Source organism: Anastrepha obliqua, chromosome 4 (assembly GCF_027943255.1).
Source record: "Anastrepha obliqua isolate idAnaObli1 chromosome 4, idAnaObli1_1.0, whole genome shotgun sequence".
Taxonomy (NCBI): Eukaryota; Metazoa; Arthropoda; class Insecta; order Diptera; family Tephritidae; genus Anastrepha; species Anastrepha obliqua.
Window position 1 is genome coordinate 108205716 of NC_072895.1, and position 144179 is coordinate 108349894.

Genomic DNA, 144179 nt, shown 5'->3' on the forward strand with positions numbered 1-144179 from the left:
CAAACTAGGGTTTGAGGGTCGGGTGGAGGCAATATTTCTATGTAGGAAGGATTGCAGCGATGGGAAAATCTGCACCCAGCTCGGCACGTCTGTCTTCACTTACGGCTCCAGGAATCAAGAGTAGGGACAGGGATTTTTGTTCAATCGGCCAATTTATCTATGTCCTTTAAATTGCCGATACTTTTAGTGTTTATCAGGTAGAAATCTTTGCGATCCTGCAGACATGCAAAATACTTATGGAACGAAGGAGCGAGGGAGACGCTAACATTTTTTCCTATAGTCAAGCCGCGATCAAGGCTCTGACGACGCCATGGTTCAGAACGGAAGTAGTAAACACCTGTAAAAAGGAGGTCAAATCTCTTGGGTGTGCAGGTAATATTTTTTTGATCTGTGTTACAGAACATAGGAACATAGAGGGAAATGAAATTGCTGATGAGCTTGCCAGGAAGGGAACTGAATTGGTCTCAGATATCTCTTACCTGGTCAGCGGCATACACCTGACTGTTGTTAAAGGGGGATGGCACAACTTATTTCTCAGGAAACTTATGGAGTTTCATTTCTTCATGTGCTATTTCGAAAATACTTTGGCTCCAATACAATAAATAGTGAACTCAAAAAGTTCTGTGAACTCCACGTTTTTCAATTTCCAAATTAGTAGGCGGGTATTCACCGGTCATTGGACGATCAGTACGCACGCAAAAAAGCTAGGATTACCATTTTATCCCCATTGCAGAAGCTGTGCGGACCTTTCAGGGAAGGATAATGTAAATGTAATGTCCGGCTTTGGTAGCTAGACGATTCAGGTCACTAGGTGCTCCTTTCTTCGACTGCCTGGGGAAGTGCGCCAACCTAAGCCCCATCAATCGTCTGTATTGCATCTGACAGGCTGTATATATGTTCCTTCTCATAATGGTTTCAAAACGGCGCTTAAGTACTACTTGGGGGTGCCAGAGTGGTACTTCAACCATTTCACCTACCTACCTGCCTATCAACATAGTTTCTTTACAAGCAACATTTTTTTAACAAACATAGTAATTTATTCAAAGGCATAAATTTTCAATGGCCAATGTTCGTAATTTTTAATTCATCAGCGCTCCTAGTGCCAGTAGTCATTAACCAGCAGGTAATTAGTCATTAGTAAATGCTCATGTCAAAAGAAGTACTGAAGTGGACAGCATCTAAGGATCATAGGTTGGTAGTCGCTAGCAAGTGTGAGTTCGTTATTAGTCAGTAGCCTTATCTGAAGAAATATTGGTCAGTAGTCATTTTCAACTAAGATGTCGATCAGTAATCACTAGTTGATTGTCGCCAATAACAAAAATCATTGGTCAGTAGTAATTTCTTAGGAAATATTGATCAGTAGTCATTTCATAAAGGTCCTTAGCCACAAGTTACTAATCACTGGTTTAATATAATTGCTCAGGCGCATATGAAACGTAATAATTTTCCGGTAGTTAATGGTTCATTTGTCAAAGGCCATTACGATCCTTGATAAGTAGTCACAATTATCATTAGAAAATTTGTCATTAGTCAGCAGAAATTTTCAAAGAAATATTGATCAGCACTTATTATCTAAGGGTCATTGGGTATTAGTTCAAATTTCAGCAGCATTGATCAGTTTAAGACTCATTGGTCCCTAGTCACTAGTCAATAGTCATTAGTCATTAGTCATTAGTCATTAGTCATTAGTCATTAGTCATTAGTCATTAGTCATTAGTCATTAGTCATTAGTCATTAGTCATTAGTCATTAGTCATTAGTCATTAGTCATTAGTCAATAGTCATTAGTCATTAGTCATAAGTCATTAGTCATTAGTCATTAGTCATTAGTCATTAGTCATTAGTCATAAGTCATTAGTCATAAGTCATTAGTCATTAGTCATTAGTCATTAGTCATTAGTCATTAGTCATTAGTCATTAGTCATTCGTCATTAGTCATTAGTCATTAGTCATTAGTCATTAGTCATTAGTCATTCGTCGTTAGTCATAAGTCATTAGTCATTAGTCATAAGTCATTAGTCATAAGTCATTAGTCATTAGTCATTAGTCATTAGTCATTCGTCGTTAGTCATAAGTCATTAGTCATAAGTCATTAGTCATTAGTCATTAGTCATTAGTCATTAGTCATTAGTCATTAGTCATTAGTCATTAGTCATTAGTCATTAGTCATTAGTCATTAGTCAATAGTCATTAGTCATTAGTCATTAGTCATTAGTCAAAAGTCATTAGTCATTAGTCATTAGTCATTAGTCATTAGTCATTAGTCATTAGTCATTAGTCATTAGTCATTAGTCATAAGTAATTAGTCATAAGTCATTAGTCATAAGTAATTAGTCATAAGTAATTAGTCATTAGTCATAAGTCATTAGTCATAAGTCATTAGTCATTAGTCATTAGTCATTAGTCATTAGTCATTAGTCATAAGTCATTAGTCATAAGTCATTAGTCATTAGTCATTAGTCATTAGTCATTAGTCATTAGTCATTAGTCATTAGTCATTAGTCATTAGTCATTAGTCATTAGTCATTAGTCATTAGTCATTCGTCGTTAGTCATAAGTCATTAGTCATTAGTCATTAGTCATTAGTCATAAGTGATTAGTCATAAGTCATTAGTCATTAGTCATAAGTCATTAGTCATAAGTCATTAGTCATTAGTCATTAGTCATAAGTCATTAGTCATTAGTCATAAGTCATTAGTCATAAGTCATTAGTCATTAGTCATAAGTCATAAGTCATTAGTCATTAGTCATTAGTCATTAGTCATTAGTCATTAGTCATTAGTCATAAGTCATTAGTCATTAGTCAATTAGTCATTAGTCATAAGTCATTAGTCATTAGTCATAAGTCATTAGTCATTAGTCATTAGTCATTAGTCATTAGTCATAAGTCATTAGTCATTAGTCATAAGTCATTAGTCATAAGTCATTAGTCATTAGTCATTAGTCATAAGTCATTAGTCATTAGTCATAAGTCATTAGTCATAAGTCATTAGTCATTAGTCATAAGTCATAAGTCATTAGTCATTAGTCATTAGTCATTAGTCATTAGTCATTAGTCATAAGTCATAAGTCATTAGTCATTAGTCATAAGTCATTAGTCATTAGTCATTAGTCATAAGTCATTAGTCATTAGTCATAAGTGATTAGTCATAAGTCATTAGTCATTAGTCATAAGTCATTAGTCATAAGTCATTAGTCATTAGTCATTAGTCATAAGTCATTAGTCATTAGTCATAAGTCATTAGTCATAAGTCATTAGTCATTAGTCATAAGTCATAAGTCATTAGTCATTAGTCATTAGTCATTAGTCATTAGTCATTAGTCATAAGTCATTAGTCATTAGTCAATTAGTCATTAGTCATAAGTCATTAGTCATTAGTCATTAGTCATTAGTCATTAGTCATTAGTCATAAGTCATTAGTCATAAGTCATTAGTCATTAGTCATTAGTCATTAGTCATTAGTCATTAGTCATTCGTCGTTAGTCATAAGTCATTAGTCATTAGTCATTAGTCATTAGTCATAAGTGAGTAGTCATAAGTCATTAGTCATTAGTCATAAGTCATTAGTCATAAGTCATTAGTCATTAGTCATTAGTCATAAGTCATTAGTCATTAGTCATAAGTCATTAGTCATAAGTCATTAGTCATTAGTCATTAGTCATTAGTCATTAGTCATTAGTCATTAGTCATTAGTCATTAGTCAATAGTCATTAGTCATTAGTCATAAGTCATTAGTCATTAGTCATTAGTCATTAGTCATTAGTCATTAGTCATAAGTCATTAGTCATAAGTCATTAGTCATTAGTCATTAGTCATTAGTCATTAGTCATTAGTCATTAGTCATTAGTCATTCGTCATTAGTCATTAGTCATTAGTCATTAGTCATTAGTCATTCGTCGTTAGTCATAAGTCATTAGTCATTAGTCATAAGTCATTAGTCATAAGTCATTAGTCATTAGTCATTAGTCATTAGTCATTCGTCGTTAGTCATAAGTCATTAGTCATAAGTCATTAGTCATTAGTCATTAGTCATTAGTCATTAGTCATTAGTCATTAGTCATTAGTCATTAGTCATTAGTCATTAGTCATTAGTCATTAGTCATTAGTCAATAGTCATTAGTCATTAGTCATTAGTCATTAGTCAAAAGTCATTAGTCATTAGTCATTAGTCATTAGTCATTAGTCATTAGTCATTAGTCATTAGTCATTAGTCATAAGTAATTAGTCATAAGTCATTAGTCATAAGTAATTAGTCATAAGTAATTAGTCATTAGTCATAAGTCATTAGTCATAAGTCATTAGTCATTAGTCATTAGTCATTAGTCATTAGTCATTAGTCATAAGTCATTAGTCATAAGTCATTAGTCATTAGTCATTAGTCATTAGTCATTAGTCATTAGTCATTAGTCATTAGTCATTAGTCATTAGTCATTAGTCATTAGTCATTAGTCATTAGTCATTCGTCGTTAGTCATAAGTCATTAGTCATTAGTCATTAGTCATTAGTCATAAGTGATTAGTCATAAGTCATTAGTCATTAGTCATAAGTCATTAGTCATAAGTCATTAGTCATTAGTCATTAGTCATAAGTCATTAGTCATTAGTCATAAGTCATTAGTCATAAGTCATTAGTCATTAGTCATAAGTCATAAGTCATTAGTCATTAGTCATTAGTCATTAGTCATTAGTCATTAGTCATAAGTCATTAGTCATTAGTCAATTAGTCATTAGTCATAAGTCATTAGTCATTAGTCATAAGTCATTAGTCATTAGTCAATTAGTCATTAGTCATAAGTCATTAGTCATTAGTCATAAGTCATTAGTCATTAGTCATTAGTCATTAGTCATTAGTCATTAGTCATTAGTCATTAGTCATAAGTCATTAGTCATTAGTCATTAGTCATTGGCTTATAATCATTGTGAAATGCCAGTTGACTTTAATTATTTCCTATGGCAACTGTTGGATTCGTCAACAGTTATTGGAATCCTTGATGCAAAGGCTCGCGTCAATTATCATTATGCAGAAATTATTATTATTATTATATTATTATTTTTGAGTTGTGTGAACGAGCTTAAAGAACTAGAAGCTCTGAGGAAGTAGATTGGCGACATCGTATCGAGCAACATAGTCAGCAAAAGTCTAAACGTGAGGGCAGCTGGAACACATTAAAGATATACATCGAAGACTACGTACAAGGCGAAACCTTACAGACAGATGCACAAGAAGACGAGCCTTTATCATGAAAGCTGGCTACATATACGGTGAACATGACGAATAGATAGAAAATTATTATTATTTTTATTTTTTTCCTTTAACTCCTATTGGAACTTAAACCGTCAACTACGTCTCTTCGCCAAAGCGCAAAGTTTTGAGCTATATATCCCAGCTCATTCTACGTTAAACCAAGAGAGCTAATTTCAACTAGTGTTGAGCATCCCCAGATGGTACATGGCCTACCCTCTGCTCAGATAGCTTGTTGGAAGAGCTTCTAACGTAGGGCTTGCCTAACAACATTGTCACCATTTTTCCCAAGCATATGCCCTATGTGGCCCTATAGTTCACTATGAAGCGGAGGAATAAATTTGTGTATATATGTACCATCCACTTCCCCCTTTTTTTCCTGTTACCTGTTTTTAGCGGGCCCGAATAGGCTATTGCATGGGTCCATAAAATTCGCAAAATATGTGACAGGAAGTGGTTGGAAAAAATTGACAGGCACCTCGTGATTGTCGCGGTTACTTTCGATGTGGTGCAGTAAAGATTGATAAGTAAGAAGTAGCCAGTATTGTCAGAGTTTTAAACGTCATTGGTTACAAGCCTTTTGTCGGTAATAATTAAACAATAGTGAAGTATTGGTAGACGAGTGGAATAGTACTAAGTTAAAATCAATGCCCAATACTCGCCACTAGAAGTCACTAATCTGTGGTAATTAATCCATCGTCGTTGCTCAATAGTTTTTGTTCATTGCTTATTTGTCATTCAAAGAAATCTTGGACATGGACTTCCATTGTCCGTATGCCATTATTCGTTTTCAAAGTATCGTCATTTATGGCAATGGAATTCTATTCATTTACTCTGGCTCTACTTCAGACCTTTGCTCCAGACAAAAAGGAGCATTTGTTCTGACATCTAACGAAATAAATTATCTATTGTAGTCTTCTAGCTTATCTTCTCCTTTAAACTAAAATCCATTAAAGAAACAGACAGCAGGTCATGACTACACGCAGGCTTTCTCATTATTGCGTCGTTTAACTATAATATTGATAGATAAAATAACCATCTTTTATTTTTATTTCCAATATTTTCTCATTTCTTAGAAACATCAAAGGCAAGAAATGATTGTAAATATACCATTTAGTAGATTATCATATTTAAGTTCAGGCACAAATCCTGCGTGCAACCGCGTTTATCAATCATAGGCAGCAGCATAACAGTGAACGATCGTACATACACTAGCACTTGCATATAGTAATTTGTTCTACCTTGCAGCCTGCGAAATCCGCAGCAACCAGCACTGAAAGCCTTGACATGATAAACGACTGAATGAGTGGCTGAATGAATGATTGTATTGCAAAGCAGCCGAAGCCTGAAGTAGATGTTGCACTAATAAAAGCAACAACTGCAGCCAGAGCAAAACGAAATGATGGGCAACAGCAGCCACTGCAACTGAAAATAGCCAGCAAAAGTGAATAAAAAATGTACTCGCTATCAGAGTCAGTAGGAAAAGTGCCAGCAACATTACAGTGACCTTAAAATGAATATTCATATGTACCTATACATATTTACATCTACAAATGTGTATATATTTGTATAATTGTGCGCTTGTTGCATAAAACACTGACCGCAAGTATTCCTGACTTGTTGAGTTTTTTCGTTGGTTTTCTTTTGCTCATGCAAATGGGTAGTGCTTCCAGCCAGCAGGTAGTGGTGACTGTTGCAATGCCTGCGTACCAACATGCAAATAGGGAGAACAGTATTTGCATTCCAGCAAACACACACACATACACACATGGTATGTATGTAAGTATACGTGCAAACAAACATTGTTACTAAATTACACGCCGCATACGAGTTGGTAAATACTCCGTTCAGAAAGCAAACAAGTGTGCCAAATCAGCTAAAGAACAAGAAGAAAAAGAACAAGAAGAGGGAGGTGATGAAGAAGAGCGAGAAGATGCATATAACCCTGTAGAACAGCAAATGAGGAAATAGCAGCTGCTACAGCAGCAGTATGATTGAGAAGAAGAAGGCCATTGACTTGGACGCAGTAGGCAAATGAGTGCTAGTGCACTAGGACTGTTAATATTTACATGCATACCAGCAAGCATGCATACATACATACATACATACATACACACATACATGGAAAACAAATCCATATATAAGTACTACACACTTCCCGAGGCTTGTATGTTTATTATTGGGCGTTAATAGGTTATTAGGGTGTCGCCTTTAGGGGGCTGTGGTGAGTTTATGAGAATAAGCGAACGTGAGCGCATAGTCGTGGGTACGTGTAGAGCGAGCGAGAGAGAAAGGGAGATAGTGAAATGGTAGACAATTGTTAATATATTTTGTTCCGGGGTTGTGGAGAATGCAACCCTTAGCGTTCGAGCGCGCAAAAAAGGTGAAAAGAGGAGTGAATTAGAATTGACGATAGGCGACGCTCTTTTTCGCAAAAATGCTGGGAATGCAAAAGAGAAAGACAAATTAAATACTTATGGAAATATTTTCTGAACAAATTTGAGTGGCGTACACTTATATATGATTTCACTCGATTGAAAAAATTTAATTAAAAAAAAATTGTACTCAACTATTTACAATTTAAGAAAATTATTATTGGAACTTCAATTTTTAAAGCTATATTAGTAGCCCGGATATATAGAAAATATATGCTATAATATTTTTTCTAATCTCAGAATATTTCTTTATATGACTAACTTTAAGACTGAAAATCGTTGAAAATCGCTAAACAGATCTGTAAGTGATCCAGGTATGTGTCTAAAATACATTTTTTTCTGAAATATGATTCATTTGTTGTCTTGGGTTTAATAAGAAATAAATTAAAAAAGTTAAAAAAAAAACAATAATATTATAAGTTGAATATTTTGGTATTTGGAGAAAACCAATTGAACTATTTTTTTTTATTTGATATTTCTTGGATTTTACCAACCAAACAAAATTTTAAATCTTAATTCATATTTTTTTTTTTGTGGTATTTCAAGTTTCTTGGATTTAAATTAAATTAAAAATACTTAGTTTTTCTTGCACTAATAATATTGGAACATTTTTGTAATTATGTTTTTCGTTAGTAATCAAATCTTTTTGGTCCCAACATTGACAATAAAAATTATGGTGCATTATGCTAATGAAAAAAATTATATTTTTTTAATAAAAGTTTGTCAACTAAAAAATATTTTTTTTTACTACATTTTACTACTGAAGAAAAAAGAAAATATGCGTAATAAAAATAAATATAAAAAAATTAAACTTTTCTTGTACTTAATATTGGAACAAGAAAATAGTAAAAATAGTGGGAATAAAAGTTATGAATATCAGATAATAAAACAGAAATTTTAAACCAATTTTTTTTAAAGAAAATTATTTTTATATATTTTTGCTTGGTTTTAATATTAGAAACAACTTTTTTTTTAATTAAAGTTTTTAATAAAATTTTTTTTTTTAATTTAAGTTTTCGTGGTCATAATATTGGAAATAAAAAATATGAACATTTTATTACTGAAGAAAAAGGAAAATGTAATTAAAATAAATTTAAAAGAGTTTACTTTTTCTTGGACTTAGTATTGGAAAGGAAATATATGAACATTTTAGTAGTGTAACAGAAAAGTGTATTTTTTTAAATAATTTTTTGATTCATTTTTTCCTGAACTTAATATTGGAACACTTTTAATTATTTTTTTTTTGTTTTGTAATTAAGTTTTTTGGCCTAATATTGGAAATATATATTTCTTCAAATTTCAATTTCAATTTTTTTAAATAATTTTTTGATTCATTTTTTCCTGAACTTAATATTGGAACACTTTTAATTATTTTTTTTTGTTTTGTAATTAAGTTTTTTGGCCTAATATTGGAAATATATATTTCTTCAAAATATATTTCTTTTTTTTATTAATTTTTTGCTCTACTATTGAAAAGAGAAGCTATGGGCATTTTTTTAATTAAATTTTTTAAATTTAATTTTTGTTGACCTTAATTGTGGAAATAAAAGATATGAACATTTTAGTAATGAACAATTTTTTTTTAACAATTCTAATTAATTTGTTTTGTGGTGTAAATATTGCAGGTAAAAAGTATGAAATTATAAAATATTTTTTTTTTTTTTAGTTTTATTAGTTTTTCTTGGACTTAATATTGGAGGTAAAATATATGATCATTTTACTACTATAATTTTTTTTATTGTTTTTTTTCAGTTATCTGGACTTAAATTTAATTTAGAAAGTAATTAAAAGCATTATTATTAATTTCTTTTTCAAAAGCATGATAGAAACCAAATTTGCTTAAAATCACATCGCTCAAGAATTAGCTAAGAGAAAAATGCCAGCAAAAGCTCATGCCCTACTGAATGCCACAAGTGTTGCAATGAGCGCGAGAAAATCAGTGAGAATGCCAACTCATGGATGTTGGCAAACCAAAACACTCTTGACACGAGCAACAGCGCCAGATGTGGCGGCAAGTGGCAAAAGTATACAGCGCAATGCCAATAATGTTTACTTTGTTTTTGTTTTGTTTTTATTCATGTACTTATTTTTCTTTTTTTTTTGCAACAAAATTCGTAAAGCAGCAAATATCCAAAAGCAGCCAACTGTGGCAAGAGTAGAGGAGCCACATAATCATTTTACACACTAGTTGCTTAGTTGAGAAATTCACCACATGCACTAACACAAACACGTGAATTGAATAACGTAGCTCACCACTGCTGGACTGCTCGAGTGGACCGAGCAAAATCGCTCGCATAGCTGCCAGCAGCTGGTGCTTGGCATTTTTCACAAAGTATCGGGTTGTTGAGCGTTGCGGACGTGTGTTGACCTGAACGCGGGCGTCAATCGGATATTAAAGTGAAAGAAAAATAAATTCAATAAAACTTAAAAACAGCTAAGTAGCAATTTAAGGAATTGGACAAATTGAAAAAAAAAAAAATTATAAAAAATAAGTAAAAGGAAATAAATAAATGATTAAAAGGAAATAAATAAATAAAATTATCTAAAAAATAGGTGTTTAGCTAAGAACACAAAAAACAAAAACAATAACAAATATACATTCAACAAAGCGATTAGCGGCTTGGCGCTTGTGTAAGTGAAAACTTTATTAGCAGATTTACTGAATTGAATTCATTCACGCTGTTCGCTTATTCTTTGCTCGCAGCCACTGGCTGGCTGTGTGTCGTTGACAGGCCGACTGTGAAGCGTGCCACACAATGCATTACATTTTTTTTTTGATTTTTTTGTTAAATATTTTTGCCAAAGACCAGTTCGTGTGTAGGGGTGTGGGAATTTGTGCGGGAAAATATAAAATTTGTTTTGCATGTGGCCAGTGTGACACTGATTGGTATACCGCCGGCACTGCATGTGAACTTTGTGCAATTTTTGGTGATTTGATGGAAGAGAAAATAGTATTTTATACCAAATTTTTTGTAGAAGAAAATGATTGTTTTGAATTTTGGTTAACAAATCATTTATAATCAAAAGGTAGAAAGATCATCGATATGTTAAAATTTTCAAATAAGTAAAGTGTTCCAGCAGCCAGAAAAGGCTGAGTGGACTATAACAGAAATAAACTAGATTTAAATAAAAAAGGTGGAACCGGAATAAAATAAATGTACGTTGAACGCTGCTGAATCCAGATCTGCTTACGCATGACTGTTACTCGATCAAAACTAATAGAATCTGAGTCTTTTCTGGTGGTGTCACGAAGCATGATGAAAGTAAATCTGAAAAAAGAGCCTAGAAAGAAGAAGGCTAAGTCTCTTAAACTGATATTAAACCGCGGTGCTGTGCCAGGAAAGTTCTTACTGGGAATGTAGAATCTTAAGATATTTAAAATTTATAAATCTCCCTGAGAACAAATAAAGAACGCTTTTGGGCATTCTCACAAGTCACTACAGACTGTGAAGGCAGGTACACAGGCTTGGAGTGCGCGTATTGTCTAATTCTGCGTCGCGTCCATAGAGATATTATCAGTCATGGTGCTGAACTGTGATGAGGCGAGAAGAAGCGTCGAAAATCTCCTAAATCTTGGTCTGATAGGAACAAAAAACACATAAATTCAGCACGTAGCCCACTACCAACTTAGGTTCTTTTAACTAATTGGGTCTCGTTGAGAAATTGTGAGTAGTAAAAGACATACCTCGAAGGGTATACCACAATTTCTGATATGTATCTCTGTGATTGTATGAATCTGTGGCTTAAATTCAATAAATAAGTTTGAGCATACAGATAGCTTTATTCATGTTTATGCCAGCTCCATCCAGTAAACAATCCTAATATTAATTTTTTCTATAAATCGAAATCAGGATTTACGACAGTGAATAAAAATTTAGATAATTTAAAAAAATTCAATAAAAAACAGTTCATTCTAATTTAAGTCGACTATCTACTACGGTATGTAAGATATGTAAATAATCAGGCCCGACGAGAGGGGGGAACGGGGACTTTTTACCCCGAGCCCGAAGTTCTCAGAGGGGCCCGGACTCGAGATTATACGTATTTATATGAATTAGACATAATTTGAAAGGGCCTGCATTTGCAATTTTCCCCCGGGGCCCGGATATGCTCTCTACGGCTCTGTAAATAATGCTCAGTTATATTTACTGGGTTGGAAACCAAACAAAACAAATTCCGGAAGCGATCATGCCTCAACAAAAAAGAGCAAACATCCGAGTTCCATCCTACCAAGATAAGGCTTCTCATAAAAATTGGTCAGCCATTCGGAGGCGGCTTAAAACTGTGGGTCCCTCCATTTGCAAAACAACATAAAGATGCACTCCACAAATAGGAAGTGGAGTTCAGCCAAACAGCTTACAAAGAAGGTACACGCCAATTATACACAAAAAGGCTACACACACACTAAGATAAAAATTGGAAATCAACTAAAATTAATTAAAATTAACTAAAATATTACGAATTAATTCTGAAATAGCTGAAGTGCCTTGTCTTGCCTTTAAATTCCATTAGTTCAATTTTATTTCACACATCTCTTTTAGTATTTGTAGCTTAAGAACCTTTTTTACGTACCTGTCCAACGAAATTCTTACTTAACCGGTTTTCACTTTGCACTCATACACTCACCCCATTAGAAATTGGCACGATAAAACAACAAATATAAATAAAACAAAAAACAAAATAAATGTAAACAAAGGCAAAACTCTTGAAAAAAGTCACAACTTGCCACTTTAAAGTCACATAAAAAAGCGCGTGCAGCAGCAAACGTGACCGTCGCCACAAAAACCAACATAGCAACACCTACGCAATTTTACGTTGTACCGCCACTCGCTTCGAAGCCCACATTGTGGTAAACAATAGCCGTTAGAGTGTTAGTACTCTTGTGGCATTACTGATATTATCATATTGATTATTTTATTTTTGTTGTGTGCTTTTCGCTTGAGATTTGTTATTGTTGTACATTTACTATTACTCCCAGTAGCGCGTGCATCCATGCTTGTCGCTCAACCGTCGTTCAGATGTGTATTTACTCGCATATCTACTTGTGTGTATTTAGATAGGGGAGCGTTGGCGTGCGGTGCGTATACGTAACTTGTTGATACTCGAAAATGAGAGAACAGACTTTAAGCCAGTAGCGTACGCTTTGTGGTTTTCAAAGCGCGATAAGCGTGTGTGAATATATATATGTATATATATGTGTGTGAAAGTAAAGAAAAATAAAGTATAACAAAAATAAAAATATTTATATTAAGGAATTTTAATTAATTAACAATTATTTTCGTCTTCAGAGTGAAAATATTCGGTACTGTTCATTATTTAGACAATTATATATATGCCAGATATTTAATTTTATATACTGAATTAGGTTTGTTTAGGCGGACCGCTCTTAAAACTCAATGCTTTCCCTACACAAAACTTTTTTACATCCCTTTGTTGGCCAAAAGAGTTAAGAGAAAAAAGTTTTTAGATTATTTAAAATATCTGTTATTTACTCACTTATTTATTTCAATTCTTTTTCAGAGCTTTAAAAATTCTATTCGGTGTGGAATCAAGTAAGTTTTGGCTAGTAGCGTGCTACGCGAGTCCAAGGAATGAAGAATGGCATCTTTCAACTATTTCTTTGTGGAGTACTGCTTATTTCTTCCATAAACCCCTCTTGATGGCCACTCAAGAAAAGCAATAACATTGTTCAACACACCAACTCAAGGTGGCATGAGATGAATGACAGGCCGCATTATTTTGCTGGAAAACAAGATTTTCGATAAAATACACATTGAGGAATGGTAGTAATTTATTCGAAAATAAGCTCATATTCTCTTCGGGTCTAATGCGTGTTGATGGAAAGGGGATATTGACTTTTCCAAGTATACTCCCAGCCCCTCACACTATCAGATATCCACCGCAAAATTGTTTTTGTTTTTTTTTGAAAATGATCTTGGCTCTAAACGCAAAGCTCGCCAATGCTTACTAAATCCATCTGGCCCATCTAAGTTAAATTTATTTTCATCAAATTGATCTACATATGTAAGACTTTAAGTATTTTTCAATGCATCTACAAAATGGAGGTTAAAAAAATTGGGTGCAACATTTAATTTTTGCTGCTGAGAGGCGAAGGTCAGGAATTTATGATTTATTATAAATGTATTAAATTATATGATTATGTATTTGCTTTTCTGAAAAGTGTCAACTTTTATCGAAGTACTAAAAGTTTTTTTTTTATTTTGTTGAAAATTAAAAACAAATCGACAACAAAAAACCCCATAACTTTTTCGAAAAATTATACATTTTTGCTAACAAAATTCGTCAACTTTTTTCGAAGTACTTACCTTGTTTTTTTGAAAATTAAAAAAAAATAGTTCTAAAGGTAAAATTCAAAACATTCAAAACTTTCTCGAAGATTTACATATTTTTTCTAATAAATTTTTGTCGACTTTTCTCGAAATACTGAAATTTTTTGGTTTTTTGTTGAAATTTAAAAGGAAAAATGAAAAGATTCTTAACTTTTTCGAAAAAGTACACATTTTTTCCAACAAATTTTATGGCAACTTTTCTTGAAGTAGTGACATTTTTTTTGTTGGAAATTTAATAAACAGAATCGAAAGATAAAAATCAGAATATCCATAACTTTTTCGAAAACTTATATATTCCTTCTAATAAATTTTTGTCAACATTTTCGAAGTACTCAAATTTTTTTTGATGAAAATAAAAAAAAAAATTCAAATATCCATAACTTTTTCGAAAAATTACAAATTTTTTGGAAAACGTTAAAATTTCTTATAAAAAATTCGAAGCTGATTACGTTCAAAAACCTATTTTTTTAGTTATTCCCATATTTCATACTGTTCACCCTGTATATTATAACGAACGAAGGTTTTCCGTCTCGTTTTGTAATCAACGGAAGAACCGCTTCTTCCTATTAGATGGCCCATTTCTCGAGATGGCTTTTTTTAGGAAGCAAAGGCTAAAATGTTACCTTTTTTCATTTCTGTAAGTTGTCTGCCACGCGGCATTTTAATAAAAAATAAATAGGTTCTAATATAAAATGGCAATACACCTCAAATGTCTAGATTCCGCACTATGTTTTTATAATTGCGTAACACTTACATTTGTGTACTCTCTTCTTGCCTCCATTTAGCAGAGAAGCTATTTAGATTCACACAGTAAGGTATTAATATATCAGTCCCTGGTATGGGTAGAGGCACTCAATGACACACAACGGCAGAAATTTAGATAAATGTTCTTTCCAATGCCTCAAGATTAAATGCAAAGATTATTTGTGCTTATTCATGTAATACTAAAATTTTGAGGCTCTGAAACCTTAAGCGGTGATTAAGTCTCTTTACATAAGGCACCGACAGGAACAACAGTACGAATATAAGCGTTTCGTCAAGCAGACATTGAGCAACAGTTTGAAGAAAAACCTCAATTTTTTTCTATTAACAGCTCTCAGCTTTAAGATTTGAGTGCACTTAAGAATCACCAGGGGTATCAGTTTTGTGATAGAATTAGTATCAAAGATTCATTGATTACCAAAACAGATTCATATATCTCTGCTTGCATTTTGCCTTCTTCTGCAGCCTCCTTCCTCTCGTTTTCTGAAATGAGGTGCGCCAATACACGGAATCGCTAGAAAGCCGTTTCCAGCCACCTGTTTTCTGACAAAGATCTCTTGCAAGCAATTAAGCTGCTTTCCATTCCGCCGTTCTGATTAAAGTAGAGAGATGTGGTTTCTAACCACTTCTGCAGCATGCATTTATTGCTCACACTAGCTGGAAGTGGCCGCCCCTTAAGCCAATAGGATATGTTAGCAGAAGCAGGCATTGCCGCACAAAGCGTAAGCTCAATGCTTACTCAAGCCTGTTTACGAGCTAGAGTGCTGGTTCATCATGTAAACCTTACCTTTCAAAATAAAAAAATAAAAAAATGAATGTGCCTTGATATTTACAGGTAGATTCTTCAAATATATCACTCACATATTTATATAAGTAATTATTTATGGGGTGGAAAAAGGAGGAAAATATGTTTAACAAATTTCTAAAAAATTAAGAAGATTGAAGATCAAAACCATCCATGTTTCATTACTCGGTATTTTTCTTATCAAACTTACATTCTGTCAAAAAAGTACCCTGGGGATTTTTCAATAAACGCAAAATAATTTTTTAATCATCAAAATTTATTTTGCCGCCTCCAAAATAGGCTCCATTCGAAGCAATACACATAGCCCAATGATTAGTGCAGTCATAAAAACACCTTTTACATGCGTTTGGAGAGATCTTCTTCAGCTCATTCAGCGAATTCTCCCTAATGGCTTCTATTGTCTCAAAGCAGCGTTCGCGGAGCTGCAATTTAAGTTTTGCGAAAAGGAAAATGTCACAGGGGGCTAAATCCGGTGAATACGGTTGTTGTTCGATGATATTTTTTGTTTTGTTTTTGGTCAAAAAAGTGTTCACAATATGAGCCTTGTCAGACGTTGCGCTAACATGGTGCAAAATCCATGAGTTTTCTTTTCACAAATTAGGTAGTTTCCTAAACACATTCTCTCTCACATGCCTCATAACTTCCAAACTATATTCTTTACCGTAGAACCATTTGGAATGAATTCCGAGTGCACAACTTCACGATAATCAAAGAAAACGAGTAGCATGACTTTCATTTTTCACCGATTTTTACGTGGTGTTTTGGGTTTCGGTGGATAGCGCAATTCAGCCGCCTGTTGTCTAGTTTGCATGTCAAACTCATTGACGCACGTCTCATCACTTAATATGATGCATTTGATAACCGTTGGGTCCGAATTCACTTGCTCAAGCATGTCTTCGGCCACCTTCTCCCGATGAATTTTTTGAAAGTATGCCCATCATGCCTAATTGATGATGTAAAATATTGCAAATTGATTCGTGAAACACGCTAAGGTCACGAGCTACCTCCCTCAAACTTTAATGATAGTTTTCCAGCATAATTTCCTTTGTCGAAGTTTTCATCCGTTGAAGACGTTGATGGGCGACCAAATCAGGTCAAATCTTCCACGACTTCTAGGCCCTTTGCAAAAGCCTTATACCACTCATAGACCCTTGTATATGATAAAGCGCACTCGCCGTAGGTTTTCTGCAACATTTTCAATGATTCGGCAAACGAAATCCCGTTCAAAACACAGGCAAATTCTTTGTTCGATATTTTTATCCATAGTGAAAATCGCAGAGCACACCTGCGGCTTACTGATATAATTAAATGAAAAAAACAAGTTAATTGACAGAACACGCTCAAACTCTGTGGCACTATAGAGGGCAGTTGTATCAACATACCAGCAAAAAAAATTGATCCTTTGACAACGACGATATGTGTTTTCAACAAAGCGGTGCCTATGCCTAAACAGCCCACGAGTAATTAATTTTTTGCGAACGAAATTCGCGGAAAGAAAACTTTCACGATATTATAATTTATTAGCCAACAAGATTTTCTGATTTAATGCCTTATCAGCCATCGGAATACGTTTTTTAAGAGAAAAAAATTCTTGAAGTATAATAAAGAAACATTTTTTTTAGTTTGACGTTGGTATATTTTCTTCTGCTGCACTGTAAAAAAGTAAGCATCTTTTATACTGTTTAAAATCTTCTTCTTTCTTTTGATGTGAAAGTAGGAGGGAAAGGTTGACAGAGTAATATTCTGACTGAAAACTCCCCTTATAACTTAAGTCTAGACTTCCGTATCATTCCTATACTTTCGAAGCGGCGCTTGCTACTAAAAAGAAGGTAGTCATTGAGTCATTCAACTATTCACTCCTTAAAAAGGTAAAAATATATTCTGTCAGGAGATAGCCAAAGTCATTGCCGTTGCATTTGAATATTTCGCTACCTCAAAAAGTTCCATTATTACCCAGTTGGCTAAGCAGACATCTCATGGGGTGACTTCTTTGTGCAAAGAGAGGGTATGGGTGCCCTTATGTAATAGTTTGTAACTTTAAAAAACTTCAGAACTTCATAAAAAATATGAAAAAAATAAGTAAGTAAATATAAAAATTCTGAAAAAAATGGAACAGTAAAGTTTTCTTAAATACCTACTATAATTGTTTTTTTTTTTTTGCTTGTTTGTTTATGGCCTAGATTTTCTAGTTGCTCATCAAAAGTGAAATCTTTTTATTTAAAAAACAAATATTATTTTATTTCATTAAATAAAAAAAACAAATACTTTCATAAGTTACTTGATTTTGTTATTTAATCAACTTTTTTTGAAACCATTTTACTTTCAGGTAAATTTATTTGATTTCAGCCAGCTGTTGAGTACTAAAAAAGTAAAGGGCAATTAAACGCCGACAAAAGCAAAAACAACCTACAAAATAGAAGGCCAAGTAAAAGCAAAATAACAATAAAAGAAAAAAAACCAAAAGCAAACATAAAATACTGTAAAATAAAAATAAAAAAATAAGAAAACATGCGTTAAAAATTCCAAAATTACAGCTGTGCAATATCCGCATATATTGAGGGAATACCATCACTCCAACACATACACTAAAACACACACAAGTATATGGCAGCTTAAACAGCTGTAGGCAGTCAACAATAACTCCTACGCAACGCAGAAACTACAAAGAAAAAATTGTGTGAAATTTCACAGAAAAATTTCGTTGAAATCAAAAAAAAAAATTTATAAAAATAAAAAAAGAATATTGCCAATATTCGCAATCAAATGAATTAAACAATAATAATAAAATATGCCAAAGTGATTTGTATACAATACTGTAACCAAGCGTTGAAGAGTGCGAGTAAAATGGCTAAGTAAACAAAGGTAAGGAAAATTGCGAAAAACGTTGTGAAAAACAAACAATAAAAATAAACATTGCGAGGGAAATAAAAGGAAATACATAAAAAAATCGATGGGCAATAAAATCGATTGAATAAATATAGCTGTCTGTGTGTGAGTGACGATATTTAGTGGAGGAAAGATTGCGAATAGCTGAAGGTGTGTCATAAAACCTAGTAAAAAAAACAATTAGGAGTAGCGAGCGAGAGTGTTGAAAGTGGCAAACTCCGTAATTAATAACTAAAAATAAATCAAAATGAAATGTTAACTGAAAAATAAATTTTTGAAAAAAGAACTGCTGTATATAGTAGTGAAGCAAGTTTTCAGCGTGGAGAAGTTAAAATATAGCACGTTATAAAAGTCATAAGAAATCTTATAAAACCTTTGAAGTGAAAAAAAAGTTTTTTTTTTATCTAAAAATCTGGGTGTTGCAAAAATAACGCTTAGAATTTAAGAAAATATACAAAAAGATTTGAAAAAAAATTAAAAAAATCAAGAAATTTATGCGTTGAAAACAAAATATTACAAAAAAAAAAAAAAAAAGAGAAGAAATGCCATAAAATTCAACTCACTATTTTGAGAAAGAAATCAGATTATCGCAGCAACAAATTTAATGGATTAATAACTGACATTACGCGTACTCACAAATTCAATAAAAAAACCCATACTCTAGTATAGCAACTTTTTAAATTTTAAGTGGAAAGCAAACTCTTCAAACTTAAACTTAAAACTACAATAGTAACAACCACCTTTAACACCATCTAAACACCAATTTGCCATCATGTCCGAGACGCAAGACAACAATGGCGATCAGCAGTTGCTGCAGGAGGAAGCCGGCGGTAGTGAGAATAAAATGAAGTCTCGCCTGCGTAAGGGCGCACTAAAGAAGAAAAATGTATTTGCGGTCAAGGATCATTGCTTTATACCGCGTTTCTTCAAGCAGCCTACATTTTGCTCGCATTGCAAGGACTTCATATGGTGAGTTGTTAGTAGAAATTGTTCAAATATAATTTAATAAGGAATAAGGTATTGCTTAGAGGAAACTTGAATTCAAAAAAATTAACTACTGCTTACTTAGCACAAAAAAATATAAATAAATAAGTAAAATCAAACCAGTGTAGCAATTCGGGAAATATTCGAACACTCATTTGGGTTGAAAAGTAGTTGTATGTTCATCATACGCCATGTACTACCTAGCACTTATCGACAGATAGCATACAATAACTGAACGCTTCCTAAAATAAGTATAGCAGAAACGCAAATAAAAGTTAATATATAATTATATAACCCGCGGCGCTTTAAGTTCAAGTAAGCCGCATTTCTTTACTCACTGGAAAAAATTTCATAAAAAGGTCAACTTTCGGTGACTTCAATACTAATTCTCTGGTTTCTCATCAGTTGTTGAATAAATCTGTCACTTTTCACTAAAAACCCTACGTTAAGCCTAATCGTGCCCTTTTCTACTCTTATTTCATATAGGGTGGAACCTCACCATTCCACCACCCAGCATTCACACATCATCTGGAAGTAGGTCCCAGTGAGACCGTGCACGTATGGTTCTAAGTTGAATGGAAAGTGTAGCCTGGTTAGCAATAAGCCACGCATAGACATTTTGGTTCCTAGTGATACCAAATTGAAAGGACATGGATACTGAAAGTAGACATCATGTGGGATGTATGCGCTTTTGGCGAATGTAAACAGAGCTGCGAAATCCGCTTTGAGACGTTCTCCAGACCCTCAAAGTTGGATGGATATTTTCGTGTAAGAATATTCCGTCTGGATCTTAAATCTAGGCTTCCATATCATTGCTATACTTTCAAAGAGGAGATAACCACTAACAAGGAGGCACTCATTTGGCTGCTCATTAATATTATATCCTTTAAAGAGGTAATAAGTGCATTCTTATAGGCAAATTGCAGTCAAAGCTCTTACAGTTGCATCTGAAAATCTCGTTACCTCAAGCTGCTACATGACTAACCAGTTGGCTGGGCAGACATATTAATACGTGCTTTCTTCGTGCAAGGAGAAAGTAAGGCTACCTGTGGTCTACTTTTAGCTAGGTGGGCCTGAAGCCAGATAAGTAACCAATGGGCAAGTACACTAACAAGCAGTAGGTCCATGTCAGAATGCCGTAACTCTCTATAAGGTGAGAGTCAGCTTAAAATGGAGCTCCATCTACGATGTGGAAGATAATGAGGTGGAATTATCCGGCATAACGTATTTCTACTGTTTCCTTTGAGCCACCCCTGGAAAACCATTAGTTCTCGATACTAATGGCCTGTGAAATTTTTCTATTATCTAAAATCCTCCATCGTTCAGATTTTTCTTTATTCGCATACTCTTGCCCTTTCACAACTCTTCTAGTTGCTTGTCGCACAATTCACAGCTTAAAGTAGTCGTTTAAGTGCACCCGTCTTCTGTAGAGGACAATCATTCACTTAATTTAACTTAGTAAAGAGCAGCACTTTAATAAATTTTTGGAGGGGTTAAAACTTTTTAGTTTTTTAACGAACTGAGCAAATAACATAAAAAAATACAACTTTTCACACATTTTTATTATTAATCATAAAAAATTGGCGTTTTGGCAACTAGTAAAACCCCCTTGGTATGTAAAGGCGGTGTGGTTTTTGACTGGCTTTGCCCATTTCAAGTGGCAATTTACTTCATATAAAGAATACGATGTGTACGAAATTTCCTTTAGATATGACAAATTTACTTTAACGGATGGAAATTCGAATATAAATTTAGTGCTGGTGGCTACCGTAGTTGTAGCTAAATTTGTTGGTGCTGACACTACCATTCGGAAGTGCACAGGTTCAAATCTCTTGACTTGAAACCCTATTTGAGAGACACATCTGTTTCTAATAGTCATTTTTCCTAATGGCCACTCCTCTGTAGGCAATGGCAAACCTCCTTCAATTGTATTTCTGCCATAAAAAAGCTTCTCTTAAAAAACTAACTGCCATTCGAAGTCGACTTAAAATTGTAGGCCCCTCAATTTGTGGGAAAACATTAAGGCGCACACCACAAATAGGAGAAAGAGCTTGACCAACCACGGAACAACGGTGTTAGCGTCAAATATAAATATAAAGATCAGGCTTCAGTGGTTTTAAAAAATTACGAGAATTAATTCCTAAAATAATACACATATTTTCCATTTTCTGAAGCTTCCGTTTTCATTCAAAAATAATCAGTAAGTCGTTTGAGAGACAATGTAAATTTAAAAACGCAATATTTTGAGAAGAAATCTGGTCTAGAGGAATGGAACACAGACGCGTAATCTTTACATATTTCACAGTCATGGGCTTGGGAGTAAAATAGCGCGGAATCTAAAGATTTCTAATATTGCTTAAAGGTGCTTTAACCGAGAGGTAAAAAAAAATAAGTAACTGAAAAAACCCATTTGAAATATTTTCAAAAATATCGCTACTTTAATGATATTTGCATCCAGACTTATTTTTTTATTATTACTTCATACCTAGGTTGATTCAAAGTCATAATTTAAGTCTCATTACAGTTGTCTACATTCTAACATAAACTCTACGAATACTAAAACAGTAGTCAAACGATCTGAGTCTTAGTCCTAGGTTAAAAGAAGTATTAAAGGTAATACTCAGCGTTATCGTGTGGATAGCCTTAGGCAAGCGCCCGATTACATCTCCAGGTTTATCGATTTACTATACGACTTGGATAGGTTTAAATTTCGCCCACGGCCAGAACTCTTGAAAGCATTGAGCGCCCACAAACAAACAAACAGAAGATTAGGTGAAAAAGCCGCGGTTTGCACTTAATATCCCTTCACCTTTAACGTCTTGCCCTTCAGTGTCTTCAACATTTCCTCTTTTATTCGTTATGTAGGCGCTGCTGCCGCAGCTCACTGCGCAGCCGTTGGCCTTTAATAATATTATGTTATTTCAGTATTATAAAAAATGCTGTAAGACTTTGCGGTAGCTAAAGCAGAAAACCAACGCTCGCTTGCTGATGGTTTGAAAGCCATAAAACCATAAAAATAAATAGAAAAAATATATATAAAAAAACTTAGATAGGCCTGCACTGCCTGCGCTATCCGTGTGCTTTTGCACGTGCTTATGTATTTGGTTTTGTTATTGAATGTCAACCACCAGCAATGTTGTAAACTAATATTGTAAATTGGTTTAAAACTACTGCGGTCGACAATACGTATCACCTCGTCAAACAAAAGATGATACGCTAGCTTGTGGTCTTGCCAGCTATGGTACATTGTTGTCTATCTTTCTGTTCCGCCAGCCCACACACACACCACCACCATATTTCATCGCTCCAAAAGTTTAGGGTAAATCGACACTGTAACCCGTCATTCAAATAAATATACACAATTCAATTTTCACGCCCAGCTGGTGGTAGTAGTCGTTGCATGATGAACAGGGCGGCTGCCTATCAGTCTGGCTAAGTATTGTGTAAAGTGAGTCAGTCACATATTTACTGTCGCCCACTTTTGCTTCGCTGGTGTTAATTGTTATTTCCTTTTGTTATTGTTACTTTTCGCATTTTGTGCCTTTATTGGCTCTATTTAAAAGGTAAAGTGGAAATACGAATAGCGCAGAAAGCAATCATGAAAAAAGTGTGCGTGTGCGCGTAAGGTGAGAAAATGGTGAATGACGGATGTCTCGCGGAATTGTGTCAAAGTGAATGATGTTTTTGACGAATAAAATACACAGATGCGCACACCTTCCCATCTACAGAATAGTAACGTGTGGGAGCCAGTGTGTGTGTGTACCTTTCACAGTGTGTAATCTAAGTGCTCCCACGCGTTCTCTTCACAGCGTGAAAATAATTCATTTGATCATTCACCTACACCCTACCTCAAAACTGCGAAACAGCGCACGTGCGAAATTTGTTTCGTCATGCATGTTGCCAGTTTTAACATTAACGCAAAAAATTTTAAGTATTTCCACTCAAAATTTGCAGCACATAAAAAGTTCAAAGTTTAATGCGCTGTAACAAATAGTTTTCTTACATAGTTGACAAAATGAGGAAAAATTAATAAAATAAATATTTTAAAAAAGTCTATATATGTGGAGAAGAAAACAATTTATACTTGTGGGGAAGTACCTGTAGTTATCGATGAGATATCGCTAACAGTGCTCAAAAATGTATCGATTATTTTTCACATATATATAAAACTACCTGCTGCTTTTAGAAATATACCCATAATTATAAAAAAATATCAATAAATATATAGTATATCGATAAATTTTCAAAGTAATGTGGACATTTTTAACACACATTTCCAAGCATATTAGAATTCCCAGAATGTGAAAATATGCAAATATGCAAGTGGGGGAAATAAGTAGCATCGTATACGCTTGACAAACAAAAAAACTTTTATAAAAAAATACATTTATAGAAAAAAATCGAAAATTATTTTAATTAACGAAAGTGTAGACATATTTGAATGGATATCTTCGGCGGCCGCTGCAGTCGAATGGGTTGGTGCGTGAGTACCATTCGGAATTCGCAGAGAGAACATAGGTTCGAATCTCGGTAAAACACCAAAATTAAAAAAAAGTTTTTTTTAATAACGGTCGCCCCTCGGTAGGTAATGGCAAACCTCCGAGTGTATTTCTGCCATGAAGAAGCTCCTCATAAAAATATTTGCCGTTCGGAGTCGACTACAAACTGCAGGTCCCTCCATTTGTGGAACAAGAGCAAGAGGCACAGCACAAATAGGGGCACGAGCTCGGCCAAACACCCAGAAAGGGTTTACGCGCCACATATAGATATAACTTTCAAAGCATTTCAGTACCTGGTAATTTCAAGAGCGCAAATAAGTAAAAAGTGGAGATAAGCCAGTGGAAAAATAGAAATAGATACTAAGCATTTTTGTTGTTGTTCCTTGTTCACTCCACTCGGGAGCATAGGGCCTCGACAAGACTCAGTCTTGCGTTGGTTTCGTTAATCTATTTTGCTTTCTGGCAGAGTAGGTGATAAGCCTGCCGCTACCAGTCCTAAATAGTTGGAATGCCCACCAGTCGTTGCATAGGAAAAATGCCTTCTAACTGTTTAGAGCGCCATCCGTGTTTCACATATTTCTGGCAGAAGGATCGCACAGATGGTTGAGGACTTCGCTAAATTTGGTGTATCTGCACTCTTACCGCTATTGCCCGCTTCCTCTTGCTGGCGCCACTGATGCAATGTGTAACTGTGTATGTTTCTTTGTTTTTTGATTGGATAATGTTTTTGGGGTTGAGGAATGAATTTTGTTTTTTTTTTTAGAAACTAAGAGAGTAGGCAAGATTGGAAAAGTGCGAGATCCGTGCTTTATGTGGGAATCGAACCCACAACCTCTGGGATGGCAGGCTAGTGCACTTATGCTAGACTAACTAGGCCGCCAATATTATACTATATTATATACATATTATATTGTACTAAGCATATAAACGATTTAAAAATAAAAATAAATGTTGGAATTGTATAAATCGATATGCCGACATTTCTCAGAGAAATTTGAGGACACAGGAACAGAACAAAAAAAAACGAAAACTTGATCCTGAAACCTGATCTTCTGAAGAAACAACATTTGGAACATTCGCGTATGACACTGCCATAGCACCCACCCCTATGTGGCCTCCCAACAGCTCTAGAAAGGATTTGAAAAAATAACACTGGTTTCATTGAAAGAGTGGCGTATTAAGCCAAACCAAGCAAAATCTTCCCAAGTCACTTTTACACTAAATCGAAAAACTTGCTCGCCCGTTAAGCTGGCCATAAACAGGGCACAACTCCTAGCTATTTATGCCAGTTCGGAGAAAGTCCCTTGTGTATGGCGGAATACGAGCACAAATCCAAAGTAATTAAAAATTTTCATTTTCCTAGGATTTGTTGCTAATGGCGCAGTTTGGGGATTTTCTCATTTTTTTACTGACAGTGGTTGAAATAAGAGCAAGCGGAATAAATATAAATATTAATAAAAAATTTTGGAAGAGTTTATAGTGTTTCAATAATGAGCCATCATTATGGCAAATAAAAAGTGAATCATTCAAAACACGTTTTTTCTTTTTTTCGTTTTTTTTCTTAATGCACATATAAATAACTGCAAGAGCACTCGCGTTATCTGGTTTTTTGTTTCGCATGTTAACAGTGCGATCAACGATCAACGAAATGATGGTTTATGGATTAATGTACAGTGTGTGCGCTACGGACTATGCAAAATTCGTTGGAAATTGTGCCCTGTTTAATGTCCCAAAATATCTCGGCATGCATCTCGATAGCAAACTTACATGGAAAACCCTTTTGTTCATCAAACACAAGGCTGATTTCTACATTGAAACTCTGCTGTTTCTCTAAAAAGTAAGGTCTCACTTTAAGAGGCAATCTCGACACCGATATGGACATATGGCATTCAACTTTCGGGCACTGCAGCTAACTCTAACATCGAAAGGCTTTAAAACTTCCAGTCAAAAATCTTATAAAGAACTCACACGTCTGTTATCAAATGTACAATTGCATTGTGATCTCATAGTGCCCACTTTAATTCAAGAAATAAGAATAAATGTCACATCACACAGCACTCCACTACAATTGCAAGCAAAGCCTCCTGTCACAGAAATAATTCCGATTTCCATAACCTTCACCAGACTCAAGAGAAGATCCCCAAAAGATTTCATAACATAATAGTTAAGTCTATTTTATTATTTATCATAAATTGCATAAATGGTTACACTACTAATTCTCTAGAACGCTGTAGGTGTTTATACATATTTACTTTTTTGATAGACATCGGGAGAAGTGCATTTTTAGATTCAAATTAGATTCACAGTCTGTGTCGGAAGAAAAGAACCAGGTAACTACAAGATATATTTCGTTCTGCTTTATTCTGCATAATAGTCCCACTCAAGGGCTACGACGACAGTGCTAACTAAGGTTAGTGCCCGTAAACGCAACCTAACAAAAATGAGTGAGAAGTACAGGAAGCGTTTCGAGGTGGTATTTTTATGCACCCATTCGAAAGGGCCGAAATTATCTTACGCCGCGGCTGCAAAAGTAATTACAAATCAAAAAAATTTGTTGTGATGTGGAATCAGCGGTATAAGGTGTACAAAAATGTTGGACGACTTTTTCGAGCGCGGCTTGAAGCGAGTGACGCCAAAAGCCAAAAAAGCAGGATAAAGTGATCGTGCAACATTTTAAGCCGGACCCTTCTTTGTGATTACGCCAAGCACTATCAGTTCTTGCTAAAAAGGGAACGTCAACCCCATTGAAAATGTGGGGAGAATTATGAACAAGCATCTTGCCGGCAGGCCAGTCCATTATTTAAAGCAATTCGTGCATAAAGTTCGCAAAATCTAGTCCTGTTTGTAGACGAGCTACGCAGAAAAACTGGTTGAAGGCACGAAGAGGCTTCCAGGCTATACTCAACAACGATGAAGACTACACGGCTTATTGAGTAATTGCGACTCATAGTTTTATACATACTTTCAAGTAAAAAATTTTTAAATATATATCTTTTTTACTTCATGAATAATCGCGGTTCCTTTCTTGTGACACAGATTGTAGACTCAAATGGACATCTTACAAGTAAAATATGATGCTCGATGCTGCCTGGTACATAAGAAATTATTTGCTTTTATTTCCCATTGATAGTTTAAAAAAAAATATCTATACATAAATTTACCGATATACTTTAGACAAAACTTAATATGCGCGCTAAGTATTTGACATTTTTGAGACAATAATACAATATAAATATCGATTATTTTATGCAAATTATCGATATTTTGCTATAGCGATATATTTTAGTGAATTGCTAATTTCTAGTAAGGGAATAGTGACATTCGTTATATTTCAGGTGTGTAAATATTTGAACACGAATATGGATAATTCATAAACATATATCGATATTTCTGTTTATCAGAATATTCTTATAAATTCAACGAAATTCTGGTGCCAGAGTAGATTCTGCTTTATTTCAAATAACTAAGACGAAAAATATCGATATGTCTTAATGAATTTTGCTATAGCCGTATACAAGATTCAATATATTGATTTCGATAATTCTTGAAAGAAATCGATATTTTGGTATATTGGTATACTTCTACTATGACTATAAACTTGTAATTTCGGCCTAATTCGCATTTAATGTTTAATAAAAATAATCGATTTCGATAATTCTTGAAAGAAATCGATATTTTGGTATATCGATATACTTTCATAATGATCACAAACTAATAATTTCGGCGTAATTTGCATTAAATATTTGATAAAAATAATCTATTTCGATAATTTGAAATAATAACGATATTCTTATATAATATATCGTAAGATTTTTACTACACCCATTACTTTGGGGTAAGAGCGTATTTTAAGTGATATTCGAGATGCTAGGGATGAGAAATAGAGATGTTGACAATTCTACAAAAATCGAAATTTTAATATAATATATTGACACATTTTAGTGAGGTCTAATAAATTTTGTATGAATTTTTTACCATATAATTGATAACCGTAAGATTTGGAAAATTATTTATGTACTAGAAAAAAAAATTCAATAAGCATTTATGTGTATACGAGTAATACGGTATTTCACATAATTTTCGATTAAACATATCGAAATCGATAACTCTACGAAAAATCAATATTTTAATATTGCGATATTGCTAAGCTAAACTTACAATTATTCCAATAACCCGGCTTGCACGATACTCAAAATATACAGTGCCTAAAATGCTGAGAAAATTTCAAAACCATAAAAGCTTACACTTTTAGGTATCGATATATTTCAACCATTCCACTGTGCTCTCCATTGCAAGCTCAGTTCGTAAAGGCGCTAATTCTTTTACATTCATTGCACACATACATACAAATAACTACACATGTGCCTCCTCCATATCTATTTCTGTGTTTTGTTTCGTAAATTCCTAATATCGATTACTACATATTTCCCGTATATTCGCTTTTTTGCCTTTTTTGTCGCCGCCCTTCGTCACCACCATTGTGGGTTTTTACCAATTTTCTGTTTTGCGTTTTTTTTTTTTTGTTCCTGTTTTGGATTCCCTGCTCTACTGCTTTGCTCGCTTGCCCGATATTTCACATGTACATCGATTTTTCTTTTTCTATTTTCCAATCCACCCACACACTCAACTGCACGATATGTACATCGAAAAATTGCACAAGGATATGTTACGCCGTTCTGTTATTCACTACCAGGCAGTTGGTAGTGCCTTTAGCATTATTTGTAAAGGCACATACACACACACACTCACGTATACCACAATGTGCACTTGCCTTTTAGTAGACTGTAATGACTAGAGGTTTTGTGGGCGTACTTATATGTTTCGCTGAGTGGAATGTTTTTAATTTTGAAATAAAGGTACCTACAAATAGCATAAACGACATATATAAATGATTTTTGGGCAGCTTGTGGGGAGACGAAGGAATGTAAAAAAATATATATTTGTGTATATGTGCAGCAAAAGCTAAACTCACCCAATCTTCTGAAATTTGATTGCACAGGAAATTTTCATTGGAATTTTCGTCATTCCCACAAGATAGCTTGAGTGGAATTTGCTTTCTTCTTACAGCTCCTACGAAAACTTCTAAATAAGGCTCCAACACTGACTGCCTAATGGCGAGCTATCCAATGACATAAGTTTCTGAGAGTCACAGCTGATTCTGTATTCTTTAAAGGCTTCTCAATAAATCGCATTTGATGCGAAAATTTCGCTTGTTGGTGCATCCAGACAAATGCAAATAGATTTCGACTGAATTTGTTTTTTCATAGAAGCCACAGAATGCCACTAAACTAACATTCTCACAGAAGAGTTTATTAGCTTAATGTAATTTTCGAACGAAATTGATTTCATTTCAATAACTTCTAAAGTTACTAATGTTCGTAGATGAAAAAATCAAGTATTAAAATTGATATAATTGATATAAATATTAGATTTTGACCCTACTGTAAAACAAACTTCTTATTGGGAACCCTTTTAGTTCATCTAGGCTTTTCCCAAACTTCCGATAGTAGCAAAACTAGCGGAGCTCATATAATTAGACTTGATTCCTCAAATCCTCTCTCAGACACTTTACTTACGCATTCGTCTCTTACTCTTTCGTCCAGCACACCGCGTCCATATCCTTTACCAATATCTCTATGGCCAATATGATCGAATAATCGCTGAATAACTCTTGCCAGATTTTTGCAGGAATTTGAGTGGCTTCAAAGTATCACATTTTCTTTGGTCATTCACATGGGGAGTAGTTTATATTGTAATCTGTTAGATAATTTCATGGCATTTATTTTTTCAGTATGATATCCGACATACAGTCTGTATCAGAAAAAAGGAACAGCGATTATTCATGAAGTATAAAAGATATATATTTAATATTTTTTCATTTGAAAGTATGTATAAAAGTATGAGTCGCAGTTACTCAATAAGCCGCGTAGTCTTCATTGTTGTCGAGTATAGCCTGTCATCTTCTTCATGCTTTGAACCAGCTTCGCTAGATTTTGCGAACTTTATGCACGAATTGCTTTAAATAATGGACTGGCCTTCGGGCAAGATGAGTTTTCATAGCTCCCCAACATTTTCAATGGGGTTGGCTACTGGAGATTGGGAAGGCCAGTCCAATACTGTAACGTCATTTTCTTGTTTTGTTGTTTCTCAATGTGTTTTTCTGAGAGCAGCGATTTTGATGATGTGGGACGGTGGGATATGTTCGCTTCCTTCAGTCGACGTTCGATGGTGTTGATACTCACATCTATTCCCTTTTTAGCAAGAACTGAACGTGCTTGGCGTAGTCACAAAGAAGGGTCCGGATAAAATGTTGCACGATCACTTTATCCTGCTTTTTTGGCATCACCCACTTCAAGCCGCGCTCGGAAAAGTCATCAACATTTTTGTAACCTTATACCGCTGATTCCACATCACAATAAATTTTTTTGATTTTTAATTACGTTCGCCCATTGGGACCAGTAAACATAACCACTTCTGGAAAAAAAAAATTTTCACAAAATTGACTTTATAAAACTTCGATTGTTAAGCCTGCTGTAGGGCAAGTTGTGCCATCTCATTGGAAACAAATGTCGTCAATGTTTAGCTGATAAATTTTGGAAGTAATAATTCAATCAGGAAAGCTCAATAGAGCTCGCCATTCAGCTCGTGTAACAGCAGCTCCTTCATCATTTCGAAACAAATAAGGATCGAACTTTGCGAACAGATTTTTTTGTTTCAAAGTAAATTTCCACAATTTGGAAGCGTTGTTCAGACGTTAAGCGATTAATGTTGAGTTGCCAAGCCTTATTGAACGGGAATATCAAACAGTACGGCATTTTCAGCTATCAAGCAATAAGTATCGATATCGATAGTTCTCATGCAACTAAAAAAACAGGCGATATTACACACTTTGGATAGACATTCGGCATTAGGAAGCATTTGCTGGCATACTGAATTGAACGCTGGCAACTAAATCACTGATTACTGCATGAAGCATAGACTCGACATGCTTCAAAATAAACCGTTATCTTCATACTTACATCCGTAAGCGCTCATGGACGACTCCATTATTTCTGAGGTAATTTCGTGCATCTAAAACAACTGCTCTAACCCTGAAAGTATTCGCGATACTTGCTTATGGAAAAAAAAAGAGTAAGAGACCTTTTGGAATGGACTTGAAAGAAATTAAGCTCACAAATATTTCAGTCTTTAGTCAGTAATAAAAGTTATAGGAAGTCCGTCTATTTTTTCACTTCGTTTCACTCTCATTTCTCCTTTCAATTTGTGTTGCTCAAAACCGCAAATTAAAAACGTGACATACCTGTACTGCATATGCACACACATACGTACATATGCCACCAGATGTCTGTGTTAATGACAGCGCATAGCCACCTAGCAGCGAATAGCCGATAAATGACATAGAAACCAAACAAATTTGAAGTGGCGTGCAACACAACAAAGCCATAGAAAGTAATATGCACCGAGTTGAGAATGCAAAGCAAATAATTCACATATCTACATACATGCATACATATAATACAAATATACGATGCAAAATAAATAGGCAACACCATAGTCAGTCTGGTAATTGAAGCACTTGACCCTGCGGTAAAATAACAGGTGCGAGGCCCATTACCGGTTTGATAGGGAAGCCAAGCAAGTAGTGAAATTTTGCTTTGCAGTAGAAAGTGTAAACGTAAACAGACAATGCGATAGATGAATGTCACAGTGAATACCTACATAATGCAAAATAATGGCAAAAGATAATACAAGTAATATAAATTTTTTAAGAAATTACTCTGGTGAAAAAAATGCAAGTGAATGGCCAAGGTGGCAGAAAAGTTGGAAGAAAAGACTTATTCGTCGGTATTATTACAGGACACAATTTATGGGGTCAGCATATGAATACCACTGGAATCATTGAGGACACGATTTGCCTGTCTTGCTTAGAGAAAGCGGATTGCTTTGAGCATTCCCGCTGTGAGTATTCTGCATTTGCTGGAGCAAGGCTGCGAATTTTGCATTCTGATGTCATGAGAACGAGTAAAATTGTTTCTAAAAACCTGGAGGATATTTTCAGATTATCCAAAGAATTTGGAAAATTTTCACAGGTCTAGCTACCTCTTTTTCTCTGTTCTATCCTGTCTTTTTCCTTTTGTTAATTCTCTACTTTCCTCCTTGATTATCTATCCTTTCACTTTCCTCAGCTTTAAAAACAATGGGCTTCTTAGTCTGCGTGTTTTAGAAAATACCAAATCTCTCGATGCTTCTTGTCTTGATTTTCGAATGGCCAAGGTTATGACTGAAATTTTGGTTGCAATTTATCCAACGTATTTCGCCGTACGCATAATCTACATGAGGGATGCAGTCAGCATAGCAAAGCTATATGAGCTTTACGATGACATAGACATAGCGCAGAGAATAAAGATCCAGTGGCTACGTTGGTTGGGTCATGTCAAACGCTCCGGCTCTGAAAGTATTCGATGCGGTACAGCTGGAGAAGGACTTGGCTTCACTTCGTGTGTCCAACTGGCGCCGGTTAGCACGAGAAAGAAACGACTGGCGCGCTTTGTTAAACTCGGCCAAAATCGCGTAAGCGGTTATAGCGCTAATTAAGAAGAAGAAGAAGTCAACTATTTTTTGGCTTTATAAAAAGTTAGGATAATCTGCTATAAACCTAGTTTAAAAATTCCAATAGAGCTTTCATCACTTCACTGAAATTCAGTTTTTAAATCTTTGATGACATTCTTCAAAATCCTTTATTACAAAAATTCATTTAAGAGTAGTCAAATTGCTGCCGATTTTGTTCAAGAAGTATTTATTATTTACGAAATATTGAGGTAGAAGTGGTTTGTGTTTGACCAGCTATTATTTATTAATGAGAAAAAGCACCATTCGCAACAAAACGAGCTTCCCTAAATATTAACACCCGTTTGTAATTTCACTTACAATAGGATACAGGACTTCAAGCGTAGTCCTACCATTACCGGAAGCGATGAGTGTAGTAGATGTGCTTCTGAGACTACCTTACTTAGTTACTTAGCGGGCAACTACAACCGATAGTCGGTCTTGGCCGCTAGCAAACGCTCTTACTGGCGAGTTCCATCAGTACTTTTCGAAAAGAGCACCTTCTTTGCAGGAGCGTTATTGTCCATTCGCTCAACGTGACCAAGCCAGCGCAGCCGCTGAATTCTAATTGGCTTCACTACATCGATGTACTTAGCTCGTAGTTCTAATAACCACCCATCGCTGTTCGTCAATGTCCTGGACTCAGCACCATACAGCAAGACTGAGAGAGCGAATGATTGATAGATATAACGAAAAAATCGCTCTATTCTGAGATCTCCACTTCGAAAAATATCCGGAAAGTCTAAAGTATCGCTTCGCGATTGCAAAAAAATTAATTAGTTTTGAAGCAACTGCAACCATTGGCATACCCATTGAACACCTCAAAAATATTGTATTTTATAGAAAATTTAAACAATGAAAAGTGAACTTCGCGTTGGGCGTCACATTCTCTCACTCCACACGCGTCTTAAAAAATTTGGCATATTTTCATAACATTTTATTCTTACTTTTATTTTATTTCATTTTTTTTTTTAGAATTTTTAGAAAATTTTCAAGCTTGTAGTTCGATAGCTCATTGAGTTTTAGTTCATTTTTTCAGTCGAGGTGTTGCTTGTTTTGCTTCATGCAGCAAAATTTCGAGCATTCGTTATAAGGAAAAGAGCATAAGACCGCCACCAAAAAAACTGCAATGGCTTGGGTCACTTATAACTTGCCCTTTGTGGAATTAAAGTTACATAAACTATAAAACTGTGTACCCGACATTTTTTTACAAACTTTTATTAAAACTTTTATTCAAATTTTGATTACAATTTTTGGATTTTCTTTTCCCTTGTCCTTTGTGGGACTAAAATTTCATAAGCTATAAAACTGCAAAAGGTCCTCATAAAAATATTTGTGGTTCGGAGTCGGCTTGAAATTGTAGGCCCCTCCATTTGTGGAACAACATCAAGACGCACACCACAAATAGGAGGAGGAGCTCGGCCAAACACCCAAAAAAGGGTGTACGCGCCATTTATAGTAGTATATATATATGTATATATATATATATATAACTGTATACCCAAAATTTTTGTAAAACTTTTATTAAAAAATTGTCTAAAACTTTTATTAAAATTTTCTTGGATTTTGGATTTTCTCTTTTAAATTGTAAGTTGTAATTTAATTTAGTGGCAGAATAGGCTACATTTTTATAAAAAAATAAATAAATAGAAGCCATAAAAATAGTTAAAACTTTTTATTAACTTTTAGTGCTATAGTTATTTAACGCAGTATATAAAAATAGTTATCACAAATTCAGGTGCGTGACTGTAAATAAATAAAAAATTAAAAATACCGCCATAAACTGCCTATTACAAAAATATGTTTTTCATGCTTCTAACTAAAATTACAGTAGTTGTATAAATAGCCGTGTCATTTTTGGTCTACAACAATGAAGCAACAGTTTTCATATAATTTCGGGCTTTTGTAAATAATCAGGCACTTTTGGTCAAGTTCTAATGACTGAATGCAGAGTAAAAACCTTCTCGGTCAGAAATAGTTAGGTAGCATAGAATATATTTAAAGAGCGGATATGAGTGTGTAAGCATATATAGAAACATTTACTTATAATTAGAAGTAGCTAACCCAAAATTAATGTAAGCATTTACCTTACAAAACTTTTGACTCATTTAGCATGAAAAGGATGAGCAATGGAAACAACAAAAAGTTGGTCAAACCTACAAGAACAAACGTACAACCCACAACAATAGGAGCTCCTATAACAAAGACCTAAGTTGAAAGTGTCATGAAAATGAAAACAATACCGCAATTTCTAACAAAAAGTAATTTAATTGTTTGCTTAATATACAGAATTGACAGGCAGAGGCCGGAATTCTGCTCTAAATTTTATATATGGAGATTAATGCTAGTAACCTTAAAGTGGTTGAGTTAATTATATTTCGCTATATAAACATAATTATCAAGGGAACAAATTAGAGCATGGAATTCAGAAGGTTTGGGTCCCTTTTTCTAATATTCTTTCTAATCTTTCTATAATAATACATGAAATGTGGCATACTTATACCTTAGCTCTCAATTCCTAGAAGTACTCTAATAGCTTTGGTTGGGTTTATGGTCCATTGTGGAATTGCTAAGTTTTCCCGCAATGCCGCTCATTTTTATTTGAAATATTTGATACATTTAACGAACTATTTGGAATAATGTCCTCATATTAGACATCCTTTTCAAATGCCTGAAAAAATATGTTTGAATATATTTGTATTCGCTCTATGTCCCCTTCAGCTTTTCTATATTACTCTATATTCAGTCCGATAGAAATATGCCCTGCCAGGTAGTTCTCCTGCAAACTCATTTATCCCACAAAGTTTTCAGGATTTAATTGTTTGAAATTTTGAAATCTGAAAAGTCGAGCCAAGAGACATCGAAGGATTTGATAACTCCTAAAACACTCAGGCTAAAAATCCCATTGTACTTAAAGCTCTGGAAAGTGAAAGGGTAGATAGTCAAGGAGGAAAGGAGAAAAGTAACACAAGGAAAAAGATAGGATAGAATAGTGAAATAGAGGTAGCTAGACCTGTGAGAATTTTCCAAACTCTCCTATACAAATACCAAATTTCATTCGAACGTCTTTTTTTACCAAGTTTTGAAGAATGTTTTCTGTTCGGGCTTGTCACAAAATTCTTTGGAGACCTGCAGCGTTCTAGACCGAACCATCGCTTCTTACGTAAATTGCACACATTATCGCTGGCAGCCACCGTAGCAGAATGAGTTGGCTCCTGACTTCGGAACTCATTGAGAACATTGGTTTGAATCTCGGTTAAATACCAAAATTAAGAAAAAGTTTTTTCTAATAGCGGTCGGCCCTCGGCAGGCACTGGTATACCTTCGAGTGTATTGCTGCCATGCAATATATATATATAAGGGTGGTTAAATTTCAAGGGCCGATGTTGAATGTGAACCACACTTAAACGTCAACGACACCGTTGGACTTCTTTCTGTGAGGCTATTTGAAAGAAAAGGTGTACGTCGATAAACCAGCAGCAATTCAAGAGCTAAAGGATGAGATAGTTCGGTACATTAACGGCATAGATCTTCAATTAGGCCTCAGCGTCATCGAAAATTTGGACCATCGGATGGATGTGTGCCGCCGAGACCGCGGTGGCCATTTGGCCAATACTTTGTTCTATACGTAATTGAGCCACACCAATATTATCATAGTAAAGAGGAATGAGAAAAATTTCTTAAAAAAATTATATTTTATTCAAAATTCACACCGGCCCTTAAAACTTAACCACCCGTTGTATATATACATAATCGCTGAACTACTTCATGATTCCTGCAGAACTGATTCCGATTATTGGCTCTGATCCCTGTGGGGTAACCGCTGATCCACAGTTGGCCAACTCATATAAGTACAAGCTTATTCCGTCTTGCAACAGAATTATGCTTCTTCTTACTTTCTTGAACAATCTCCATCGTCCATCAATTATCCATTCTGCTACTTTGCGTTTGCAAAATAGTTGACATTCCTCCCATAGCGTAATGATACTTATTCTTATCGCTTATGTAACATCCGACTCCAGAACCTATTACATTCTTGGAGCCAGAGGTAAAGAAAATATCTGTCAAACCTCTTTGAAAGCACTTTGAATTGTTCCATTGCATGAGCAAAGTTTGACATCAAATTCTAGATTCTACTCATATATTAGCTTAAAGATTTCTCTGTATCCCGAAGTTCCATCATCCTGCCTGAAACCATTTTTATTTACCCTACAAATTGCTTTTATTGCTTCCTGTTGTATCTTAAGATCCAAGGGGAGCAAGTCAAGCATACAATTGGGGCATCGCCAGAGGTTGTACTCATGGCAGCCGTAGTGCACAAGCACAACATTAGGTTCGGTTAGGTTTGGCAACCGCATCACATATAGAGACAGCGATGCCACTTAGACCACAAAATGTGTCCGTTGTGAGCCGCAGGGGCTGGGCTACATTTCCCCTTCCATATTGAACCATCTTGAGCTTTGGACACAGCGTAAAAGGTTGTTGATACCTGAAGGGTATTGATTATCTATATTTATTAAGAAGTAGGATCTTAAATATCGGTTCCTGCTTCTTGATAGAGCCGGGCAAGCGCAAAAAGGTGTTGATTTGTTTCCAACTCCTCGTCATTCCTGCAGCTGCGACAGAAATCATGCATATAAACGCCTAATCTCCTTGCGTAATTTCTTATGACACAATGTCCTGTGAGCGCCCCTACAAAGGTCCTAATTTGAACTGTACTCAATTTTATAACATTCTTGGACAGACATAGATTTAGCCTTGGCCATGCTTGCCTAGCAGTTTCGCAGGCATTGGCACTAGTCCATCTTTAATTTACATAACTGATTAGTGCGTCCTCAATAAGAAGCTTGCAAGTTGCGAGAGGTACCCCCATAAAATTATTTATGTTTGGCATATAGGTACCTTCTCTTGCAAGTTCCCCGTTTCCTGGTATATCTCTGTGGCCTGGACCCCAGCATAATATATGTTTTTTTTTTATTTAAAAACTTTATTTTGTATTCTGTCTATTTTTGCAATTCTTAGAAGACATTTTACAAATATTTGGTTACATTTAAGAGTGGCTTTGATTTTAGTATTAAAGGAATATTTCCAGTGAAATATCCTTTCTAATAAATAAATTCAATATTTTATAGATGGCTCTTGGACGAGCTGAATTGGTGTTTTTCTTTCCAACCTTAAAAAGACACATGATGGTGACATGAAGGTAGAGGCCAGCATAAGATAATACAACATTATTTGGCCATCTCATTAAGAGATTGGCGACAATGTACGACACTCCTTAATGTTATTTGGAATGCATCCAGGGCCGGTAGGGCGGCTTCGCTGTCTTATAGAATGCAGATATCTGTTGATGATATACAACATTAATCAAATGTATATTTATTTCCTATTTATTGCTATTAATATTTTCAAAATACGTGACATTTTTTTTTGTTTTTCTTTTCAAAAAATATTATTTGTGCTGTGTGCCAAGTTTACCTTAGCGGGAAATAAACAAGGAAATGTTCTACGATTTCTATATCTGCTGATTTGCTATATGGCAGCTCACTACTCTTTTGTATAAATCACAGCAAAGTGCAAGGCATTCCAATAGGAAGTGCTAAATTGAGTCCACCTCTTTCTCATGCAGTGCTTAAAATATATAAGAAATAGTTACGCAAAACCCCACAACAAACAGCCATGCATTCGCCTTTTATTGCCTCAGTAAGTTCTCTAGCACATGCCGGATATTTGCTGGTTTACATGTATGAAAAAAGTCCATGATTTGATTAATCCCACAACTAATAAGCTTTTTTTTGCTCTGCAAAAATATACTACAGAACCGGGCCTGAGCGAAAAGTCTACGTATGGGCTATTTTGGGCCCGTATTGTATGAAGAATTCATGCAAGATATAAAATGATTATCGTAACAATCTGAAAAAAGTCCAAAAAATCTGAAAAAGTATACTTCCTATACTACATCGAATTGTATATAATAGCATTAATGTGTTTTAACAACAGTAATACACTCTAAAGTTTACAGCTACTAGAAAAACTCTTTCTATACTTTTAATTTTTCACCTAAACGAAGTCGAAGTTAAGCCCAGAACCTGCAATTTACTTACCGATACGCCGCGCGTAAATATGCATAGCAATGGCAGCTTTACCAAGCCCAGTAAAAGCAACAAAAAGGTTGAATAATAACAGCATAGCAAGAACGAATTTGTAGTAAAAGCTTTTGTTGTGTGTTTGCCTAAGAAATTTAACTTTCTTTTCAAAAAGGTGTCACATTTCACAGTCGAAAGAGTTCCTAAAGTATTCACAATGCTTAGTGTGAAAATAATAGGATGTGGACGAAAGGGCAATATTTCATAGGCTCATGCGTGAATAAAGCACAATACAAGCAAATGGTGTAAATAGAAATACATAACCATAAAAAAGATAGAAAAACTCAAACGAAAAGTAAATTTATTTGGCGAAATAAATCAAAAATATATGTACCTAAGTTTCTGGAAAAAGGCAACTCTCCTGAATTTGAATCATTTCCTGTTTTCCAAAGCGCATCGAACCATTAAAAAACACACACTCAAATTCATTGAAGGACACAATCCCAAATCCGGCAACAAATTATCGATTCTCTTGATTGTTATTTTTAGCTGGGTGAAAAATCTGGCATACATTGGCCAATTCAGCCAGCCAAGGTTAGTTAGTGAGTCAGTCAAGCAGGCAGTCAGGTAGATAGGCATTTAATCAATCAGGTTGTATACCGGTATATCAAAGGAATAAAAAATAAACAAATCACTCAGCCTAGAGCCGCTTTTGATTTGCAAATTTAGTGACTTATTTATGTGCGAGAAAAGGTGAAGTGATTGATTGGCGACTAACCAAAGAAAACCCCCCAAAAAAGCGAAAAGAAATACTCTGTCGGATATTTTTAACTATTCTCTTTTTCTGCACAAAGATTAATGCGCAAAATCCGGCTTTGGTTTACTGATTTTTAGATACAAAAAAGTTAAGTAAATTCAAATCGGAATTACTCGCTCATTTTCAAAGGAGGAAGTTACGTGAGAAGGCCTACGGCGGGGTTGCGTGAAGTAGATGGTGAAATATTTTCCTAGTATTTAAGCTTTGAGCAATTTTATTCGATTTATAACAACTCCCACTGTTGTGATTAGCATTAATTACTCACTTTTTGAAAGCATTCCCTACATTTTGCATCGACCTGAATAGGTTTTCCTATTTTCCCGATTTAACATGAACAGCTTATGCAGTTGGGTATTACGTGCTAAGCTCAATTACATAGCAAACTATTTGCGTATTACAAATATATAATGCAAGTGATTGTGTTTAGCTGCATATTTCATTACATGGCTTGCATAAAAACGTTAATGAACACAATTTAGAAAAAAATTATATAAAAATGTAAATAAAAAATATGAAGTTTAGTAGAAGAAGTGTAGAGGCTCAGAAAAAAGCGGGCACTACATAGAAACTTAAAAGGTTATTTCAGACGATATGGGCATGAATCAGCCGAAAATCAAATAGAAATTGGAGTCGTACGCAGTCATGCGAGTACAACATTTGTTGTTGCAGTTCAAAGCTGAAGTTGAAATAGAGAATCGAGTATTACACAACAGATTTCAGAGACGATTTTGATATGAAATTATATCCTAAAATAGTTTACCGAGCCCTACATGAAGTCTACCACAATTCAGAAGTGGTAAAGCTATAAAGAAGGCAAACATAAGTTCAAGGAAGATAAGCTAAGTTCAAAAGAGATAATCCAATGTAAACTCTACCTGCTTTTTAGTAATTTTAGGAAGAAAGTATTTTCCAATCTGCTGCGACGAAATCTTAGACAAGGTCAGCTGCAGTTCCCAACTAGCCCAGCTACAAGGAATACAAGGTGAGGTTCAAAGACAAAATGCAGCTGGCCCAAATCTCACGAAAAGTATAGAGAGTGACAAATATTACATCCATCGAGCTTATCTGCATAATTTTGGAAAGAGTACCACACGAAGTCAATTCACAAGTGGCCAGATATTAGACAAAGCAAAAAAAATTCAGAGGCAAGTTGAAAGAGAGAGTCCACTTTTTTTTTAACAATTTTTGCCAGACATTAAATTTCAAAATGATATACCGACTGCTGCAATTAATAAATAGCAAAAAAGATAGAATTTTTATAAAACAAAAGCAGTACAAAAATGAGTCGCAGTATGAGGGTGAGTAAAAGATTATACTTTATATGAGAGCAATTCCATATCAAGCAAACGAACTATATGGTCAGTCCATAAGTTCGTGCGTTTTTTAAAGGTGGTTTTAAAATTAATAAAAAAGATATTCAAAGTATTTATTAATCAATAATATATTTTCCTTCATTATTTACAATGCCTTCCCAACATTTAGGCAAATTTTTAATTCCCTGCTCAAAAAATTGTTTGTCCTTACAGCCAAAATACGCTACGATATTCCTGTTTATAGCTTCTTTTGAGGAGTAGTTCTTGTTACTCATATGGGATTGAAGTCCACGGAAAAGGTGATAATCACAAAGTGCAATATCCGGAGAGTATGGTGCATGCGGCATAAGCTCCCATCCGAACTCGGTCAGCTTGCCTAATGGTATCCTCTCCGTGAACAGTGTTTATTTCTGCAGCAGCAGTTGTTGCATTTTTACCACTTTTATAAAAAAATACAAAATATGCCTGTTATACGGGTTCGAAGATTCCATTTCATTTTCTAACAACATGTGCTTCTATCCGCGATTAAAATCCATTGTTAAATGCACAATATATCAAAGAAAATATAAATAGTTCCGTCACATTCCGCGAATAATATTTTGTATTCAAAAATCGTACAAAAGTAAAATTATGGGTAAAATACGCACGAACTTATAGACTGACCTGATATTTCAGGCATTGTCGGAAACTTTTCTGAAAATTGGTTTATTTTTAGGCTGGAGTGGAGTAATAAAAAGTATACTGAAAAACATTTGATAATTTTGTGATTTGTTTATTGTCGACAATTTTGATTTTGGATAATTTTTATATGAAATATCTTCGAATCTTTCTAACATCTAATTTTAATTTTTTAAAATAAGAGATAACACTTGGGCTGAAAAGTACCGGCCTTACAAAAATAACTCACGAACTAATAAACAGAATATCATGAAACTTTCACAGTTGTCTTTTTAAGATTAGTACTAACTGAAGAAGAGGGTAACGCAATAAAACAAGTGCAATGTACGTGTTAGGCCCGGAGTTTTTCAGCACAGGAGTTACTAAATTATTATTTAAAATTGTTTACTTGTAGGCTTCAGTAAAATAAGAAGTAAACTCAATAAAAAAAAGAAAAATTATAATTTTCAGTTATATGGAATAAATTTAATTTTGGAGAAAATTTTTTTAACATTTTCTTTTTTCTAACATTGTTTTTAATTTTTTGAAAGCTTTTTTTGGAAAAAATTTACGTTTTGAGGAAAACTAAAAACACTTTTTTTGGAAAAAAATGTAATTTTTGGAAGTTAGTTAGTTGTAGTTGTACTCACATTCGACTACGTACAGCAACTCACTTCAAAATACTGCTCTAGCGAAGCGCTGCCCTGCATACGGTTCCAAATTACTTCCGGTAGCAAATCGATTGAAGTTTCGCTATGTGCATTAAGAAGGAGAAGCATCTGCATAAGATTATAAATAAAGGAAATAGCTATATAATATTTCTTGTAGCTAATCAGTCAATAGTGAATACGTGAAACTAACCATTTTTATTTTTTAGGATTAAATACCGGCATAAAGTTTCATATATGCAAGGCGGTGCAAAATTAATCATCTAATTTTGCTTAAATCAATTATATAATATTTACTGGCTACCTTTTTCTAGGATTCTGTATGAATATGCGCAGTATAGTTGTTTGGTTATTTGCCAGCTCGACTAGACAGGAAATTTTTTAAATTTTTTCTCTTTGGAAGTAGCAGGTAGAAGCTTTTTTGGATACCTGTTATTTGACTTTAGATATTTCCTCTTTGAATCAGCTCTAAGCAAGGACATTTACATCTCAAATCGCAATGTCCTTCTGGCCATGGCCAAATCGCAAGCATTCGAGGGTGTGTCTGAGTTTATTGAAATGTCAGCTCTCGACAGTGATGCAGATCTCAACCGGACACTCTCCGATTGAAATCCATTCTGCCAGACTCAATATTATTTTGAATCAGGTCATCAGCTGATAGTGATGAACGAGGACAAAACGAAGTACCTCCTCTCATCAAACAAACAGTGGGCGCACTCGCGTATCGGCACCCACGTCACTTTAGACAGTTATAATTTCGAGGCTGTAAAATACTTCGTTTATTTAAGGACCAGCATTGACACCGATACCAATGTCAGCCTTGAAATCCAACGTAGAATCTCTCTTGCCAACAAGTGCCACTTTGGACTAAGTAGGCAACTGAGCAGTAAAGTCCTCTCTCGACGAACAAAACTAACACTATACAAGGCTCTCATGATGCCCGTCCTAACGTATGGCACAGAAGCTTGGACGATGACAACATCCGATGAAGCGACGCTTGGAGTGTTCGAGAGAAAGATTCTGCGTAAGATTTTTGGACCTTTGCACGTTGGCAACGGCGAATATCGCAGACGATGGAACGATGAGCTGTATGAGCTTTACGACGACATAGACATAGCGCAGCGAATAAAGATTCTGCGGCTACGTTACCTACCACTACCTACTACTTTTATATAGGATACTTGTATATCTATAAGAACAGAGCAAGAAAAGGAGGAAGTATATAATATATGTATATGTATGTATATCGGGTCCAGGCACCAGATGCCTTTGTATCATAGGTTCTTTTGTTATTGGATACGCCTTTGCCGCTTGATATATTCACAAAACTTCAGGAGCGAACTCGTGGAAGAGGAAATCAGAAACTTAGTTGAAGAATATTGAAAACTTATCTATTGAAAAAAAAAATAATTTTTTTTTGGTACCGATATGAAAATGTGTGATGCATGAAAAATTTATTAGAAGGTTCTCTTGAAGAAGTTCCTCCGGATACTGAAAATAATTCGTTTTTCCAAAATATTACAGATTTTTCTATATAAATGTGTTTAAAGACAACAAGCTGACAGTTTAAAGTGGTTAAACAATTTTTGTTACTTTTTAAATATTTTTTGTTTTTCCTAATGGTTTTGTGCGTATTCTGCATATACAAATTTCGAGTATTCGTCATATGGAAGAAAATGTAAAAAAAAATTATCAAAGATTAATGCAAATTTTTAGCCACTATCAGTTCCCACTTTATCATATTAAAATTAAATGTTCTATAAAACTAATATAGATATCCAAAAGTTGTCTAAACATTATATTTCTAAAAGTTTGAAATTTAAATTTATAAAAAATATTAAAAAGAGATTGTAATTTTGAAGAAAATATTTCGATTTTTTTTTGTTTTAATTTTGTACAAACTTGAAACTTTAAGTTATATGGCTTTTGCTGTCGTAGAAATTATATTTCTCTAACGCCAAAAAAAATTTATTACAAATAAACAAATAGAAAAACTGGTCAATAAATTCTAGTCGTATAATTATTTAACGTAGCGTACGAGTATTTATATCTGTTATATAATGTTATAAATGTTTATACGGAATGTGTTTTCGCGCATTAGAACTAACTAGCATTCACTTCTGTTTTTCTGAGTTGTGATAGAGAATTTGAAGAGTGCGCCCAAATCCATGTGAGCTTAAACGCCCACACCTGTTAATCCAGTGGCTGCTAAATACCATAGACTACCGAGCAGCACAGACAACTGCAGGCGCAGTTGTGTCGAGCCGAATGTGTATGTATGCAAATGTTTATGTGTACGCATTTCTATTTATTTTGTTTTTTGCTAGATAAGCAAAATATTTTATTCACAAATACATATACACAAGCACATGCTCGCATATATATTTAAAACAAGCCAGCCTACATAATTAAGTAAATAATAGACAGTCCCCCACAAGCGGCCACAAAGTTGTGCGTACAACTTTTTCCTTTGTAAATATGTGCATGTATCTATGTATGTGGTTGGGCAACCTTACCAGCATTTTGAAGATTTCAAAACGACATCAATGTGTCCCTGAATATGAAGTGATGTCATATTACTGTTTAGCGGCAACCAACAAAAGCCTTGCAATGGCGTTTGAAAACTTTCCAAAGCCTTCGGGGAATTTTACCGGAGTGTCATTTTTGGCAGGATATAAATCTAGGCCGCTATGGTGGTTTAGCCCTAAATGTCTTAAATCACTATAATGCGCTGTTGATCAGCGTGTCGCTCAAAGTTTTGACATGCGTAGAAGTTGGCGGCTGGCATAGTGGCGTTTGTCAATTTATGTTGTATAGTCGAAGGTGGAATTTGTAAAAAAAAAAAATAGGGATTTTTCTGCCGCAGAAATAGCTGTGGTAGAAGTAATACACACTTTGTTTGTTCATTAACTTAATAATGGATTTACATACACCCAAATCTTAAATATAAGATATTTGGATATAGAAATTATTCCCTGTGAACAATTTTCAAATCTTTGCTGAACTGAAAACACTTAATAAAACGCTGTAATGCTAATTTGCGAAATTAAAACTTTGGAAAGTTGTTACTAAAAACTTTATTTTATCACTGTCTGGACAAGATTGTAAAATGTTGGTGGGCTGGTGCTGATGGGACACCATCTAACCTCTCATCACGCAGCCGAAGTGGGATTAGTCCAAAGCGATGCGTGTAACACATGCAACAAAGCGAAGCTGAAGGTACTTTAAAACACCTACTTTGCCACTGCCCTGCTCCCTGTAAGACTCCTTCCTTGAAGGACGTTACTGGCAAAACGCTGACCGGCTTGCTAAAGCTCGCGAAGGCATGCATTATGAATTATATAAAATGATATCTGCTACTCTAGATGCATAGCAGTGGCAATACAATGGACAATGTGAGTCTAAATGAGATCTTTTTGCAGATCAGCCAACACTACATAACGTAACCTAATCTACTGATGTGGTCAAGTCAGCCCCTTCTATGCTTAATTTATATTCTACCTGCCCTAATTACTTTTTATCATATCCATACGATTTCTTTTCATACATACCCCGTTGCAAAATTATAAGCATAATGCTATTTTTTCATAAAACTATAGTTCATACTCCGACGAAAACCATAGGGCACAAAATTTCAAACTTTGTAGAATCATAAAACAAAAATGTTAAAATTTCATCAACACTTTTAACTTTTCCACCAGAATTTCAATAATTTTTCTGGGTACGCATTTTTATAACCCAATGAATTTTAGTGCAAACAAGTGACTACAAAATACCTTTGGTTTTTGGCAATATTTTTCTTGCATATAAAAAAATTCGGGCATCTAATTTGTATGGATATATGCCATGTGCCATCAGAAACTTTGAGACAGCATAAAATTATGACTCAATTACAAAAAATGTACAAATACTACTGCTGCAAATCACAAATATATCACAGAGGATGTACATAAGTATTCAAAGAGAGGTTTACATATAGACATAGCCTACAATTATTTTATATTAAATGTAAATATAAACTGTGGAAAGTAAATTGCCTTCAATTTCAAAATCAATTGCTATATTGCAAGTAAATACTCATGGAGTATCTAGAAACGTATATAAGTGCTCAATTGTATACAGGCAATGAATAAATGCGCACATTATCATAACGCCATAGGCATAAATTGATAAACAGTAAAATATATAGGCATACATTTGGAATTCATATTTGATCCTGGCGGATAAAATTTCAATTATACCAAACTAATGAAAATTTTATCAATTTGCAAGACTAACAAAAACCGTATAATTTTTCATATTAAATAATAATTAATGCCATAATACAAGATTTCGCAAATTATTTTGTTGTTGTTCGAATTATAGTTTAAATTCCCCTTCCATACATAATATGTAATAAACTCATTATCTATTCAAATAAATGAGTAATTATTTGTATGTATGTGCGTAAATATGTTTGCATGGAAACATAATTCAACCGGAAATACTGCATCAAAATATAAAAAAAAGAGATACATAAATATATTTATATTTGCCTGTATCACTCTTCGTATAAAAAAATGGCATCACTTTTTCATTGGAATTTTAAAATTTATTATATTTTAAGAGTTTTGGCATAAATATTTCCGAAGAATTTGAAAACTTATGTGAGCTGAACCGAGTTGAAAGTAGTCCAAAAATCGAAATTTTTCAATGCCACTGATAAAATCTCTTGCTACATATTTGTTATACAGACTTTTTGAGCACAAACTCCTCTAACATTAGAGTGATTTTTTAAGAAACATTTTTAAAAACCAGTTTAATCTATAAAAAACTCTATTTTTGGAAGTACTTTAAAATCGGCGCAGCTCACTTAAATCTCAATATTTTACCAAAATAATTTGGCAGTATTCCTGAAATATAAGAGGATTTATAATTTTGATGAAAAGCAACCCAAAATACACTCAAATATTAATACCCTATGATCAGAAAGTACCAGGAATGTTTAAATAAAACAAAACAGAGTTAAATTTGAGGCAAATTTATTTTATCTCCTTCTGAAGCAACACACATGTACCAACGTTTAACCCAGTCCTCCATGCATCCCTGGTAGGCCGACGAAGGGATGGCCTTCAGTTGCTTCGTCGCATTCTCTTTGAAGTGGTTGAAGTGGTTGAGCATTTCTACGAAAATAATCTTAATCAGCGAGCAGCGCCGTTTTATTACCTCTGTGCCCTTGGGATTTGTTTTTAAGTCAGATCCATTTTGTGAGATCCAGATATAACAACCAATTCTCGTCTATGTCTGAGATTTCGTTAAATTTGTTGTAGGAAAGATAAACTAATTTGTACCGAAAGCGAAGTCTTGTTCTGGCTAAACTTGGACTTTCGCATAAATAGTGGAAAATACTTTCTTCAGCCTCTACGCCTCACAGCTTCTGCAGGTGTGATTGAAAGGAAGGTTGAGTCTGGCTGCATGATCCCCTAACTTCCAGTGACCTGTAAGATTTGCAGTATATATATGTAATGCACATTATCATAAGAATTAGAATTGGCGCCTACATCCTTTTGGGGTGTTTGGCCGAGCGGCTCCTCCTATTTGTGGCATGCGTATTGATGTTGTTCCACAAATGGAGGGACCCACAGTTTCAAGCCGACTCCAAATGGCAAATGGTGAGCCATTGCCTGACGAGACGCGACCGCTATTAGAAAACACTTTTCCTTCATTTTGGTCTTTCATCGAGACTCGAACCTACGTTCTCTCTGAATTCCGAAAGTTAGTCACGCACCAACCCATTCAGCTACGTCGGCCGCCGTAATATGTGAAATATTTTAGCGAGAGCATCTTAAGAGGTGATTCGTCTTCTGGACATGAAGTTAATTTCTTCCACCTTCCTTCGGCTAAAACATAGTAGGCAAAGCATGTTTCTATGGTAACGAATAGAGTAGCAACTGCCACCGCCTCTGCATTTCCAGTGTCGAACCTTTTCTTGTCAGCTCGTCTGCTTTCTCATTACCCTCTATATTCCTGTGTCCAGGAACCCATATCAGAGTAATTTGTAGCCAATGAGCAAGCAATTCTCCTTCCTCTCTACACTGTGAAACTAGTTTGGATGAAATGGTATGGGAATCTAAGGCTTTGATAACTGCTTGACTGTCTGCAAAGATAACTACTTTTGCACCAATTTCTTTCTGATGTTTCAGTGGATTGCAGGCTTCTCTGATTCCTAGTAGTTCTGCCTGGAATACGCTGGCATAGTCAGAGAGTGGAATTGATTTGGATAAGTTGAGCGGTTCCTAATAGAAGCCAGCTCCAACGCCACAATTCATCTTAGAAACCTCAGTGTAGATTTCGACATCGAATCTATCAATCACTTTCTCTTGCCTCTATTCGGCTTTCGGTGGAAAAGCTGAAGTTGAAGCTGAAACTGAAGTTAGATTAGTGCATGGTAATTTTTTTAATAACTTCATTTTCTCAAAATTGGAAATATTCCTATACTTAACATTTTTCGTTATTGTTAGACTAATATGAAGAAAAATATAAAAATTGATAATATATTAAGGCGTATAAAATTCTAGTTGAAGTGGCATACAATTTTTTATTTTTATGTGGGGTACAAATAGGTATGCCTCTTCTTCCAATATCTACGAGTTTTTGCTATTAATGGAGTAATTTTAATATAATATATTCTGTCGAACCAAATTTCAATACTTTAGCATAAGCGATTCCGGAGCAATTTGTATTTGATGAGGTGAAGGTCGTTCGACAGTTTTAGCTCAAGAACTAGTCAAAATTGCAGCTGCTCTGCTTCAGTTGTTCTATGATAAAAGAAATCAAACAAAAACTTATTCTAGAAGACTCGTCAAACTCCTACAAAGAGGATGACTGTAAGGTATGAAAATGTTTGAATCGCTTTGTTCTGCCCTCTAGAAATCCGTTTTTTCGCGATATACAAAGACAGGGTAAAATCACGTCATAAAATACATACAAAACCAATCTTATATTAAAGAAATTTTTTTATTAATTATTCAGAAGAAACTATTTTAATCATAAACACAATTTAGTATTAAAAGAAATTTTTTTAGTCTGAAAACAAAAAATTCAATCACATCATAAAATTCATACAAACACAATTTTATAATAATATAATTTGTTTTAGTTTTTACAAAAGCAATAAAAACATAAACAAATAACGCTGAAGATAACTTCTTCACAAAAATGGACATGATCGATAAGTCGGCTGTCGGCGCTTTTGCCTAATCGGAATGTAAAAACAAAACCAAATTAAATCTACTTCATGTGAGTGAAATTATCAGCAGAAAAAAAAAAACCTTTTTTTATATTTAATTGAAAACTGCAAACATATTATTTTTCTCACCACTTATATTTGATGTATTTTATTATAGGTATAAAATGTATATCAGTAAAAAAAGCATCTTAGCTCTAATTACTGATTGAATAACATAAAGGAATTAAATTTCAGATGATTCAAGTAATTTCCCCCCTCCACCATGTGGCAAAAAGTACTGTTTAGAAAAATGAAAGCTTTAAGAGATACCTCAGCTATATAGGTTAGGGTCTGTTGACCCCGTAGATCGCATGTAGACCAGAAACTGGTAAATTACCAAGTGTTAGTATGGAGAGTTTATTTTATATTTTTTCTTTAAAACGCAGCTTGGATAATTTAAGTAGGCTGCTAATGTTGAAAATGAGGCACAACCTGAGCAGTTTATTCGGGTTTTGCTAGGTGCAGGGCAAGGGAAGAGTAGGTGTTTCAGAGTTTCTCTGGCATTGACTCCGTTACATATGGTACATGTAACGTTCTGCACTAACTTACGTTTGGGCTATGAACCTTAAATATATCCAAACTCATTACAAATATCAAGCGGTTTATGTATTCTCAACACTTTGGACCTTGGATAGTAAAAAAAAAAATATTTTTTCAAAACCACAGTATCCACTTAATAAGATAAATCGTTGGGTTAGCTCTATTGAAAATGGTCAAGCTACGACTACTCTTACGCGGCTAGTTTTTTTTTTTGGTTTTTTGTTGGTTTTTTTTATGCAGCCCTTTTCTTTTGTGTTTTTTTATTTCATTAATTATTTGCAAAAAAGAGCTCATTGAACAGCAAATATCATGTAAGTCACAGCTTCACGACTTATAAAAATTCGACAAATTTTCATCACATTTTCAAACTTTTTATTCAGAATTAAAAAGAAACAAATTGCATTACGCTGTTTTATAGCCCATTGAATTTTTGTATAATAAAATGCAAGTTTGATGTGGCATAAAATTCTCGTTAACTTTCGCTTATTCTGCTCCTGATAGTATTTCGCATTTCATTAATAAAAAACATGCCATTGGTTATATGGTGAAAACGTGCAGTCCAAAATTATCAAACGCAACGAAAATTTTAAGGCACTTCAAACTACTTTTATATATTTCAATGTTAATTTACTTGTTTAAGCAGTGTTTGGGGGAAAAATTAAAGAAAAAATTAAAAAAAATGCAATTTTACAATTGAAATTTCATTTTATAAAATTCTTTTCATCTTTCTTTCTTTGTTTTCAAACCAATTGCCGCATTTATCTAAATTAAAATATTACACACGGCGTATGAGTAACCTTACCCAACCACTTCAACGTCGCCTTGCAATTTCATTTTAACAGACACACTCAAGATCACTCGGGAAAGTTTCAATATTTCATAACGCTTCTGCTGCTTCTTCTACACAGTTGGCCAATTTTTAATAACTGTGCTCATATGAGATTTTCAACTCGTTTTTTCTTCTTGTAATTTTCCAGCACTTCCACTAATATCTTTGCATCACACGTTTTTTATGCCCACTTCAACACTCGCAGACTATTTCCCTTTGAAACTCATTGCGTTGTAAAGTTTTTTCATTAAAAATGGATTTTCATTAAAAATGGATGGCTAAGAATAGTCACACATACACACATATATGAGTGTTAACTGATTGTGAGTGCGACGTGAGAATGCACTGAGCGGGAGAAAAAGCAATAAACGTGTTGAACTTGAAAAATATGTTGCATTTCACAAACGAGTACGTACGTGCGTTTTGGTGAGCTTGAAAATACAATTGTAATAGCGTGTGTGAAAGGCAAATTGCGAATGAGTTTTTTCCACATTATTACTACAATTTGTTTCGTACGTTTTCGATTTTTTCCATCCTTACCACTTATAGCCATTCTCACGATCCAAATGATCACCTATACGCGTGAATTGTCAATGCGTTGTAAAATTTTAAATGCTCGTAAAATTGCAAATAACAACTTTGGAAATAGTCAATATTTCGTTGCGGAATGAAATAAAAATGCAAGCGATGGCAATGCAAATTACAGCAATAACAATAAATATGTGTAAAGCAAAAGCGCATGAAGTGAATGTCTTTATTTATATATTAATTTTAATTTTTTTTCTGTTTGTTCTTTCAAGGCCTGTAAAATATGTATGTATTGTCAACTTGCGGGACACTAAGTTTGTAAGCAGTTGTCGAAATATTCAAACAAAGGTAAATGCAACTGGGAAGCAAGGAAAGGCTCCTAGTTTCGTCCACCTTTCTTCAAATTCATTGAAAGCCTTAAAAATATCTGAAATATCTAAAAATAGCTAACAAACTCTTCGAAGATGTAAGGTGTAACTAGGCCAACCTCAATAGATCAAACCAAAATTTGTCTTCTTAAGCCTTCAAAAGAGGTTGAGCTTTAAGATAAAGTTTTGAATTGTCCCATTCCTTCTGTACTTCTGCACATGAAAATTGTGAATTATTTCTTTTGATCCCGAAATAGCAGATTAACCGTCGGTAAACGTCCAGAAAGCAGGTAACTGGGTGCCACATCAATTGAAGTAAAGGGATATCGAGAGATGTTTGGTGAGGTTTTCTGCATTGCAACGTCGCTGGCGATGAAAAATTGATCTATTATGATAACCCTAAGCGTCGAAAATGTTGGAGACTGCCACGTGAATCAGGTCCATCGGCAGCGAAAAAAAATTTTCTTGCTTCAAAGGCTATGTTGCGCATCTGGTGGGTTAAGAAGGGTTTCTATTGTATATCTATTATGAGCTCCTTAAACCATCTGAAACCATCACTGGCGATCGTTACCGACTACAGCTAATGCGTGTGAATAGAGTTCTCAAAAAAAGGCGGCCGGAATGGGACCGTAGATATGACAAACTGTTTTTGCTGCTTGGCAACGCCAGGCAACATGTTGCTTAATCGGTATAGAAATATTTAAACGGTCTGAATTGGGAAAACTTGTCCCACGCGCCAAACATTGCATTTTCGGATTACCATCTGATCCAATCAATGCAGTCAGCCCTTATTGGAGAACGCTTCACTTCTTACGGGAGCATCGCAAACTGGCTCAATGAATGGATCAAGAATTTTTCATCAGAGGAATCCGTAAGCTGTCTGAAAGATGGAGTAAAGAGTTTAATTGCTTAAATAATTCGTAAATTTAACTAATAACTGACGGAAACGATACCCAATAAATGAAGTAAAAAATATTGTAAATAATTTTGTAAGAATTTTGGGAAAAATAAATGAATATATGCATCCGTCTATATAAAAGGTAGATTTCTGAGCAGAATACAATATAAAAAAAACAAATATATTCACTACATTAACGAAATATAGCACAGGGACTTATTGACAAGTTATGACAATTCATTTATTTCTCACTTAATTTTAATAATTTTTTATGAAAACTGTATTTAACTCTCCTACAAAAACTAAAAAAATTCAAGTTTCAAACTTTCTAGAAATTAAAAAAAAATTAACAAATTTCCATAAAAGTTCCAGAATTTTCGGAAAAATCAAGAGTACGCATACTTATAGCTTATTGAATTTTAATCCTCCGTTGGGCACCCGTGTCTAGCCAAATTGACTGTTTTGACTTTAGACGTGAATTTAGGCTCTCCCGGTAGCTTCCTGAAATTAAATTTTCTATCAATTTATGGATATAGCCTTTAAAAAGGATTCTCGAACAGGTCGAAAAAAGGACAGATTCGGGGGCTCAACCAAAAGGTTTAAGCAAGCTGTCCAGCGGAGGCTTAATAAGTAACTATAAGTTCCAAGTGGTTCAAAAATAACGTTGATTCTTGACATTTTTGTTGTCTTTTATTCTGTGCACTCTCTCCATATAACGAATGCTCAGCATTTTTTCCATATGCAAGGAAACACCCAACACTATCAGCAGAAAAAAAATAATATGGGCTTATTAAGACAATCTCCATTTAATATCGCCAAATCGCATACATTTTCATTACAAAATATTGAAAATTGAGCGAGTAACAGCGAATCTCCGGAGATCCCTCGAAAAACTTTATTGTGCGTTGCACAAAAATATTAAAATATAAAAAAAATGAATTTCGCTCAAACAAAATAGCTAAGTTTAGTAGTTTTTGAAAAAGCTCTCAGAGATATTCGGTGAATTGTGTGAAAAAGAAATCTGCATAAATTCAAAATGACTGATCCTATAAGTTTTGAGTTAAGGAAAAAATATTGATATATAAAAAACAAATTATGAAATATATTAGTTACAAAATTGACATTAAACAAAAGTTAAGCTCTTGAACAAAAATATTTTTGAAAAGGGTTGCCACCGCTCAAAAAATTTAAATGGTAAAATATTTTGCAATATTGGTTGAGGAAAACTTTAATACAGATATATTTTTATTAGGGTTGCCAACACTATAAAAAGCTAAATGGCTAAAAAAATGATATTTTGTTAAGGCTAGACACATTTAATGAATGTTAATAATCTATATAATTAAAAATAAATTCAAAATAGAAGGAGATCAGACTTTAAATTGAAATAAAACAACAAAAATTCAAAATGATTGTACATTTTTTATTATTTTTGTGTAGCATCGTCCACGACATTTATTTTTTAAATACAATCCTTTTCAAGTTTTGGCCGCAACTGCGCCGTAATTCGATCAACACCATCAACACCAATTTTGAACGACTCGCTAGAGGACTTCGGTCGGTATTTCGAGAATAACTTTAGTAATGTTGGCTTCCAATGCCTCAATCAAAGCTGGTATACCCACAAAGTATTTAGACTTTACATACGTTCACAAATAAAAGTCCAAAGATGTGATATCACACAATCTTTGTGGCCAATCCACTGGCGCAGTAAATGCATTGTTTCACGGACTGTATGGCTAATAGGACACTCCTGTAGGAACCAATTATTGTGGAGATTGTTAGCTCCAATTTTCGGCATCAAAACGTCGCTTATAGTAGCGTGATTGAGTTCACGATTCACTGCTTCATAGGCGCCAGCCTCATCTTTGAAGAAATGTGGGCTAATTATTCCTCCAGCCCATAGTTCACACCAAACGATTGTTTTCAATGGATGTAATGGCTGTTCTTGGATGGGATTTCGGTTGAACTTCAGCACAAATATGTCAATTTTGCTTATTGACGTAGCCGATAAACTAAAAATGGGCCTCATCACACCACAAGTTGGCCTGAGCGCGCGATAAACACTTTTCACTGAGCGTCGATTTGAGTAATGTATTTGCACGATATGTAAACGTTGTTGAGGTGTAAGTCTTTCCAAGATGAAATGTAAATGAATATTGAAAGCAAATGTATTTAGTTCCGCAGTAGTAATGCGTGATCTGTCAAAAGCCCCTATTGGAAAAAATACCTCCACTCTGATCACCCTTTATAATACATACAATAGTAAAGCTTTAGTAAAAATATATTTTTGAATATAGTCAGCAACTTCATAGAAAATTTCAATTAATATGAATGTCAAATAATATTCAAAAGAAACCCCAATTATTCCAAATACATTTCTGCACAAGAAATTCGCACTGGAGTAACAGCTGCTTAAATACTCATAACGTCGTTAAGTTTGCTCTTCTCTCTCTTCTCTTTTTGCTCCTATCTACTAGAAATCTTTGCAGAAGACCCTCGGCAAACAAATTGGTACATCGACAGATGCCACCTTTTCGTCGGCGTTAGAATGTGGCTGTAGCACGAAAAAAATCTATGCAGTTAATAAGTAATGAGATCTTCGCTAAACTTATAGGATTATGAAGAATGATATTGGTCACGACCATCAGCTTCATTCAAATCAGTAAAGGTCTTTCGAAAGCAAGGAAAGGTTAGAAAAAGGAAGGCTATGAAGAACACGACCATCAGCTTCAGTCAATTCAGTAAAGGCCTCTCTAAGTCTTTCGAAAGCAAGAAAAGTTTAGGAAAAGGAAGACGACCCTCCGTCTTGTGAATTCTTCTCTCTGGTGTTGGATATTGGAATTATAGTTGCCCATCTTAACTACCATGGCGCAATGTACCGAAAGATTCAAAGAAATTATTGATTTATTTTGAAAAAAACAAAACCTAAAAACTTTCGTTTATCACATATAGAAATCAGCCTCCTCCTCTGCGCGTGTGTCATACCTATATGTATTTCAGCACAGTCATGGAAAGTATTTTACTTTTATCAAACATAACTTTTTAGTTTAAAACATTTGGCTGAGATATTTTACTTTCTTGCAAATATCGCCTTATGTGCATGCCAAGAAAGGAGCATCTGTGGAAAGTTTGACTTTTTTATTTTAGAAAAGTGAGTGCGGTTGGAGGTCATTAGAAGTGGTGAGGGACAAGGCGGTTCTCGCTTCTACTAACGATATTCATTTCAAAATACAAATTTTCATTAATGCAGTAAGCTCAATATTCCTTTTACGCAACATTTGTGTCCAAAATTTCGCCAAAGAAACTATCGTTTGCTTTCAGCAAAATGAACATTTTGACCTTTTTTGAACATTCGAGCAGGAAAGTTCAAATATGAGCGTTTGTGTGTGAGTGTGATTTTTGAATTTCTCTGCGCGGGCATGGAAATGTACCAAATGTCATTAAAGCGAAGCTATCTCAGATATTATCTACTAAAACTACAAAGTTGGCAATACATACAAAAAATGGCATATGTATGTATGTGTGTGAGTTGTTTACATCGTTCCCATGCCATTAAGCGGAAAATCAGATTTTTAACCAGTGAAGCATCTGCAACATGCAAGTGTGGAGTAGATGAATATTGGAAATATTCAAGCAAGATTTTAAGCAGATAAGGGGTAGCCATAAGTACGGCATTTAATGATTGTGACTTTATTTTCTGGAAACTGAGTTGGAGTATGGTTGCCAGCTGTCTACAGAAAATAAAAATTAATTAAATATGGTAGATAAATAATAAACTTACAACAATATTTGTAACAAATGAAACCTGTTTGGGAATACTTCTATAAAAACATGTTTCTGCATAGGGTTGCCGTTTTTCTATATATTTATGTGTCTAAAACAAAAACTAATGAATTATAACTATAGTCGCTAAAAATTATAAAACAATGTTAGCTCAAGAAAAGCAAAATTGTGTGATAAAATTTGAATTTAGGCAAATATTTGTACAAGGTTGCCAAGAAAATACAATAGAAAAAAATTATAAATCACGGTGATACAATATTGATGCAAAACGACAGTTTAGCTTTTAAATAAAAATATATTTGAATAGGGTTGCCACCTCTTAAAAAATTAAAATATTACAAAATTTTACAGTTTTTTTACGAAAAGTTTAATCGAGATATATTTTGAAATAAGATGGACAGCAATATAAAAAATAAATAAGTTGCTAAAAAAATAAATATGTTAGTGACAGTAGTGACGCAAAAATAAATCTTTTCTACTAAAGCTAGACATATTTGTGAGGATGACTGCTAATAATCCATACAATTAAAAACAGTTTACAACTACTACAATACATTACAATATTCGTAATAAATTTAACCTGTTTGAGAAAGTTTTAATAATAGCATTTTTCTAAAAAAATATAAATTAATATGAATGTTTAATAATACTCAAGAATAAGATACTATAGACACCAAATGGGTTGGTGCGTGACTACCATTCGGAATTCATAGAGAGAACGTAGTTTGGAATCTCAGTGAAACACCAAAACTAAGAAAAAAAACATTTATATAATAGCGGTCGCACCTCGGCAGGAAATGGTAAACCTCCGAGTATATTTCTGCTATAAAAAAACTCCTCATAAAAATAACCAAGTGCCGTTTGGAGTCGGCGTAAAACTGTAAGTACCTCCATTTGTGGAACAACATCAAGACGCACACCACAAATAGGAGGAGGAGCTCGGCCAAACAATTAACAGAAGTATACGCCCCAATATCTATTATATGTCAGATTCTCTATTCAAACTAAGCTCCTCTGAGAAAACTTGTTTAACCCAAATAAATTTTGTAACATGGTTGCCATCCATCTAACAGGTAATAATTTAGTTAGTAAGATATTTGAATCAAATATTTATGAAATATGATAAGTAGATATTATTTAATATTATAAGTAGCAAACTAAAATTGCTACTTCTTTCCTCTACAAATATTCCCGAATAGGGTAACCAACTTTACAAAAAAAATTAATTGAATATAATTTTAAATGGTATATGAGATACACTATCAGTGTCAAATAAAACCTGTGTGAGCATACTTTAATCCGGATATATGTTTGCATAAGGTTGCCACCTATCTGAAAAATTATAATTTTGTTACTAAGATATTTGAATACGGACATCACACTATTGGTCCAGATATATTTTTTCACAAGGTTGCCACCTAATTTAAAAAGCATAACTTATTTAACCCTGGAGTACGAATGATCGACGATTCGACGAACATCGTTTTTTTTACTAAATTGCTTATAAATGTGTGTGTCTAACACTCTCAAATTTTGCATGGTGTTAGTAGGTCATTGACTCTTGTTGCAAGCAGTCGTGTTTTTTAAACCGCGTTGCTAGAACATTTCTTATTTTTGTTTTGTGCTCGTCGAATCGTCGAAGGTTAGTACTAGCGTGACTTTCATATCTTGATTAATATCATTGCTTATTTGTATTTTTATATTGCGGAATTATTTATATTACTTTATCCTTTTTTACTTTAGTTGAAAAACAAAATGGCTTATAATAAAAAAACATTAACCGATAATGAAATTGAAAAGTTTTTTGAGAGTTGTGATTATTCTGATAATGAGGATGTAATTGAAAGCGATGCAGACGAAAGCGACGTGGTGTTAAGTGACGACAGCTTTTCAAAAACTTCTTCTGAATCAGAAGAAGACAATGTTTCCCCGTTTGTTTCTAGAAACTCAGGCAGTGATATTAAAATACCAAATGAAACTGAAGAAGCCATTAATTTACAAAACTTGGGATTAAGACCGAATTCACACATCATAACATTTTCGAAAAATATATTACGTGGAAAGAACCTCCACAAATGGTCAACCGTTAAGCCTAAATCTCATCATACAGCATGTAACATAGTGCACAAAGCTCGTGGACCTACTCGCAACTGCAAAAATATCGTAGATCCACTTAAATGTTTTGAAATGTTTATAAGTGAGGAAATATTAAACGAAATTGTACAATGGACAAATGCCGAAATAAATTTAAGACACAATAATTCTAAACCTGCTACAGCCACAAATAGAATAACAAACGCAAAGGAAAGAAAAGCTCTGCTTGGAATATTAGTCCTCTCAACTGCAAGAAAAGATAATCATCTCGCCGCTAGGGAGCTCTTTGATAGTACTTATTCTGGATCACGATATGTGGCAACGATGAGTAAAGACCGATTTTTGTTTCTTCAAACACGTTTAAGATTTGATGACAAATCGCAACGTATCCAAAGAATCTCTGACAAATTTGCCCCAATTAGAAACGTTTGGGATTCTTTTGTACAAAAGTGTATTGAAAACTATATTCCAGGTAATTATCTAACAATAGATGAACAACTTCTTGTATTTAGAGGTAGATCGTCTTTTCGCATGTATATACCCAACAAGCCTGCTAAGAATGGCTTAAAAATTATTATGATGTGTGACAGCGGCACTAAGTATATGGTTAATGCTATACCATATTTGGGAAAGGATTCAAGTAGAGGAAATATACCGATTGGAGAATATTATGTGAAGGAACTTACAAAAAGCATTCATGGAACAAACAGAAATGTAACGATGGATAACTGGTTTACTTCGGTTCCCTTGGCAAAATCGCTATTTAAGTCACCGTATAATCTAACACTTGTAGAAACCTTGCGTAAGAATAAAAAAGAAATACCCAAAGAGCTGTTGAACATGAAAGGACGTAAATGCCAAACTTCGATTTTCTGCTACGACCAGGAATTGACTTTACTTTCATATAAACCAAAGCCCAATAAAGTTGTATGTCTGTTGTCATCATGCAATGAGGAAGGAACGGTTAATATTGATAATAAAAACCCGCATATGATCGAATTTTATAACTCAACAAAAGGCGGAGTCGATACGCTGGACCAAATGTGCAGTGTCATGTCGTGTTCACGAAAGACAAATAGATGGCCAATGTGTATATTTTATGGTATCCTAAATATAGCATTTATTAACAGCTACGTAATTTATACACACAATATGTTTACTGCCGGAATAAAACCTCTCAACCGCAGACAATTCATGAAAGAGCTCCACAAGAGTCTTGTTGAACCATGGCAAAAAGAAAGACTGGAAATGCCAAAGTTACTTAGCAAGACAAGAGTAAATATTGAAAATATTGTTACTCCGAATTGCAGTAAAAACAACGGGGAGTTAACCAAAAAGGATAAAAAAGAAAATAAAAGAAGTATGTGCAGATCATGTCCGTACCAAAAACGACGAATGACGAAGTCAAAATGTGATAAATGCGAAAAACCTATATGTGGAGAGCACAAAGTTGAACTGTGTGACTCTTGTTCAATGTGATAATTTTTTGAATTTTTCTTTAACTTTTTTTCAAGCTAAGAATGTGTAATTTTTAAGTTTTTACTGCTTTTATTTTTTTATTTTTGTTTTACAATAATATTTAGTTGCTTTTTTTATGATCTCAAAATTTTGTACAACATGAAATGAGTTAGTACAAAAATTAAATAAATCCTTTCCCTATGAATAAAAATTGAATTTGTGGTTTATATAGATTAATCGGATGTCAAAATAATTAAAATCATTTATTAACAGAGTATGTTTGGTTTTAAGCTATAGCTGTAGTCAATTAAAAAATACATCGTCGATTCGACGATCATTCGTTACAACGTACGTAAAATATGTTTCGTACTCTAGGGTTAAAGAAGTATTTGTATGCGGACATCAAACGAAAGAGGTCTGAGGGCACACTATTAAGCCGATTATATTTTCGCATAAGGTTGCCACCAAAATGAAAAGTAATAATTTAGTGAATAAAGTACTTTAATACGGACATCAAAGCTGCCTTAAAACACATGAACGCTGTATACTTTTTGAGTAGGGTTGCCACTGTTTAGTAATAATAATTTTTTTTAAGAATTTAAAATTGTTCTTTTTTATTTGATAGCTGAAACCTGTTTGAGAAAAACTTAATACAGGTCTACATATTTTTTAACAAAGTTAGCACAGACCTAAAAAATATGAATTATATTCAAATACGGACAGGATATAAAAGATATACAATATACAATATACAAATATTTAAATCCAGCAAAACTTTTTAGTTGAATTGGGTAAATTTTTGCATTTTTGTAACAACAGATTTTTTTTAATATATCTTTTTAGGTTCATTGTTAAAGCACAAACGTTATAACGTAAGATTTTAATTATTTTATTACCAAAGTCCCGGACTAGACCAACATACGCTTTTTCGTTCATTCGCAGAAGCTTCTTGTCTTCAATTACAATTGGTAAAATTTCTTGCCACAATTTTTGTTTTTCACACTCAATGACATTTATAACAGATTTTCACAAAATTTTATCTAGAAATTGGGAAAAAAATTATTCAAATTATTAAAAAAAAATTATACAAATTATAAAAAAATTGCTCGCTAAATTTTACTATGACTTCCTGAAGTTATTTTAACCTTTTAACTACCTATGTTGATGGACTTTTACAAAATTTCTTTCGAGAAAAAGCTAACTAAAGTATTTAATAACGTTGTAGTTAAAATGTAGTACGAAACCAAAAACACAAAAATTCTAATATGGGCTCCCAAAGGCAGGAATTAAATTCGGACTGAATTGGTAGATAATATTTTAAGTAAATTTATTGCATTTGTAAAAGGAGAAGGAAATTTTGCTCATTTCAACAAAAAATTGTGTTTTGGTTGGTTGAGGCTCCAAGCAACACCCCTTGCATTAGTCCACACTTAATTAATGGTTTCATTCGATTTACCAGGCATGCCACCTACTGTAATTGCAATTGAAAATCAACATGTCAATTTCGGTTTCTCGAAATACTAACCAGCCAGAGTTTTGTATCCAAACACGAGTAAAAAAAAACTGGCGATAGCCAAAGTGAGTATATTCCTACTCCTCACCTTCCTATAACTCCAACGTATGTGTGATTTCACTTCAAGCTTTTACAATTCCCAATTTGATTGGCGTTTGCAATCACCATCAGAAATACTCTTCCCAGTTGTGCTCATCAGATTCGTACACGAATTGCTTCTCATATGGGCAGTTAAACAAGTTGCTTGTGCTAAAATCGCCCAAGCACACAACCACTATTGTATTTGCACAGAAAATGGCAAGACTACAAATACTGAGTATTCTGGGTTTTTGTTCTTTCTTTTCCTTTTTCTATTTAACCATTAAACCAGACCGAGCCACAGCCAGCCGGTGCCCGCCATATTCTGCTTGCCGCTGAAAACAATAAAAGCAAACATTCATTTAATGGAAGTTGTTTTGCTATGTTGAAAAAATAAAAAAAAAGACAAATCACATTATCACCGAAAGCGTTCACTCATTCACCTGACAACTTGAAACTTTAATTAGCCGTTAACATGTTTGCTTTCCAGGTCATAAAATATTTCCTTGTTCTATAACGAAAATTTCATATACCATTTTCCAACTTGTTTTTCCCAGCCTTCTAACGTGAAATTTACTTCCATTTTTTTCATAAATTTCTTCCGATTTTTGTTTTTATTTGCTAATTATCCTGCACTTATCTACCACATGTGGCATGTGCCGCCCAAGGGGCACAACCGCAATAGTCAAACATGCGATTCGTTTCTTTTTCGGTTTATGTCCCACTAAACATGCAATGTCGCTATCTACTATGCGACCAGGTTTTTTGTTTTTTTGTTCTTTTAGACTGTTTTTTTTGCGCCCACACATTTCAGTTAGGCTATAAAACTGTCACAGCGCCACAGAAAATCGTAAAAGAGATGAAAGGGAGCCAATAAATTACGCACACCGCTGCTCTTAAAATCTGCTACCAAAAGGCAAGTCGTTATTACGAAATTGCTGTCCTGTAATAAGCGTTGGATCAGGTCCCCCTTCCCATTCCTCTCTTACAAATATTTACTTGTGTACCCGCTTTGTGCTACCTTTCAATGCTGCACTTAAAAAGTTGCCATTGGCCTTCTTGCTGCGGTACTCTTCACCACAACCTTCTTGCAATTTTATGTTGAATTAAATAGCGTTGCATATTTATAGGCGTTTTAAATATTGAATCTTCAATTTTGTATACTTATGAAGATGTGGGTGTAGATGTGTACGCTGATGGCTGTTCATATACGTGGCATTGGGATGAGAGGGAAAATTGGTGGATTTTCTTGGTGTAGCTCTAACTTTTTTATCTTCCTGCTAAGGCGAAAAGCTATGTGGGCTTTATGAAGCGGAAAATATTCGTAATATACACCCAGACCAGATCCAAGAGCACTCAAAGGAGTCAATAGACAGATAATAGTGGCAGGGCGACCTATGCCTTCAACGTCTATGCAGCTGTGAGGAAAGCTATTAGATGAAAACTTCTTTTCATGTATCTCCAATCGACAAATCCATCTTACTAATCTAACCCCTAATCAAAATGCAGATACAACAGAGATAGCTAGCCATTTGAAATATCCTTTGGCTAAATTTTTCTAGGTATTGCGAAGACTTTTTCTGTGCTCAAACCAAAGCGAATTCATACAAAGTGATTTTGGTACGGCACCTAATTTGTTATTTTTCTTTGTTTGCGATTCTGTATCTTGAAACTCCAAGTGTGTTTACATTCTTTTTCAAATTTTTAAAATCAAAATATCATATTACAAAAAAAAAATGAATTTAAATGTTGTTGTTTTACCGAAGTCAACATGTATGAATTCGCGTTGGTGCCAAGAGTTATTTGCACTTTCCCATGATATTAGATCTAAACTATTACCTGGTAGGAGAATATGAAATGTCAGCTCTTCCGCAGCACAGTTTCCGCCGTAACCAAATAGATCGGTGCGTGACGGTAGTGCACGGGTTGGAAACCCGGCAGGCAGTGACTAACCTCTGAGTGTATTTTTGCTATGTAAAAGTTCCTCATGAAAAAATCAGCTGTCGTAGGTAGGTGGCATAAAACTGTAGGCCCCCGCATTTGCGGAAAACATCAAGACGAGCACCACACTTAGGAGGAGGAACTCGGTCAAACACCCACAAAGGATGTAAGTGGCAATTATTTATATATGTATAAGTATAACACCTATGGTGTTCCTTGATGTAAGAAAAAGGTGTTATTACATCGCTCAGATCTAAGTATCCGACGCCCAAAGAGTTGAAAGTAATCAGAGACGTCTCCAATCTTTATCGCTTCATCACTGCAAGGGACCTTATGGCTCTGAGCTATGGACCTATGGCCGAAGAAGATAAAACTACAGCCTAGCATTCGATTCCGACCGTGAAAGACTCAATAGTCTGCTCTATCTCACATCGCTTACACAAGAACGCTCACGACTAAATTACAGCAACACAATAAAATTTTACAATTCATCGGATGAGAATTGCAAAGGGAGGATTTCTGGTGTCGCATACACGCATACTCCTTGTTCAAAACTCAGACACATCATAAGCATATCAGCAGTCATATTTTCGAACAGACTGGCGCGATTCACAAATATATTCGACACCTCATCTGAGAAGAAATTATGCGAGCTGCTACTAATATCCTTCATTTCTCCCTTAAAACTTAGTTCACACCTCTCAGGAAAGGCAAAAACTTGTTACAAAATGCCTGAAATTACTTAGGAAATACACTCCTTTCTTTACCACCATTTTTCTTAATTTTTTATATATAGAAACTAATTTGGCAAAAAGCAAATCCCAACTCATGTAAGCAAGTGACTCATCACCACCCAACCTAAGCAAGCAGTATTGTCAACTTCAAGGATTTCCTTCAACATCTGAATTTTCACGCCATGAATATCCTTGAAAGTACAAATCAAAGGGAATTTCTTAAATGTGCTCGCTGAAAAGGACATTTAAGCGATTAACCTTTTTTAAATGCATGGCAAAACCCCGCAGTAGCTGAAGCAAACTCAGCAAATGCTTTAATGATAGCCATCAGCTTAGCAGATATGCGAATGGATACAAACACAAAAGCTATCTGGACACAAACACATTCAACTCACATACTCACGCATACATAGATATTTCAGGACTATCACAGCAAACGCTTAATTGCTAGCATTCCAATGTGCGAGGGCATATCAAAGGGCAGGAGAAAATACAAACAAGCAAACACTTTCATAAGCAAAAGATGCAAACAAACAAATATTTATAAAAGTGTGCATATTTGTGTGTGTGTGTTTTCAAGATAATGTCGATTGTTTTTGCTTCTGCAATAGAAGTGTAGGTCGACTTGCTAAACGTTCATTAATTGCAACAACTAGCAGGATACACCCAGTCAGACCAGCCTACTCGACGAACGTTGGCTATAGAACCGAGAAACCTGAGTGACATTAGTGAGCACTTACTGGCAGGCAGCAGCAAATGATTGCGAAAGCGATGACTCGAAAAATTTTCATAGCAGATTTAGTAAAAAGCAGAGAAAGTAGAGAGGAGTAAAGTGACAGAAAAACAAGCAGCTATCGACGATTGCAGTATGAGAAAAGAAGAATGATATAAACTTGCCCGCATGAAATCGTGGATTGCTGTGGGCAATGCTGCATGAGTGGCAAACTGGCGATACCCCACCTTTTTGCACACAGTTTTGAGTGCTGCTGGTTGGTATAGACCACCTTGATGAAAATGTTCCCGGAATATATTCAGAAAATTTAAAAAGCCAGTTTTTTGATTATTCCTCAAAAGTGACATGATCGCCCTCAGGCTATTTTAGGTATAGCCATGACAGCCGTTTTCGAATTTTCCATTATTTGGTTTTACAACGCGTTCCCCATAGTGATTTTTTGGTTCGATCAAATAGAAGTCAAGTGAATTCGCTCACTGTTGTATGGTATTCTTTCGTTTTTGATAAAAAAATCTCGGATAATGATGGCACTCTGCGAGGGTGCGTTACCAAGTTGCCAATTCCACGAGATGCTTTCCCACAAACCCTTTCTTTTTTGGCGAATTACTTCACTTAAACGTCTCATAACGCCCAAATAATAGTTCCTTTAACTGTCTGACCCTCTGACAAATATTCATGGTGTACAATGCCGTTGTAATCCATAAAACTGTGAGCATCGCTTTCTTTTTTGACTGAAAATGACGTGTTTTTTTGGTCTCATTCATGCATTCGGTGCTCTCCTTCACTCACCTGCTGTCTGGATTGCGTGTCGTACTCAAAAATCTACGTCTCGTCTCCAGTAATGATGCGTTTGATGAATTTAAGTCGATTTCAGCCTTGAAAATCATCCTTTTGGCGATATCAACACGGTCCCTTTTTCGCATGAAATTCAGATCCTTTAGGAAAAATTTTGTAGCAAAACAGCGCAAACCCAAATCATTAACTACAATGTCCTGATCGGATCCATAAGCAATGTTCAAGTCATCTGCTATATCCCTGACGACTAACTTGCAGTTATTTTTTGCTTCTTTTTTATACTTTTTTCACCTCAATAATGTTTTCATCAGTTTTCGAAGTCGATAACCTGGAACTAGGTTCGTCATCCTCGATCGGCTCCCAATCTTTTCTTTAAAATATTATTACCGAAAGATTCTCTCAACATTTTTTAAGATTTCGTATCATTGAATTGATTTTTAAGGTAAAAATAAAACACACTCGTAATTGCAAATGCGAATCCATTTCTAAAACAATAAAAAATTAAATCACTTGCAGAGGTAGATTTACTCAAGACGTCGTAACTTTTACAAATGTCAAGTACTAGTGATAAAATGTTGATGGACATGTTAATCCAATGTAGAATCTCTCTTGCCAACAAGTGCTACTTTGGACAAACTAGGCAATTGAGTAGTAAAGTCCTCTCTCGACGAACAAAACTAACACTCTACAAGACTCTCATCATGCCCGTCCTAACGTATGGCGCAGAAGCTTGGACGATGACAACATCCGATGAAGCGACGCTTGGAGTGTTTGAGAGAAAGATTCTGCGTAAGATTTTTGGACCTTTGCACGTTGGCAACGGCGAATATCGCAGACGATGGAACAATGAGTTTTATGAGCTTTACGACGACATAGACATAGCGCAGCGAATAAAGATCCAGCGGCTACGTTGGCTGGGTCATGTCGTCCGAATGGATACAAACGCTCCGGCTCTGAAAGTATTCGATGCGGTACCAGCTGGTGGTGGTAGAGGAAGAGAAAGACCTCCTCTGCGTTGTAAAGATCAGGTGGAGAAGGACTTGGCTTCACTTGGTGTATCCAATTGACGCTGGTTAGCACGAGAAAGAAACGACTGGCGCGCTTGGTTAAACTCGGCCAAAATCGCGTAACCGGTTATCGCGCCAATTAAGAAGAAGAAGAAGGGAATGTTAATCACAAATGTGGCAATCTAACAAAAACAAAAAAACAAAACACAGAATTTAAATCACTTGACTTAGAGCGTCGCCTGCCAGTTGTTCTGGTAACTTTTTAACCAAAGTATTGTAGTACAGTGATGAGCATAACTAAGTGCGTGGGGGTTTTTTTATACTTACAAATTTTTTCAAGTTAGAATTTTATTTTTGTTATTATTATTATTATTATTTTTTAATATTGTTTATAAATCAAACTTTTCACAAAATCTAGAAAATTCAGCAAATTTTCATCAAAATTTTGTACTTTTTTAATCTGAACCTTTAGAGTATTTTCGGGTACGCGGGAACGTGGCTGATGAAATTTTAATGCAAAAGTACAAGTTTTACTTTTAGCAGCTAGAAATCTACTGGATTTTTAATATTTTTTTGTGACGACTTTTTGCCCTTTATTCCAGATAGAATGAGTTCCTTGAGGAAGAATATGCGCAAGAATATTTGTAAAAACAATATTCAATGGAAGAGCTGCATCCAAAATCGATCGAAAAATCGAAATTTTTTAAAATTCAGATTACAAAATCTGAAATGAAAGAGAAAATTATTGAATTTTTTCAATTTTTTTATAAAGTTGGATTTGTATTTTTTTTGTTGTGTTAGTTTGGTTATTCCTTGGTAATATTAGTTTGGGGCAAAATTAAACCATTATTTTTGCGTAAAATTCAAACATTTTTTTAAAATATTGCAGATTGTCCGATTTGGATCAAGTATGCACCGTTTTTTTGCATAATTTGTTGCCATGGTTTTGGTCCTAATTTCGTATCACTCAAAAAGTTTTACAATGCGAGAAAAAGGTGGTAAACGCTTGGCGCCAGGAGCGAAGTATAAGGGCTATATGCATTGAAGCTTCCCAATCAAGCTCCCGGTTTTTGGCCTGATGGAAAACAATACCTCTTCTGTTGCCAATTCTGTTTTTTTTTCTGGTCAAACGATAGCCTCAAACGTTCCAGTTGTTGATAACAGAGATCTGAATTTAGTGTTTGGGCATACGGAAGCAACTCATAATAAATTATTCCTTTCAAATCTCACCAGAACTTCCTGCCATTAGTCTTGGTTTGGCAACCGTCGTATGACTTTTGACCACTATCGTTTTCCCACAGTATTGTCGCATGTGACCATTTCTCATCCCCAGTCACCATTCGTTTAAGAAATGGGTCGACTTTATTCCGTTGTCCAAGGCTTCGCAGATAGAATTAATTCCACCATTTTTTTTTTGTTTTCCTTAATTAGTGTGGCACTGAAACGTCGAGCTCCTAATAGTTCTAAACATAACTAAGGAACTGCTATAAAAACATATCTCTCGGCACATACACTCGCTCCTTGTCGGTGCATAGCATTTGAAAAAAGCTACAAAATAAATTTTAATTTTAAAAATCAAGCATTTAATTTTGCTCACCACTGTAAATATACGTGTGTATATGTATGCCATTTTATGTGCATGTGTGCGCTCACTTATTTGTGTGACTGATTTTGCTGCTCTGTTGGCCAATGTTTGCTCGCATCGTTTTATGTCGCTGTGTGAACATCAAATTACAGCGTTTAACTGTAAAATGGTTTCGGTGTCCTTTGACAGCCTTCGAAAAGGATGTTGAGCAGCCTTTACCTTCGCATTATTTCACTGAGTTTTTTTGTAATGTTTTGTTTTTTGAAATTCTCTTTTCATTCACTTCTTCTTCTTAGACGATATGCGCTTCGGTATAGTCCTTTTCATCTGCTTGTATATTCTTCGCGCGCCACATTTTTCTATCCTTTTATACGTTTACTTAGTGCTCAAACTAGGTTAACCGAATCACAGGGTGTGATAAAGGATAAATTCGTGCCGATTGTGGCGAAATGGTGTTGAGGGCGGCTAAAAATATTATTGTGGGACAAACAAAAGCTATCGTAACAACCACCGAGAGTCTAAGGAAATTACAGCGTTTACATAAGAAGACGCAGCAAATAATCGGCGAATTTTTTTTTATATTTCCCAAACACAGATACCGACAAGCAATGAGTGCTTAAATAGCGAAAAGCATGAAATTCTTTGGAAATAAAAAGAACAAAAATAGCAAAAAACAAGAAAATAAGTAAAACTGAAGAGGAAATAAAAGAAGGCCCAAAAGCATTCATAGCTGCTCAACTCATGCAAAAAGTTTAAGCATACAAACAAAAAAAAAAACAAAAACAAAAATCTAATTAAAAACAAAAAAGTTGAAATCTAGATGGAATCGAAGTTTTTGTAATAATTTACTTAATGAAAGTTAAGTAGATAGATGAACTTTGCGTACAGCAGAAAATAAGGAACACTGCGGCCTAGATAATATTTTTGTAGCCTAACAACAAGTCCCTGCACATCCCAAACTTTGAATCCCCAGGTACCTTCATACAGCCTAACGAAGAGGGGTTAGCTTAAGGTGAGTGCGAAATCAGTTGTTAAGCAGAAAAATGAGGTTGAAATATAAGCGGTCCACACTTTTTTTATTATTTTGGTATATTTTTGTATGGCCATTGAGTGCTAAAACTTCAAAAGGAATTTATTTGAACTGAATAGATCGAGGCTGGTCAGTGCTTCACGGGCGCAGTTCACTAAAATGTGGCTCAGTGGCTAAGCAAAGCTCAAGTAATCTGCTAGATGAACACTTCCGTATGCATTTAAAGCTATGAAATTAAGCCAGATAACAGATGCCAAGTCATCTACTAGTATCACAAGCCTTATCAGAATTGCAGATAAGAGAGCAAATACATGAAATAGCAACGCCATTACAGAAAAAATTACACCTCAGCTCAAGAACTTTGCAAATTGACTTGCTTAATTCCACGTATTGGATTGGCGTTTTTATATTTTCTTTTATTTTACAACGATTTGGTTGCTGTTTGGCAAAGGGCAAGCATTCAATTGATAAAACTCCTCCTGCCCTACAAAACTATGTTAATTGTATTTTTGAGTTATTTAATTTTTTATTCATTTCGAGGCTTAGATATGCAATACCCAGCAGGCAAAAATCAACATTTTCGACACTTGCTCTTCTTTGCCTTTCAAAGCAAAAGGCCAAAAGCCACCGAAGCAGCCCGGAACATTTGCGACGTGTATGGAGAAGGTATCATAGGTGAGTCTACAACGTGGAAATGGTTTGCAAAGTTCAAAAATGATGACTTTGACATCGGTGACTAGTCCCGCAGCGGAAGGACTTCTGAATTTGTGGGAGAACGTCTCAAATCAGTTTTGAAGGAAAAATAAGCTGCGATCATAAAACGATTCCCAATCACCTTCATTCAATGGGACTTACCGAAAAATTGGGAGCCTGGGTGTCTCACGAGCTCAACGAAAAAAGGAAAGAAAGTCGCTTCAAATTGTTTATCAGCATTTCACCCGCCATCGAGCTACACGCGGTTATAAACAGCGCTTTGTGTACCGAATCATGAGATGAGAAATGGTGCCTTTACATCAAACAAAGAAGTGGGTGGCTCCAGGAGATACGCCAGAGCCAAGAGTCAGGCTAGAAAATCAAAATATGTGTTAGGTGGGTCTGAGAGAGCATGGTGCACTGGAAAATTCTCGAAAGAATGTCATGGTCAACAAAGAGCTCTACATTGCCGCGCCAACACCGCGTGAGTTAGGCTATTCGGGTGAAAAGACCTGATTGACATGGTCAAACCATACTGCTTCACGACAACGCACAAGTCGTCAAAGCCGCACTCCAAGAGCTAGAATGGGAGGTTCTTCATCATCTGCCTTATTCTCCGGACCTTGCACCGACCGATTACCATCTTTTCCACTCCCTGTCAAACCATATGAAGGGCGTTACCTTCGGTAACAAAGAAGTCCTTAAAAACTGGCTCAATAAATTCTCTAACACCAGACCAGTCGATTTTTGGCGGAACGGGATCAATAAATTGGTCGAGAGGTGGGAAGAGGTTGTACACAGTAAACTTATTGATGTAATTATTGTTTTTTGTTTAAATAAAAGTCTTCGGTAAAAACGCTACGAACTTATTTCCCCAGCCCAATAAGTCAGCTCTCTATCAAGACTGTTTGCGCAGTCTGTCCGCAGCCTCGAAGTTGATTCCCCAGAAATTTTAAGAGCATTTTTTCTTATTCGATTTTATGTTGCTCCACAAACATTAGAGCCACCATTGTTTATGCCACCGAAAAAGCAGATGGTTTTTTATGAGAATATTTTTCATTCTTGCAAGATATTCTAAGCCTTTCCATTGCCCGCCGAAGGGCGACCGCTATTAGCAAAATACTTTTTCATCGCTTATTGATTCATGCCCTCAGTGAGTTTCGAACCTGGGCTCTACCTAAAAGTATGCCCGCACAAATTCATACGGCTACTGTGGCTGTCACTTTTAAGTTAGGCTACGCTAACTTAGCCATTTGTTCTTTAAAACGCGTTCACTCAGTGTATATGGGCTTCCCATTGTAATGCTCAGGAATGATGTTTCTAGTCCTATCACTACTACCCTCATCAATCCAAACCATTTTTTGGGCAACGAGGCTGTACCTAAACTGTACAGATCCTTGATTAAGTGGATTCTTAAAAATACGAAGTTTATTCATTGAAGTTCGAGGTAGATACTGAATGCCCTCTCCTCCTCACCTCGACAGAAATTTTGATTTAGGCCTTCCACTTAGGTGCCCAAGTATCCAATAGTCCAAGGACTCGTTGATATCGCGGCTAGAAGTCGCTTATTGTTTATTAAAATTTATTTTTCCAGTAAAATTTATCATCGAGTACACAAAGTAAGTGTAGCTTATATCTGTACAATTGGCTCTTAGTAGCCGCCCTATCATCTTATCTACTTTGAGAAACAGAGAACCCAACGAAACTTGCATGCTTTGACTCGATACCTGAATTCTTGCTTTAGGTTTTCTTCTTGTCCATTCATCCGCCTCCTCATTTCACTAAACACCAATTTGTTCAGGAAAACAATTCAGATTGACTCTGTTGGTACCCTCGACGTAATTTTGAGATCCTTGAGACTCTTCTGCCTAGTGTTTATCGACCAACTTGGCTTGATTGCAGTCTGACTGTCTTGAAAGTAGACGAGACGCCTTTTTAAGTAAAGTGGTGCTTCGCCTGTATCGACTTCAACGACATGTTAGTGCCATAGATCTTAGCTTACGAAACACCAAACATTTCTAGCGATGGCAATTGCTGAGAGCAGACGTAACTATACAAGGGGCAAACAACGTAGCCTTTCAATAAACTATTTCATAAATGATGTGAAAATTGCAGATTTTTGCTAAGCTAACAAAAAGCTAAGAAATTATAAAATTCACGATTCTCAAGAGGTCCACCATACAAAATTTTGACAGCTTCACTCTTTTAATTGCTAGAGTAAGACACTGACGCACAATACCTTTAAAAGTTGCATGAAAATCAAAATAAAATCGATAGTCTGTCTCGGTATACAGGTCTAGCCAGTGCATTGAAAACTTTGTCGACTAATGAGGTCTGCACTCAGCAATCTTAAAGCAGCTCTTATTAGTTTAATAAAACTTCTAAGAAAACTATGGAAAGCTATTTAATTTTGCCCGACTCATTTACCGCATATTTGAGGCAGCCAAAATCATCATCCTTAGCAGAGTCCCTTGGCGAGTATAGGATATGTAGCGAGTATGTGAAAATAGCTTAGAAATGATGTAGGCAAAATGAAAATGCCAATCGATAATGAGCTCATAATACATACATTCATGTATACAAAATATTACTGTCCACACATGCATATACACGCACACACATACATGCCAAAATCTGCTTATTTCATTTGCCATTTGCAAAATCACATTAATCACTGCAAGTGAACAGCTGTAACGGTCATTAATTTGTAGACTTTGCCACCATACAAGGGTGCTAAACGAAGATGATGAGATGGCAATAAATATTTCCAAATGTAAAAAAAAAAAAAAAAAAAATATATAAAACTTTATTCATGTATGTGCTGATAAGAGGCATTTATTTAAGGTAGTCGCTAGACAATGGGCACTTATTTTTGGAATGCTGTGTACAACGCACACTGTTCTCGCTTGAGAGGACTTATACTGAAATTTTCAGAGAAATATTTTTGTAGAACGTTTTAACCCTCCATCGACTACAGAAATGTACTATTTTTAAAGTGTTCAAAAATAAGGGTCAGAATGACCCACACAGGTAAGAAATATTGTGCTTAAATGTTCGACAAAAATATGCGCCATTAAATTTTTATTATCAATAAAATATTCAAAAACAATATTAGTAGCAATGTAGTTTAATACGAAATTGTTCAATTTTTTTAGAACAACTTGTGACCAATTGAGGAAATCCCAAATGCACTGTTAGTATAAGAAAAATGGCGGCCGCCGTGGCCGAATGGGTTGGTGCGTGATTTGGAATTTAGAGAGAGAACGTCGGTTCGAATGTCGATGTAAGATCAAAAATTAAGAAAAAGTTTTTCTAATAGCGGTCGCCCCTCGGCAGGCAATGGCGAACCTCCGAGTGTATTTCTGCCCTTTTTTATGGCATAAAAAATATCTGTCGTTCGGAGTCGGCTTGAAATTGTAGGTCCCTCCATTTGTGAAACAACATCAAGACGCACACCACAAATAAGAGGAGGAGCTCGGCCAAACACCCAAAAAGGGTGTACGCGCCAATTATATATGATACCTATATATACATATAAGAAAAATGTTGACGTTTAGGAACAAAACACCAGCTGATTCAATATTATACAGCTATTCCTCTTTCAACACTGCAATACCGCATTCATATCTTTTTCTTTCGTCGCTTTTTATCGCCCAGAGTATTCACACGAAAACTGACTAGACAAGCAGTTCCCTCCTAACTTACACACTTACTAGGGTATAAGCTTACTTATTTACATAGTGATTTGTCTTGCAATTGCTTAGGAGCATTGAAAATCAATAATTTGCTAGTCGCCACTGCTTATAGTTATTTCTTTGTTGTCTTTATATTTTCTGCACCATTTATTATATTCTCACTTACACTTGCCTAAAGCATTTCTTCTTACACACACAGCAGGCGAGCAGACGGAAATTCTTTGATGGGTGTTTTTTGTATATGCTTACTTACCACACTTACATATGTATATGTACATACTAATGTAGTTTCGATAAGGAAAAACCTCTTGAAATATATCAACGTGCCTCCCAAATCCATGTACCATCTAGAGGAAATTTCATTAGGCCAGGACTGCAATGAAATCTTGCAATGGCTATTTTACTTTCTGATATAAAATACATTCAGAAATAAAGCACTGAGGTATCATTCTTGAATCTTTAGTTCAATATCCCGCTTTTACTTTTGAAAATAACATACAAGTTTCCATAATTTGATCGCGTTATTCTATCAGGCAAGTATCCGTGGTTAAAATTGTGCATCTGTCTATTTGAAAAAACGGCGCTTTAGTGCTACTTGAGGAGTGTCAGACTGGTACTTCAACCATTTCACCTACCTACTTGACAAATATTAAAGATGGCAGGAAAAAAGGTACCGTCTATGAATGATTTACTACCGACATCTAGGTATCACTTTGGAATACCCTTTATAAGGCTTATGTGGGTACCTAGTCACAGAGATATGGCAGGAAACTGCGAAGCGGATAAACTAGCCAGACATGGAAACTGTGAGGTAGTTTCCCGCTAAATGAGGAGGTCGAGATCCCGTTAACTACCTGCGGTTTGCTCCTGAAACCTGCTCTTTGCGTCAACTCAGCTAGGGCTGGGAAAGTACATAAATATGTACCGCAACCATTCAGGCCACGTGTGGATCGGAGGTACTCGAAGGATCTTTTAAAGTTAGCAAAATCCCAGGACATGAATTTGAAGGGTGGACGGGGGACTTTTTACGTCGGGCCCGGAGTTCTCAGAGGGGCCCGAACTCGAGAGTAATTCGAATTATATGAATAAGACATAATTGGAAAGGGCCCGCATTTGCAACTTTCCCCCGGAGCCCGGATATACTCTCTACGGCCCTGCTTACAGGACATTATCCGCCGCGTGCAAGCTGTGGGACTGTACTTCGAGTCCTATTTGCGACAGCTGCATGGAGAATGAGATGGAATTAACTCAGCAAATTTTGTAAGTTGTTCTGCTCTCGCGGGACTGATATTTAATTATTCTGGTTCTCATTTCTTTGCTATGCCCACTGATATATCAGACCTTGATATTAACCACCTGATGAACTTCATTAGCAGCATGAAGCGCTTAACACAGCCTTAACTCATCCTATCCTATTAATTGGCTCCTCCTTATTTATTTTTCAACCATTAAGCCTCACTTAATCTAACCTAGGTATTTGTGTGACCTTTACATTCCGTCACTCACTTTGCATCAGTAAAATTTGTCGGAGGTAAGTAATGTTTCGAGCTGGTATATCAGTTTATAGTGCCAACTTTTTTAAGCATATGTGCGTTTAGTAGTTTTAGTAGGCGTTTTTACTTAAGCTGCCAAAATCTTTAGTTCAAAGAGTGTCCCAAAAACTCAGGAGTAGATCACAAGGTAAGGAAATAAAAAACAGTTTATGTGGAAACTACTCAAACTTGATATGAGAAGGTCACGAAAACTTGCTAGAAAATGCAATGGTAAACGTATCTAACGTTTTTGCAGCGAAGAATTGGCCTTTCCCCCAAAGCTTCTTCAGACGTACTCTGTGGGCAAAAAGTAAGGTGAATCTATTTGTCAAACTTCGCGGGATTCAAACTTCGCTCTAGTTATTTTTTTCATAAGTTGGCAGCACTGTTAGTAACATCTGGGCCAACTTTCATGTGAATGTCATTATCAGTAATATATTTACGCTTGTGTTTACCAAACGACCAAGAGTGCATTTTTCGATTTTTACAATGTCTGATTTGATTGAGCCAACAAATTTTGTTTGCGGAATGATATTTTGGCTGCGGAAACGTTTAGAATGTTGCAGAAGGCATTTGGTGATTCGACCATGTCGCAGAAAAATGTTTATAAGTGGTACAAAGACTTCAAAGACGGTCGAGAACGTGTTGATGACTTGCAGCGCTCCGGACGACCATCGACGTCAACAGATGACCATCACGTCAATAAAGTGAATTAATTAGTGCTCACAATCGTTGGTTGACTGTTAAAGACCTTACTGATATGATCGGAATATCAGAAGGATCTGTGAAAACTATTTTGAAGAACCATTTGGGACTACGAAAAGTCAAATGGCGTTTGGTACCGAAAAATCTCAATTTCTTGAAAAAAAGTCGTCGCGTCGATGTGTGTGAAACAATGCTTTCAGACTATCAGGACAAGCTCAAATGCATCATTACGGGAGATGAGACTTGGACTTATGTTTGCGACCCTGAAACAACCGACCAATCAAGCGAATATCTTGCTAAAGGCGAGGCCAGACCGAAAAGAGCACGTCAAAGTCGTTCAAAAATAAAGGTCATGATGACAGTTTTTTTCGATTTTCGTGGTGTGGTGCACTATGAATTCCTTCCACCTGGCCAAACTGTTAATAAGGAATATTATTTGAGCGTTATGCGTCGTTTACGTGAAGCAATTCGTCTAAAAAGACCAGAATTATGGGCCAACAACTCTTGGTTTTTGCATCACGATAATGCACCGTCTCACACTGCACTCGTTCTTGGTGACCATTTCGCCAAAAATTCCACGCATTCCGTGTGACTTCTGGTTATTCCCAAAACTCAAGTGACCACTCCGGGGAACGCGTTTCGAGTCGATTGAGGAGATAAAAGCTGAATCGAAGAAGGTGCTGATGGCTATACCGGAAATGGACTATTTGGCATGTTTCGGGGATTGGAAAAATCGTTGGCATAAGTGTATTTCATTGAGAGGGGATTATTTTGAAGGGGATGAAATTGGTTTACAAGAATAAATAAAGATTTTTCATTTTACAACCAAATTCACCTTACTTTTTGCCCACAGGTATGAACGATTTTCGGTATTTGGTGATCGAATATTTTCTCTAAACCCAAGTTGAGAGGAAGGTTTTAATAATTTTTTTCAAATGGTCATCCTTTGTTGCGAACAACGTATAATTTTTTTGGCTTGGAGTGATTACAGTTTAGCAAGTTGTTTAGTGGCTGATACATGCATAGATATATGGTCGTTATTGGCTTAGTTACTGAATTATTTTAGTTAATTTTTATTTATTTATTTATTTTAATACTCTACAGTATAAATTACTTTACAGACTAGACACAAATGTAAAGAAAAGCAAACCAAATTTGGCAACTATAACATTAAGAATCATGATAAATACAATATTAAGTAACTCAATTTAAATTTTTTACCAAATTAAATCTGGATAAAGCAAAATCAAGCAGACTAGTATTAGATAATGAACTATAGTTTGGAAATGCATGAGCGACAGGTGCATTACTCGCAAATTTGGACCTGAAGTTTTCGCCATAAAAAGGGTAAACAGTGCGAAGACTTATTTCGGGAATCTTAAAGCTTATCCGCTCAAGTAGATCTGGATAGTCGACTATGCCATTAACTACACTGAAAATAAATGAAAGTGAAAGGATTGACCTTATTTTTTTAAGAGGTTTTAAATTAAGTAGGTTTAGCCGAGGAATGAAGGATGGGGCAGGCGACTGAAAGCGTAGGGAACCTGTCTGCTTAGGAAAAAATTTTAGAACGCGCCGTGAGCAGCAGTTTATAGGTATAGGGATCAGAAAATTCAGATATTGTAGGAGGCGCTAAAAATGTACTCACGCCTCGAAAATGAAATGAAATGTTAAACGAAAACATATTTTAATATTTAAAGATAGATGTGACCTTTTGCACCACCGATGAAGCTTCTGAGCATCCGTTGAGTCCTTAACAGATAAGACAATAAAATAGAAAAAGTAAAACATTTGCTTATGTCATTGAAAAAAGTGGCAAAAAGAAGTGATCCTAAGATACTCCTGCGGGAGACACCTAAAGTATGAATAAAGTGGTTCAAACAAATTCAATTTTTAACACACACACTCTGTTCGTCAAATATGACTTAAGCCTTTGCAGGCTGGTGGAGTTAAAACTCAAGCCAGCCAACTTGTTTACTAAAATCTCGTGCGATACTTTCTCAAATGCCTAATTGAAGTCAGTGTAAACGCAATCAACTTGGAGTCCTCTAGACCACAATAGCATACACAATTAGCTACAAGAGCACCCCCGTTTACTAAGTTATATCCAAGCTTTTCTTTGAATTAAGTCTGAAGATTTGTGTTTATATTTCATATGAGATAAATGGTTGAATTTATCTGAATTCTTGAACATGCTAAGAGCAGTTTCTTTTTCCTAACTTATGTTTCCAACATTTTCCACGCTTCTCGTTTTGCTAGCTTGGAAACTATCCAATTGCACGAAACGGGTATTGTGAAGGATTCATTTCTTAAACGAATTGATCTCTACTGTCCTCCCTTCATATCAAAACGGCGCTTTAATGCTACTTTGGAAGGACCAAGCTAGTACTTCAACCATTTCACCCACCTATCCTCTATTCAGGTAGTAGTCTGGTCAAATACTCATTTTTTATAGATATTTTTTAGGAATTTTTTTATGAGCAAATAAAATGCGATGGTTTTTATTTTTATAGTATGTTATTACGAGTATTGACATCAAATAGTATACAAAAACAATTTTTTTTTTACATATTTTTTTTAGCATCAAAGTGAGCGCCTTAAAAAAAGATAGGTGGCTTGTCAACAGGGTTTTGCCTCTTCAGGGCATCTGAAACGGAAAAGTGAAACTGATTATTTTTCTGTAGGCTTGTCACTCTGGCAGGTGCTACCATGGGAAGATTTTTTTGAACAATACCAAAATGGCGGACTTTTTTTCAAAAATTTTTCAATTTTATTTGACCAGACTAATACCTTCATATTCACACAGCGAAGATCCATCTCGTCTAGTTGAACTTTATTTTCGTAACTAACTAACGGACTAACAAAGCCCTACGGATTTGCTAATAAAACCTCCTCAATATCTGATTCCTACAAATAATATGAGGTGGCGCAAAATGCACCATCCAATTTTGTCTTGAATACCTTTCTTACTAAATAAAAATAATTATTTTGAATGATAGAAATCTTTATTTTAACCTTTACAAGCTCCATTGCTTGTCGGTTTGTATACTGCAGCTGTCTAATTAACAAATGCCACGTATAAGTGACGTACAACTCCATTCACTAATTAGGGTGATTAATTTTGCGCCACCTTGTATGCATGAAAACTCTGTTAAATTGGCTTTTTAACACTCGCTCTAGCACTAGTCCTAGCGTTGCCAAGAGATTGTATGATCAAATTCTGTTAATAATGCATCTTCCGCATATTCCAGTAAATTTCTTATCCGCCGATCTGCACTAGCACTTAATGGCGACAAAAGCAAGACCAACACAGTTGAGCAGCAACAAATCAGACCCTACAGGTTTTCTCCTTAGCACTGCCTTCATTACAAGCCACGTATGCGTCACCTTGCAGCACTCCTTATCTTGAAGCCTGAAATAGTGTTAAATGGTAAGATTTGACCTCAAAACCCACTACTTGTCTCTGCATGTTGTACACACACCCTCATAGATACACTTCAGCATTTACTGTCAGCATTTACTAATGTACTGTCTATTTGTAGTTTGAATTAACTATAAATTTACTTGACAATCATTTTGTAGCTGGACCGACAATTGGCTATTCAACAATATTCTTTTTTTTCTCTATTTGTTTCTGGTGCTTGGTTTCTTACCACTCTTATATGCTACCTGCTTTCCTTCACTTCTAATTCTCTCTTCATATCTTCCTTCTTCATTCAGTTCTACGTTCTTGCCCTACGCATTGCTTATCTGATTATCTGTCGCTTGGGCTGTGATGCTGTAATTCATGTCTTAAACTCGAAGCCGTTTAGCCGCCGAGTAGACTAAGGGTGGCGACCTGTCCGACTGCTATTTGGGCTTCTCTGTATCTGATTATTTAGCTGTCAGGTTGGCTTTTGTGGCGATAAGTAAATACAGTTGGACACGCGCACACACATAGATACATAGTTCATTCGAACAAGCGTACTCGCTTGCAGAAGTTTAATTCAACGTAAATCAGAGACGATAGTTAGGGTAATACATACTAACTGCTTCTACTTGCATTAGTGTGAGTATTTATATGGTCTGCTGGTTTGGCTTATTTTGCTTTGCTTCGCTAGCTGTAAAGGGTGTTAGGTGTTAAACAGGAGAGATGATTAACGGTTTTTTATGGCCGGAATTGGATGGTATTGATCAGGACAACGTTTATTTTCAACAAGACGGCGCTACGAGCCACACAAGCAACGAATCCATTGATCTTTTACGGGAAAAGTTTCCGGACCGTGTTATCTCTCGAAGGGGTGATCGCAATTGACCACCGAGATCTTGTGATTTAACACCTTGTGATTTTTTTCTTTGCGACCACGTAAAGAGAAAGCAAGAATGCTTAGAAATTCTTCAGTCCACCGAGGAATGGGGTGGAGCCGCCAAACTTACAGACGAAGAAATTATCAGAATCGTAATCACGCCAACAGCCCAGGGTCGATTCAAGACCTCAAAGATGGAATTCGTGATGCTATCGAGGATATACGGCAGCCACTTTGCAATTCGGTTATGGAAAATTTCATGAAAAGGATATTGTCCTGTAAGCGTGGTCGTGGTGGTAATTTGCCTGATGTTATTTTCCACTATTAACGGCATACCTTCCTCTTTATAATGAAATAAACATCCGATCATTTATATTAATTAATTAATAGCATTTTTCTTTGAATATCAAAATAACACCTCTTGTTGGCTAACCCTATATATACTTCCTATATGTATACGAGTATTATATAAAAAGATGATTTGCGAAGGCCTCAAAATAGTTCCGGGATATAAGGCGAACTTATCAGTCATTGGCGACCTCGTTTCTTGAAATTCGGCTGGTAGAGTACACAGTATTAAGATGGTTTCCCTTGCTGAAGGGTGTACAAAAATAGGCAGGATTTTTGTGTCATCTGTACTCCAATGTGCATATCTAGGACAAAAAGTTGGGGAGATTAGAAGCTTGCTAAAAAGAAAATTCATATGGCATTTAAATAAAAAATCCGGCATTCTTGCAATCCATTAACACTAGAAAGACCAAAGCCGTCAGCCGACGGCATCACGGTTTCATTCTTAAATATTTTGCAAAATATGTTTTTGTTCATTTTCATATTTTATTACTTTTCCTAATTTGTTATTGTTTGCTCAAATAACAATAGAAAACTTTTAGTATATATGTGGCTTATGAAATTCCTAATAAGACCGCATACCGTCAATTTGACGGCAGCGATAATAGTAGAAAACAATGCTTTCTACGAACTAAGTATCCGTTTAATTTCAAATTTGAATTCTGTGTAATTTGTTATTGCCTTGCTTGTTTACATTAAACTTAGTCGTTGTTATGCAGACTGACAAAAATTGTTGTTGCATTCAATGCAAACCGACAAAATTGAGAGCGAGAAAGAGAGCAAAACAGGTGTTCAATTGGAATCGGAGAAATGGGAAGAAGAGAGTAAAAAACTAAAAAATGAGAAAAGCGCATGCAGTAGCCGTTGGTATATTTTAGTGGGTTATAAAAATGCATCGCTGTCTCACTACTTCCCAAATACAACAAGAACTGTCGCGATTGTGTGATACACAAGAAGATGTATCAGATGATGAGAGTTTTGACGATTTATCAATGAATCTTTCTGAAAACCTTGATGCAGAATTTCAGCTGGAGCAGGTCACTTCTTCATCAGACGACTCCGAAGCAGATTTCCCTGATACAGGTAACACTTTTACTGTAAATTTGCGCAGAGGTCGAGGGGTTTCTCGTAGATCAATTAGTGGCGGACGAACAGGGCGCGGTGGACGTTCATCTAGGACAACTTCGGGGCCAGAAGTCGGTATACTACAGATAGCAAGTGACGGCACAGAATAGACTTGTATTTCGCCAAACGCTTTTGAAGTAAGACGCTGCAGTCAGCAAAATATACTTAGAGAAATCTCAGGACCTACTCCATACGCCAAGCGATATATTGAAAATAACAAACCAATTTCTGCGTGGAGGCTATTGATTGATGAGTACATTCTTCGACGTATAAAAGAATGTGCTAAAAAGGAAGCACATGGCAAGAGTCAAAATGAAACTTGGAACTTATCTCTAGACGAACCAGATGCCTTTATTGCTTTGATTTATGCTCGTGGAGCCTACAACATGAGCCACCTTGATTTGGATATCTTGTGGTCTGAAGATTGCGGGCCACCCGTTTTCAGTAAGACTATGAGTAAAAATAGATACAAGGAAATCATGAAATACTTACGATTTGAAGTGAGAAGCACGCATTCTGTTCGTTTAGCTAATGATAAATTTGCAATGATTTCTGACATATGGAAGAAATTTATAGATAATTGTCAAATGTGTTACATTCCTGCAGAAAATTTCACAGTCGATGAGCAATTGTTTCCATCAAAAACTCGCTGTCCATTTTTACAATATATTGCAAACAAACCGGATAAATTTGGCATACAGTTCTAGCTGCTGGTGGATGTCGAGAGTATGTATCTATGTGGTGGATTCCCTTATCTAGGAAAGCAGTTATAAACTCATGGATTCTGTACCGAAAAGTTACGGAAATAAATATTTCTCGGCATAATTTTATCTTACAATTAGTGAACGATCTACGTGCAGAGTATTTGAAAAAGAACTACTTCAGCTACGACTCAAAGGCAAGAAAGTAATTTTGAAACAAGTGAACAATCTACTACAAACAATAAGAGGCGGCAATGTCAAATCAGTCATAGTTGTAAAAAAAATAGAACGTGTGAAAACTGCCCAATATGTAAAAAAACTGTTTGTGGTAACTGTATAAAAGATTTAAAAAAAATATTATTTGTTACAAATGTTACTCGACTTAAGTGCTATCCTTAATTTGTAACTACTAATAAGAATAAAATTTTAAATATTTTTGTTTAATTTAAAAGCGAAATATACAATAATTTCATGTGCATTCTGATTGAATCTCTAATACCGTCAAAATGACGGCTGCGGTCATTGAAGGTATAGTTAGGTACGCGACCCTTCTAGTGTTAAATCCCTTAAAATTACCTCTTGGTTATTTATTTTCTAGTAATGTCTCATCAGCTATTCCCAGAAGCAGCTCTCATGAAGCTTTTGCTACTTCTAGAAGTATGTATATGAAGAGCAGTCAATATTAGAAAGGCATCCTTTCTGCAGTTGAGCAAATTCCACATCGACTCTGCTGTCGAGATATAAGCTCGTCTTTGAAGTTTACTTCCATACGTTAAATTCGGAGAGATGACCGTATCGTAACGCCTCTACACAAGCTTTCAGTTCTATCCCCATTTCTTACGAAAAAGTCATCTTCTGACGCATATTCTGTGGAGCTTTATTTATAGTTTTATAGAGCTGGTGCGGCCCTTTATTCCTCCCCGGAACCATTGGAAATAATAATAATATCGAGTTGGTAAAACAAACTGAGTTCCTTATCAAGCTTTATGCTCAGATACTTGTGATATTCTATGTGTATAAGCAATGTTGTGAGGCTAAAATCTAGATTGAAAGCTCGCCTCGATAAACTATTTTACTTCAAAAGGTGTCTTAGTCGGAGCTGCAAACCAAAGGTCAGTTCAACTCAGTTCTACCCAAATTGTGTGAGAAAATATAAAAGATCCATTTGTTCCCTTCTACAACAGAGCGTATTTCTGGGTATAGCAAGTGTGCTGAAAGCAAAAACTGAAGAAAAAGAGAAAATACTTCAAAAGGTTGGGTTCTAATGAAACTCATTCTTTGAGTTTCCCATACTCAAGTCATGTGATAACAGTTAATGGCAGGACCCCTAAAAAGTCTGGACGCATGTATGTAGATTGTTACAGATAATTTGAGCAGCTCTCAACTATCGAAAAATAGAGAAGTGAAGGATTTACTGGAATATGAAGCTACTCAAAAGAAGAACAGGCTTGGCTAAACTACTACATACTAAACCACATTTTTGTGAAGCAAAGATGAAGAAGAAGAAAAAGTCTATAGAGGCACACATTCAGGGCCAAATCAGCATTGCTAGAAAAAACATTTGAGTTTTCTATGGGTCTGGATTGGGTTAGGCTAAGTTATGTGTTGACCATGAGAAGACCCGCTTGGGCGATAAATGAAAGAACGTTGTTTGTGATACTATTGCAAAGAGTGAAAAGGAAAGGACGCAGGAAATGAAAGCATTGAGATGGGGATTGAATTGAAGTGGTATGAGAAAAAGCCCGAACTATGGTTGTGTTAACCACTACGTACTGCTGATGAAATTCATCAGGTAAGTTATATCTAAACCTACTTTATCCGCAAGTCTAAAGAAGAAGTTAGAAGCAGGATGCCCACACTTTAGCCCCGCTAAGGTAGGGCTACTGAGAACAACGCGCTGAGTTTTCTTATTATCCTTGGTTGGTGGTTATTAATTATCCTTATCGATGACAAATCTCGCATTGGCTAGAGCCCCCTTTGGTATGCTGTCTTTTGCGGGGCGCAATAACAACATCAGCGTTCACTCAAAAATGAAAATTTTAAAATTCAACGTAAAATGTTAGCTATACATGGAAAGTGACCAAATCCGCCAATATGAACTTTCAGGCTTTTATAAATCGCTGCCTGGGGAACATCTTCCGCATTTTTTTGCCCAAAACAATTTCGAACTCAGATATACTGAAAAACGCGCAAAGGGTGCCAATCCAATACAACGCCCAAAATGGAAATGGATTGGGCACACTCTACGCAAAATTTATGCATATATTGCACGAAAGGCATTGGAGTGCCTGGTAGACCAAAGGACACTTGGAAACAAACAGTTGAAAGGGAAGCTGGAAACATCGAAAAGAGCTGAAACCAATTAAAGTACTTTGCCAAAAATCGCACAAGATAGCGCACAGGCGTGGTTGATGCCCTATGTCCTACGATAGATTAAGGGCCTGAAGAATTAACCTTAGATTTGCATGGATGCCAAGGGGCCACCAACACAATTCCAGAGCTGAATACTTTCCCGCAGTCTTTAATAGGCTAAGTGCCATCTAGTTGAATGGATTGGCAGAACTTCACAACAGTGTGAAATGATTTTTGGAATAAGAGAGAAAACTATTAATTACTGGATATCGCAAAGGACTTTCGTAATAACCGAGTGACTTCTTCATACAGTCTCATATACTGCATAGCCTCTCTCGGCGATTTCCTAAAGAGTTCTGTTTTAAGAACAATGAGAGCCTTACCTATGTTCCTAGTAGAGAATGGCCTTTCCTGGTATTTAAAAAATTGTATTTTTCTATACTAAATTCCACAAACAGAACTAAATTTTTCTTATTGAAGTGAAAACTTCTTTAGAATCGTTGGGAGTGATTTGAGGAAAAGTGAAACGAAAAAAGCGACCAACTTGGCTACGAAGCGTTATATTATATGTTGATATAAAAGTAGCGACGAACTAAATAAAAATAACTTTTATTTTTTCTTGTGATTCGAACCAAGGATTTTGGATCGGAAGCTCACATTGCTAGTCGCTCGGCTACCGCGCCATGCTGTCGTCGTTGGCCTAAAAGTTATTTAGTTACGAAGCGTTATATTATATGTTGATATAAATAATTTTTGTGAGCGTGTAATTCTCAAAAGTTTTATTAGGTTTATTATTTAAAATGTATTGACTAGGTAGTGTGGTTATCAGCTTAACATCTGATAGATCCTCCATCGGAGGACAACAAATGTTAAACTAATTTTTGGAAATGGGCGGAGTGTTTTAGGGGCGGCTTGCTCCTTCTCTGCCACGGGTTGACCCGGTATTGCATTACCGCCGGGATTTCGGCTTTGAATAAATACAAGAAAAAATATACTAATACATTTAGCTTTGGTGGGAAGAGCCATAAATTTTTATATGAATACATGTAGACGAAAATGGAATTTTTTTTTTGAAATTTGCATTGTAGGACATTTCTGATTATTTATTGAAAACAGTTTTTTGGCTTTTCTATTTTTGGTTTAGATACTGAAAGTCAGTTTAAGTGAATCGGTATAAATATTTCGTACATTAATTTTTGAAGTGAAAACTTCTTTAGAATCGTTGGGAGTGATTTGGGAAAAAGTGAAACGAATTACAACATATAAACGTAGCGACGAACTAAATAACTTTTAGGCCAACACCGACAGTATGGCGCGATAGCCGAGCGGCTAGCAATGTGAACTTCCGATCCAAAATTCTTGGTTCGAATCACAAGAAATAAAATTTTTTTTTTTGAAATTTGCATTGTAGGACATTTCTGATTATTTATTGAAAACAGTTTTTTGGCTTTTCTATTTTTGGTTTAGATACTGAAAGTCAGTTTAAGTGAATCGGTATAAATATTTCGTACATTAATTTTGTTTTTGTGAGCATGTAATTCTCAAAAGGTTTATTAGGTTTATTATTTAAAATGTATTGACTAGGTAGTGTGGTTATCAGCTTAACATCTGATAGATCCTCCATCGGAGGACAACAAATGTTAAACTAATTTTTGGAAATGCGCGGAGTGTTTTAGGGGCTTGCTCTCCACCTCTGCCACGGGTTGGCCCGGTATTGCAGTACCGCCGGGATTTCAGCCTTGAATAAATACAAGAAGGAATATACTAATACATTTAGCTTTGGTGGGAAGAGACATAAATTTTTATATGAATACAAGTAGACGAAAATGGAAGAAATTTTAAGTCTGTTTCTTCGGTCCGTTTGGGTATTTTTTTTGATAACATCGAAACCAAAGCATTTGTATCATATTTTATCTATCATAAGCCACTCGTATCATTTGTTGAAATTGAAAATATTGAGGATGAATAATGATAAAATGAAGAAAATAAAATATGAACTTTATAGCAATATTATAATGAACCTATAATTATCCCGCTCCTAATGCTGCTTTCGTCTTATTCTCTCTCAGTTTGTTTTACGGAAGGTTTCACTTCTATCAAGTCTAACCGTTAGACTGGTATTTTTTTGTCAGTGAACTGTCAGCTTTACGGTCTCTTCACATTTTGTTGATTTCGTAATCAATAAATTTTGCTGTCCACTATTTTTCGAGGCATACCGCATTTGTTCGCACAGACATAGATACAAATATCAGTATATATGTGAAATCAAGTCTATGCTGTAATATTAGCTCACATGTATTTGTATGCACAATTGAATTTCGGTATTATCCCCTAACTGCTCTGGTAACAGGATGAAAATTTATCGATTCGAGTATTAGCTCATGTGCGTGACATGCACACATACCCACATGCACTTACAGTGTTTATCATTGTGTGTGTGTGGTATGCTACTTTCATTTTATAAATACATATATATCCATTAATACATACAAACATATGCATGTGCGTACATACTTAGTTAAGTACCCACTTAAGTGTATCTGCTTGTTCAACTGCCAATTACAATTGTGTGTTTGTATTTATACCATGCACACACATACATACATACATCGAATGTTCATATGTATGAGCGTATTTGTACGCCATTTAAGTGCACTTGGCGATTTCCCATGTTCAATTACACAGAAAAGTATGCATTTTACGCGTTTGTGTTTTATTTAATTTTCAATTTTTTATACAAAAGCGCACTCAAGCAAACCTAAGTAAGCATTTATATTCCAACATATATACTTGTGCGTGTGTGTGTGTGTATGCGTATGTTTAAAAAGCCTTCAGCTGTCACTTTGTATTTATATCCATGTATCCACTTTTACGTTTTTACATAAATATTTCATTAATATTTTTGCAACGAAAACTTACACCTCCAATCACACAGACTTATACCTCCACCAATAAACGTACAAGCGCACTGGCCTCATTTTAAGTAGCTAATTGAGCGGCAATGATGGCGTTAAATGAATATCCGTACGAGTTGGTTAATTAACTGAATGAAGTTTAATTTCTTGTGAAGAATTCAGGTACTCACATAAATTTAATCTGGATCAAGTATCGTTGAATGCAAATGCAATTTTGAAAATTATGCAAATTTTCTTTTTGTCTTTTTTTCTTATTTAAATACTGAAATGATGAATAAATGTTACGTAATGATGCATTTAAAACTTAACATAAAAAATTAATTTAAAAACTTAACAGATTAAAAATAAAGTTTTTGGCATGTCTTATTGGCACAGCCTTTTTTATAATTTTGGTTGCACAACTTTCAGCTCTTTAAAATAATTTTATGAGTAAAATGTAATTTTTTCAATTACAAATGCATTAAAATAAAGACATATATAATAGAAATAAAATTAAATAGAGAAAGCGCTAGAAATATTAACAAAAATGTGAAAGAAAAAAATATTAAATAGTGAAAAATGTCCTGGCTACCGGAGCATAACAAAGAACTGCATATGAACGATTACTTATGTACAAAATATTTAAAATTATTACAAAAGGAATTTAAAAAATTTATACAAAACATTTCTTTTATTACATAAAAAATGCGTGTTTAATAAAATGCAAAGAAATAATAATATAAAATTAAAAAACCGCTGCTGTGCTTAATTTGCTTTTATTTGTAACAAATTGAAAATAAAAAAGCCCACACTTTGTGAAAAAACACTTATTGAAAACTTTTTTTTTTAGAAAGAATTCAATTGTATATTATTTTATGTAACGCAACTGCAAACAATTATAACACCATAATTTAAAAAAAAGTCGCTAAAAGTGTAAATAAACTTTCTTCCTGTAAAAGTATTTTTTCATAAAAATAAAAACATATCTACCGTTCGGAGTCGGCTTGAAACTGTAGGTCGCTCCATTTGTGGAACAACATCAAGAGCATGCCACAAATAGGAGGAGGAGCTCGGCCAAACACCCAACAAGGGTGTACGCGCCAATTATATATATAATATATAAAACTTTTTTTCATAATAATGAAATAAATTTTTTTATTTAGTTATTTTTTTAAATAAAAATTGTATGGCATAGTATTTCCTTATTATTATTTTTAAAGAAGTTTGTAAAAATGCAACTAAAATTTATTTATACAAAATTAACTTTTTCATAAAAAATTACATAGCATACATAAAATGATATTTATGTAAAGAAATTTTAATTATGAATTTACAAAAAAATTTAGTAAATTTTTTTTTTATAAAAGATTTTTTTCAATAAAAACTGTATGGCAGAGTATTTTATTACAAAGTAACTGCAACAAATGATAACCAATTTAATTTAAGATCTAATTAAACATTTTCATAAAACTTTTTTTATAAAAGTGACTTTTTTAATAAAAACTTCAGTGAAATTTTTTCTAAATAAAAATGTTTATTAATAAAAGCAATTTTTGTTCCATACAAATTTCATGGCTTAGTATTTTGTATAAAAATATTTTAATTAGGAATTTATAAATAGTTTTAATATTTTTTTTTTGTAAAAACATTTTTTCTCTATAAAAAAAACTGCATATGCAAGTTTTTTTTTGATCAAAATTTTATGGCAGAGTATTTTATGAAAGAAGCTATTAAGAATTTTCATAAAACGTTTTTTTATAAAAGTATTTTTTTTAATAAAAACCTCAGTGTATTTTTTTCTAAATAAAAAAAAATTACTTTTAAAAGCTATTTTTATTTCATACAAAATCGTATGGCTTAGTATTTTATATGAAAAATTTTAATTAGGAATAATTTTAATACATTTTTTTGTATAAACATTTTTTTTTAATATCAAAACTGCCTATGATAGATGACAGTTTTTTTTATATAAATTTTATGGTAGAGTATTTTATGTAAAGAAATTTTGATTAAAAATTTTTCTGAAATTTATTTTTTAACAGTATTTTTCTCAATAAAAATTGTATGGCAGAGTATTTTAACTGAAGTATATAATTAATGTGATATAATTTTAATTGAGAAGTTATCAAAAATTGTATCATTTTTTTTTAACACTTTTTGCAAAAAACATTTTCGGTAGAGAATTTTAAGTAAAGTAACTGTTACAGTTTTATAACTAATTTCAATTCATTAAATTTTAAAGTCATTAAAAATTTTAATAAATTATTTTTCTAAAAGTTTTTTTTTTTTAATTTCAGTGTATTTTATTTAAAAAAATTATTACTAATTTTAATTATGAAGTTATTAAAAATTTTAATCAAACTTTTATTTATAAAGTAATTTTTATTTCAATCAAAATTTTAGGGCATAGTGTTTTATGCAAAAAAATTTTAATTAAGAATTTATTCATTATTTTAATATTTTTTTTTTCGATTTCTAAGCCTAGTTTTTCATACTAAAGCAGCTGAACAGAGGCTATTCGAACATGAAAGAGTTCACGTAGAATCATCTAAAAATAACTGAATAAATTAAAGTCACAACCTTATAACAAAACATGTGAAGAACCGCTGAACTTTCATAAAAATTTCGAAAATTAAGATTTTTATATTTTCCCAAAGTTTTTGGCTTACACAATTTGGTAGTCCATTTAATTCTAATAACATGTGGTAGAAGTGTGAAGTGACTGTTGCTAACTGCCGTGAAGAAATTAGGTTTACTGCTAACTGTCTTGTGCGTTTTCTCCAGACGTATGACAATATGCCACAAACCAAAAATGCTTAATGAAACGATTCTCAGTGACTCACCGTTTTATTTTTTTTTTTTTCAAAGACCAGTGCATTTTTTTCACTTTGGGCTTAGCTTCTTTACAACACCAACAATTTTGATTCACATAATTTTTTTCGGGCTTCACTATGTGTGGAAGGCCATTTCCCATTACTGTATAGAAAACGTGTGAGTATGCTCCTTTGGATCACGTTTCGCAATTGCCACTGACCAAATTATCCAGTGAAATGCTTGCCATTTTTGTTGCGGTTACCATTGTTATAACTGCCGCCACAAATATTTACGGACGCCAATGCTAAACGAGAGAAATGTAAATTTGTGCACACGTTTCAGCAAGCGGCAATGCTAACTAATACAGATGCACATAATTGTTATGTATTTTACACACAATACAAACTTAGAAACTAAAATTGCTGGAGAGAGCTAAGCATGGAAATATTTTGGATTCAATGCTATATGCTATATAAGTACATGTACATATTTAGATATACTTATATACAACATATACATACAAACACCTCCATATGTACATCTATTCTTCTGTGTTAGTCCATATGATTATTTGCCTTACCCCACATTTTGCCTATCACTTTCATAGTGCCTGTCCAGTAACTGGCGAGAGTGCTAAGACATATTTTGCGGTTCACAGCCAGACGCCTTATCTAAAGACACTATTCTCCAACATTCCTTGCATAGTAGACATACTTCTATGTTCTATCTATACAACAGAGTGAAGTGCCGACCAATCACTTGTTCACTCATTGTGCAGCTCATTATGCGCTGCAATTATTTCTTCTGCTTTTTTCCTTAACTTTCTTCAACTACTTCCCCCTGCAGCTTTTCTCCTGCCCCAGCATTGAATTATCATTAGCAAAAGTAGTTTATGAGCTTGGAATGGGAAGGTAACAGTGCATAGAGAGAAAGAGTGCGAATGCTTGTTTTCTTTCACTCACTTCTCCCTCTCTCACTTCATGCTAATGGATCTGGCTGACAGTGCAAATACATCCAACACCCGCATTTCAATGATTTCAAGTACGTGCCAGTAACATTAAGTTGCACAAATGAAGCGCTTTTGTGCAGTTATTGGAGGTATTAATATAATTCAGGGCTAAATGGAAAACGTAACTGTGGCTACAAGGAATACTGAAGCGACTAAAAATGGAGGGATATAAAATAAGCAGATAAGATGGAATGTGGGAGAATCGAGCAAGTGGAGCAGAGTAAACACACTTATAATACAAATAGCCTGTTGGAAGGAGCGATAATAATGAAACGAAGTGGCGCATATATTTGCCTGGAAATTTGCCGACAATGCCGTTACTGATTCTGATGCCCTCTTGAGAATATCATGGAACTTCTTCTGGAAGAAAAATCAAGTGATGAGAGCGTTCATTGTATGTTTCTACGATAGTCGGTTCTTCATAACCAGAACGACTCGGATTTATATCCGGCCAAGGACAGTCACTTCAGCAGCATTCCTCGTATATGCATGGGGAATGTTTATGCAGCTACAGCAAGAACTGTATTTCTTGTACAGACCTATAAGTAAGAACACTCTCAGCTGGTTGTCAAAAAATGCCCACGGCTGAGATAATCTATATATATATAATTGTTGCGTACACCCTTTTTGGGTGTTTGGCCGAGCTCCTCTTCCTATTTGTGGTGTGCGTGTTGATGTTGTTCCACAAATGGAGGGACCTACAGTTTCAAGCCGACTCCGAACGGCAGATATTTTTAGGAGGAGCTTTTTCGTGGCAGAAATTCACTCGGAGGCTTGCCATTGCCTGCCGAGGGGCGACCGCTATTAAAAAAATGTTTTCCTTAATTTGGTGTTTCGCCGAGATTCAAACCTACGTTCTCTCTGTGAATTCCGAATGGTAGTCACGCACCAACCCTTTCGGCTACGGCGGCCGCCCCTCAGTTTATTTTACCAACTCGATATTATTATGATTTGCTATGGTTCCAGGGAGGAATAAAGGGCCGCACCAGCTCTATAAAACTATAAATAAAGCTCCACAGAATATGCGACAGATGACTTTTTCGTAAGAAATGGGGACAAAACTCAAAGCCTGTGTTGTGTGGAGGCATGGAGCTGAAGTATTTTCCCCTTCTACGGCGCAGCTGACTATTTTTTTTTTTATTCTACTAAATGTAAACAATACACAAAAAATATTCAGCCGGTATTAAATGAGTTGTTAAAAATTTTTTTTCGACACGTTTCGCAGCATCCCACGCACGTACCCACCGCTACTGGACCAGGTGACGGTTGGTTTCGTCATCCATTGGATGGCGTCTGCCTTTAGTATTAAAATTATTCGGCATGAAATGATGAGGTCAAAATGACCCCTGGCTCCCGGACTAGAAATAAATGGTAATCAGAAGGAGCTATATCTGAGCGGGTGAGGTAGAATTTCCCATCCGGAATTTTCCAAATAATTTTTGACCGGTACTGCAACATGTGGCCGAGCATCGTCATGATGGAAATTAAATTTTTCGTGTCTGGTCGCCCATTCTGACCGTTTTTCGGCTATTGCTTGCTTCAAACGTATCAATTGTTGCCTGTATAGCTCTCCTGTGATAGTCTGACCCGATTTTAACAGCTCATAGTACAGCACACCCTTCTGATTCCACGAAATATGTTACAGAGCATTAACTTAAAACCATGAATATTCGGCTTTGGTGCTGATTTGGCTGGTTGGCCTGGCTTCACATATGATCTTTTACGCTTTCGGTTGTCGTAATGAATCCACTTTTCATCGTCAGTGGCAATATGATGCAAAAACGATTACTTTTGTTGGCGATTAAGCAGCATTGCATCGTCTCTCAACGTCTCACGGCTTCAATTCGTGTGGCACCCAATTTCCTTGTTTGTGTATCCGGCTGCTTTTAAACGTTTAGAGATGGCTTGTTGAGTGGCTTCCAATGTTTTTCCAAGTTCTTCTTGAGTTTGACATGGATCTTGATCGAGTAATGCCTCCAATTCTTTGTCTTCAAAGTTTTTTTATGGACCTGATCGCTCTTTGTCTTCTGTGTCAAAATCACCACTTTTAAATCGTGCAAACCACCCTGACATATTCAGGATAAACTTCTGAGAGTAAACGATATGCTTCTGTTGCACTTTTCTTTAAATTGCAGAGCAAAAGCAAACCTCCCCGCAAATTCTGTTTTGTTGGAACGTAATTTGACATTTTGACTGTAATAAAAAAAATTTGTGTGTTTACTAATATTCACTGTGGCATATCAAACTTACTTGATTTTTTGGCGTGCTTTAACATAGAATTGCTGTCACTGTCAAAATATTGACTACATAAATAGATATGAGGTTAGTAACAAATACGAAATGAATTAGTTGTACACGCGATAAAATATTGAATATTGTGAATAATTATAAAATTTTAAAACAACTTACATTTTTAAAACACATACAATTCTGAAACAATATGGAATCGAAAAAATATGAAATTTGAAAAAATATAATGTTTTCAAAGAATATAAAGAGCTTTAAATAAATATAAAAGTTTGAAAAATCTAAAATTTTGAAGAAATATAAAGCCGGCCACACACATACAGTTTCAACTGATAGTTTAAACTGTACAATTCAACTGTACAGTCTAACATCCACGTGTGTGGATATTTCAGTTTCAGTTGAATTCAACTCTACAGTTGAACTGAGACAAATGAAATTTTCAATTTTTTAAACTGAAAGCTTAAACTGATTATTACGTGTGTGGGGGTTCGCTGTACATTTCTCAGTTCAATTAAGAAGAGGTGTGTTGTATTCTGTGGTATTCCTTTTTAAAAGTATAATTTTCGCGTAGTTAAGATGGCGCGTAGTAAACCTAATCAAATAATTAGCGATTTTATTGAAATGTATCGATCGGAACCTTGTCTTTGGCAAGTAAAGAGTCATGATTATCATGACCATATGAAAAAAGATAATGCATATACCAAATTAGCAAAAAAATTGGACGAAATTGAACCTGGTGCTACGAAGAAATCTATTATTAATAAAGTGAATAAAGTGAAATCTAATGGTTCTTCACGTAATTCTCTCAATAAATTTATGTCTGAAGATTGATTTCGCCTTTGTAACCACTTTTTACACCATTGTTTACGCTTTTTCGATTTTTTTCTATTTTTTAACAAGATAAAAAGTAAAGCGAAATGGGCGATATCGTCTTGCTTCTTCGAATCCATTGCCAAAACTGAAGAATTGAACTGTATGTGTGTTTACTTCAACAGTGTACAGTTTCAACTGACGGTTTAAACTATCAGTTGAAACTGTATGTGTATGGCCGGCTTTAGATTTCGCCCAAAGTTTCACCTTAAAGATTGATGGTTTTGAGAAAATATCAAATTTACTAAAATATGTAATTCTGAAAAAAAAATATATTATGAAAATATATAAAATCTTTAAAAATAATAAAGCGTTTTGAAAAACATAAAATTAAAAAAAATATATAATTTTGAAAAAATATGAAAAGTTTTGAGTTAATATAAAATCCTGAAAAAATACAAATTTTGAAAAGATCTAGCATTTTAAAAAAATATGGATTTTGAAAAACAAATATTAATTTTGAAATAACAAAAAAGTAAAAAAACAATCTGTATTCTAATAACTTTAAATTTTGTTTAGTTATTAGAAGAACCAAAGTTATTTCATGGTGATTTCTCTTTCAGTTTTATCAAATATAGCTTCACGTATACGTTTATGGAACATTGGAGAGGGGGGATCTTGTATGTATAAGCTAATTGAGAGTTTTGGGATGCTAGCCTACGAAGTTTCAATGATTTTCAATTTCAATCCTTGCTCTTTAGCTCGGAAATAGTATTCAAATCGAAATATGAGATCTAGTTTCTACTACATAGCTGTTTTGATGCCTCTTAGTTACTAAAAAATGTTAATAGCTATAATGTACAGAGCGGCTACTGCTTAGTGTTCGCATTTACTGGAGATGCAATTATAGTCACTCCTGTGCAGTCAAACTACGACAACTTTCTTACAAACGTTTCTACAATCTTCTTTTACACAAAATTATAAATGCATTTATTGCATTAATTTTTAAATTTTATATTCATTTTTCATAAAAGTGGAACCAAATTGTAGATCAGTGTTTTATTTGGATTTATTTTGAACTAGTGACGAACTAGTCGCAAAGTAACTGGTTCGCATTTTTGGAAATATTATTCAAGCCAAACTAAAACTTCATCTAACCCCTTTTTAACAGATTTCTATTGCATCAAAGAATTGAGACTTGTAGCAATGCGTGCTGCCTTTTTGCATTGCAAATTTTGTAGCAATCATTTAGGCGCATAATTTTTCATTGAATTCGTTTGGTTGTGATCGCAACGTAAATCATTTTAAATATTAATAAGCTATGCGGATATGAAGAATGGAATGCAATGAACTGAAAAATAAATGAATAGAAAAGGAGGGATAAAATATATAAGAAACAAAAAACAAAGAACCTCAATAAAAGGACTTCTGCTGTGGGTCACATATAGCAATAGAGCATGAAGGTGGAGAAGATGTGTGAAAATGAAAAATATTTTTAGTAATAAGTGAAATTTTCAATGAAAAATGCCTTTACTATTTTTTTGTATTATTATTTTCTTTTATTTTTATTTTTATTTTTTTTTTTTTTCGATGAAAAATGCCGTTACTATTTTTATAAATTTTTTTATTCACCTTGCAGCCTTCAAAACATTAAAATGCTTTTATTTTTAGAATCCACATACTTACATATATGTGTATATGCTGGCTTTTGCAATAACATGAAAATTTACTCTGTCTGTACGTATGTACTTATACATTTTTATTGCCTCGCCATAAATTTGTTCAATGCTGACTTTGCGTGCCAGCAAGTAAAAGCACATATTTTGCTTATCACAAAAATAACAATTAAAATAATTGCCAGCAGTCATATATTTTTTCGTTAGCATATGCCACAGGGGGTGTGTGTTTGCTTTGCTAAAAAAATTCGCAATTCATGTCATTAATTAACGGCGATTGCGCATAATTTATTAAAAACAAAACCGGAAGTGCTAGGTGAGGCAGACTGAGACCAGAGTGCAGTGGGTCGGGATGAATGAGGCAGACTGGGTAATGAGTTTAGAGATATGCAAACATGCATTGAATTTAAAGCAAAAAAAAAGAAAACAATTAGTGCAAAATACGGCTGAAGGAGCGCCTGTAAGTAGGCTATTTTAAGTAAGTCACAGCACTAATCGTTACTGTAATGCGAAAAATTTTAAAGGTATTTGCGAAAAATTTTAAAGAGTATCTTGTTTTTTATTAAAAAAATTTCAAATAGCTGGAAATGAAAAGAGGTTTCAAAAAGAAAATATAAATGTTGAAAATTTTTATAAAAACTGTATCAAAAATAATTTTATTGAAACTGAAGAGAGATTCTGTGTCAAGTGATGCAGGTATTGAAGAAATTGTCGTAAAAGTTTGGAAAAATTGGTTTATTTGTAGGTATGAGTATAAAAAATTATATATATATAAAAGTAAACTGACAAAATTTAAAATTTTTCTTTGAATTTTTGGTAATTATTTGAAATTTTACGATTTATGCAATATTGAAAAATTTTGTGTAGGGCTTTTCGAAACGAAATATCTTCACTTCTTTTGAGTATTTTTATACATTTGTTTAATTTTTTGGGGCACAAAAGATAATAAAAAAATAATTTATTTTTTTGTTAAAAACTTTTTTTGTAATTTTTGAAAATTAGTATAAGGGCATTCGAAAATATTGAAAATACAAAAACAAGAAAAAAAGAGGAAAATCGAAAGGCAAAAATGAAAGTTTTGCTTAAATTTTCAACACCAAAAACAAAACATTCCTTTGCAACAAAAAGTTTCTTAAAACGTATATTTTACCCAAAAAATTAAATAAAAATTATATAAATCGTAAGAAGAACCGTCATAAAAGATCACTCAAAATCTTGGGCTAGCAGACATGTATGTATGTATATACTATATACACTTTCGAGCCTCCAATTATTTGTTGAAAAAATAAAATCAAAAAGGAAGGAAAGGTGTTTTTCAAAAACTGGCAATTCAACAAAAAAAGTTTTAAATAGCCAAAACAATTGAAAAAAATTGTTTGTAACATTTAAAAAGAACCATCAAAAGATTCACGCAAAGCCTTAGGCTAGCAGGTTCAAGCTTCCAATAATTTAGGGAGAGCTGAAGTTTGGAGAGTGTAACGTTCTAGTATTTGTTTTAAGTGTCCTTTTCTTCGGACTTTCATCATAGAATTCATTCACAAACCCTATAACAAAGAGCCATGCATGTCTCTGACTGATTTTGTTTTTTGTTGACTGAAAATTTAAAAAATATTACATTACCAAAAATATAAATTTTGAAATTATATAAAAGCGAGCATAGAACTTCATAGACTGTTCATTTCTTTTCTCTTGGTACTTAGAACTATGCTACCTACTATGAGATCTATTCGACTACGCCTCTGGCCGGAAAACATTGATCCCGCCAGCGATTTTGCATTTTGACCTTTGAATGCTCCGCAGGAGGGATCTGGACCACGAGTTTCACTAGGAAATCAGTTGTTTCGTTACTTTCAACTCCCTCATGCTTCTCAACAGATCACAAATGCTGTTTTTTTATGGCGGCCTCAAAAGTTGAAGAGAATTTTGCAGACGCCAACAAGCTCCGAAGTTCTTTATATTCATTTAGGGCCTTTATAGCAACTTAGCTATATGACACTAATCGTATTTGTAATTCAATGAAGGGGATTTTCGGAAACAGATTTCCATTTCGAAAATCTCTGCTTAGAATAAGACTGGCAGACTTTTCTGGAGCCTCGGTTAAATATTACTTCCTCTAGCCTCGACCTAATATTATAAAAAGCATGACTTCCTTCGCCACTAGCTGGAGCAATTGCTCCATAGTGGTCCCTTTCAAGAATTATGAGCTGCTACCAATTTTTGTGAAATAATATCCGGGTATTTTATGAGAATAGTTTCGTAATCCTTTTGAGACTACCAAATCAACCATACACGTATCCCTGTATAAAACCGGCGCAGAGATCCCAAAAACTGCTTTTAAATTCAAATCGAGGGGTCGAAATACCTATCTTGATGCCACGAGCAGCAGTTGGGCAAGTACACAAAGCCACTCCGATGGGCGGAGTTCACCGAAAACAACAACGAACCTTACTTGCTTAGTTTTTAGATACCAGAACAGTAACGACTTCATCCCCATAATAAATGACTTTCATGTCCAATTGGGCCTATGTAATATTCCTAAAAAGTTTTCAAAAATCTGTTGAAAAAATGTGTGGCTTTGTTGGTAGTCATTGTGTGCTCTGGTTTAATTTTTTATCTAGGACTGACCTACGAACTCCTGTTGTCAGAACTAAAATTTGGTTTCTCTCTAAATGTATTTGAAACAAGGAAACTTTCTTCATCTTTTTCAGTGCCTAAATGGGGCACTCTAATATGTTTATCTACCATCTTATTTCAGCTAACCAATTTTCAGTTAAATTCAACGCTGATTACAGTCAGATGATGCATCTACGCCAGTCCACAATGTATAAAAAAGTATGAATTTTCTACTAAAATTTAAGGAATCATAATCCGGAGAAGAATGCATGTTTTGTATTATATAATTTTACCTCTAAAACTGCAGGCATATAATTTTTCAAATATATCTTCCCTCTGCAAGAGTTTTTCTTTAATTGGCATTTGATTGACGCGGCGCAGGGCAAGCGGTAGAAGAAACTACAAATGGAACATCTGAAAAGCAAACGAATAAGTCATTCATATATTTTATCTGTAGCTTGAGTCTATAATATTAAAAACACGTGCACATTTACATATACTTATATATATTTGCATACTTACATATCTGTTCCATTCACTAATACTTCATTTTTCCTGTTTCTCTTTTCAGGTAAGTCTGCAATTCAGTTCAACCGTAAAGTAAAAATTTTAAAATTGAATCAGAATACATTTTTATAATTGCGTGGTAAGCTCGATGGCATATGTAGTGGGGCTTGTACTTATTCATGGAGGTACTTAATTACATAGCAAATACATAGCATAAATTTTCAATTAAATTTTTAAACATACAGGTATTTTCTTAGTCTATGTACTTGAATATAGGATGGAGAGGGCAATGAAAATTATATTTCAATTTTAGTACAAGTTTTTGCTTTTTTAAATATTTATGTTTTATAATTGAAGTTAAAGTAACTTGAAAACTATTAGTTATTATCTAGAAATCCGAAATTCTTGCGTGCGCCGGAATATAACCTCAGCTATTCGACTTTTTGACTTTTCAGCTTGCCGCTCCGCCTCCTTGAAATCAACGCCTTTTGGTAAATTCATTTTTGTCATATCAACTTCTTTTTTCGGTTCGGGCCTGGACGGTGCTATCCATTTTGGCTCTTCTATTTATCTAAAACACAAAAACCAAAAAAAAATATTAAACAGTATGACTGTAGTTATGTTCCGTACTATACTAAAAAAAATTAACCAACTGACGCCGTTTTAAACTTTACACTCTGAAAATCTGGTTTTTTCTTCAGTTGTTTAATAAAAAAATACGAAATAATTTAAATAATAATATGATTCTAGAACGGGCGATAGCCATTGATGTTGTGAACAACATATAAAAATTTCAGACAATTCTGTTTAATAGTTGTTTTTTTTTTGACAACACCAGGCCGAGAAACGTAGTTTTGAGATAGTTGAGTGTAAAGTTTTGGCCATTTAAATGCGACCATTGGTGCCGCCACGTGACGAATCTGACTCTACTTCCTAAAACGGCTGTAGAATCAAAAATACTGGGAACATCCTTCCAAAAATTTTACAGTATATTCCTAAAAGCCTATACTTTCAAAATATAAAAAAAATATTTTTTGAAAATTCTAAACCACCGGGACCACTTAAAGTCTATCACTGACATTTCCGGACGTTTAATGGGAAAATTGTCTCTGCTCAACCGGTTGAGGTCCTCATGATTAAAAATGTATGCCACCGGTAACCAGCTGGTTTTAAATCTTTAATTTTGGAGACCACTAATAATTTATAATATAATAAATTTTTATAATACCAAAAACACAAATTTCAGAAATTGAAAATTGCTTGGAATAAATTTTCGATTACAGCTCTGAATGCAAATACAGTCTTCTAATAGCAAATAATGACCCTGAAAGAACCTTATAATTTATTTGAATCCAATTCACTGAGAAAATTTCTTCACGCCGTTTTTCTACCGCCATTATGGATTTCTAAAAATTCGATTCTCAATCAACAATAACCACAAACTGAAAATTTTTAGCAAAACTTCACGATTTTTTGAAACAGTATCGTCATATTGATCAAATATTTCAGTGCAGCAAATCATAAAATTTCAATATATATTTAACATCTTGTCCAACATTTTTTAGAGTTTGCGGAACCATTAAAGTATTAAATCTGACACATAGAACGAAATAAAAGATATGAGCTACCATTATTTTTTTACTAATCAAAAGAGTTTTCAGAATAGCAAATAGAGCCAACAAATTTATGCAAAAATTGAAAAGCAGAGAAAATTTATAAACACACAGCAAACATCAAAAATCTCTAATAATTCACAAGAGAAAACTCGAAAGCAACAAAAAACACACAAGATCACGTGCTCATGCAAATATTGGCACGTGTGTGCGTGGGTGCTGTTAGCCAATGTTTGTTTATTTTCATGCTTCTGTTGCAGCTTATTTGCTCTCACATAGTTTGACAAGTGCACTGGTGTGAATGTGTGCGTGAAGTTATTATACCCAGTATACAATAAGGCTTCAAGTAAAGGTACATTTGAGAATGGCCTGCCTTCAAATCACGTTTTAGGAAGTGGCAAGCATTTGAAAATAATTTGATATTGACTTGAGAAAGAACTACAGTGAAAACTTTTAAGAAGCAGCTGTGTGGGCAAAACCAAAAGTGCGAATACGAAGATTTGGAAGCATTACACAACGAATACTCATGCAGCATGCCCGAAGAGTTTGAAGGCATCTTTGGGAGTGGTACAACCAGCTGTTTCCAAGAATCTGAACAAAGTTGGACTCACGCAAAAGACAGAAAAATGTGTGTCATCTGAGTTGAAGCTTGATTTAACTTTCAAAACTGCCTCTTGAATCCAAAAAACTGAAACTTTTCTGTATCGAACGGCAAATGGTAACCAAAAAGAGAACGCCCTATGAAAAATCATGGCCCAGAAAGTTATATAGGGTTATTCAATAGGTGCGCTTCAACTTTTTTCCGATAGGGAGGGCGAACGACGCAATATTTTTTATTTTTCGCTTGTCATTTGTAAACTTCATTAGTATACATTTCATCATGGAACGCTACACACTTGAGCAACGATTGCAAATCGTGCAAATTTTTTATGAAAATAATCGTTCTGTTGCTGCTACTTTAAGAGCATTACGGCCATTTTACGGTCCATTTAACAAGCCGTCCCGTTTTGGGGTTATGTGAAGTTATTGGTCTACAGTAACAAGCCGGCAACGATTTGTGAGCTCAGAGCCAATATTGAACGCGAAATTGCTGGAATTTCGGCCGATTTATGCAAAAGAGTGGTCGAAAATTGGGTTCAACGATTGGACTTCGTAAAACGTGCACGCGGTGGTCATGCAAAAGAAATCGAATTTCATACTTAAATGTATATGTTCAAACTCGATAATAAAAAAAAAATTTGTTAAAAAAGTCAAACCGTTTGTGTTTTATTCAAAAAAGTTTAAAAGTTGAAGCGCTCTTACTGAAAAACCCTATATGAGAAGTCCATCAGGGCACATTGGCTCTCAAGCTGAGTGTTATTGATGGAAATATTCAAGGTATTGTGTGGTTTATGGAAGCATAATGTCTCTTTGAAATGAGCTTTGGAAACCAGAATATATTTAAAGACATGAGCGCGTCATTCTCCATCATGATAATGCCCGGATCCGTGTTAATACATCGGGATCTCGTATCCCAACCAACTAAGAATGTTCTTTCATGAATTGACTTAATTGAGATTGCAAAAAATTTGCTTCATTCCATCTTAGTCTTGTAAGTTTTCCTTTTTCACGATATCCACAAATAATAAGAGAGATGGGAAAGATTATAGATTCCGATAATTGGCGCTTCCACCCTTTATTGGGCATTCGGCCGATCTTTTCCTCCTATTTGGGGGGCGCGCGATATTTTTCTAGTCATGTTTTTGATTTTACAGTTTTATGGTGCAGACGGTTTTCCATGAGGTGTTTTTTCTTGACAGAAATACTCACAAAGATTTTCCTTTCCCTGCTGAAAGGCGAACGAACATTTGGTGCTCCGTTCCCGGGGTTTCGAGCCCGTGTACTTCAGAATAACAGTCACGCATCAACCCATTCGACTACAGTGATGGCTAGGATGAAGGGGGATGCTTTAGATAAAGCCATATTCTCACCGATGTGTGATTGAAATACAGGCACAATTTTGCATAAAAAACTTTATTTTCAAGTAATGCAGCCAACCAACACTTTCAAATTTACTTTCATTTAATTGTTTTTTTTCACAATTTTTTAGTAAGATAATTTTTTAGTCAGAAATTTTTTTTATATTTGAAAAACTCAAGTGCCGTGGCGTACGCCTAAAAACCACTGAAATGAACTGAGATTAAAATTTCAAAAACTGGATTGTTTGGTGGAGTCATCCTATTACGTAAACTTGTTTCTTTTATTAAAAAGAAAAAAAAAATTCTGAAAAAGTTGTTGTCTAAAAACAATTCGCTTCTTTTTTTTTTTTTTTTGCATAAAATAAATAAATAAATTTTTTTTATTATAAATTGAATAAAACATAGACAATTATTTCAGTATTCAAACTTGATTGTTTTAGGGCGCCGCAACCGAATGGGTTGGTGCGTGACTACCCTTCGGAATCAAGAGAGAGCATTGGTTCGACACTCAGTGAAAAACCAAAATTAAGAAAAAGTTTTTTCTAACAGCGGTCGCTCCTCGGCAGGCAATGGCAGACCTCCGAGTGTATTTCTGCCATGAAAAAGCTCCTCATAAAATATCTGTCGTTCGGAGTCGGCTTGAAACGGTAGCTCCCTCCATTTATGGAACACATCAAGACGCACACCACAAATAAGAGGAGGAGCTCGGCCAAACACCCAAAAAGGGTGTACGAGCCAATTATATGTATATACATATACAAATATATTATATATATACGTAAATTTGGATCTTATATATATTATATTTTTAATTTTTTCTAAACAAATTTTTTTTTTTTACTTTTTATCTAAAAAGGTTTTTTTTTTTAATATTTTCCACAATTTTTTTTTTTTCTAAAAATAAAAAATTATAAATTTCTAAAAATACAAATTAATTTAAATTACGAAAATAAAAAAGTTTTTTTATTTAATTCTTTCTGAAATTTTTTTTTTTAATTTAAAAAAAATTTTTTTTTTAATTTTTTCTCAATTTCTTTTTCTAAAAATAAAAAAGTTAGTTTTTTCTGTAAATAAAAAAAATAAATTTTTTTCAAAATTTTTTTCTAAAAATAAAAAAATTAATAAATTTTTGTAGTAAAATTAAAAAACAAAATTTAGAAAAAACTAAAAAAAATTTTGTACAAAAAATTAAAAAACAATTCTTTTGAAAAAATTTAAAAATGTTTTTTCGTAATATAAATAATTTTTTTTATTATAAATAAATTGTTTAAAACATGGGAAATTGTTAAGGTATTCAAAAGATTCGACTCAAGGTTGGAGCGTTAAATGTAATTTTGGAGTGTGTAAAAATGAGAGCCCATTCGGATGTATAGAATTTTGGGGGCGCGTATTGCACTACTAAGCACAGTGGTTTCGAGAAAAACGTGAAAGAAGTTTTGTATTAACATACCGATTAACTAACTAAGGAAGTATCAACACTTCTTAAATATGTATAACTAATATTTCCAAGATGTATTTGAATTTCAAAGTAGTTAAAAAACAAGATTTCAGTTTCTGAAGTACGATACCCGTTCCGTAATAGATATTAAATATTTTTTGTTTTTCAAATTCAAGAAATTCCAATACAGAATACAAGCCTTTTTGAACTTTTGAAACTCCCACTCATTGGAGAGTAAAAAATGTATATCAAATTTAAAAATCACATTTCATTTCAAAACTTTCAAACTGTGTTCGCTTGGCGCTCTAAATGTGCACACACTCCCACATATATGCACATACAAAAATGTCACATATTCGCTTCTATTGTCATAGCTAATATTAAGATTGTTGTTGTTTCTAAGTGTTATGCATTTCACATCATTTTTACTTCTCTGCTGTTCCCGTGTGCATTTTACGGCTGGTATTCTTGTGGCACTCAGCAATGCGTGTTTTTCTATGTATGTACATAAAATATACACGCATACTTAAACATATGTGGGTGTGCGTTGTTTATTTGTGCACGTGAGTTCTCATTTGTTTCGTTTTTCACATTTTCGCTCAAATATATAGCATTGGAAAACTCATCAAAAATCAACAGCTAGAACTAATATACGTATGTGTGTGCATAAGTGTGGGTGCATATTTGGGATTGTGTGTGCACATTTAGATGAATGTGTGTGTATAGTAAAATCCCTGCAAAGTAGAAGCGCGTATGGGGGATTGAAAGCTTGCAAATTTTCTAGTCCCTCTGGTGTTTACGAATAAATTTATTGATAATGTTCAGGTGCATGTGTTTGTGTGTGTCTATGGTGGGAACTGGTGTTGGTAAAAGTTTGAAGTTGGTAAACAGTGAGTGAAGTTGACAGATTTTTGAAACATTCTAATGTGCCACCATTCAACTCTGCACTGAGTTTAGTAGTAGAAAGTATGAGGATTCCGGATTTCAAGATTTTGTGAAAAATCAAATTTTACTTGAATCTTTAAAACTTAATGAAATTTATTTGTAAGCTTTTTATATTTTAGCTTATTGTCTGGGCTCTTTTTGAGGTACTATATATTTAGCCTTAACTCCTTCCATCTAATTTAAGACGATTTCTTCACGCAAGAATACAGGGTATTCGCTTCCACATAAACATTGCCGAGATTTCATGATATTGTGAAAACGCAGCAGACCGCCGGCAAAAAACAAAAATTCAGAAACTTGAAACTTGCATTTTATTACACCAAAACTCGATGGACTATAAAACTGCATACCCAACATTTTTCTAAATATTCTGATAAAAAAGTGTGACGTTTTTTGAAAATTTAAAATTTTTTTTTTAGTTTTCACAAAGTTTGAAACTTGGATTTATGTGGTTTTTATAGGAGAATGAACTATATTTTCATAAATAAATTATTCAAATATAATAACAGTTAAAAAAAAAATCCCCAAAACTTTTCAATAAGTTCTAGCTCTTTAGGCCTAGGCCGCTGCTTGTGAGCTGCGGCAAATTGTTTCGTCAGTTCAGTGACACTTAACATGCCAAGATCACGGTGAACCTCACTGTTTCGTATGTAGTATGGAGCATTTACTATATTTCGAAGAACCTCTTTCTGCAGGCGTGGAAAGGAAGTTATGCACTTTTTGCTTGTACATCCCCAGAATTGGATGCCATAGATCCAGACAGGCTTTAAAATTTGTTTATAGATAAGAAATTTATTGAAACTTGATCATTTATAGCGCCATCCAATTAGGTAATGTTGCTTTTGAGTTTCAAATCGACATTTCTTTTGCGCTATAAAAAAATAAAATAAAAACAAATACAAAAAAGTTTTTTATTTTATTTTGTTTTTTTTATTTATTTATTTTTTCTTTCATTTTTACACTTTCCAGCGCAGCTTTGCATCGAGTGTAACACCTAAGTATTCGGCTTCATTGATGGATGGGATTGTCGATTCATCCATAAAGGTTGGCTTATATTCTCATTTTCTATTTTTCAGAGAAAAAACTTGTTTAGTTTAATCCTCAACTTTTTGCCCCAGGAGGCAATCTTGAACCTTAGTAGCAGCCCCTTGAATTGTATCGTGCACTGCAAGTAGCGTCGTATCATCCGCAATTGTTCCAATTTCATACTGGTTTGCTGATAGTAGGACTTGTGTGTAGAGGCGATACAGCAGTGGTCCCAAAATGCTCGCTTGTAGTAAGTCAGCATTAATTTTTTATTAAGCAGAATAAGCATTTTCGTATCTAACGCAAAAGTACCTGCCCTGGAGATGTGACCAAATCACCTCGCAGACTTATGCCTTGTACTTTTATTCAATTCAAAGTTAAAAATGTGCGAAAATAATACAAATTTAAGAATCAATTTACTTTTGCTCGATATGACCACATTTTGCATTAACTATGGCCTTCAGACAGTCCAGAAACGAATCACAAGCTGCCTGAATGTGACTTGCAGGTATTTTGGCCCACTCGCGGACAATGGCTTTGTTCAGAGAATAATCCATCGAATTCGCGTCTGATGAATTTGAGAGCCGTTGTGTGGACATTATGAAGTTCGGAACGTTGTTTCTTAGCCATTCTTGGTTCACTCGAGCTTTGTGCGGTGCCGAGTTCTGTTGAAACGGCCATGATCTGCCACTGAAATGTTTGTCTGCTCACGGCTTCAAGCAGCGTACAAAATACTTTCCCGATAATATTGTATTTCGCATTTACCTTGACGCCAGGCTCGATGAAAACGATTGGAGAGCGCCCATCTGCGGTTACAACGGCCCAAAGCATTACCTGTGGCGGTTCAAATTCTCGTATGAACGATTGGTCAAATAAACGCTATCGTTTTGGGAGTTTACGAATTGCTTAATTTGAAATATTCTCTCGTCAGACAACACAATGTTCGGAAATTGACCGCTTTCGGGCGGGCGAAGCCACTCCTTTACTCTCTCATGTCTGACTTGTTGCTGCTTTGGTGTGAGAGCATGCGCCTTTTGGATTTTGTAAGGCTTGACTTTGAGATCATTTTTCAGTATGCGGCGGATGCTAAGGTCAGATATTTTCAGTTCTTTCGTCATTTGATTGGCACTTCATCGGGGGTTTCGCTCAAGTCACTTCTTCACTTTTTGAACCATTTCACGTGACGTTGCAGTCTTTTGATGACCATCCCCATGACATTTTGCGATGCTACCGGTACCATTGTAACGAGTAATGGTGCGATAAACAGAAACTTTATTTACCTTACGGTGCTCGAACTCACGAACAATCGCTGGTTGTGATTTTCCAGCCAAATATAATGCAATCACACTTTCACGTTTGAAATCAATTACTGATTCTCGTAGAATTTGGTCGATTGTTAAATAGTTTTTTCTGAAAACAAAATGGTGAAAGGGAATCAACTGGTTGTTTTCGATAAGTAGCAGTAGACGCGCCAATAGTATTTTTTTAAATAATTTTCACGTTACTGCCAGCAGCGATATTGGCCTATGTGACGTGACTTTGTTAGGACATTTTCCAGACTTGGGTGCCATTATAACTTCCGCGAATTTCCTGTGTAGTGGAAAGCTCAAGCTCAATAATTTACTAAGCAAGCTGGTCAAGTAAACTATCCAGTTTATTGAAATATTTCGTAACACTTCGGCGGCTATTAAATCAAAACCAGCAGACTTTTTCAACTTCATTTTATTGATGTCTTTGCCAACTGCTTTCGCTAAAGCTGGAGAAATGTGAACATCGCATTCATGCAAACTTTTTGTTGCTTCGATTACGTCGTAGTTGCCATTTCGGCTAAAGATTATCTCAAGATGCTCAGCAAATATTTGCGCATTTTGCTCATTTGAATATCTTTGTATATGTTCGAGTTTTTGACTTTCCATTACGCTGGTGCTATTGTTTTAAGTATTTAGATTGAACTCCTTATATAATGTGGAGCAGGTAAAGCTCGAGAGCTGTATACCTGGTCTCCATATTGGCTTTATAATCAAATTTCCGGCGCATTTACAAAAGTAAATTCCAAGTTTTCAAATTAAACGTATTTCTTGGTTTACTTCTTGATGGCTGCTTATTACTTCTTCGCACCTGGTATCATAGCGAAGGAGCTTGTCCCTAAGAAATTCACATTGAGTTAATTAAAATGAAGCATGAGGACCAGGAAATAAAAAGAACGGGCAGCGTAACATAGCACACCTCCTTTTGACATTTTTGCATCCCACCTTTGGTAATTAAATTTTCCATAGTTCATCACACCCCACTAATAGTTTGCAGTCGGTTCATGCTTCTCTTCGTAATCACCAAGCGTTAATTTTCTATAAGCTCCTCATAAGCTTTCCATCTGTATTTGCTCTTACAACAACAACAACTATTAACTAGTTATTAAGTAATTGCAGCTTAAATCATCTGATCTGTCAAAAGCAGAACAGGCCACTCACTCAATCAATGCCTACTACGCTGACACTAATCTGCCAATAAATTATTATGGGTAGTATTCGGAAATGTAATTGACATTAAGAAATTGCCCGATGGAACTTTCTAGCTAACACACACACACATAGATGCATACATTCAATCACTGTTGCGCGCACTTACACGCATACAAGAACGTTTACTATTAATTAAATTCATATATCCACAAATCCGTGTGAGGCTATTGTTAATGACTGCCGGAATCATGAAGTTTGGTATACTTCGAGAGAAATCTCTTCGGGAAAAATTAATAAATCATTAGAAACTGGTTACTAAGTGCCGCAGTTTGTCTTGTTTTATTCCCTAATGAATTGCCTCAATGATATCTGCTCCCAAGTACTGTATAATTTATAGGCAAACAGAGGTTCATAGGTCGGCGAAAAGTGTAAAGAAGAAAATTTACTGATTTATATTCTATCTGCGTACTCCTATGATTGAGAAGTTTACAAATTAAGGTGTGAAGATTTCCTATGGAAAGTGAAGTGCGTGCTTAGAGTAAAATTATACTTATAAAATATACAAAAATATAGAAAACAAAACAAATTCAGAATGAGAAAGTATTCAATAAGTCACAGAAATCAAAGTTATTTTCCAACTGGATACTCGTATTAAAAAATGTGAATTTAATTTTGGTTATGAAATTTCAGGCGCTGGTAAGAGTGGAAAACTGTTTAAAATTTACAACAATGTAATTTTTTACGGTTTAAAAAATTGTTTAGGGTCTAAAAATAATACCTGGTAAGTTCAATAGTAGAAAAACGTTTTTTGAAGGCTCGCAGCGCACATATAAACTAGTGCCCAAAAATCGATTTTAACAAATTAACTCTTTTAACCAAGGAAAGGGCTAATGCAGTAAGAGTTTAATGGAGCAGTTATAAAGGGTTTTCCAATAAGAGATGTTATTTTGATATTCAAAGAAAAATGCTATTTTTAAATATAAATGATCGGATGTTGATTTCATTATAAAGAGGTATGCCTTTTCATAAAATTTTCTATAACCAAATTGTGAAGTGGCTGCCCTATGTAATCGACGGCCTCAAGAATTCCACCTCTTCGAGAGATAACACGGTCCGGAAACTTTTCCCGTAAAATATCAATGGTTTCGTTGCTTGTGTGGCACGTAGTGGCGTCTTGTTAAAAATAAACGTTGTCCAGATCAATACCTTCCAAATCCAAGCATAAAAAATCGTTAATCATCTCGCAATAACGATAGATAACTCCTGTTATTGGAAAACCCTTTAGAAAACATATACAATATTTATTATGAGATTATCAAAAACTGATAAATTTGAATACTTTTTCTTAATTTTCTTACTTGGGAAATCATGTAGAAAATTTATCTACGGTTAGCAGTTGAATTTTTCTTTTATATATATTAACCCTTTATTCAATTTTTGATCAACCTGCTCCTCCACAAATGGAGGAACCTACAATTTTATATTGTAGCTTAGTGGGTTAGCTGGCGCAAAAGTAACCTCGCGATGTTTTTTGGCTGTAATTTAAAAAAAATGAAAAACTTTGATTTCTCTTGTGGATTATTTTTATTTGGTCTTTTAATTTTTTTTACATCAAGTCGGGAATATGATGTCATGTAATTGGCCGCCGCCACAGTTGATTGCCATTTGAGCCCTTTTTATGGCATTTTCCATCACTTTGGCCAAAACTTCCGGCGATAGGTCCTCACTTTCTTGACGGATATTGTCTTTAAGAGCTGCAAGAGTCTGAGGCTTGTTGACATAAACTCGCGACTTCAAAAAGCCCCACAAAAAGAAGTCTGGAGCGGTCAAATCAGGCGATCCTGCTGGCCAGTGCAAATCGCCAAAACGGGAGATTAGGCGCCCGGGAAATGCATCCTTCAGCATATCGGTTGTGGCACGTGCAGTGTGCCGTTGCACCGTCCTATTGGAACCACATGTTTTCCAATCCCAATTCATCAAGTTGCGGCAAAAAGAACTCGTTGATCATTGCTCTGTAGCGCTCACCATTCACAGTAACCGTTTGGCCCGCGACGTCTTCGAAGAAAAAAGGTCCGATGACTCCTCCAGCGAAAACAGCACACCATACAGTGACTTTGAGCGGGTGTAATGGCTCTTCGTAGGTTACACGCGGATTTTCAGTGCCCCAGAAGCGTAAATTTTGCTTATTTACGTACCCGCTAAGATGGAAATGGGCCTCATCACTCATGCTTATTTTTGATGAAAAATCATCTTCCTCTTGGTGGTGATTAAGGATGGCTTGAGCGTATCTTAGACGCGATTGGCGGTCAGCAGCTAACAGCTGATGCACCGTCTGGACTTTGTACGGAAATATCTTCAAATCTTGTACCAAAACTCGCTGTAAAGACCGTCGACTGATACCCATTTGCATGGCACGTCGTCTGGTCGATGTCGACGACGCTTCCATGACATCCTCGGCTACAGCAGCAATATTCTCTGCAGAACAGGTACTCCGGGGTCTGCTACGCCTGGCAGCATCTCGTGTTGCGCCAGTCTCTTCGAGGCGAGCGGCTAAACGTAGCAGTGTTTCACCAGTAGGCGTTGGACGGCGAGGAAATCTGGGACGAAATTGACGTTGTGCCAAAGTCACCGACCGATTATTGGTCAAATAAATAGTCAGCAATATTCCGCGTTCTAGAGCAGTGCAGCGTAACATTGTTTATTAACGTGTATTTCGCATGTGTTTACTACACAAATGTCAAAACAGAACTGACATTAGGGGCCAATCGCAAAATTTATAGCATTTTCTGATAGGAGGATTACTTAGCGCCACCTGTTAGATGAAGAACTTTTTTATAGCAGAAATATACTGGGAATGTTGTCATTGTTTGTTGAAAAAATGTTTCTGACATTTGTTTTTTTATGGCCGGAGTCTCGAACTTGAGCACTGTCGAATGGTGGTCTCGCACCACCCCATTCGATTACGGCGGCGGAATGATGTATTTATGGACGTGAAATCAAAAGTTTACTATTAAAGATATTAATGGCATTTTGTTTTGTAATTTTTGAGACGTAAAATTAAGTGCAGTTGGTTCGCGCTTTTACAAATTAATCCACCTTTACCCAGAAAGCGATTGACTTAAAATATTGCAGAAGGTTCTATTTCTATTTTTATAGTTCTGATTTCTCAGCGCAGGTTAGACATGCAAAGCAAACTCAACGACCTTGTAAGGTACTCTAAAGTTGCTGGACTCAAAGTCAATGTAAAGAGAAAAAAATTTTTGGCAATAAATACAAACGACCCGTCCGTCAATATTGGTGAGAACAGCATTGACAAAACTGAATGCCTTTGAATATCTTGCAAGCCAATTCATGGCTTGCATGGGGAATGCAAATGTGATGTTTTCACAAGGCTGTGTGGCTGTCCAAACAAATCAGCGTGCATACCAAACTTCGAATCTTTCATTCAAATGTTAAATCTGTCCTTCTGTATGCTTGTGAAAAATGGTGGAACATCCTTCGCATTTGGTGGTCAGACAATTGGATATCGAACGCCAGCTAACACTGACGATGCCAACAAAAACCACTCGCGCAAGATATCAGAGAGCGCGCGAGGAAGTGGCTCGGTCATATACTACGCAAGGGAGGCACGGGTATCAACAGGCAAGCACTAGACTGGAATTCCCAGGGTCAGCAAAACCAAGGCAGACCTAAGGGTTCATCGAAAGTGAAGTAAAAATTGTGAAAAAAACCGAATGTGGCAGCATGTAAAAGCAAAAGCAGGGAACAGAACGGAGTGGAAAGATTTTGCTTTAGCCCTATGCGCCGCAACGGAGCTCGTGGAACTATGATGATGATGAGGTGGTTCTACTTGCTCTACCGTGTCAATATTTAGGTTTTCCTGGTAAAAACTAGATGAAGCCAAACAAATACAACTTCATAGAAATTTAACACCCCTATATTTGCGTGGAGCTAATAGGCTACAAAATCTTGCCCAGTAGGCTTGTAAACTTTGCCTATATACTAATTACATATTATTTTTTTATGTTTTTCGAATCTCAAATATTTTTTTTATAAAAATATAGTTTCTTTTTATAAAAAAGTCTAACAATGTAAGTTTCGAGCTTTGCACAAAACGTATAAAAATCCAGCAAATCTTAATTACAGTTTCAAAAAATTGTAATTCGTTTTTTTTTTTTTAATTTCAGGCACGCAGCTTTATAGCCCATTATATTTTAGCATAACAAAGTACAAGTTTGAAGTCGCTTAAAATTTTGGTTGATTTTTGATAATATTTTTCCCAGAGGGTGTTGCGCATTTTCTTCATATAACGAATGCCCGATATGATATGATTAATAATAATGTTAGACGATGTAAAAAATAGGCAAAATTTCATGTTGAAGTTCCTGACATTTAGTGCGTTGATATTTTTCAAGTAGCGAATGTTAATTTTCAAATTCAAATGGAGAGCCAAAGAAACGAATATGTTTTCAAAATGATTGTAGATTCACTTGAACCTCTGGTGTTAAATTTTAAAAATTTTTCCCTGTCAAATTGGTTTCTTAAAATCTGCGAACCCTGTAAAATGAAGATTTTGAGTAGGCAGTAACAAAATTTCAAACAAAAAAAAAAGTAAAAAATGCCTTTATTGGGTCGCCGTTTTCAATTTGTAAAGAGATTTGACCACATATTTGCATTTTATTCTATCAATTTATGTTTAAAAAATTTTAAATTTTAACAAATTAATTTAATATTTAAAATTTTAGAGTCAGTCGCAAAATGTCTGCTCGATAAGAAGGTCGCATAGACCTGTCGAGTAAAGTGAAAATAAACCAAGAAAGTAAATGTGTAATTAGTGTAAATAAACACATGAACAAGTGTTGTAACGCTACATATAAAACGAGATAGCAGAGAAGTTCAGTTTTATGATCAAAAATATAAAAAAACACATTTTTTGGGGTTTTTTATCACGCCATTTGGGTTATAATTAAAAAAGGAAATTTTGAGTTTGGTGAGCTATTGAAAGGTTAAGCAGTTTAGCCAAAATTATAGCAGAAAAAGTACTAAAAAATGTTGGAGAATATTTCCTGGATGGGCTTTTGATTTCGTCAGGTCTTACATATCTCGCGATTTCTGCCATTTATTTGGAAGTCAATATTATTACCCTAAAAAATATTGCCGGTCATCTGATGAATTATTTTCTTTTCCTACCATTACAGCCGTATTTTATTATTATTGTTAAGTTATATTGGTTTGGTCTGTTAAAGAGTAGTTGTATAAATATAGATGACGAAATTTTGATGTTAAAATCATTGGAGTTCCATATAATAATATTAAAGTACTATTAAAAGCCCTAAGTTTTGCTCTGTACTACTTACTGGCATGAAATGAGAAAAAAAGATTCAGATAGATGATGAGATGATGAATAAGCACTTTCCCCTTACCAGAAAATATATACCTCCACCCTTTCCACTTCCCAAATTAAACAGCCACGTTCGCCCGCTCTCATCGGAAGTTAGGTATCTTGAAGTGACACTTGACGCCAAACAACATTAAAAGCTACACATTGAAAATCGGGTAAAGAAGGCCAGTATAGCCTTCAACTCCTGCAAATCTATGTTCGGTAATAAATGGGGACTCACGCCACAGATCGCGCTGTGGATGTACAACGCAGTGGTTTTGCCAATTTTAACGTAAGGATGTCTAGTTTGGTAGGAAGCTCTTCGGCAGGGCTTTGCCGCATGCATTGGTATCACCGAAGCATGTAGAACTTGCCCCAGTGCTGCCCTGAATGTCCTTTTGCACTTTTTCCCATCGACTTTTCCGTCATTTCCATCGCAGCTCATAGTACAATCAGGTTAAAGGAGATTGGCCTATGGAGGCAATCTCTCAAGGGATATGCTAACATTTTTGGGCAGCTAACACCATATTTCTCCGAACTTCCGCAACCAGAGTTTGAGGGTCGTGCTAGGGCAATCTTTCCAAATAGGCAGGATTGGATCGAGGAGAAAATCTGCACCGAAGCTTGCACCTCTGTCTTCACTGACGGTTCAAAGATGGAATCGGGAGTCGGAACAGGGGTTTTCTCTAAATCAGCCAATTTATCTATTTCGTTTATACTGCCGAATACTGCTAGTGTTTTTCAAGCAGAAGTCTTTGCGATCCTGCGGGCATGCAAAATGCTTAAGGAACGCGGGAGCGAAGGAAATATTAACATTTTCTCCGACAGTCAAGCCGCGATCAAGGCACTGACGACGCCATGGAGCAGGGTGGAACTAGTAAACACCTGTAAAGAGGAGATCGCATCTCTTAGGTGTGCAGGTAACATTTTTCTGATCTCTGTTCCAGAACATTGGAACATAGAGGGAAATGAAATTGCTGATGAGCTTCTAGGAAGGCGACTAAATTGACCTCAGAGACCTCTTACCCGGTCATCGGCATCCCCCTGACAGTTGTTATAGGAGAAATGCACACATTATTTCTCAGGAAAGCGCAGAAAAGATGGAGCTCCATTTCTTCATAGGCTATTTCGAAAACTCCTTGGCCCCAATACGATATACGAAGGACTCAGAAAGTTCTTTGGACTCCTCGCCATTCAATTTTCAAATTCGTAGCTGTGTTTACCGGTCACTGGACGATCGGCACACATGCGGAAAAGCTAGGGTTACCATTTAACCTCCATTGCAAAATCCGTGGAGACCTTTCAGAGAAGGAGACTGTAGAGCCGTTACTCTGTAAATGTCCGGGTTTGGCAGCTAGACGACTAAGGTCACTTGGCACTCCTTTCTTCAACAGCCTGGGGCAGTGCGCCAACCTAATACAATCAATCTCCTCCATTATATCAACAGCTCTGACTGGCTGTAGATATCTGCCTGATGGCAGTCTCAAAACGGCGCTTTAGGGCTACTTGAGGAGTGCCAGACCGGCACTTCAACCATATCCCCTATCTACCTACCTACTCTCCATTTGTTTCCAGAAGCAGAAGCATATACACGCTGGCACAAAATTCATCATCCCATTTTGTTTTTAATAACTTTTTTGCAAAATATTTTGAGTATTCTCATCACTCTGTTTTGACCTTTACACGCTTCAGTGCTTACTATTTGTATACTAGAGCTGTATAGTTCACAAGTGTCAAATATGAGTGTCGTATGATGCTATTTACAAATATCACACTTTTTCCGTTAGGATGATTAATTTTGTGCCATCATGTAAGTGCAGTATAAATAGACTGATTGTTTTTTCGGTCCTCTACTTTACTTTCGATACTTTCAGTGATATTCCTTTATTCATAGAGGAGCTGAAAAAGTATATAAATATCAACACCGACACCTTGACGCAGAATAATAAGAAAAAGTTTCCTTTTCATGTTTGCCAATGCAGCGAAAGACTAGCTGAAAAAATGTTGTATTGTTTCGCAAGCTGCCAAAACAAGTCTTGAAATTCTTTGGCCGCTGGAGTATGTTGCTGAATAGCTTCAAAATATATCACACTTACTTTCACATAAATGACCGCCACTCATGTGCACTCAAGTGCTTATATGTAGATTATACTAATCAGAGCAGCTACACGCATACATACATACCGAGACAGAAAAACTAATCAATTACTTTATTTCTATTTTTTGATTTTTTTTTTCTTGATTACTTCAATGCCTGTCTCAGTAGACTGTTTTTCTTTCGATTTCTGTTTCATAGCTTTTTATTTTTATTTTTTATTCTTCTTCTCTTACTACATAAACTTTCCAAGATGCTACAAGCTGTTACATATTTTATATCCACTTTTTGTGCTCTCTTTGTTATCTTCGTCCACTTAATATGAAAATGACACATGCTGTTTTCTTTTAATCTGTGTGTGTTTGTATGTGCGTGTGTATAACTTCAAGTAGTTTGCCCACTCAGGCGTATGAGTGTTGTCATTAATAAGCAGATATGTAAGTATGTATATGTATATGTGTGAATCAGTATGTGACTGCCGTGAATGGTTAATATTGAATAATTCATTGTATGAGAGGAAATGTGTTATGTGTGCCTGTATGTGAATCGGCTTAATGTTTGGCACTGAAAGCATTGAGCTTTAATTTTCTTTAAACAATATTAGAAAGGAAAAGTCGTTTAAAAAGAAGATTTCAAGTGAATTAAAATCATGTACACGACTACTCACATGGCCTGATGCTTTTACAAAATTTAAAAAATGTGTATTTTTACAATTTCTCATTCCTATTATAACCAATAATTGAAAATTTCAAATAATAAACTTTTCAACTTCCACGTCATAAATGACTCTTGATGAAAATATTGAAAGAAAATATACTTCAGATGGTATTTTGCGCTCGAATCTTATACAGCTTGCTTCTTTTCGGCTTCATAACAATATGCAGCAGCTAAAACGAAGAAAAGAATGCGATATAGCAATTACGAAAGAGGATGAGCTGTCGGATATTGGACCACCTGTCAATTTATTTCTAAAGCTTAATACTTTTTTTATAAAGTGCATTTTAGTTTCCCAATTTGTTCTCAAGTTGATGTGAATTATTTGAAAAATTTGGTTTGAAACTACAATTCCCACTAATATTGTCTCTGATAAACTAAATAAAATAAAATTTAATTCCGTGAAATATTTTAGCACAATATTTCTTACTCGTGCGGGTAATTTTGACCTTTATTTTAACGAATTTGAAGAATAGTAAGCTTTGCTGGTCGATGGAGTCATGGGGAGTCATCTCAGATGAAAATAATGTGCGATAACGGACAATAGTGCAGCAGTCTGGACCAGTTCTGTTTACTGGCATCGGTTTCGTATAAAACTAATTTATCATCAATATTGTCTTCAAGAGTATTTACTTAAATTGAATGACACATTCTTGTGGAGCATTTTAACCCAATATTTCCCACCCGTGTGCATCATTTTGAACTTATTTTTAAAAAAAGCTTTTTGTGTTCTTGAAGTGGCACTCAAGGAATAATATGCTTTGCGTCCCAATAGAGGCAAATCCGCCAAATCATGGCTGCAACTGCACTGAATCGTTATTTGATAAATGTAATCGATGACCGCCGCGGCCGCCATATCTCCCGTTCTGAGTCGGCTTGAAACTGTAGGTCCCTCCGTTTGTGGAACAACATCAAGACGCACGCCCCAAATAGGAGGAGGAGCTCGGCCAAACACCCAAACAGGGTATACGCGCCAACTATATATAATATAAACATATATATAATCGTTGACATCGCTCGGTTAAGCAAATTGTTAAAGTGCGTCTTGTACTTACGACGTATGAAAAGCAATTCCATCTAGAGGAAAATCATCCACGTACTTTAGATATGTTAGCCGACTCTCCTAAAAGCGACTTTATTTGTAGGCTTGAATAAGAATTAAACTGTGAAAACATATGTAAAAATACTTTGTAACATTAAATGTTGCAATTTTTGAAAACGAGTTCTTAAAGTGTAATCATCAGTTTTTTTTTTAACTTTTTTATCATTTTTTTTTTAATTGTTAAGGATGAAGTTTCGTTTTTTTCTGAAACACAATATGGTAACACTTCGATCAATGTTTATGGGGAAAACATTGTTTTTCTCATTTTTGAAATATTATCCACTCAGATGTTTCTACTATTTTTGTTTCAAAAATGACAAAAAACAAAAATGTTTACCAAAACTTTTACAAAATTGCTTGAAACAAACAAACAAAAACAATTTTTCAACGAGAAATTTAAAAAAAAAATTTAATAAATAATTTTAACAAAAATTTTTTTACAAAAAATCTTAACAAAACATTTTTTTTTAATTTTTTTTGAACAAAAAATTTAAAAACAATGTTTTTTTTCAACAAAAAGTTAGAAAAAAAACTTTTTAACACAATTTTTTTACACAATTTTTTTTACAAAATTTTTTTTTTTTACACAATTTTTTTTTAGCAACAATATGTTAATTTTTGGTTCAATGTTTTCAGAGAAAACATTTTCTCTGAGATGATCGTTTTTCAAAAATGACAAAACCGAACATTTTTATTAAAGGTTTTGCAAACAAATTATTTTTACTTTTTCTTTAAACAAAAAAAACATTTTTTAAGCAAAACTTTTTAAGTACTTTTTATCCCAAAATATTACAAAATATAGGTATATAAAAATTTTGAACATTATTTTATTTTAATTGTTTTTTGTTTAATTGTTTATATAAAAGAGAAACAATATAAATATAATAAAATAAAATATAACAAATTATAAATATATAAAAAATGTAAAAATAATTTTAAAACTTCTTTTATTTACTTATTTATTTATTTATTTATTTATATAAAAGAGAAACAGTTATAAGTAATTGCTACGCAAAGGCCGTCGGTTTGTAATTCTTAATATAGACTATTAATTCAGTATAAAAATATACATATAAATATTTTATAATACAGTCTTATTATTTATTATTATATTTTAAAAAACTGTACCAAATTTTCAACATTAAATAGATTTGAAAATTATTACATTTTCTTCCAAAAAATATTAAATTTTATAATTTTTTTTATTCTTTCATTTTATTAATTTTTTTTCAAAAAAATTTTCAGTTTACTTCTTATTAAACTCAAGCATACAAATATTCCAGTTTTTAGAAGCATTGACGTTAATTCCCAAAATATTTGGGTCAGTTGACATAAATTGCTCACCAACCGCTGTGAATTCTCGATATTACTCATACGCCCAGGAGCCGAGGAAAATTCTCTGAAATATAAAAAACTGCAACAAATATTCCCATTTTTAGAACATTGACATTAAAACCCAAAATATTTGAGTCACTTGACATGAATCGCTCACCAACCGCTATGAATTCTCGATATCTACATATTACTCATACGCCTGGGTCCCCACATAAATTCTCTGAAATAGATATAAAAAATGCTGCCGATATATTTTTAAATACTTGTTAAGTTGCTTGCACAGCACACATTCAAATTACCGTACGCTATTTGACTAAGAAAAACAGCGCAGGTTAGTATAGTTCATTTGCCAACGAAGTAAATTCTTTTTAAAAAGAGTTGTAAGCCAATTAGCGTCAGATGTGAGTATTTTTAACGTTTTATATGCTGCACAAAATATTTTTTTGTTTATTTCATGTTATTTATACATTTTCTGCCACATTTTACTTTTCATTCAACAGATTTCTTTATTTAAGTTACTATATTTTTCTTATGTATTTATTTATTTATTTTTTTGAATTCTTTCACTTTTATTTAATTTTTTTATTTATTTAAATTTTTAGCTCAATTTGCTTGATATTTATTTCTTTGCACCATACCCGTATTTTTTCCGACATATTTCCACTGCATGTCCACATTTCTCCACATAGTTTTTACGTCAGTTAGCTTTTCTCATCATCCTCATCGTTCCATTAAGCGACATGTTGCAAACGAAAAGTAGTTAAAATAAAAAAACCGAAATGTGGCGATATAAACGTGCCAACGAAACACAATTTCAGCATGTGCTCGATTTAATTAGTCCACTTTTACACCCACTCACACACACAAATTGAAATTTTCGTTTCACTTAACTGTCATTTATATTTGCTTTTTAGGGATATTTTATTCCGCCAGCACTGAGCGATGGCCACTCACAAAATTTGCGCGCTTGCTCCATTATTCGCTAATGAGAGAAATCAAAATAAAAATAAAAATAAGTAAATAAATAATAATAATAAAGGTATAAGAGTAGGTATATAAAACATATATATCTGTGCAAAACAAATAGAATAAAAAACCTGAAAAATAAGAAAATACATTTCTCCCATTCCGCGCAGATTCTTTGTTTTACCTTTGAGCGTAAATGTAAGCATTGCACGCTGTGAAAGCTGAATACACGAAGTTATAAAGTTTTTGCTGCTGCGCGAAAATGAATAAATTGAGTTAAGTCTGCGAAGGACGGTTGCCACTGCGCAATATAATTGTGATAATATAATTGGCATTCAAAGTTTTAAATGTATAAAATGTGAATGAGCAAATGAATTTATTCAGTTGGGGAATATATTAAAAAATTGCAGGTCCTTCAATTGTAACGAATTTACAGTAAAGAAATGAGATTCAAATTTAACGCGAAATAAAGCACATAACGAGACTTAGGGGCGTGTTACACTCTTTTCTATTCATCTTTCTATTGCACACACTGCAATAAGTGTGTGGCTGTTCTGAGGCTCCAAGAATGGGGCTCATGACAAGAAAATATGAAGGGCCTTGCTACCATGTTTTCTCTTTTAGCCACCTCTAAAAAGCCGCGGACTAATGATATACCGCCTTTCCAAACCAAACTTTCGCATTTGTATTTATTAAAGTTCATTTTCTGCCGGGATCTGACTGAAACAACAAGTTCAATATATAAGTGGAGGTTCGGACGTGCAAGTTTGATGGCTTTTTTTCTGCCAATAACCGCAGTAAGACATGTTTCGTCGATACATAAGTAGAAGTTTCAGTTATCATTGTCTCTCTGAAACTGGTTTTAGATAAGTCCGTGTAGAAGCTATCGCTTCTATAAAATATTTCTATATCCGAAACCATTTCTTATGTACCAGCAGCTTCGAGATGGTTTAGAAATTTACACTGACTGCTTGGAAATGAGAAAATCATTATACAATATTTATCTGTTTAGCCTTGCTAGTATCGTCTAGGCAAACGTTCTTGCTCTTGTCGTCACCTTCAAATTAAACGCTGATCTATTTCTTCAAGTTTTTTGACTGCTATTTTTACTCTGGCATTTTTCACAACAAAATCGAGACTGACTAAATAAAGCGAATATTATCGAGTATTATCAGCGACCAGTCCTCACCACATTAAAATTTCTAATCAATAAACATATCCGAAAAGATGTCTGAGTTAGTCAGAGAGGGGTTTATTGAAGCTGTTAAGCAAGGTTTAATTTCCAGCATCAATAGGTTTGATATTTATTAACCATCAGCAACTGAAAGACCACAAACATACGTCAAAGTGCAGAATTACGAAACTCATATGGGCTGAGTGCAGTCTTAGCTAAGCGCATGCCTCGTTCTTACTAAGCACTGACCTAACAAAAATTTGTACATAGCATTTTAGTCCATAAACCTCCTGTTCAAAAGGACTTTTCGTACTTATCTTAAAAGGGAATTAATTGACCCGCAAAAGGGAAAGTAAGGAGGTCAAAAGATTACACAAAATTGATTCGTGTGAAACTCTGCTATAGAAGAGAGGCAATAAATTTCATGGCAAAAATCGATTTATAGCGCTTCTTACAAAAAATAACTGTCTACTACCAAATCTTAAAATTTTGAACCTGTGAAAAAACACTGAAATATGCTGAAGAATGAAATTGTTCTACGGAATTGATTAAGTCACGTTTTACTACAAAATTCTTCTGATTTTTGGCAATTTTTTCTTTTCTTTTCTTCCATATGAACGAACTCGAGCACGTAAATTTACATGGAAGAAAACACCCAATGCCGTCAATAAAAAACAGTCACAGAAATTCTCATACTTATCTTTTTCTACGCTAAAATTCAATGAGCTATAAAACTTCATACTTGGAATATTTCAAAAATGTCTGTTTAAAAATATACAATTTTGATGAAAAATTTCATGGCACAATAGACTTTTGCCAACAAAAAAACCGCTGAGCTCTTTTCGCCTCTCTTCTAGGTAACAATACTTTTTATCCTATAGCAGGTCTGGGTATGAGCCGGTAGCATACATGGAACATCACCGTTTGCACCATTTTTAGGTCGGTGAACTACGAACAAACAGCGCAAGCTACTTCAGTTAAAAATGTACCTTAAATTGCAATCCCATTCTCATTCTGAACTATTTGCAATGCGGCAAAACCTATATTTCACATATTTTTTAAGCAATCAAAAGCTATAGCGCATTTTTCTTAATATCTACATTGCCATCGGCCAATTTCATTACACTCAAACACAAAATCAGCCAACAAGCAACTTAATTACCACATGCGGTGCGCCTGTTGCTGGCACTTCGCTTGTATTGCTTTTGTTTTTCTTATTATCGCCGCAGCAACGCTTTGATTTTTAAGCCGCCGACCATAACAGTGCCAGCAACGCCCCGGGTGCCAAACAAATTCACTAACACATGCACATACAATTATGACTCTGCGCGAACGCTCAATCAGCCAGCCGCCACCTGACATCTCGCATAGCTAGTGGCAGCTGTCAGTTGGCGTTGACTGCATTTAACACGTGACTTTTGGGGTTTTAATGTAGTAGTCGTTATTTTGTTTTTGCTTGCGTGAAACCGCAGCTGCAATTTTCTATGTGGCTGACTAAAAGCTGCTAGGAGTTTGGCAAAGTGACACACTTTCGAATTTTCCGGCGAATTCGTGTATGTCTTTTCCTTTTTCGCTTTTGTTGAAATTGCCTTTTAATTAGAATTGTGTGTTAGCGGTTTTTCGCGTGAATTGCAGGTACTTGGTTTGAGGTCACTCATACGCCAAGGCGCAGACTAATCGAAAGGAGGTTATGGAAAGTAATTAAATGAAATTTATAAGAAAGAAATTCAAGCGAGAAATGTTAAGTAGACATTTTACTTTTATTTAAGCTACTTAATTCATGTAATAAGCGTGTCTTTTTCACGCTATTTGGCAATTCCTAAGTAGTAGAGGATTCTGCTATTTTTAGGCTTGATTTTATGAGTCCGATAGTTATCCATAGCATACTCCCCTCGAGCAAGAAAAATCGCAGGTGGAGTTAAACAAGTATCATTGTATGGCAGAATAATTTTTTTTTTTTTAAATAAAAAGGTTCCGCCAATGGATTCCCGTAGAGAGGAGCAAAATAGACTTGTATCGGCGATTTGAAAGTTTACTCCTAAATAATTGTTTTGGGTTGGTCACGCGGCTGGGCAACGATTTCAGTTAAAAAGTGGAAAAAAGAATCAGTGTGCATCAGCGATTTGGAAATTTACGTTTGAATCTTCTTTTTGGGAGTACAAATTCTTAAGGTTAGACTCTTATGGTACATCGGCACAAGGAACTTAAATTTAAAATAGACGATATATTCAGCAAATTTATATAGAAAACAATGGGGAACATTTTTATGGAACAATCTAACCCACTAACTCTTCAGTTGATGGTACATTTCTCTTTTCTTCGAAAATGAGCAACGCAATACTCATAGCAGAGGATTATCATCATCATCGCTTGGCGCTACAACTTGGTGTGAGCTTTGGTCTGCCGCACAAAATGTATCCATTTTGCCTGGTCTTTGGCTATTTCGCGTTGTTTGCTTTGAGTTTCCTCATATCATCCTCCAGTTCATCAACCCACCTTGATCTTGGGCTACCTCTTGCTTTCGTCGTAAATGTTTTACCGTCAATTATTTTTCGTTGAGTTCGCGTTAGATCCATTCTCGTCATCCGATTTTTAGGTTTTTGGTGAAGTCCACAACATTCTGTATTTTTATTTGGTGCAAGTCAGTTCATGGTTCCATTTTATGCGCTACTCACCGTTATTGTCTTTGACTGCTCCAACGATTTTTCTCAAAATTTTTCTTTATTTGGTTTTCTACATTTCATTTAATGTCCCTTACTCTGATCCGCAACACAAAACCGGTCGGACCATAGATTTATACATCGTAGTTTTACAGCTATTAAGCAGCTTTGAATAACAGAGTTAATAACCGGTTGAAATGTACCATAACAGTATTTGTCAAAAAATGATATTATAAATCTCTGCATGCATCAAAGTTCAAAATTCAATTTAAACAACAAATCCGTACATGCAAAAGAATCCAGTTTGTTAATGGGCTATTCCATGCCAAGTAACCTTAGTATTTTTTATATTATTGCAAACTTTTTTAAAAATTATAATAAAAGGATATATAATATATATATGTTATAATAAAAAGTAACCTTAAAACTTTTCAGAAAGTTTTATAATTTTGAGTTTTATTTAAAGTGGAAAGTTTTGGTATAGTTTTTTTTTAATGAAAAAGCATCGACTCTTTTTAACATTTTTATTTTTTAGGATAAAATATTCTATTAAGAACATTTGATTCTATCAGAAACATTTTCAAACGCTTCATAAGCTAATAATCGCCTTGGGTGCGCAAAAGTTCCAGCAACAGCAAAAATTACTCCTTTCCTAAAGCCACAACAAAGCTTTCTTCGTCGTTACTCAGACCTTGACGCCTTTAGTAACTGCTCTCGTACGCTCTTACATGTTATCATACGTGATATATTACATTTTCTAGCACTTGTTCGCGTCAAAAATGTTTACTTGGTCTCAATAAAACATTACAGGCATCGATTGTTTTCAAAAGCCAGTTTTGAGCCAATTCGTGGCAGCCATACACCTCTTTTCTTGTTTCTTCTGAAGACCTGCCTTATAAAAATTATTTCAAAGGATTGTCTAGCTAATCTTCAGCCCACTTTAGGAGCACAGGGCTATCTTCAACTCGCAATATAATAAGAACAAATGCAATATATGTATTCTGAAATATGGCTGACGGCAAGGCGTCTGGCGGAAAATGGACAGAATTTTTTATTTGACTTACATTTTGAAATTTGGTGAAGCTCGATTTTCGCTTGAAACCTTTTAAATATTTAATGCTTATGACCATTGAACTAGCATAGGATGTAAATTTCATGAATTATTTAAAAGAAGTAAACGACGAATTGGCGGCCGCCGTAGCCGAATGGGTTAGTGCGTTGGTCCATTCGGAATTCACAGAGAGAACGAAGGTTCAAATCTCGGTGAAACACCAAAAATAAGAAAAACAGTATTCTAATAGCGGTCGCCCCCCAGCAGGCAATTTCAAGCTCCCGAGTGTATTTCTGCCATAAAAAAGCTCCTGATAAATAAGTCACCCGCCGTTTGGAGTCGGCTTGAAACTGTACGTCCCTTCATTTGTGGAACAACATTTAGACGGACGCCACAAGTAGCCAATAGCACGCCAATTATATATATATATATATATATATATATATATATATATATAATCGAAAAGTGTAATTCCTGTATGATGTACCTGAAATACCCGCACGATTGTCCTCTACCTGAAATAATTTGCTTCATTAATGTCATCAAAATATCCGCTGATTAAAAGACCAATTCTCATTTTCTTCCAGTTTTTATTTCAATGAACCCCAATAGTCATACACTTCTCCGAAAACATAATTTACTACTACAACTGAAGTCAGCAGCTCACTGAAATATCTTTTCTTACACCCACTGAGTTTGATAACTTTGATTGCAGCTCAGCTTACTTTACTGTATAGAGCAACTAACCAACTACTGCGGAAATCCAGCACAGCGGCTACATTTCATATTCGCAGAAAATCAATTCAGCAACGCAAATAATAACAGAACTGGATTTATAAAAACATAAGCTATCGCACACCAGCAACAAAAAGAATCTTCCAGCAGAGTTCGCAAAAGCCACGAGAAGAAAAGAAAATGATAAAAAAAAATCGAGGAAACCAATACTTCCATTGAATCAATTTCTTCATGTCTTACTGTGCGCCACGCGCCACAATATCATTTAGCTAAGCGTTTTATCTCTCCAACGCATACATTTCGCAGCGCACTAAGTGCCTGGTAGCCTTTTAAATGAGTTTTTTTCTTCTTCCCCTGCTTTTGCAATCGCACAGCCAACATATGCTCCTTGCGGTGGGTAGCTTGGTTTGTGGAAATTTGCTACTCGAAAACACCTTGGAAAATATAAGTATACTCGCACAAGGCAAAGATATAAAGTTTCTCTCACAAAGCTTCTTCCGCAAGTGTATTTCAAAGCATCAAAATGGGCATTAAAGTATGCCTGGGTGAATGCAGAGTATTGGATAAGTAGAAACTTTTGGTGCACATAAGCACACAAACTTAGCAGAAGTAGGGCGTATCCGTGTGGGTGAGTGCGCAACTACAAATCTTTCTGACAATGTCAGCATTGACGCTGAACAGCTGAAAAAAATTACGTTTAATGCAGCAAAGTGCGTTGGTGCATTGCATACATCAATGCGGGCTTATGCATGCGGGTATGTGCATAGTAGAGGTGCCAATATGAGTAAGTGTTGATCCCGAAATTTCGGAATACCGATAATTGTCACGAAATATTGGGTAGTCGAAAAAGTCTTTTCGTATTTCTAATCAAACTTCAACTCATTTTTTATATTTATAATGAACTTTATTTAACCAAATATGTACCATTTTGGTCGACCACCTTTTGCCATTTTTCTTCTAGAGACATTATTCCATCAGTGTAAAACTTTTGTGCTTTCTCGGCGAAAAACTACGACAAGTAATTTTCACAGGTTTCTCTTGAAGCCAACTTTACTCCATTAAGGGAGTTCTGCATTGACCGAAACAAATGGTAGTCCGATGGTGCAAGGTCAGGGCTATATGGTGGATGCATCAAAACTTCCCAGCCAAGCTCTCCCAGCAAATGTGTGTGGCCTAGCGTTGTCCTGATGGAAGGCGACGCCCTTTCTGCTGATCAGTTTTGGCCGTTTTTTTTTCGCTTACTTGCTTCAATCTCATCAGTTGTTGACAGTAAAGTGTTGAATCAATTGTTCGAGCAGGCTGGAGCAGCTCATAGTGCATGACTCCTTTCCAATCCCACCAAACATACAGCATAACCTTTCGAGGCGTCAATCCTGGCTTTGCGACCATTTGTTGAGCTTCACCACCCTTGCACCATGATCTTTTTCGCACATTATTGTCATATTTGATCCACTTTTCGTCTCCTGTTACCATTCGTTTCAGAAATGGATCGATTTCATTTCGTTTCAGCAAAGAATCGCAGATGTTAATTCGGTCCATTAAATTTTTCACAGACAATTCATGTGGTACCCAAACATCGAGCTTCTTTTTGTAACCAGCCTTTTTTAAATGGTTCAAAACCGTTTGATGATGAATTTTTAGTGCCTTGGCGATTTCATAGCAGCTTATGTGACGGTCCTGGTCAATCTTTTCCATAATTTCATCAACTTTTTCAACGATAGGTCGATCGGAGCGAGGTGCATCTTTCACATCGAAATTTCCAGAACGGAAGGGAGCGAACCATTGTTGTGCTACACGAACTGATACAGCATCGTCTCCGTAAACTTCACAAATTTCATTGGTGGCTTGCGTGGCATTCTCCCTTTTTTAAACAAAAATTTCAAAATATAGCGAATTTCTTCATTATTTTCACTCCTTTTTGAACAGCTATAACTTTTTTTCAACTTCTCCGAATTAAATTTTTTTTTTGGTTAAATGAAGCCGAAAATGTCACCTTTCAAACACCATATGATATGACACAATGTGATTGGTAGCACTGGAGATAGATGACTCCAACGACATCTATTGACAAAATACGAACACTTAATAAAATTTCAGTAGGCTAATATTTTTTACAGAAATATATGAAAGTGTTTGAATGTAACAGGCATACCTAGCGGTAAAATATAAAACTAAATTCAATTTTTAGTAAATATACAAATTTTTTTAAGTAGTAAGATTTATATTATTTATATATTTATTCAATTCAAATCCATATAACAAATAATTAATAAAACAGAAATTAAGGTCATAGATAGGAAATTTTCTTTTATCATATTTTCCTAAGCTAAGAATTACGACGGCCCCCGTAGCCGTGGGCAGTGCATGAAACATCAAATGACAGAAGACGTTTTATCTAATAGTGGTCGCCCCTCGACAGGCAAGGGCAATGGCGAAGTTCCGCGCGTATTTCTGACATGAAAAAGTTCCTCATAAATAAGTCACCTGCCGTTCGGAGTCGGCTTGAAACTGTATGTCCCTCAATTTGTGGACTAACATCAAGACGCATGCCACAAATAAGAGGAGGAGCACGGCCAAATACCAAAAAAGTGTGTAAGCGCCAATTATATTTAGGGGGAAAAATATCTATTATTTTCTTGGTAGATGGCTGCAGTGATCGACATATCGTAAAGTATCGATCAAATACTTTACGGAGGAACGCCACTGTGGGGGGTCAAAAAATAGTCGATTTTTTGGGAAATTTTTTTGTTAGTAGTAATGATTATTCGAGGATTGGACAAAAGGCAATTTATTATATATGTATTAAACTATGTTGGTGAAAATTTTTATTAAAAAATATTGAAAATTGACAAATTTAAATTTTAACGAGTTAAAAAAAAAATTACGTCATCTGGTGGCAGCGAAAAGCAATGAATAATCATCTGAAATCAAAAAACCAAAAATTTTATTAATCTACACAATAGTGGCTATCGTTGTACTTAGCCGTTTTGTTTTTTTTTTTTTGCAAAATGGCGGTGTTTTAAATTTCGATGTGTGTTTTTCACCATTTTTTTTAATTTTCAACAGACCCAAAAAAATCGTTATTTTCAATATTTTCAAAATCGTCTGAAAAAACGAAAATTAAAATCGGCTTATTAGTCTTCGAGAAATCGTTGCCACCGTATCAAAAAAAAAGTCGTTTCGAGAAAAACGCGATTGAAGTAAAGCATCTCATCGTAAGTGCTACGGGGCCAAACCCTCGGGTGCTCACTTAAGTGCACATAGAATCGGGAATAAAACGAATTTCGCTTTAAAATTTGTACCACATTTTCTTGAGTAGTTATACTAACAATTTATGGAAAAAACAAAACTCGATTGTTTTGAATTTTCACAGTGGCGTTCCCCCTTAAGGTTTATGCTCGTTGTCAAGATGACATTTCACACTAAAAAACTCGTTTCCGGTTTTTTCTTTGTTCCCTTCAGTTGTGAGTTACTGGGTGTTAACAATGGAAGTCAAGAGAGACAAAATTCGGTACATTTTACAGTTTTTCTTTGATAAAGGAGAAATGCAAGCCGGGCCACTGAAATGGTGAATGGTGTTTAAGGGGCCGATACCCTAACAGATAATTACGTGCAGTTTGGTTTTGTCGATTCCGTGTCCGTATAGGCATTTTGGAAGTTAGAGAAAATATCGATAATGTCGAAAATGCCGCTAAAATCGCAGTAGTAGTTCTGCATCTCCCATTAGCTAAAGATCGACCATAAAAAGTCATTTGCACCAAACTTTTACTCAAAAATAATGCATTTATGTTTCACCAAACTAATATATAAGAATTAGACACACCAACCAGGCATTTTCAAAGAAAGAAATTATTAAAATTAAGTTCCCTAAATATCATAGTTTTAAAATATACGCATAAAACTGTAAAAACAAAAATTCTATTCCGACCAACACAAAAATAATTTCAATAAACAAAAAAGTCGCTCCTAATTTCTTTAAATTTTGCATCCTCAAAAATCGGAAACTTATAGGATTTTACAGTTAATATGAGAAAAACTCTAACAATAGGAGGGACACTATCTATATACCTGGTCTCGGGTACTTCTGGTGTTGTCAAGCGCCTTCTGGCATTTCCACTGAGAAGTTCGGCCTACCATATTTTACCATAAATGCTCCCAGAAAGTTTTGATGTCTGATGACTTACTGACTGTTGTTTTTTAGAGTGGCTTTAAAAATTCATCTCGAAAGTAAGTGAGATTTCTATATGTTCTCAAATTGGCTATGGCGCACGGCAAAAATGGAAAATTTTGTAATTTGTATTACTTCATTTTTCAAACTTATCCTTTCCATGCCCACTCCCGTATAATAGTCAGCACATTATTTGCATTGCGGCTGGTAAAATAAGCAAAAACAAAGAAAAATACAAAGTTACACATTGCATCAGTGACGCCATCAAGAGCAAGCGGACAACCGCGGTAATAGCGCTTTAGCGAAGTCCTCAACCATCTGTGTGATCCTTCTGGCAGAAAAATCTGGAACACAGATGGCGCCCCAAGCAGTAGGAATGCGTTTTTTCCAAGTTTCGAACTGGTAGTGGCAAGCTAATCACCTACCATGTCAGAAATCAAATAAATTAACGTAAACAACGCAAGACAAATGTCTTGTCGAGGCCCTATGCTCCCGAGAGCAGTGAAAAAGGAAAATTAAGGTCGCATCAATTATGTATTTTACCCCCCAACTATAATTTTCCTTAGCTTGGAAGAAAAACATAAAAATAAGCCAAATAAAATAAGCCCAAAATTTTCGGGATTGACATATCTGCTCCAAAAATCATGCCTGAAAGTGAAGAAATACTTAATAGATTAGCCCGACACTCACATCAAGCAATCCCGAATTTTTCGGTATTATCATTCCTAGTGCAAATATTTCTTTCCTGCGTATACGTATATTACCCCTCATTCAATCGACCATCTTTCTTGACGAATTTGAATGTGACCTGCGAAAGGCAATTAGTATTGCAGTGATTTACGCAGTTTTCTTGGATGTGTGTGAATTTTTACTTGTTGCGCAAAGTGTCACAACAGCGAACGCTGATAAAGCTTTTTGAAAACTTTAGATTCATTTCAGTGTTAACTTCTATGGTTAACTTCTATGTTCCACAGATTTCATACACGTATGTATGCTTATATGTAAATACATAAAGTTGAGAACTTTAATTCCATTTGGCAACCAGGCAAGCGAATAGAAAGTTGCATAGGATTTTCGTTTCCGATGATCTAAGCATACGATATAGCAAGAAATTGTCTGCTGGCGAGTTTGAGCGATGCTTAACTTTGATAGAGTAGAAGACCGCGGTAGGAAAGAGCGAAGAGTTAAAAGAAAAAGAGAGAGAGAGAGAGAGAAAGGGTAGTGTTTAAGTTACCAAACTCTTGGGTTGAAGATAGCTGTTTCAGCTAAGTACCTCGATTGGCTTGTTAGCACACACCAGCTACCATTTATTTATTTATTTATTAAGTGAATGAATATAATAAATTCTTATAGACTAAGTAGACATATTTTAAGATTAATAGTCATAAAACAAGAAAGTACAAACTGTTTACAATAAATATTCAAAGAATTCAATAGACGATCCTTTGAACATCAAAAATCTGTCTTATTGAGATTTACAGATTTTACTAAACTCAATAGGGACTCTAGTAATAGGACTATTTCGCGCATAAAGAGATTTTGAGAGACCAAGATAGAAAAATTCTAAACTACGAACAGCTCTGGCCGGAATCTGAAAAAAATACTCTGAAGAAGTACCGAACAGCCAACAGTGCCGCGAATCAAATCTAAAATGAAAGGCAAAGATATGATTATTATTCTGTTCTCCAATGATTATAAGCTACTAAATAAGTATCGCCCTACATAGCAAGGGATAGGATCCGAGAAACGTAACATAATTTTTTTTCTTGTTCACTCCTATCGGGAGCATAGAGCCTCGACAAGACATTTGTCTTGCGTTGGTTTCGTTAATCTATATGATTTCAGACAGAGTAGGTGATTAGCCTGCCGCTACCAGTCCTAAGTAGTGGAAGTGTCCACCTGTCGTTGCTTAGGAACAACGCCTTCTTACTGCTTGGAGCGCCATCTGTGTTTTATATTTTTCTGCAGAAGGATCGCACAGATGGTTGAGGACTTCGTTAAAGTTGACATATCTGCGCTATTACCGCGGTTGCCCGCTTCCTCTTGCAGTCACCACTAATGCAATATATAGCTGTTTGTTGTGTCTTACTTTACCAGCCACAAAGAATGCGCAGACTATTGTGCGGGAGTAAGGATGGAATGGATAAGGTTTTGGGTTTGAGGAAAGAATTTGTTTTTTTTTTTTTGTTTTTTAAAAAGAGGTAAAGGGGAAAGTATGTACATTTGAAAAAGTGCGAGGACCATGCCTTAAGTGGGATTCGAACTCACAACCTCTCGGATGGCAGGCTAGTGCACTTACGCAAAACTGCCGAGTCCAACATAATTTACGCAAAGCTAAATGTAAAAATATTTTCTGGATTCTGAGACTTATTCATATAATACGGAAACCAAATGAAAGGTGCATATTCAAGTTAGAAGCATGCAAACATCGCATAAAAAAGCTTCGGCGTATATGGATAAGAGGCATACGGAGCTAATACGCCTAATAAAAGCATTTCGTAAGATTTGGTAATAATAAAATATATTAGATCAGCAAAAGTAAGGGTCGAATCAAATATTATACCCAAGTCAAGTAAACCGAGATGTCAATGACATTGACGTACTTCGAACAGTTAATTTGGAAGCACTTATTTATAAGCAGTAATTATTTGTATTGTTCTTTTACGTTGTTCCGAATATTGAAGTAATTCTACAAGAAGTCTTTTTTAAGGGGGGAAGTCCACGTAGAAGCCTCAAATTCGGTCATTTTTAAACATAGTTTTAAAGGTGATAAAATAATTATATTATTTTTAGGCTTTAACACAACTTTGTTTAACTTTTCGAAAGTACAAAAAAAAAATTTTTATTTTTTTTTTCAAAATGGCGGCGCATTTCTTTTCGGCTGCCTACGGCAAGTGGGGCCTCGTGCTCTATTTATTACTCTTAATCTATCGATTTGAAACAAAAAAAATTAATAAATTTTGGTTTTTTATAGCATATTAACGGAAAGCATGAACCTATAAAATTAAAAACAAGTATAAAATTAAAAAAATTAAAATAAAAAGTCATAATTTAGGGCTATTTTATTGACATTTTTAACGCCCAAAAAGTAATTTATCCACTCAAAATATCTAAAATTTTAGGTTTATCCTTCCGATAGTAATATACAAAAAGGCTTCAAACAAATCGGTAGATAACTTTTTGAGTTACAACACGAGCAGTTTTTAAAAATACAGTTTCGAGATAAATGAGTTTAAAATTTGAGGTGCAGGAGCGCGCGGACCGCTCTCTACATAGTTAATGGGCTATAGAAGCTATAATATTAGGAATTTCCAAGAAAATTTTACAGTGTATTCGTAATATACTATACTTTGGAAATATCGAAATAAAAAAAAATTGATTTTTTGAAAATATTATTGTACATGGACTTCCCCGCTTAATTCATAATACTTCAATTCCGATACAAATTTCCAAAATTCAATAATCGACGCATTTCTATTAATTCTAACACCCCAAATGCATTTTGGGTTATAATCAAATGGGAAATAAAAAACTGGCCATGAATTATGTTAATTTCAAATGGATTTAGAAAAAAATCAAGAGACGATTTAAAATATTTCAAGTATTGAATATCCGCTAATAGGTGTTTTATATAATCGTTGAGTTTTTCTTCTTTAAGATTGGACCAAAAGCAGAAAATTCAGTTGGAAGTTCCTCCTACTTTAATGCTTGAAGAAAATTTTTGAATTGCCGATGTTATTTTGCATTGGCGCGAATGGGATTTACTGTTTTCAAATATAATAAAATTTTTGTATTCTAAATATTTTGTAACTAAATGTTCTATATGAATTTTGCAGTGAATCGGCCTGATTAGTGGAATTTGAGAATCATGTCCTAAACACCTAATAAAGCCAATTTTGAATACATGCAACAATGAAACGCGAACTCGGGTACATTTATCCAACGCCACAAATAATCCTTCAATATTTTTTCTCCATTTGCCCTATACTCCTGTAACTCCACCCTTTTATACTCCATTCTCCTACCCTACACCTATTCTCCATTGGCACAAATATTTCGGGTTACGGCTCACAAACTTCGACATATCATTCAAAAATAGCGGCTGTCAAAGGCGTGTGACAGCCGCTGGTGCGCTAGTTATGTGTATTTAAAATATTGGTGCGATACAATGCACGTTAGCGATTCTGTGTGATTCTTTCCTGTGAATCTTTTTCTCTATAAATCACTAAAATTCGAATACCCACACGTTCACGCATCAACAAATCGATCAATCAGCAACTTAGGCTTTCAAATATTGAATGAATTCGAGTAGGTTTTGTAACGCATTGCCACACAATGCGCCCAATGTGTCCATCAAGCGCTCATGCAAATAGTCAATCAATCAGTCGCACGGTCAGCGGCGCTATTGTACAACAACAATCACACAAAACACCCACAATGCCAATGAAAGCAAATAAAATCTACTGTGGGCAGTACAATTAAATTCGTATTGTTTTATTTCGTTTCGCACTCATTCATCTAATCTCTTTTTCGTTTTTCGACGCTTTTGGCAACTTCAATGCCACTTGAGTGGAGCTTGTCAACGACACTTCACGGTAGTCAACAGTAGTCATTACGCACAGTCCTTGCTACACTATGCTCTCTCGTCCACATACCTATATCTGTGTATATATGTATGCATTTGTGTGTGACTTGGAAACGAATGCGTGTGTGTGTTCGTGTCTGCCGCACACGAATCATACATATTTCCAGCTTGTTAGCCACTGTTAACTGTTGCCTGCTAAGGATTTTAGTTTTTAATTAATTTTGAAGTGGCAGCGCATGTTTGCTTGGTCCCTTTAAACTATGTTCGTATGTTTGTTTCTGTGTTTAGTTGTAGCTTTGTGTGGCCTTTACTTGCGTTTTAGAGCTACTCCCACGCTCGCTCATTGTTGCTAATCTTTTTGTTTTTTTTTCTGTTTTTGCAGTTGTCCTTACTAACTACATTTTGTGTGTTTCCTACGAAATTTTCATTTAATTTTACGCTGCGCGTTGCTAAATTAGAATTTAATACCATTAAATCTCGAATTTATTAAAATTTGTGTGTTGCAATAATAATTTCTTCTAAGGGTTTCATTAGCTGAAGTAAGCGGAAGTGTGCGAAGTGTTCGTTTGGAAAATGCCAACTTGTTGGCTGTTAATAGGATAGCTGAGCATCGCTTGATCGCTGTATAGGAAAAGCAGAAAAATAAAGGCAAAAAGATGCTTGTGCCTAAATCAGGTTTTTTTTATAGCTATTAAGAACAGCTAATAATAATAGCACGCGCTTGTTTTAAACTATGCATTTAATTATGCTGTTGCTGGTGATGGCTCAAAGCTCGAGGTCAAGGTGAACGGAGGTGTATATTCCAAACATCTGGAAAACTCCTTTAGCTTTTGGCTTCCCGACTACTGCAATACCTTTCAAGCTAAACTGATGGCAATAATAAAAGCCGTGACACTGGTACATTGTGATTTGATACCTGAAGATGAAATCTACATTTTCACTAAAATCAGGGCTGCGATAAAATCCCTCGCAAAGCAGTAGGCGGTGGTCGACAAGGCAGCTATAAAAGTTAGCTCTTAACGAGATGACTTTTGAGACGACGAGATAAGTCATTTGCCTAAAGGTAATATGGATTTCTGGCCATTGTGACATCGATGGGCCGACAGGTAGAGCCACTGAATCCTGAACACTTGATAGCAAGTTGACTAATGAGTACAAAGACAATGGCATAGGCATGCCCTTTAAAGAGTTGTAAGCTACTTATTTTTGAGGAAATTGTAAGAGCAGAGAATGAAAGATGGCATAATGAAAATTGTCGTCGACTCTAAATGCTCAACTCACAGAAGCCCTGCTAAGCCAAAATAAGCACAGTCTTAGCACACTGAGCTCCATTATAACGGGGCACTTCCCAGAGGATGGGTGTGCCAACACATGGCTTTTGCTGAAGCCAGCGAGGGGAGGAAAAGGAAGAGACGATCTAGGACCTTTTGTGCCATTATCCTGCTCAATTAAGACTTAGATTCACCTTTTTAGGAAGACAACTTTTTACTGAGTTGAAAGATCTCAACACTGAGAAATTCAGCGATCGCACTGATTTTCAGAGATATAAGGAAGAGTTCCCTGCGCGACATCACAATGGGATTCTTAGCATGAGTTTGGGCAACCGCTTAAGTCCAACATAACCTAGCCTATGCTGTGGCTTAATTTTCATCAGAAAAATTTAACCAACAATTAATATCTTTAACCCAAAAATATGCTGTAATATGAAAATTAGTTAGACATTTGCACAAAAGTTTTTTTATTTTTCGTTCTGATTTTTTTCAAAGTAATTGGCAGCTTAAATAGTCTCAACTTGATTAAATCAATTTAAACAAATTCGTGTAAAATTAGATTTTCCGATCATTTTTCCTTTGGCCCCTTTTTCCGGTGTGGGTCATTTTGACACTTATTTTTTAAAATCTGAAAAATGTTAAGTTTTTTGGGTCGATGGAGGATTAAAATTAGGGGGAGTTCTCAGATGAAAATATTTTGGAATAATGGACAAGAGTACATCGCTCGGGATATTTTCTGCTCACTGACATTGGTTTTCTTAGTCGAATATTTTTTATCCATATGGGTAATTTTGACGCTTAATTTAAAAATCCGAAAAATATTAGGTTTTGTGGGTCGATGGAGGGGTTAAAATGTTGACTAAAAATATTGCTCGAAAAATTTCATATAGAGCATCATAGAAAGTGCGCACATTGGTACATATAAAAAAGTGTCAAAAATCAAGAAGAGTTTTGGACTCTTAAAATTTAAGCCTTATGTCCAAAATTCAAATTGCTGTAAAACTGCGTATTTAGTTATTTGTTTTTTAATTCTGAATGGATGTTACAAAAATTGTTCTTTAAGGGTGGTCTAGAGCTCTAAAATCAGAAATTTTTTTCTACAATAAAAAAATTGAAAACGATATTTAAATTTTTTAGGCTTTTTTTAAACATCATTTACACACAAAAATGAAAAAAAAAAATTTTTAATTTTAATAATTTAAAAAATGGTCGGTGTTGTCCATTTGGCTCTTCTATTTATCTGAAACACAGTTTTCAATTTGAAACTCTAACAATCGAGATTTTTTCAGTTTTTTATAAATAAATAATAGTTTATGCCATTATGTCATTAATTAACCATAAAGAAATATTTTAGATACATATAAAGATTAGTATTAGTCCAGCACTCAGTCAGGAGACCATTGTACTACATCCGGATGGATTTCAGTAGAAAGAATAGTGATAAGAAAGATAAAAAGTGGGTGGTAAGACGGATAAATTATTTTGAGGTCGCTCTTCCACAAATCTCTTGGGTTCATTGATGATGAAGAGGAAAAGTATGAACTTTATCCATACTCAGTATATCGCAACCCATTATCCTAAGTCTGATTGTGGAATACGTCGGACAGCTACAGAGAAAATGTTCTGCAGTGTCGTCATCCTCAAGACAGGAGAGGCATATCGGGCTGTCTACGACTCCCGTTGCAGCCATATGCTGACCACAGGCGTTGTGCCCTGTGATTACACCCACCAGTACTCTCAGGTCCTTTCTGCTGAGTTTTAGGAGAAAGGCCGCTATTTTCCGGTTTGGTTTATTCACAAAGCACTTGGCTACTGTGCACGAGTTCAACCCCGACTAACGTCCTCCATGGGTAAACCTCACGAAGTTGTCAATCCATAGTTGAATCGATGCGGAATTGACGCCTAGAAAGGGTTCAGGGCCTACTCGCATACTTGAAGAGCCTTCATTTAAAAATTGATCAGCTAACTCGTTCCCTGTAATACCACAATGTCCAGCCACGCAAATAAACTTTTGTTGTGTTTTGCAACACTGTTCAGTTTTGTCTTACATTCACCGACCAACTTCGAAGAGCAGCGTGGGTTAGCAAGGGCTTTCAGAGCAGCTTGACTGTTACTACAAATTCCAATACTACTACCCCGCCACCTTTTCTCAATTAGCCAGTACGCCACATTCAAGATGGCATAGACTTCCGTGGCATAGGAGTACTTAGTGTCTTCGCCTAAGTATCTTCCAGATCCACTTCATTACTGGTTTTGGATCCGTCGGTGTAGAAAGTCTGCTGATATCCCATTAATGGGTTATCTGGACTTAACCATTGATCTCTATCAGGGAGCTAACGACAGGCACCCGATTGTCCACTACCATCGAGAACAGTGTGCACCGCTCCGACAACTGGTGGTATATCTGACAGTGGCCAGTACTTACTTCATTTCCCCAGACTCCGTTTAATTTGAGCCTGTACGCCGCGCCGCCTTCATTGCTTCTTTTCGAATTTGAAGATCTAGAGGTTGCAAGTTCAGAATGGCATTAAGGGCATCACCATATGTCTTACTCATGGCACCTGTGATACCCAAGCACAGATAGACTTATCACTATTTCCTATACCCCTTCTACTTATCACGAATAACCGCCACTAAAATTCCAACTCAGAATATATTAGATTAACTTACTTCCCCTCTAGCATGTAGGCTTTACACATACATATGTATTTATACTTCTCTATGTACGAGTATGTGTGCTTGTACGAACGCTCATCTGTTTACCAAGCTGTATGAGCAAATTCTTAATCATATTTGACACTTTCTGGTGACATGCCATTTAACGCTCTCTCTCTGACAGCAGCAGTGCACCAAGTGCACGCACTTACCCTCCAACAAAGCTATCAAACTAACCAGCATACCAATAAATGATAAACGAGCCTATAACTGTTTGGCGTATAAAAGCTTCTGCTAGTGGCAAAATACGTTGATCAGAAGAGGGTAAGTGTGGTAGGGAGCAAGTGTGGGAATGAATATTATTTACATTATCACTTTCAATGAAACCGTATGTCAACGCTTAAGCGCGTTCAAAAAGCTCATCGATAATTGCGTTATTAATTTTTACATGCACAACTGTGGTGCTGCTGATGGTGGAGGAGAAAGATAACAATGACTGAACGAAATGGGAAGAATAGTTAGCAATGAGATTACATGTGTTAGGGACATATGAGTGTGTGTGTATGCATATGTGTGCAGGCATGTATACGTGTACTTAACCGCGTATGCATATAATCTACGTATAATAATCATAAATCATTTTCATTCACATTGACAGCGAGAAATTTAATTATAGAGAAAGTTAACTGGAATTTTTATTGTAATGAATGAATTGCAAAGTACTTAATAAATATATGAATACATGTGAATTTGTATGTTTGTTTAGCTATTAACGATCATTTATTATGTGTGGAAAATTTTTATGAAAAAATTATGGAAATTCAAATATTATGGCTGATGAATAAATTAATGATGCTTTACTTCTATGGGTAAATATGCGTGCAACTTTAATTAAATAATTAATTTACTAACTAAAATTCCGGGAAAGGAAAAAGTACGGTTCTTTGTCTGTGTCCTCTAATATGTGTAGCTGCAATAAAAACTGCATAGATTACAATAACAATTATGTACTGACGCTTCATTTTTATTTCATACTCCATAAATCATCTCACTTACCAATATAAATATTTCATAATCCACGGCGCGATATTTAAGCAGTAGTTCATAAATAAATAACTGGTATTACAAAACATTAATTCCTGTTTTCATTACATGCCACTCAATCATAATAAAACAATTTTTGTAATGAAAATACAATATTAATATTGGTTAAGAAGAAAGTGATTTTTGGTTTTAGTGTACATGCTTATGCTTCTTTGTTGCTTTTTTTATGACAATATTATGATAATAGGTTTCTATGTAGTATTAAAGTGAAGAAGCTTGTGAAAATAATTGGTTTGTTTATTTATTTCTTTATTAATTTCTTTATTTATTTACTTATTTATTTATTTATCTGTTTATTTATTTATTTTTACTTATTTTAATTAAATGCCTATGAACTTGCTCTCCGTATAGTTTTATTTGTGGATACGAGGGTTGCCTTTTATTTCGCAGGATTTGGCAACCCTGGTGTTGCAATCTGGCAACTGACAGCTGTATCGCAAAGTTTAACATTTTTTGGCTTTTACGTACTCAGAACGTTTTGAAATACCAGCGCTATTTGTGTTGTTTACAGTAACTTAAAAGATTCATCTCGGTCCAAAAATGGAATGAAATCGTGAACATTTTCGTGCGATTATTTTTTACAACTTTCGACGTGGATTAACTCAGCAACATTGCATGGATGATTTTAATTCATTTTTTGGCAAAGAAGCTCCATGAAGGACCAGTGTTTATCGATGTAGTTCACTCCAAGACGATCTTAGGCATTAGTGGAACCAGCACACATTCAATATTGTAGAAACATTTGACTGTCAAAAAAATTTGTTCGCGTTGGATCCCACACAATTTTTCAATCGCTCAAAAAAAGGCTCGTATCGATTGGTCGAAGGAAATGCTCAAAAAATACGATCGCGGGGCTTCGAAACACGTCTATGACATCGTGACAGGTGATGAATCATGGATTTACGCGTATGAGTGCGAAAGTAAACAGCAGTCGACTGTATGGGTGTTTCAAGATGAGCCAAATCCAAAAAAAGTTGTTCGCGCACAAAGCACTTCCAAGCAAATGGTCGCCTGTTTTTTCGAAAAAACTGGACATGTCGCAACCGTACCGCTAGAACAACGCAGAACAGTAAATTCTGAGTGGTACACAACCATTTGTTTGCCAGTTGTTTTCCAAGAAATTAGAAAAACCAATCGCCAAAGACGGATCACTCTTTACCAGGACAATGCGAGCTCTCACACATCGGCTCAAACAACTGCATTTTTGAGCACCCAAAACATCGAATTAATGGGTCATCCACAGTATAGTCATGACTTGGCACCGAATGACTTCTTTTTATTCCCGTACGTAAAAAACAAACTGAGACGTCAACGTTTTTCGACACCTACAGAAGCGGTTGCGGCATTCAGAATGCATGTTTTGGAGGTACCTCATTAAGAGTGGCAAAAGTGCTTCGACAATTGGTTCAAACGCATGCAAAAGTGTATAGATCTTCATGGAGAATATTTGGAAAAACAATAAAGTGATTTTCGATGATTAAAATTTGTTTTTGTTCTCTAATCCCGACATATAAAAGGCACCCCTCGAAATATCCTCTTTTTACCAACAACTCAACCACAATTCACAGCACTGTTAAATTTCATAAACATGAAGCGTTCGCAGTTCACTACAACAGTGCATTTTTGTTTACATTTCAGGTTTATTAACAGAGCTCTTAACATATACATGCAAACAGTTTACACTGCCATTTAAAGAGTTTACATTTTTATGTAAAGAGCATAATTCGCAAGTGCGATATTTTTCGTTTTCTGTTTATGACTTTCAAATTGTTTATATTTCCAAATTGTAGAAGTATTTACTTTGTTTGTTACAGAAAATATTTTTTATGCTGAAAATAAAGTGAAAAATATTTTTCCTATAATAAAAACTTAATTAATGGTCCCTCTTTCGTTGGTATGGCAGGCAGCGCCTGAAAGCAACTTGTAAAAATGTTAACACTTCCAATGCAGGTATGACTGTTAACATAACATTTTCTGTTAGACCAACAATGTTCAGTTACTTCTTTTCCGAAAGAGAATTTATAAATGTTAATACAATAACAATTTCAAGCAAATTAGTGCATTGAAAATGTTAAGACACTCTAGAGGCCGAAAATTAAGATTTCTTTTTATTATTTCTCAGGGAACTTTTAAAAGAAAACCAGATTACAAAATGAAGTGTATTAAACCCTTATGTACAGTAATTACTTTAGAGCAATATATTGCACATTAGCAACTTTTCACATTTTTGGGATACCATCTCTACAGAAGTAACATTTTTTTTTTAATTGTTCATAAAGGGCGCATAGCTCCCAAACAACGTCTAAAAAATCATATCAACGATGTTGCATTCAGCTTACTTCGGCTGAATTTTTCTCAAAGATGTTTGACGTCCATCGACAATACTGTTATAGCATCATGTCTTTTCCAAAAAAATTCAGACTCCATTTGAAACTAAAGCTAAGAATATTTAATCTTCACTCATATATGGCCCAAAATACCTTAACGAACTTTGATCAGCGGATCGCTAGTGGGTAAAAATATTCCAATTGTATAGGTACCCATAATTGGCCTACAAAATTTTCTTAAATATTTCAATCAAGTTTCACTCCAATGTGAGGTTTGCATTTTTTTGGCTTCAGAATTTTATGCCATCACTGAAAAAATGGCGGCTCTCACGCAAAGCTTTCTCACCTTGATTATTTCGTGCTTTAGCTACTGATGCTTATGCTCAAACTCACTCGGCTACCACATTGCCACATTGCATCTCCAAAGTTTGTCCATATTTAGTAACTTTTCAAAAAATTCTGTAATTTCATCTACATACCACGTAGTATTCAGCGCTCATCTCTAAGTTTTGGTGGTAGAGCTATGGTTTGTAGTTTGGACAATTTTTGGACTAAATTTCAAAATTTTGTATTCACAAAATTATTATTAATTTTTTTATTTTCAGTGGTTATCAAGTGGGCTATCGATGGATGTAGGTATTTGTGTTATAGATATATATATATATATTATATACTATAAGTATGAGCATTACTTATTTCAAAATTATGTATTTATTTATTTTATTTGTTTAAGTTATTTTAATTTTTATTATTTAGTTAAAATAAATTATAATTACTTGCTTTTGATAAAAAATATAATTATATAAAAACAAAAAGAAAAAGTTTGCGCAACTGATATTAAAATATAAGTGGTAAATAAAAACATTTTTTAATGTTGTGGTTTTTCTTCTCAGTTTGCAATTAATAAATTTTAAAAATATTTTTCAAATTTTGTAAGCTTTTTTTCAAAAAATATAATTCGGAGTTTTTTTGCACCAAAAAGTTACTGAAAATTGGCTTAAATTAACTTGGGTTTAAAGTCCCTGAGCCTCTGGGCTGACCCACTTTTGCTGCACACTGTAAACTTAACTATTTATATATGTAATATCAAATAATTATTGAAATTTCCAAACTAAGCTTCAGTAAACATTTTTTAGTAGCAACACCCAAACACACCTCCAATTTTGCGTTAAACATGCAGGTATATAAATATTTGTAATTAATCAAGCATTCACGCCGAGAATTTCCCATTTTAGCATAAATTTATAGGCATAATGACAAGTGATGATTTGTTGCGTATACGCCCCAGTGCCTATGAACATGTCAGGCATGCAGGCTAGAGGCTGTATACGCATATTTTGACATTTTAAAAGATTATTTAGTAAATGTCAACTAAGGAATTGAGTTTCAAGTATATTTAAGGAGTAATTGAAAATCGAATTAAAGGTAAACTCACAAATTATGTAGACTAAAGTGTAGGCGATTTCTCTCCAACTTAGATATGCAAGCTTAGGTTTAGTCAGTGATGTTAGTGCATTTATTATTAAATTAATATATTAACAATTTATACAAATATAAAAAAGTATCAGTAGTAGAGGCATGCTTTGATATCCATAAGTCATGCAAATGCAAAATCTTCGCAAATATATATTTAGATAAGGATATTCAGAAAAAGTTTATATTGAAGTAAAAGAATACACCCAAAGGTATCCCTAATTATATTCCATTATGGTTTTTGACCAATCAGCTCCCCTAACGATAAGGTGCCTAAACTGTCTAGATCTCGAAGAAGTAGCCTCTCAGTTATTTAAAACGCGTGCTTCAAAGTGCAGGACCTCTGCAGAGGAAGTTCTGAAAGGACTTTACCTTTTTCTCATTCCAGTAGCTTCTTCAAAATGTAATATACTCACCTCCACCCCTCCAACCTCGATAGTCATAAGGTCCCCTGAGATTATTGCAAAAAGCCGCATGCTGCTTTTGAAAGCCTCAGTTCTAGTCATAAAATGTTGGTCAAATCGAACAGGCTGCAGACATTAAGATAAGCTCACCCTGACGTAGATATTATAAAGTTCTCTTTACTTTGTGCCAACAGTAAGCCCAGAGAATCGTGTTTGCCGCGACTTGAGTCACCAAGTCTT

The 144179-nt window shown here is 34.9% G+C and overlaps 1 protein-coding gene, 1 long non-coding RNA gene and 2 pseudogenes across 2 annotated transcripts; all 4 read left to right on the forward strand.

The window, feature by feature from the left end:
* Positions 1-10021: 10021 nt before the first annotated feature.
* Positions 10022-18050, forward strand: LOC129243793 (uncharacterized). Its single transcript, XR_008582346.1, has 2 exons — positions 10022-10307; positions 17920-18050. It is a non-coding gene; the product is annotated as an uncharacterized LOC129243793 (long non-coding RNA).
* A 982-nt stretch (positions 18051-19032) lies between these two features.
* Positions 19033-119361, forward strand: LOC129244333 (protein kinase C, brain isozyme-like). Its single transcript, XM_054881953.1, has 2 exons — positions 19033-19448; positions 119277-119361. Exons 1-2 carry the CDS (start codon positions 19252-19254, stop codon positions 119359-119361), a joined length of 282 nt encoding a protein of 93 aa, XP_054737928.1. The 5' UTR covers positions 19033-19251.
* LOC129246569 (U2 spliceosomal RNA) lies at positions 85522-85708 on the forward strand (annotated as a pseudogene).
* LOC129246566 (U2 spliceosomal RNA) lies at positions 86293-86478 on the forward strand (annotated as a pseudogene).
* Positions 119362-144179: the final 24818 nt, after the last annotated feature.

Excerpts from the sequence above, each read along its gene's own strand:
- LOC129244333 (XM_054881953.1), top strand. The coding sequence starts at position 19,252 with ATGTCCGAGACGCAAGACAACAATGGCGATCAGCAGTTGCTGCAGGAG. Across the intron at positions 19,449-119,276 it reads CATTGCAAGGACTTCATATG|TTTACTTCTTATTAAACTCA; the intron begins GTGAGTTGTTAG and ends AAAAATTTTCAG.